This window comes from Etheostoma spectabile, chromosome 8, assembly GCF_008692095.1.
Source record: "Etheostoma spectabile isolate EspeVRDwgs_2016 chromosome 8, UIUC_Espe_1.0, whole genome shotgun sequence".
Lineage (NCBI taxonomy): Eukaryota > Metazoa > Chordata > Actinopteri > Perciformes > Percidae > Etheostoma > Etheostoma spectabile.
In genome coordinates this window covers 6767437-6906587 of record NC_045740.1, presented here as the reverse complement: position 1 = coordinate 6906587, position 139151 = coordinate 6767437, and the positions used below count along the sequence as shown (strand labels likewise).

Below are 139151 nucleotides of genomic sequence, written 5' to 3'. Positions count from 1 at the left end.
AGCTAGCTAGCTATCTAACATAGCGGTACCAGAGTGGTACTAGCCAAATCTGTGGCTACATAGCTAGCTACCACATTGGTATTTACAATGTTGTAAACCATCTCTGGCATAGACGTATAAAGATATATATTTATATGTCTATGGTCTCTGTTCTATATGTGGTACCAGTATTTATATCAAACATACTCTATACTTAACCGTCTCTGTGTATCTATGGTTACCATAGATATAAATGGCTACCATTAGCGAGCTATCTCCTGAGGACAGAAGGGATGAATGTAGCCACATTCTGACAAAATGATCACCGTTAGCAACATATTGATCTTACAGGTGATCAGCAGAGATGTGGATTGTGCTGGAGGGAAGATTTCATACATTTTTAAGGATGTTTTGATGCCCTTTTCCGCCATGAGTCGTCACTAAATAGGATCCATTGCAGCTGACCTCAGGTGCTCCAAAGGAAGCAACAGCCACGTTTGAAGCCGTTATAGCCGGTGAGTTTTTAATTTCCATTGATGTGATCAGTAGAAAACAGCTCCAGATACATTTTAAACTAACTTGGAAGAGCTTAAAAATAACCAGAGGCATGGCAAATCATCAAAGAACAAGGCTCGGTCTGAACCTTTTACATTACAAATTATTGAATTTAAAAATTTGAAATGTGTTGTCCAGATTGATATTTCATACCATACTGGATACCTTGTGTCATTTAATGTATACGAACATTACTCTCATTCCAACATTGTTGCTAAGACAAGTGGCTTACCACTGTCACATCAAGTTTTAAATAGTACAGTCTTTATCACTGACTGTATATACTTTACATGTATTCACAGTCTATGCTATTTTATTAAGTAGCTAAATTGGATCCTCAGAAAGTTTAACACACACACACACACACACACACACACACACACACACACACACACACACTCTATAGTCTATAGAAAATGGGCCCTGGCCAACCCTAACTATTTGATTCTCACTCACTCATCGAACATACTATGACCACCACCAAAAAAGTTATCCATGTACTGGTTATCCATGTACTGGACTAATTTGAATAATTTTAATTGAAGAATCAATAATTATACTGTAGCCTTTGTTTTTTCAGGACACATATCCCGATTACAATTCCACAAGACTTTCTTAGTTTAGATTTCCGTTTTGCATTGTTCTAGCTGCACAGATGACTAGTGTGAGGGAAAGGTCATATTTTTTACCCATTATCTGAACAATGTAACTGTCTCATATGTAGCATCTCATACTCTGTTTGGGAACACTGGGCCTTTCCTCACAGCAAATGCTCTCATTTCAGTGTTGCTGTATTGTACTGTAGTCAACATTGGAAAGGTGCAGAGAGCAGCCTACAAGATTGTCCACCCTTGTCTTTTGGCTTTTTGGAAAGCCCTTACACATAAGTAGTGAAGTGCTGCATGATCTCTGTGCTGGACAGCTCAGCTCTGTCCAAATACTCTGTATACTTGAAGCTCAAGTGTTATTCTTAGCCACAGAGTGATACACCTACTGGGCCTCAGGAACAAAACATTTTGTTAAACAAAGTGTATAAACCATAACTATCATTATAGAAAATCAAGTGATCAGTAATAATTTTTAAGGCTGCAACTAACGATTGTTTTCATTGTCGATTAATATGGCAATTATTTTTCCATATTAATGGATACATTGTTTGAAAACAAAGGGCCCAATATAATTTCCCACAGCCCAAGGAGATCTATTAAAGGTGCTCTAAGCGATGTCACGTGTGTTTTAGGCTAAAACATTTGTTGTCACATAAAGCAAACATCTCCTCACTAACTGCGAGCTGCCTGTCCCCGGAACACACTGTAAAAAAACGTGGTCTCTGTAGACAGCCCAGGGTCTACAAACGGCAACAAAAAAAAACTGCGCCCACCTGCACCACAAGGCATACACAAACAGTGTTCCCGCGTTCCAGCCAATAACCAACAAGAAGGATTTGGGGGTGGGGGGTTAGTGGCCGGAAGCACAGAATGGACAGAAGGGAGGGGAAGGGATGAGGAGGAGGGTGGGGCGAGCTAATCTCGTTTTGTTTGAAAATACTTCAAATGTCAACAAAAAGTAACATCACCCAACATCGCTTAGAGCACCTTTAAAATGTTATTTTTTATTCAACTAACAGTATAGAACCAACAGGTATTCAGTTAAGTATAACAAATAAGCATTTGAGTTGCCACTTAACTTTCTTTCTCTAATAGCTCTAAAATTTTCATGTAAATGTACTTATTTGTGGTGACAGGAGTACAACCATAGGCATGGTTTTATGAACAAGACAGCTCTGCAGGGTATTTACTTTAAAAAATACATTAAAATAAACCCAAGAAAATGTTGACACCAGACTAATGAGATTTATTTGATGAAATTGTTAGTAAAACTGCATTTCTTGCCCCCGCTTCCGGTCTCTGGTGATTTTCCTTTCCTGGTAAACACTTTATTTTCATTCCTGTTTGGTTCATTGAAGCATCTGTCATTCCCAGTGCTCCCACTGCGCCTGACAAAAGCAGAGCCATGTTAGATTGAAAAGAGAGAGGGGCAATCTTTCAAATGGATCTCTTTTAGAAAATATATTATGACATAATCATGTTTTCTCCCTAAAAGCCCAGGGGAGGCCTGTCTGTCAGATTGCAGTCCTCTCTTGGCTGCCTGGCCTGAACAGAAACAGCAGTTGTGTGTTAATAGAACCCAGAGGCACTCTGAAACCTTACCCATTCTGCTTTACGCTCTCAGCCAGGAGATTAAAGTCAGGGAAACATTACAGGAGGCTGGATAATTGCCCCTGTGTCTCCAGCAGACAAAAGGCAACGCTCCGGCAATTCCCTCGGTAAATTGTCAAGAGAGGCTCAAGGATCCTTCAAGGCTGCAGCAAATTGTACAGTGCTGTCTAACAAACTACCAATCTCTGGATATTATGAGGCTTCTATATCCTTGGCCATAATGACAGCTTGCACTGCTATAATGGAGTGCAGGCACAAGATAGCTTTTGTGAACACACTTCCAATAGAAAAATTACTACCTTAGTTCCCGGTCTGCACTTTTCATTTTTTCTTTTGTTCCAATTTATATTTTGATTTGTTCTGCTATGATTTTTATTTGCACTTTTTAGTCAAAGCTGAGTGTTGGCTGCTGCCACCAACAGATGATTGCAACCTTTACTCCTGAGGGCCACTTGATCCCCTGACAGGAAAAAAAAAAAATCTGCAAGCAGTTAATGAGTTGCCATCCATGCCTAGTGTTAAGGGCGTCTACAAATTAACAGAGGCTTTTGTCAGGGCTCTCCCTCGCTCCCTCGCTCTTTCCTGCTCTTGCCTTCACTTTCTCTCTCATTCTCCTGCCCCCCTCCCTCATGTCGCGCTCCTTCCCGCTCTTCAATTTTCTCCCTGTACCTGCCTTCTTCACGCTCCAGTAGCTCTGTGGCAGGAGCAGCGCTGTCTGGCTTTGGCTCTGAGCAGCACTCATTGTCAGTGCGGTTCATGTTTAGAATTAGCCATTTAATGAGAACAAAAGAAATTAATTGGTGGTTTAAGCCTAATGAGACGTCTGTGAAATTAACGGGCCTCATCAATAGAAACAAATAAAATCCTTCAGCTTGTTGTTGTGGAGCATTATTCTGACAAAGCTTTTGACACAATGATGAATAGCAGGTCAGGAGAGACCATCTGTGCTTTTTTAAACCCCTGCAGGAGGGGGATGGAATGTGGGCTGGCTTGAAGAGATGGTGATAAAAGAGGGAGAGGGGGAAAGGGGAGAGGGATTGGAGAAAAGAGAGGAAAAAAAGCTGAGAAAAAAACAAATTCACCGGCTTTATTCATCGCCCTTTAGCATGATACTGCTGTCTAACCATGGTTACAAAGGAAATAAAAAACACAAGTATTAGCATGTGAAAGGCACTGGGTCTCTGACTATGCATCCAGAAAGCCAAAGAGCTCTGATTTCGAGGGATATTTAACCTCCATTCAGACAGCAACAAAGGCCTGGCTGTCGCGCTGAGAGCAGTGGTTCAGCCTGATTGGGGCTCGGCAGGGAGAGAGGGGTGAGAGGAGGGGACAGGCAGGATCACAGACCTCATTTGTTCCCCCTCTTTACTTTAGCCTGTCTCTATTCCCACTGAAGAGCAGCATTTCCTCTCTATAACCCCCCTCCTCCTCCACCTCCTCCTCCTCTGAAAGTTGTAAATATATGACCTAAGGAATAAATTGGATGGGAAGGAGCCAAGGAGGCAGAGGAGTAAAACATCTCTATCATGTTCGGTGACCTTTTATTTACCGTGCATTGAGCAAAATTGTTGTCCATGTTATGTGTCTGCCTCGCTTCCTTTGTTCTTAATGCCCCAGTACGGATGTTGTGTACGTGATGGAGGTCTTCAGCCCCACCAGTGACTCTCTGGCCACCCAGCGGTGCTGGCCCAGCCCAGGCTGTTTGTGTATCATGGAGAAACTGTTTGCTTTCCTGCGCTGATCAAATAAACAGGCCATGTCTTTGGGGGGCGGGAGGTTGGAGGAGTGGTGTCTGTGTGTTGTTTAGCTTTCTGGGTGTAGATAAGGAATTGTTTGATGGGGAAGAGAGAAACGAGAGCGATTTAGGTCAGCTAATCTGATTTACACAGAGATGGTCTGGCCATTGCAGGGAGCAGTAATTACATAGAGGGATTAGACCCCCCCCCCCCCCCGAAAAGCTTCCAACCTACAGAGAGGAGAGAGGAGTGGAGGCTTAAAGGCCACAGAACTGCTCGAGTATGTTGCTGCTGCAAAAACAACAGCTTGAGCAGTTCCTGGTGCAGATTAAAAATGGCTGAGATTGCGCTCAAACAAAAGAAGGCATTTGGCTAAAGTAGTATTACTTAGCTTGTTTACACACATTTACATCTGCTGCTTTGATTCCCAAAATAATCAGAATTAGTTTTCCGTTGCCAAATATCACAGTTGTCATTGTCTGCCTGGGAATCCGGCACTACCAGCTGATGTCATCAGTGTAGTTGATAACCACATTGTTTTATTTCTCTCCAGGAACTTGTTAACTTGTTATGTTTCCCATACTCGCGATAACCCTCTGTCGCTGATGCAGCTGCCCCGAATTTGAGCCAAATTTGTGTGATACACAATTTGCATATTGATCACTTTTAGTCTCGACATTTTCTTCACAAACATTAAACATTTTTTCCATGTTTCATGCTAGGTACAATGAGCAAATATTCAACGCTTCTCTCGTTGCCATTTGTCTGTGTATTTAAAATGCACAGCTGAATAATTGCACTGCCAGAGCCATTACTTCATCCACAGGAATGACTTGCACGCTTGGCTGCTGTTTCTAGAGTGTGCTTGGCTAATCCACTCATTGCTTTGTGCATTCAGTGCTGTGAACCATAGGGCACCCGCTTGGATGCCCGTGCATAAATTACTGCCATGGAACATAAAGTGCTGGGAGGATTTTCCTTAACGATCGCCAACGCTTTAAACGCTTCTGCTTCAACAGTCGATACTGCTCAGCCCATTCAATTATTCAGCGGCCCGTCCCTCATTAACAAAATCCTGACCTTGACATGTCTGCCCTATTTCTTTCCCTTGACAGACTCGGCTCTCCAAAAGACTCTGTTTGCTTTGATATTGGCTTGGAAATCCATGCATATTGATAAGTTGTTTGCAATGTAATTGAAAATGTCAGTTATGAGGCCCGTGCAGACAAAGGTCGGCCCCAAGAACAAAAGCTGTCAGTCTTCAATGTGTGTGTGTGTGTGTGTGTGTGTGTGTGTGTGTGTGTGTGTGTGTGTGTGTGTGTGTGTGTGTGTGTGTGTGTGTGTGATAGATAGATAGATAGATAGATAGATAGATAGAATAGATAGATAGATAGATAGATGGAGGAGTAGGATCACAGTAGAATGAATTCTGACTCTTGTATAAATCTTACTACTTAAATGTTTTTTTTTTTATTAATTGAATGCCAAGATGACTAGTAAAAACAGAGAACATTTTAATATGTTTTAAGTTTGAGGCAATCACATGACCCCACTCTCCATTTACAGTTTTATGGATTGGTTTGTGGTCACTTGAATGAAATTCTAATCTGTCTCCAAAGGTCAAATTGTTCATCATTCATATCTCATGGTCTGGGTAAACATCCACGTCTCAAACAGTCGATAGGACTTATGAATATGCTCATCAAATTGGTAACCCACAGTCTCTTGAGGAGTCACAGGTGTCCTGGGTACTGTCGTATTGCAGGAAAATGTACCTTGTGCATCAGTGATGTGATGTGTCAATCAAAAGTCTCCAAGCTTCACAGAACACTATGTGCTCACAATCTGACTGTTTTAATCTGCTCCACAGGGGTAGGATCCGAGGTCAAAGTGCTCGCCACTATTTCTGCATAAACAAAGATTTGAACCGCAATCCCCAGGAGCCTCAGCTGGCCAACAGGCCCCCACCCCTACCATACCCCTGGTCCACCACTGGTACCACCACTCCTGCCTGCAGGCAGAGTAGTGACTGCCTGCTGGTTCTTTAATCGATTGCTAATGGGTTCAATTCCATCTTTGAGGAGCTGCTTGGAACCTGGCCCTGAGACTGAATGAAGTGGAAATACTATTTGCGGCTTTATGAGCCGTTATACTGCAGTGAAAGACCTCTATTCGGCATGCTTCATAGCGCTGCCGAGAGTTTTGCATCACCGCTTGATGGTTTTTCTTATGCCGGCTCCTACTGCTTTCGTCTCAGTGCTCTCCATTTACACTGTGCCCTAAAGCATTTACATCCATTCAATCTACAACAAAATTGCTTTGCTTTCCTGCATTTTTCACAAGGCTTGATGTGTAGGGTAATTACCATAGTATATATCCTGTGTACACATGGGAGCCCAACAGTTTCATTCCGTCTTTAAGCCGTGATATTATTCATCGGTTTTTATCAGTAGCATGTACCTATGGCCCTGTGTAACTCAGAGGCTTCTTGGATCACTGTGTCTTATTACCCACAACAATGAGCATGCAATTCAGACAGTATGAAATATGTGAGCAGTGGATAAGTTAGGAAACTGCAGCTGTTGTTTTTTATTGCAGTAACATGTTTCCACCTTCTGTAGATGTTGCAGTGAGGGACGTTGTGTCTCACACGCCACATTCTCCCTGGTTTACAGATCTGCCCAGATTTCTGCAGTGTTTTTATGAGCTTGCTCTGGCTGAAATGCAAAGCTAAGCAGCAAACACTGCTCTACATTTCACATCCAGTCCCAGCAGACATGTGCTCTTTGAAGCATTTCTAGGCCAGGGATACAAGTCTTGTTTGTTCAGTACTTCTGGCGAGAGAGAAAGAAAGAGAAAAATGTAAGCTATTTTTTTCTTTCACTATGGCAGAGAGTAACATTCTTTGACATCTCAACAGAAAGTCTTGTATTACAGCACATGCTGCGAAATGCCTTGATAGAATCACCCGTGTCAAACAGGAAGAGAAATAAATGCTTCATTGAACTAGAGCTTAGCTTACTGATGGTGGGAGGGAGGAATGGCAAGAAAGAGAGAAGGAGGGGCGAGCAGGCTGCAATGTGGGTGTCTGTGGGTGTTGGTACACTAGCAGAGGGTTATTCTCAACCCTCAGTATAAGCACTTTCTTAGATGTGGTGTGAATAATTAGTGAGCCTGGCCTAGAAAGTCTCATCAATGAACATCTAATCTTCTAAAAAAAATAGGAAAGAATAAAGCTGTAATCAAGGAAAGCAACGATTTTGGTAGCCGACCTGGTGCCAGCAGTTACAGCAGGGTACAAAGCACGTTTGTGTTTGTTCTTTCAGGCTCATCTTCCAGCGCCAAGTAGAGTATGACAGGATTTACATGCAGGTTTTTAATCTCTGTAAGCGAACCTGTTTCGGGATGTAATTCACATGGTATGTCTTTTGATTCGGATTAGTCTGGGCAATCCTCTTACCCGTGGCTCAGTATAACTTATCACTGACAAGGCCGTCTCGTGGAGCAGTGCAAATCCTCATATCCACCCCTCCCAGACTTCCAACTCTTAATTCTAATCTGTTCAAATCTGATCTGAGACTTTAACTTCCAAATACCTCTTGAAAGCCAGCGCTCAAGCTGAAGTTCATGCAAGGGCTTTGGATTACATAAATTGAGGTTAGGGATTTCCAATATGGCCTTATGTTTGAGAATAGAGCGGGATTTGGATGCAGGTTGTCGTGGCAAATCTCCTGCATTTGTATCATTTTTTTCTCTTTAATGTTAAATCTTAAATAAAGGGATCATCACTCATGTTCTACCCAATATCCTTTGGTAATTGATATTGTACCTTTTGTGTGAATTTACATAAAATAATTTCCATATCCTTCTTTTGTTAATGCAGTTCATTTAAATTTTGAAAATTAAGTTGTGGTTAGAAAAAGTTTTCAAACACTGCATACTTTACTTGATGAGGTGCTTTGACGTGAAAATACCATAAAATATTTCAATGTGTGAGTCGCATTCCTGATCCTTTCAGGTTCTTTATAATTCAATAAACAGGATTTAAAGTAGAGCAGGCATGCTCCACTTTTTCTGCCTCAGCCGGAAGGCCACAAACGGGCTCTTATTAAACGTAAGATTATGCCTTAATCTCACTGAACACATGTTCGGTGGAATAAAAGCAATTTTATTTCTGAAACAGTGCTTCACACAGCTCTCTCTCTCTCTATAATCTTATCCCAGCTTCTGCCACAGAATGAAAAGTCTTGTTGGCCTGCCAACGCTGCTGTGGTTTTGAGGAGGCTAAGAGATCAAGGTCCTAATTGAGAGTTAAAATCCATTAAAGCACCTGTGCCCAACTTGGACTGCACCTACAGCCCAAAAGCATAGTTCCCAGTCGCAGAGAGGATTTGGGTGCCATGTTCTCCGCTTTTGGTGAGACAGTGGTGTGAAGATGACGATAAGCCAAAGCTCTAAATCCCAGACTCAGCTGTCTTATCTGGAGCTGCTGGGCCGTGTGGCATGCTTTAATGGAGGCGGCTCACTGTCTGAGCTTTAGCTACAATCGCATTAAGATTCCCCTTCACCTCAACTAGGCTTGTTTGTTGGCAGTTTTTGATTGAATCTTGTGAATTAAGGTTTCATCTCGGTTAAAGTCACCCCATGGTTTAGTTCTACTAACTACTGTGTCGCCGGAAAGGAACAGTCTAAATGAATCTCTTATCATGTGGGAGAGTGACAATAATACTAAAACTAACACAACTAATATGCTGAAAAAAAATCAAGCCTTGAATATTTTGTAAAACAGATTTGCCTTTTCTGACCTCTTTGTTTGCTGCAAAGGAGAAGACATTACAATACAAAAAAGTGATAACTTATTTTTATGCACATGAAATTAAGTCAACATCTACTTCAAACTAAACACCACTTCTTTAAGCATCTGATGACAGAAAAATGTCTCCTTAACAAAGCACTTCGAAAACAATACAGTGCAGTTGTTTGAGTATTTTTCTTTAAGGCATTTGCTTCTTCACTCAGCTTTTTTCTTTCACCTGCAAGTAAGACATTTTATTCTTAAGAAAACATGAGCCTCACACAAGTAAACAAAATGTACACCCAGCACAGAAATAATTCATGTCACATATACTGCTATTTTCATTCAGAAGATATGAGATGTCGGTGATAATGTGATATGGATGAAAACTTAAAGGTTAAGATACAGAAATCCATATGAGAAAGTTGCATACCTAAAATGTACACAGTAAAGATTATTTTTAACTAGAAGTGTCCTTCATAGTCAAATGCTGACTATAGACTAGGAGACATTAAACAAATATAGATAAGTGTGACTGTCTGTTGTCTGTCACACTCTGGTCAATGTAGTCTGTTTTTAGAATCATTTGACTTTTGTAACCGCTATATATTATTGATGTTACTGCAGAAAAAGTTGTACATGAAAAAAAGTAAATCTAGATCCTGTGCTAATATCCTTTTACCTGTTAAATAGTAAACTAATACTTAGTTAATCAAATTAATATGAGGAATAGGGTGGATACGATTAGTGGATTAAACAGTGAATTGTTATTGGCAGTGATGACAGAAAATGATTAAACACTCACTGGTTTTGTACTGTTTTTGAAATAAAACAAGACCTCTGAAGACGTCAGGTTGGACCGGGAAATTGTGATGGGCATTTTGAGCAAGCTTCAGAATATGGTACCCATGTACGGGGTCAGCTGGCTGGCTCTTGCAGCCACAGAGTCATGTAGAGGCAGTTTGGATTGACCTTGTTTCAAAGTGATAGCCTGGCCTGGCGGTACCTCTGGCATTGTTGTGCTGTTGCTATTATCTTTTCTCTGTTTACCCCCCCCCCCCCTCCATCCACAAACACACACATGCTCATGTGCACGCAGCACACTGATACCCCCAGTGAGTCCCAGTGTGTTTACTCAGGTGCCTGCTCGCTCGGTGCAGTGATGAACTCCTGTGCAGACTTTAACACTCCGCTGCCTCTCAGGCAAATGCCAAAACAAATCTTGTCATAATTAGCAGTAATCCTGCTCATTACCGTCTGCTTAATTATCCTATTAATAGCACTTCCTGGGAGAGCTTGTTTGCTACGCAGGCAAATGTTTGTTCCTAAATTAGCAGACAAGAAGACAGCTCCATTGTTCAAACAGCAGCTTTGACAAAGCAGAACAGGCAGGATTAACAGCAGACAGAACGGGCCACAGGCTCATCTCCGCTTGGCGCTGACAGGCAGGGAGGAGGCAGCCTGGGCCAACAACAGCACCCTTATCCTGCAAGCTGCTGTATAATCTACATAGTCAAGTACACACAATCAGCAACTTGTCATATCAGAGTTGCACTGTACTATGAAATAAGCATGAGTGACAAGAATAGAACAAGCTACAGGTGCACAGGGATTAATGGTAATTGTACAGTTAATATACAGTGTTTATAAATGTGTCTGTTGGTTAGTCTTTCATCTCTGTGGATAGAGTTAAAGCCACTGTGTTGCTGTTAATAGGATCCAGTCAGATTCCTCCGACCAGAGAGCCAAGAGCATTACTGGAGCCCCCTGCAGACAACTGCCCGACTAACCTCATTACATTGCAGGTAACAAGACACTAATGTGGACTTACAAGGCTGTGTGACTTTCTAAGGAAGAGTTGTGCCTACTCTCAATCTTGTAAGGCGATAGGCTCATCATTGTAAAAATGGAGGTATTAGTGAATTGGATCTGTTTTATCCATCCAACCTCCCAAGTTCCCCAACAAGGCTCCAGAGAAAAGCTTTTAAAGTAAATAAGGCAAGTGCTCAGAGGGAGCCACACAGCGCTATGCACACTAACCTAAGCAGACCCAACACCTCACGCTCCAGCAGGCCTATACATTATAAATGACCCTCTCTCTTTACCCCATGCACCAATCCCAAATACATACACAAGAGTGCCATAGCTGGAATAAGCAGAACCCGGTCTGCGGAGCCCCCAGCACTGTCAGCCCATTGATGTACAACACTCTGCCCTTTGTTCCTTGTACACAAACACACTTTCCACATTAATATTTCACAGGAAATGTACTCCGTGCTTGTGATTTAAAGCCTTTTCTTGTTAACAATGCTGTTTTCTCTATTCTGTTGCACTGAATTATGAAGGCAACTTGTCAGAAAGAAGACATGCCCATTAGATTATAATACTACTAGAGATAAATGATTACTGGCAAGGCACATGTGACTTAATCCACTGTGCCTCACTGTGTTCTATTTCAAACATTTTCCCTGAGGTTGCACTTGCAGCTATTAGTTAAGAGCATGGAGATGTGTTTAATGCAGTGTGTGTACAGTATGTGTGAGTGAGCATTTGTAATGTGCGTACACATTGTGCACATATGCATATTGTACATTGCTTCATTGCCCATGCATATTTTTCTCAGATCTGTTTGTCGGAGTGTGAGAAAATGTACAGCCATGTGATGTCGCTTGTTTGTTCCTGTTGTCAGAGAAAAGGCAAGGATCAATGGATTTTCCTTGCAAGAGTGAAACATGACAGACATAACGAAAGCCTTTCATGAGAAATGAATGAATAATTTATTGGCGCTCTCTCGCTGTGCTTTGTTGTGTCTCATACAGATGGGATTACAGAAGGCTAGATCTTGGAAACATATGAAAGATTAATTTGTGATCTGGGACACTGCTTGCTTACAAAAGGACTAAATAATGATTTTACTGAGAGTGGCAGGGATCTGGGGATGGGTGTGATGTGCGCAGGGGGCTGGACACAAAGAGCTTGCAGAGAACACAGCACTCAGAATAATGTGACCTGACAGATATTTAAAAACTTTGTGTGAAAAGTGAACTTCAGCTTTCAAATATTTCTCTCATTACTATGATTAATGTTATGATGCAGTCCCCCCCCCCCCCCCCCCCGTATTGATCCCTTAAGAGCAATGTCAGTTTGCTTTACTCTATTTTACACAGGCCTGTCAGACACATAGCAGCAACAAAAGATCTTTCCGGGCTGCAGAGATTTGCTGTCTTGCTCAAGGACACTTCAGTCCACCAGATGCTTTTTGAATCCAGGCCCTCCAGCTAAAGAACCAACTTCAAATTAGCAGCCTGCCGCCCAAGCTTTAACAACCTCAAGACTCAGTGCTCCTGTCTTCATAGGTGCTGTATGTAGTATTAGGGGTTGCCTGAAAATAACTCCTATCTTTTTAAAAGAGCCCTCCAATGATTCACCAGGGAGCATGATAAGCTGTTGCCTGGTGTCTCCCAGATGGCAGAGACTCTAGGGTGGCACTGCTTGTTTTTGATGAGCTGTGCATATACAAAAGCAAAACATCTGGAGCCGCCATGTGGCCTCTCCATTTGGCCAACACCGTACCTCCCCGAGCCAGATGCACCCAAACAACTGTGAGCTAAACGGCATGAATGATTCATTGAGTGAGAGGCATGGCTCACACCAGACAGACCTGCCAGCCACTTTGATTGGAAATCTGAAAAAGCTATGAATATGCACGAGAAATTAAGCCTTCTAGGGTGAATGTTTTGACAAATCATAAGTATTTGATCAATATGGCAAACACTCTTGTGGTTTTTCTGATTTAAAAAAATATAAATATAATGTCCAATTGCCAGAATCCTTAAATTATTAAGACACGTAAATGGTTAGCAAGGTGTAATGGACTGGCATGGTGTTGGATTGCTTCCCGTGTCAAAGATAAGCAGACAGTGTGGAGGGAGAGGGATTCACACCTGCTCCATGACTCCGTTAGATCAAACCTAATTAGATTCTAAATTGGAGACACTTTGCATCTGATATCAGACCATTTATTTAAAAATCTATCTGCGCAAAAAAAATCAGTCGACTGACGACTGTGATGAAGATACATTCGGTCATTAGATTAGTAAGTGAAGATTTTCTTTTTTGTATCCTGTAAAATCATTGCCAATGAAAAGTAATTGATTTTTTTTTTAAATAGTATTGTAAAATAAGAATTGATTCAATTTCATTTTAGGGATTAAGGTGACATTATTTTACTTGTTAGAGTTATTTCAGTACTAATTAGAATGAAGTTGTTGTTGTGGTTTGCTAACTTGCTAATTAATGAAAAAACGTATTGAGTCCTTACAATATGCAACATGCAATTTCTCATACTGGAAACGGTGAGAAATATAACTTTTCCTCAAGTACAAGTTGTACAAGTTTCCTGTAAGATCAGAATTTAAAGTGATTACTGAGTGTGTCTGAGTGAAAACGCATAATGCACATTTGGGGCGTCACCTGTAAGTGCACGATAAACATGAAAAATCACTAAGACATCTTTACATTTGCTTTAAAATGTTACTCGACTCAGCAGTGGACAAAACAGACGGAAGTGCAGGAATCAGAAAAAAAGACAGACAAGGAATAGTTTGGTCCTGGGGATGCCTCGTTGTGAAAACTCACACGTTGTTAAATAGGTACATGTTAGCTAAGGGAATTATGAAATATAGACACATTCAGTAGTGAGATATTAAACAGGGCCTAGAAGATATCCGGCATGTTTTCCCTTTAAGAAAAATGTATAAAGCTTTGACTGTTTTGTCCTTGTGTATGATGTAGTGCCGTGTATTTTTCATGTCTTACCACTGAGTCATTATTATTTATAAATATTGTGCACTTTTTCAGTAATTCAGTTGTAATTTTTGGGATTTTCAGGGGTACCAAATGGGAATAAAATAAGTTAATCAAACGTTTAGGAATATATACAGTAAATATTCATTGTCACAAATTACACGTCATGTCATTTAGTAAGTTTAGATTTAGAAGAGTGTATTGTGATAAAGAGACAGATGTAATGGTCTTCATCTATAAACAGACCAATAAACATGGAGAGCTGCTGCAGCAGGTCTGTGGAGGAATGTGTCATCAGAGCTCTGACTCAGCACTGATGCCATTCACTGTCTAATGAGATGAGTGCTGCTAATTAACCCATCCATAACTCCCAGTGCTTCATTCATCATACAAAGCTACTGTAAGTGTAAACAGACACAGATAAGGACCACAAAATGTTCAGACCTACTTAATGTCTGCAGAGATTCAGAGCACATCTGAAATTAGTTGCACAGAGATGAGGTCATAGGAACAAAGTTGTTTTGTAAAAGATGAGGAATTGCATTTTCTTAGTTAGTCCATATTTGGCACAAAAAATAGTTAAGGCTTTTCTGATCACTAGTGGAGGAAATGTAACACATCAGGTTCCATTTGGTTTAATCCCATCTGGAAGGAGTCAGGCGTAAGAGATGGATTAAAAGCAACAATATCACCTACCGGTACATACAGTATATGTATATATTGTCCACTTTTGGCTCTGTGGACATTGTTGACATTGAATGAAAAAAATGCTGGAATTGAACTTAATCCAGGGTTTTGCAGAAGTGTCAAATATTGATAGTGACTACACTGTGAACTCTATTATTAGTCTGTTTGCTACAACATAACCTTCCTGACATTGACTTATCAAACAATTCCTATGAACTATGAACACTTGTGAAATCTATTTGTTTACAATAAAAGGGTAATGTATCTGATTGTCTCTGTGGAAAGGATATTGCAACGGGTTGTTTGCATAGTGCGTTCCATCTGTACTCTGAACTCGGATTTAAGAGGTCAAAGCAGGAAACGTTCAACCTGACCTCGGATTTTCGAGCTTGGAACTCGGGCAACCAAGTACCCCGAACTCAAAATCCAACACGGCTGCTCCGTCATTCCCAGCTTTGGCTTCCGAGTTCCGAGGTAATTGGAACGCAATATTAGAAGGAGAGTTGTCATTCAAGTGGTCATTTAAGACATTTTCCTAATGTGTTGTGTGAACTGCAATCTGCCTGAGAGGGTAATACTTTACCTTCAGCAAGTCAGTTTATTATCACAGCTTCTTTTGGACATTTGCATTTATGAGGACAGTATTTGACTTTGTTTTGCTGTAAGCAGGGACTGGTCGGACCTTGTGTTGACTTGAGCTAATCTGTCTGATGGCTTTAACATTAAACCATAGTCTAGTTACTAAAACCTGACACCTTGATTGGCAGAGTTTTAAATGTTTTGGGTTTTGCCACTCTCTGCGACTTCCCTCAGTTTACTGAGCCCATTCGCAGGTTAGCAACAATAGTTAGCTTCATAATAGACAATGATTGTGCAGGCAACATTCGTGTTGATTAGTACATTTACATGCACACACATAGTAAATTAGATTTCATAGGTGTTCATAGGAGTTGTTTGATAGTAAAGTCAATGTCAGGAAGGTTGTGTTGTAGCAAACAGACTAATAATAGAGTTCACAGCGTAGTAGCAAACAGAGCAAAACATCAATATTGGACACTTCTATAAAACCTTGGACTAAGTTCAATTCCGGCATTTTTTTTCATTCAATGTCAACGTTGCTAAAAAAAGAAAAAGTCTCACTTCCTGTGATATTTGCCTCTGGCAACTACAATGTGGTTACCTTTAGAGGGAGATGATGTTTAACGGTAAATCAAATATGGTTGCACTTGGTTTAGGCCTAGAGGAAGGAAAAAAATTGTGGTAACAGTAACTGAAAGGAAGCAAACAGTACATATAGGGCACACTACTTCCTAGGGACACTGGGCTAAAAGAAAAGACTGTTGGTGTTTAATGCTTTATTTTTCACTTTTTAAAGTATTTCAACTCAACAGAACTCCATATCAAGCATTTTTTGCTCACCATGTTGAATTCAGTCAGGCAACCCAGCTATCTTTATCAAATCATCTTACAATTACCTTAAGGCAACACAAGGACTTTTCCCGCTTCTGTCCCCCTACAGGTTGGAAGCGGAATTGTCAAACTTGCACAATGTAATGTAATGGACATTTCTGCTTCCAACCTGTAGGAAGACTGAAGCGGGAACAGTTCTTTAGTGTTGCTTTAATGTGTGTAAGAAAACCTGGATAATGTGTTGACGTTTCTCTCATGCTAATTGGATTAGACTAGTATAGTGCATGTTTTGGGCCAAACTAAATCAAGCACAGTGGTCTGAAATGTCTCCACATTGAACAGTGAACTCAATGAAGCGAAAGGAGTCTGATGAAACCCCAAACCAAGGGAAGGTAAAAACATCCTGAGCTACTGCTGGACAGCTTTTATTGTTTGTGCCTGTTGGTTTCGTATATTATTCATAACTCTCTAGTTTTCTAATGTAAACATGTTGTATTTTTGTTTCTCAGCTTGTGTAACAATACATTGTGTTGCAACGAGGGACACAGATGCACAGTATTAGTGCCCTTGTATGACAATTAGTTTGTGTGCCCTTCTGCTTGTATTTGATTCTGGTTTATTGCATTGATGGCAGCTTTCAATTTCCCTTGGTTCCCTTTGGTTTCAGAACTAAGCTGCGTAAAAAAGGATTAAGATTATGCTTTGAACGAGTCATCACTTTAAACTACAGATGGCGTTTACAGTTCAAAAGGGATTATAAATATTAAAGAGGGCATTTTTTTTTTCTTCAAATGATTGGGTTTTGCTCCATTGCATTGCTGAATCACACAAATTCAAAGGATTAAGCAAACATAAATCTTCAAGGTCTCTCTTTTGACTGGGTCTGCATTTGAATTACCTCTGAATGATATCCAATTTAATAATTCATTGTTTCTAATACAAACAGTCCTGTCACAGCGGCTGAGTGAAAGCACAGGAGGTGAAGTCCACAGATAATCGGTTTGCTTTGATTTGGGCTTCATCTGATCAAACGGCTCGAGAGCTTTTTGCTCTTTTTGAATTTTAGCTGTTGAAGAAAAACCTTGTTTCCTCAAACAGTACACTTTACACTTCTGATCCCCAATCATTGTGGGGAAGATTTGACTGTTATTTCATTGATTGCTCTTGATATGTCACTACTTCAGTCTGTGCTAAAGTGATTTTTAAGTGACCATCATCTTAGTATAAAACAAAACAACAGTAATGTGCACAGTTGGACATTTTTCTTTTTTGTAAACATTGTAAAACATTACACATTGGAATGAAAGTTTAAGTGGAAACTGAATGAGGGACTTTTAATTCGACAATGCCATTGTCTGCAAAACACTTTTTCCATGGCAGAAATTTTGTAACTGGAGAAGCACAGGTGTGAATAATAATATTAGTCAATACCTCAACGGCCTCACATAACCCTTCATAGGTGTAACGCGTAACAAGTGAAATCACAACTTTTCAAATTTCTTTTCTCTTTAAATTTCTGTTTTTGTATGAATTAAATAAACAACATACCAAGTTAATTAGTGAGCCTTAGAGGCGCTGACAGGCTGATCTTTAATCATTGGACAGAGCCAGACTAGCTATTTCCCCTGGTTTCCCGTCTTTATGCTAAGCTAAGCTAATCATCTGCTGGCTCTGGTGAGATTTCCTAGTAAATAATATCATAACATTACATTACATTACATTACAATACAAAGGTGCCCTCCCATGCCTGTATAATTTGACGTGGGGTCATGGCCTCAGACATTTTAAATCAAATTGAATCACTGAAAGCGTTTCAGTGTGGAAGCCTCAGCTCAAGGTGAGCGTAACAGAGACACAAGCCATCATGGAATAGAAACCTCATATCTCAAATCAGTTTGGGAGCAAATTATTGGCGGGGTCGATGACCAGTAAACACATGAATGGATCAATATCTTCACTCTGAGGGAACAATCTTCACTTATAATGACAATGTATTGACTTTTTAATAACTGCTCATGTTTCAGCAGCGCTAATCATTTTGCTTCCTCTGAAATGGATCTGTTTGTCATGCATGGATAACTGGCTGCATCTAGCCTTTGTGTTGTGTGTGTGTGTGTGTGTGTGTGTGTGTGTGTGTGTGTGTGTGTGTGTGTGTGTGTGTGTGTGTGTGTGCGTGTGTGTGTGTGTGTGTGTGTGTGTGTGTGTGTGTGTGTGTGTGTGTGTGTGGTCAACATGTGTCTGGGTCCCATTTATGGAATTAAGACGAACGTGAGACGACTAATTACCCCAGTCTTGTCAAATATCTCACCAGCTGCTTAAATTAAAAGTTTTTTTCTTTTTTGTGACTGTAAAACGAGATGCTTCTGGTAATTGAGAGCCACCTAACGGGTCACTTTGACTCAGGTATTATGATCCTTGTACTGTCTGCCCGGCAGTTTGTTAGTCCCGAATTGCAGGTTTGCAAGTACAGTGTGTCAATCACTGAAATAGCAGCACACAAAGATTGATATAGCATGCTAACATGCTAAACTAAGGTGGTGAATATTAGAATCTTACCTGCCAAACGTCAGAATGTAAACATTTTCATTATGAGCATTTTAGCATGCAAATGATTTTATTTAAAGCCTAAAAATACAACCAGCATAGCAGCTCTAAATCTGTAGAAACATTTTCAGTCTGCACTATACAGATAGATAGACTTTGCACACAGACTTGATTAGATTTTTATTATCAGGGACACTGCAACTATTGACAGCGGGATTGGTAAAGTTATTCTACAAACAAAAATTTGTCGCATCAGAATTATTTCAAAGATGCAAACTTTGGCCTTCTTATTTATTGAAGATTCAGAATCTGCATTTGCGGTATTTTGATCTTGTGTGTGTTTTTGCTTTTAATATCTACAATTCAAAAGTACATTCAATACGTATACGCTATTTTTGAAAGCTGTGACTTTATTTATTATGTGGCCAATAGAAAGTAGGGAGGAAGGGAAAAGGAATTACCAAATTGCATGAATTTATCATACTGTGTTCATTATTTTGTGAGAAGAGCTTGTGTCTTGAGGCAGTGGTGATGTTTTTGCATGAAAATCAATCATTTCATTTTTGAATGAGGTACACTGGTAATGCTGCTCCGTTAGCAGCTATAAGAGCTGCCAACCTGTCACATACACGGTCTGTCTCACCTTTTGATGAAGGTACTATGATAGCAGAGCAGAATTCATTTAAATTGGGGCAGCGATGAGTTTTCAGATTTTAATGTGACAACAACTAAGCAGGCATTTGGCTGAGAAGCTCTGAAATTTCTACAAGTATAAACTAAATGTTGGCATACATTCCTGTTTAGGATTGGAAATAACTGCCTAATCTGACTTGCAAATTTGGAGGCTGTTTTTTTCCTGAACTCGTTCTCTCTGAAAACCTAAAATTTTACCATTTGTGTATTCAAACAGAAAGCATAAAAGCTTTTGTAATATTGAAAGTCTTATGCCACTCGCCATATTATCTTATAAATGTAACCTAAGTGACAGACGGATCTGTACATATAGATGGAAAGCAAATATAACCCAAAGTGCAATTTTCCTTCCCACTTGTGTCTACCTCATTGCAGTATTCAGAGAGAAGAGGGGAGCGAGAGGCCCTGTGTTAAGTGTCTTATTAGTGGGAAATGACTGCAGTGTCAGACGAGCCCAAGCTGTTACAGTGCAGCCGTCATTAGAATAAGCATGAGAAGCTCTTGTCGTGGATGGAATCACATTTTAATCCCCACCACATTATTACTGTGGTGAGGAAGGTCAGCACTCAGGCACATTTAAGCAGGAATAAACCCCCTTGAGAGCTTATGATAATGTCTTCCCTCAATGGGAAATATTGGTCATATTTTAGTTTCAAGCTTTTTGTAGACTACGGCACGGCTAATGAAGAGTCTAATGTAATGCAGCTGTGCGGGCCGCCATGGTAACCATGAATAATTCAGCCTACTTGTTCTTTGGTTTCCTGGTCTCAGGAGGGTTCTGCCTATATTGTCCATTATGACAGGCCATTATCCAGCCTTCAGCCTGCTAGCTCTCAGATGGTGCGCAGAGCCCATTTGTTACCCCTCTTGCCCCTGGTAACCTTCAACCAGCTGGAGAGAATGATTGAGACTATACTGTTATATAAACATGAGAGCAAGAGGTGCAAGAGGCAAGAAAACCAAGAGACCCCTCCACACCAGGGAATTCAAGGAGGCCCTTCCATTTCATTACAAGTGCATATTACATCTGCCTCCTAAGCCATCAGTTACTCTTTGAATACAAATTGCACCAACAGACCGAGACCACTGTGCTATATTGATGTGCATTGTGCATGCCCTGTTTTGAGCAGTGGTGGAAGACACATTCAGATGCTTTACATAAGTAAAAGTAGCAATACCACACTGTGAAAGTACTCAATACAAGTGAAAGTTATGTATTTGAAAAATAAAGTGTTGTTGGCAAAATGTACATAAAGTGTAAAAAGTAACATTATTACGTATTACTGATTTGTTAAAAGCAACACCAGAAACCAACTTTCACATATCAAAGTCTGTTCACAGGTTTGGGGAGTACTAATGCAAGTTGTGCAAACTCTTTTGTGGTTCCAGAGGGAGCTGCGCAAAACCTGACTGGTTGTGACTGAAGACTGCAAGTTTAAAAATGCAAAATAATCTAGATGTAGAATTGAAAAAAAGTGAGTTTACAAGACCTGTAGCCTGCTCCTCATCTCTGCTTGATACTAGTGGCTTGATGCTACAGTAGCCGCTACTAGTATAACACAACCAAACTGTCAGTGGTTGCATTGAATTGTGGGTAATATAGGCACCAAGTTTAGACAAGGAATGAGAATGCATAGGAAAAAAGGAAATTATCTCTGGTTCTGCTGCATGAATTCATTGGAAATACTAAAGTGTAAAAGTAAATACTCCAGTAAGGTAAATACTACAAGGAAATATTGAAGTACAAGTTCTTCAAAAATGTGCTGAAGTATTGTACTTAGTTACTGTTCTTACACCACTGGTTTTGAGCTATTTTTTGTTGCAGTCTCACCGACAATCCATTCATGGCGAATATCAATGATCACATCACTTCCTATGGATTAAAGTAAAGAAGGAGCTAAGAATAAATTCACGAGTATAAAAGGGAATTAGTTGTGTGATTGTATTTGGTCTAGATTGTAGTCAGTATTGGACTGGCCAGTTGAGGAGGTGTGATGCATTTGATCTAGTCATTAAGACGGGCAGGGTGCTCTGCGCTCTCGTACCTCAGCCATTTCAAATCAATGCCTGTGGCGGGTCTTAAATCAATGAGCGTGTTGCATCTCAGAGATTCATCAGTGGGCAGCCCCCAGAGAGCTCGGATAGCAAGGAGGAAGGCGAGGGAGATAGACATTGGGAGGAAGGGAGGGAGGGAGGGAGGGGGTACACTCTTACGCTTACTCTTGCTACTGACCTCCGTAATTAGCCTGTGCTACTGCCTGAATCCAAATGTGATCCGATGGAGATAATTGCCTATTGGAAACACCATTGAACCTTGCTCCAGTCACAGCTTTCGCTGCTCTCTGCCTGGACAATCCTGAACCTATGTCATGCTGTGACCAAGCTGCTGCTGTGCTAAGGCCTGATGTTTAGCACAGGAGTAAATTGAGACTGATGTTTGTGTTTTTGTGATTCCAGCTCAGCCATTGTCCCAAGGGCAGGGCAGTGTAATCAGGGCTGTGATAGCATCTCTTGGGGGTGGGGTGGGGGGGCAAGGAGGAGGAAGTAGGGCCTGTGGGCTGATCCAGAGGGCAGATATATTTATCTAGGTAATGAGAGCCCAAACACTGTGGCTCTGTTGGGAGGGCCGTGGACATGGCCTAGTGCGCTGAGAGACCCGCCAATGCCATGGCGGCACAGTCCCCGTGCTGCTCATTAAACTTCCATCAGCGTGTGGTCACCATGTTCCTGCCAGGCCTCCAAAGTGCCCGTTATTAATTCATGAAAGCACACTGCACATGTGATTGAGTCTAGCGAGCAGTGAAGCATTGAGGCACGAGAGATGGGGGAAATATTGTCTGTGTCTGAACACCCAACCCTCCACCAAACCCCTCCCACGCTTTCCCTCTGGCAGTGTGCCCTTCAAAAAAAACTCGGAGACAGACACAGATACACTATGTTGTGAAACATTAATAGCCCCTGCTGCAGTTTGCCTACAGCTGGAAAGAGAGCAATGCAGGTCATGTGAGTTTGTGTATGTGGGTGTCTGAGAGGACATTTATGAATGTATATACGTCAGGGTGTGCATGCATGTTTTGAGCCCATTATCGTTAGTGTTTTATAAATGTGGAGGAGTTGGTTGTATATTATCGAGACATTCTACGTGAATATATTATCAACAGATGCAGTGTTGTTTTGGGATGGGATGCTTGCATGTATGGTGAGCCAGCTGCTTTTATCTTCGCTCCACAGACGTGCTCTCTAAAGCTTGTGTTGGGAGGGCCGCCTTTTAAAAAGGAGACAGTAAATTGGCCTGGATATGGATTGTTGCAATTGAATTTAAAACATTAGCTCCAGGATAATAAGGGTTGCTATAGAGAAAATCTAGGAAATGCATTTGGTCGTTAGAGCATGGAGGGATGGGACTAATGGCGCACGGGGGTGGGCTGGGGGTGGAGGCAAAAAAACGATGAAAACCATTTTTAGGATGAATGGGTTATTTCAGGGAGAAAGCGAAAAAGAGAGGGAGGGAGAGGAAAGGAAATAGAAAAGGGGAGATGAGGGAGATGGCAAGAGAGGGGTGCTACATGATTTCAAATTAACCATTATTGTAGGCTGTGACATGTATTATGTCTCCTGAGGCTCTGAATCTTGAGCTCATTTTCACTGAGAAGAGGGGAATAAAAGTCCACTGTCACAGTTTGAACGTGTACTGCTGGCTTGAGCTCCTCATCTTTCAGCCAATTATAACTCCTCTTCTTCCAAATCCTTACCCCAGCTCTCCAAGGCAAATCTCACCATGCATAGCTTATTGTTAGCCTTACTCGATGTCCAATTAACACAATGTTCCTTTCACTTCCTCTCCTTCCCCTGCAGTGAAAAATGACACTGATCAGTTAAACTGTGTTAAGCTGCAGCACTCTTTTATCAGTATAATGATAATATAATAGAAGTGGGAAGATTTAGATGTTATGTCTAAGCAACATTAACATTGTATAATAATTTCTTGATAAAGAAATTTTGTAGATATCACAAGTGGGAAGTTATTAGCTCTGTTCTTTTTCTGTTTGCATCATGATTAAAATTACTGTTCAGGGACTCTATAATATATCTATACCTTTGCGTCAACAGAGACAGTATTGGAATGAGAATAGTATCTTAATCACTTTTGTATAGCTTTTCACAAATCAACAGTTCATATCTGCTTTTTCTGACAGCAATTGAGCTGTTCTCTGTGGTATGAGCCTCAAGTTATGTATCTACTTAAGTTCATCTCATAATTGGTGTTTGGGGGGATCAGAGATTAGACAGAAAATGAAATTGACCTTTTCCTATCCTGTGAGGAAGACAAAGATACCCCTGCTCCAGCCTACCTTACATGCCTAGTCATGTAGAAAAGACAAAATGGCAACAGTTGACTGAGAGATGAAGTCTCACTAGATTGTATTAGTTTGTGTTTACTATCTTGAAATGTGAAAGGCGGTGGTAATAATGTGCTGCTTTCCAGCCCAGGAGCATCTCTGTCAGATTTCATCAGAGTGCAATTAATAAGCAAGGCTAAAAAAGCTCTATGCGTATTAATAGCTGCATTAAACTGCAGTGTTTATGATATCATTAGGCCAGTATGTGGTGCCATTATCAGATGGGTGGAAAATGTAGCACTACAGAAATACAGAGAGGTTTAAGTCGAGTGTGAAACAAGCTATAATTATTTCATGATTTTTTTTTACAGACCTAATCAGCTATTCTTAGTTGTTCATCTGTGCCATTAATTAAATTGGGATGTTGTTTCTTGGCTTACGCAAGTACATCAGCACCAATGACCTTGCCCTCTTGGTGTCCACTAAGGTTAACCAGTTATAGATACAAGAAATAGATGCAGCATTGAAGCCAAAACAGTGTGAGTACAGGGAACCATCACCTTATCGTGGCGGAGAGGTTTGTGTGTCCCTATGAACCTGAGGGCTGAGTTGTCTGGAGCTTTGTGCACCTGGTAGGGTCTCCCATGGCAAAGTGGTTGCAGGTAAGGGGCCAGACAAAGAATGGTTCAAAGATCCTATGAATAAGCAAGAAAGGGATCGAGGGACCCTGCCCGTAAGAAACCCGGGACCCCTTTCTGGAGCCAGGTCCAGACGGAGGGCTCGTCAGCAAGCGCCTGGTGGCCGGGTTTGCCATGGAGCCCTGCCAGGCACAGCCCGAAAAAGCTACATGGCTCCTCTCTCTCCAGCCCATGGGCCCACCACCTGTGGGAGGAACCAATGGGTGGCAGCGAATGTGAAGGACTTCGACGGACCAGACCCAGGCGGCTGAGGCTGGCTCTGGGGATCACCTCTCTGTGGGGTAAGGAGCCGGAGTTTACCCCGGTGGACGAGAGGGTTGCCTCCTTACGCCTGCAGGTGATGGGGGGAAAAACTCTGACTGTTTTTTGTGCACATGCACCAAACAAGAGTTCGGAGTATTCAGCCTTTTTGGAGACCTTGAATGGAGTCCTGTATGGGGCTCCAGTAGGGGACTCGATAGTTCTGCTGGGGGACTTCAATGCACACGTGGGCAATGATGGAGATACTTGGAGAGGCGTGATTGGGAGGAATAGCTTCCCTGATCTAAACCAGAGGGGTTGTCTTGTTGTTGGACTTCTGTGCTAGTCATGGAATGTCCATAACAATCACCATGTTCGAACATAGGGATGCTCATAAGTGTACGTGGTACCAGAGCACGATTTTATGATCGTTTCATCTGATCTGAGGCCGTATGTTTTGGACACTCGGGTGAAGTGAGGGGCAGAGCTGTCAACTGATCACCATCTGGTGGTGAGTTGTGTCAGAGGGTGGGGTAAGACTCTGGCCAGACCTGGTAAGATCAAACGGGCAGTGCGGGTAAATTGGGAACGTTTGGAGGAGGCCCCTGTCCGACGGACTTTCAACTCACACCTCCGGCGGAGCTTTTCGTGCATCCCTGGGAAGGCTGGGGGCATTGAACCTTAGTGGGCAATGTTCAAAGTTTCCATTGCTGAAGCTGTAGGTGAGAGCTGGGGTCTTAGGATCTGAGGTGCATCAAGGGGCGGTAACCCATGATCACCTTGGTGGACACCGGTGGTCAGGGAAGCCGTCCGACTGAAGAAGGAGTCTTTCCGGGATATGTTATTCCAGAGGACTCCGGAGGCAGTTGCAAGGTTCCAATGGCCCTGAAGGGCTGTGGCCTCTGCCATGACAGAGGCAAAGCAACGGGTGTGAAGGGAGAAGTTTGGAGAAAGCATGGAGAAGGACTTTCGGTTGGCACCAAGGTGCTTCTGGAAAACCATTCGCCACCTCAGGAGGGGGAAGAGGGGAATCATCCAAGCTGTGTACAGAAAGGATGACCTCAACTGAGGAGGTAATAGGGCGGTGGAAGGAGCACTTTGGGGAACTCCTAAATCTAGCTGACACGTCCTCTGTGGTTGAGGCAGAGCTGGCGGATGATGGGGGATTGTCATCAATTACCCTGGTGGAAGTTGCTGAGGTAGTCAAACAACTCCACAGTGGCAAAGCCCCAGGGACTGATGAGATCCGTCCAGAAATGTTAAAAGCTTTGGGAGTGGAGTGGCTTTCTTGGCTGACACGCTTCTTTAACATTGCGTGGAAGTCTGGGACAGTGCCTAAGGAGTGGCAGACCGGGGTGGTGGTTCCCCTGTTCAAAAAGGGGGACCAGAGGGTGTGTGCCAATAACAGGGGTATCACACTTCTCAGCCCCCCTGGTAAAGTCTACTCCAAGGTGCTGTGAAGGAGGGTTGGGCCTATGGTCGAACCTCGGATTGAAAAGGAACAATGTGGATTCCGTCCTGGTTGTGGAACAACGGGTCAGATCTTCAATCTTGCAAGGATCAGCTGGGAGGAGGCCCCGGGGAAGACCCGGGACTAGGTGGAGAGATTATATTTCCAACCTGGCGTGAGAACGCCTCGGGATCCCCCAGTTGGAGCTGGTTGCTGTGACTTGAGAAAGGGAAGTTTGGGGTCCCCTGCTGGAACTGCTGCCCCGCGACCCGTCACCGGATAAGCGGATGAATAGATGGATGGCATATCTCCTATTTAATGGCTCACATGACCTACAAATGTGGACAAAATGACAGGGCAGATACTTATAGAAGAACAGGGGTCAAGGTTCTGTGAATTGATGACTGGGATTTCCGATTTAAATCATACATTTGACGGCAACAGTCACGTCAATATTATGGGTTTGCCATTGTAAATCAAAAGCATGACACCAGCACGCATAGAGATGTTGTCCATTCACCTACATATATTTTATTTTATTTTTACCTTGCAGTAAAGTTGACAATCATGAGAAACAGAAGACATTGTGATGCAGCACCTAAAGATTGTGTTAGTATTTCTGACCTTAAGTTGGCAAACTGATCTCTAATAAATTTTCCTGAGTTGGTAAATCAATACCAGCATGTCCCAAGGTAAAATTGATAAATGTTTGATTTTTCGGTTAAATGTTCCAGGGTCCCAAGATCCCCAAATCTCAAAGTCCTTGACCAAATACAGTGTACAAAGAAGACTTTTGCTACTTTGTCACTGTCATTAACTGAGAAATGTAAACATTAACAACCTTTCCGCAATGATTGACCATATGCAGTACTGTTTGGAAACCTGGCCAAGTCTGGCATTAGGATGAAAAGCATCAGGTTGTTGTCTTGATTATAATTATGCACGTCACCTATTAACTGTCCAATATGTAGCTGCATCATAAAAAGTGAGTAAAGTATTGTAAATTACAAGCTTTAATCAACTTGCATCATGAAAGCAAACAATGTTAGCAGTTCAAGCATCAGGTTCAGGCAAACCAGTCACTCTTCTACCAGTGTTCATGTAGGCTATGAATTTTTGCCCAAAAGAGACACTGGGTGTATGTATGACGAGGGATTGTGAGTAGACATGGCTTCAAAATAATGTTTTAAAGGCAAAAAGATACCTATGATACAGGTACCACAATGTGGAAGTCAACTTAAGACCAAGAGCCACGACTGCTGGGAAAACCAACACAGGTTAGCTCATTGGCCCAGCTGAGGAAAGCACAACAGGTCCAGCATTTACGCCTATCGTCAGGAGATAGTAAACAGACATGTTTGACAGGATCAGCTTGGGTCACCCTCTATGACTGACTGGGGCTTGCATCTTCCCTGAACTGTGTACATGCATGTGCATACAGTATACGAATATAAATTGACACAGGGACCCACACACACATAGGCTCAGACAGACACACACCGCAGACACGACTCCTCTTTTGAACAAACCCCTCTAAGCTCCTCCAGGGAGTGATTTCTTGTTTCACCTTCAGAGTGAAAGGCGTACAGTATTAGTTTATATTTACTGCAGCTTGGGGAGAAGCGTGCTCTCTTCCAGCAGAGCAGAGATTTACCACAGCCAAATGTGTGCCACCTGTCTACCCTCTCTGTCTGCCACCAGAGCTGCTGCCCAAGATGAACCATTAGTAGACACTGCCTCAGCTCTTACGTCACTGGGCAGGACATCAGGAACTTTTCCTTTTTTAGATTAAAGCTCATCATGAAGTAAGAAATATGTTGTACATGTTGCAATGCTGCACAAACATTTTGATGATGCAAGAAAATGAACTGCCTGAGAAGCATTACGTTGTAATTTTAGCTTTGAAATTGCTCCTCCAAACCGTCTGCTAAATCTCTAGATGCAGGACTTCCTGGAGCAGAAGGACATCTGTGTTTTATGTGTACAAAATGTGTTAGTAATGTAGTTGTCGCATGGGGCGCTGTGGAGGAACATACTCCACTGGGAGACAGATGGCTGGTGCCACAGGAGTACGAGGCGTGTGCTGGCTCTGCACATTCACTGTAGGGCCAGATCTCAACACCTCACCCCTTTCGATTAATCAAGCCTGCCTTAGTTATTTAAGGCCCCCGATTAATCATGCAGGATAACTGAGGTGATAGATTAGGGTTAAAGAAAAAGTTTGGGGATTTGAAGATAAAAGGGTTTATTCAGGGTTAGTCTGGCATTGCAGCTAACAGTCATCTGACCAAGAGGCTGGTATCAGGACCTTTTCGTGCAATGAGAGTGCGTATCCATCACTGAGACAAATTCTCTTCAGTCGTTATTAGTAATGTGATATTTTGACTTGGTGAGCTGTGTCAGTGTGAACTTAAGTTACTTCTCTCTCTTTATTAAGTGGGAATAATACTGCAGGTGGAAATGCAAAGGTGTTAATACAGGGAGTGCCCTTTCGTATTCATTATGAAGAAGTTACGTTAACCTTCCTTAAATTTCTTTTTTAATTCAGAGGTGACATAAGTGTTAATTCATTCTGATGGGAAAGTGAGGCAGTGAGAGCGTGAGAGCATTGCTCTTCAGGCCTCTTCACTGGTAATTTAACTTCAGTATGTGAGAGGATATGCATATATCAACACTCAACACCTTAACACTTGCGATTGGCTGTGTGTGTGCGTGTGCGTGTGTGTTTCTGCAGCTCAGCCGAACATTGGCATTGAATCTGCACAAGGAGGAGCCATCAGAATAACATTTGAGTCCCTCACTATGTTAATGTTGGCTGATGTTCAGAGTTGACAAATCAAGATTGAAATGATTTGTCTTTATAAAAACATGTTTCACGTCTCCTTTAAAGCAGCAGGTCTATCAGTGTAATCACAGCATTAGGTTGTAGAGAATAATGTCTTCATGACCAAGCATTCCCTTTGCATTGCAATAACAAGTCCTTGGTTTGCTAATGAGCTTCTAAAGTGAGACAGTCTGGTGTGCTGTTAAATGGCAGGGAGAGCTGTGAGGATCTTATTCTAACACTTAAAGCTGACTTGATCTTCTGTCTTTACTTCTGCCAGCTGCTCTTTGCTCTGACAGACATGAGCACATTCCCTGGAAAGAAGATTCTGATTGAGTCATTTACCTGCCACTCAAAACCAAAAGGGTCAAACCCCCCTCCCCCAGGGAATAGCATGCTCTCACAGCCTCAGCTCGTCATGCACTGCCGGTCTACAGATAACCCTGCCGCATGTGTGTTGATGTTGGATCATTTGAGCATGTCAGCCTGCAGGCCAGCACACAGCAAGTACACCACGTCTATAAGGGGCCACAGTTAAGTTTACACTAATTAATGCGGCTGAACTTTTCAAGGCAATGCATATAGCTTTCCAAGCAGCAGGACCACAATTCTATATTTACATCTTATATGCAGCAGGTTTATTTACAGCTGGGAACATTATCCAACACCTCATTTTGCTGAATCCAAATGAAAACCGCCACCTGAGTGCACAGATTAGGAGACTTAAGGGACGCTTGGGTCTTCCATTTTTTAAATATATGTTAAAGATTTTATGTCAGGGAAGCACAGTTATGTCAGCGGAATATACATTACTTTTCCATTTTTTCCCTTGTGTTATATGTATAGGACATACTGTATATGTATATTATTATTACTATTATTATTTATTGGTATTAATGTATTAACTTGCAAACAGAATTTTTATCATATGGTCTCTTTTTTAACAGCTTGAAATACTTATAGGTAGTTTAATATATAAATGTAACTCATTGTTATTGCTGTCTATCTTAGCAAGGACATTCTTGAAAAGAAGATTTTTATCTCAGTGAAGCTTTCCTGGGTAATGAAAGCTTGTACTTTCTAAAGAAAAGTACTTGAGTAAATGCACTTATGTATTTATAAAAGGGAGGACACAAATACGGAAGGATACTGTGGCATTTCACAATAGCAGTCTAATCTGAGCTAACCCTCTTTAACAATGTAGCACCTGATTGTTGGCTTATCCAGGGGCCTGTGGTTACTGAGGCCTGTCGTCCAGTCGGTGCCCTGCTCTCTTGGGGCTTTAGTGAAGCACTACTGCTGGGAAGGGAAAGGGGAATTGCCTGCTGAGAGGGGTGGAGTGTGAAGCAATGTAAGGGTGCTGAAATTTGTGCTTTCATAAGACTCTCTCCTTCTTTCATTCTCAGCAGGTACCTGTTGCCACCTCCCCCTAAGCCCCCCCTGCTCCTTCCACATGACAGAGGAGCCGCCGGAGCAGCTGGGGTTAGGGATACTTGTCAGCAAGGCGATCATGTGTCCTCTGAGTCTGTCCCATAGCCATGTCGACTGACAGCCAGCATCAGCTGATTATCGCCACTGTGGCAGTAAAAGAAACCCACTTTGGCAGTGACAGGCTTATGACCTGCAAGACATGCTCATATTGAGTAACCAGCACTTCATCCAGAGGCTCAGGCTGTTACCCTAGCCTTAAGAACACACCACTGGGCAGATAGTCTGACACATTAGCAATCTGTTTAAGGTTAAAGGATCAAATCATAGCCACAGTCATAAATTGCATCTGTTACCCGTACAAGATGTTTATATGTTTGTACGCTGTAATTGAACTTTATTGCTTCTTTGATATCCAGAGAAGAGCATTTGCACTAGGCTAAATGTAATTCTAATTATATCTACAAAAACATGTCTAGTTGATGATTAAACCAAAATGTTTACTCATCATTAAACTGGTGCTTTGCTATGTTTGAATAAGTTATATTACTGACCAAAGGCAAGTGTGGAAAATGACATTATATGAGCATGGAACTTAGAAAAGTTATTTTAAACCCTCCTGGCCAGTCGTGCTTGGTGTTTGTGTATTTTGAGAATCTCTGAGAGGTTAACACCCCATGTGCTCAGAGGCTCAGACAGACTACTGGTGTCTGGTATCAAGCTGAATTAAAGCTATGTCAACACATTCAGTCAGCCAGGCTTACATGACAGAGGCCCCTAGTCGTCTCTTATCTGAGGCACAGACATACAGTCAGCTACATTACAAACACACACACACACAGATCAGATATTCCACTGTTCCCTGTGTTTATTCTTGTTTACAATGCACAAAGATTAGAAAGCACTGAGATATATTATTTATTGATAGAATCCAATTAAAAGTCTCATACTTGTACCCAAAACATCAGCATTGGAATTTAATTATTAAGAATAAGTTTTTGAGGGTTTGTGCTGGCTGGAGTATTGTTCTGGAGTGGCAGACATTGTAACTTCCTTTCCTGACTGAGTGTGTTGTTGTGTCACCAGCCTCCGGCCCTCATGCTGCAGACTAACAGTAACTGACTAGCTCTGGCTTATGCTGTTATGTAAAGAAGCCCGGTCCAATGGGAGAGGTGGACTGCTGCTTGCCCGCCTGTTAAAATCAACGTGAATGAGACAAGGTTGATGTTGTCCTCAGACTCCTGTTGTTCTGTTGATTGCTTGTGTGTGGCTTGTTAGGCTTCTGAAAGCATTGTGTTTAGCCCCAGAGATGGTGGCTTGAAGGTGACATCTGTCTGGAAGGTAGAGGGGAGAGAAGAGTGCTGCGCAATGCTGCTATAAATACGCAGCAGCCGTGACAGCTCACAGAGGAAGCAGCTGAGAAGAGAAGCTTTGCTATGCTGCATACCTCCTAGTGACCCTGTCACTTCCACAGAGGTCTTAATTATTCTGCACTGGCAGCTCCCCTCTGCTTACTGCTGAAGTTGTGACACACAGGGGCCTGTCAGAGGAAAGGGCCACACTGTTTTCTCTAACTTACTGCACCCACAGAACATGTAAACAGCAGTTTGATTCAGTGTATGAACACAGTGGCCCCTATAAAAGTCTGTCATTTAGGTTTTAAATGAGTGTCCCCTCTTTGTTTACGCCAACCCTCCATGTTTTGCAGCCTGATGCCATTTATTCTGCAATTATTTTGTACTTACTCACACACGCTGACACACAGAATTTGTCGTCTTTTGGCTCAAAATGACTTTAGTGGCTCTGTAACTGATATTGCAAATTCATATTATTTCTTCCCTCTCTATTTATTTATATACTTACAACCATTACTTATGGTCACACCTGATCTTCTTTCTTTTACTGTGTTTGTCTCTACATGTCACCACAGAAATGATTGCAGATGATGTGCATGTTTCTAATCTTATACTCAGGGTTGCAGTCCATAAAACAAGTCATATTTTAGCATAGTGTGAATGACCTCTGTTACCCTGCGAATGACGCTAGTGGCTTTAATGGCTGGTACTGGTATGGAGGTACATCTTTATCACCTTTGCAGGCCTAATGGCAACTTATAAATGGAGCTAGTGTTTCCACACTCAGGTTTCAGTGTGGTCAAGGTCACAAAGTTCCTGTTACACATGAGGACCACAATGGAACTAAGTCCTGGACTTTATTGTGTTTTTATCCTCGATTGTATTGGATGTCTTTTCTGTGTAAGGCATTCTTAATGCAACTAAATAAATCAAGTCAAATAAATAAATAAAAACACAGACATACACAACATTGACACACACATACTGTATACAGGTGCACATTTCAAATTTCTATATTTTTTATTTTTTTCTGAAGGGAAAACAATAATGTTTTCCTGGAGTTTAGGTTTATTGGTCTGTAATCTGATTTAAAGCATCTCAAAATTACACAGTTCACATTCTTGTACACCACCAGACAGCATTTTTGCTGCATCTTCGCTGAGAAGTTAAGTTTCCACTACGCACCCTGAAATAATTCTTCATGTTGTTCCTCTTGTGCCATAACAAGCACTTTGCCCTGACAATGAATGATACTGTTAAGTTTACCTTGGCCCAATCGTGTGCGTGTGTGTGTGTGTCTCTGTGTGTTGTCTCTTTCTGTGTGTGTCTGTGATTGTGTGTGTGTGTGTGTCTGTGTGTGTGTGTCTGTGACACTAACTGGCACCAGTGGATAGATTACCTAATACAGCCCAAGCACGTTATTAGACCCCAGGGCGCTGGCTAAGTCACTCTGAGTTCTGTTTCTGGCCTTTTAATTATTCATCAAGGTATTGCCTGGGATGTAACCTCAATTACTGTGGGCTGCGGGGCCAGGTCACGTGTTGTTAACATTGCGCTGTGATCAGAGCCACCACAGGGAAGGCTGCCAATGGGAAGAAGTGCTTTGTGGCTTGGCACTCCACCCACATCCGCTGATTGGCTCACATTTAGCAGGGCTGCACTGGGGACAGGGAGGGGAGGGGCATGCCTCAGATTCCCTGTAGCCACAATGGGGACAGGAGGATGGTGTAAATACTGTAAATCAAAGCTTGATTGGTGTGATCAGCATGGCGTGAGCAGCCGTATGAAGCTGGGGAGGAGGTAGATGAACAGATGAAGGTTTTAATGAGCCAAGAGGAGGGTGAGATGTGTTTTCTCTCTCTCTTGGGCCCACCTGTAGTGGGCAGACAAGCTGTGCACCTGCAGTCCCAGAGCCCTTAGCACACAGACCAGAGGGCGAGAGAGAAACTGGCAACCCAGCAACACTTGAAAGACAGACACAGGGATGAGAGGCTGGTCTGATTTTAGTGGCTGGAAGGTGCCAAAACTAAGGACGTTGTCCATAACATGCTCCCGGTTTTCAGTCTTGTCACACGTTGTATTATCTCACCTTACTTCTTTGTGTTTGAGAGCAACTCAATTGAGCATTTCTGCTTCTCAATTTGCACCTTTATAAGGCGTTTTCTTTTTCATTTGTAACATCCATGAAGTTGAGAAGCCAGAGCTCAGTGTCTGTACTTCAATCAGATTTGGTAAGAGTGATCAGATATCCCATTTCTCGGCTGATTTGTGGCTATCATGTGTGGCCGTCCCCTGTGCCTGCGTCGCTCTGACAACCATGTCATGCATATCCAGGTAGTGATAATGAGAGCTGCTGTCATGGCGATCTATGACTAACAGCAGTTTCACGCTGTGTTAAATCAGGGCTGCTGCCTTGTTAGAGTCTTCTCCCTCAGGCCACACCTACCTTTACCATCTGATAACGAGGCCCCCAAATCCTACGAATTAGGATATAAAAAGATGGTTATTATAAGGTGACAAATGTACAGATATTTTTACTGACAGTGATATCTACACAAACAATCTACCGTCCCCTGATGTTTCACTGCAGTGATTCAACGCAACACCTACCAATTCTGCTGCTGTGAACCCTTTGCCCTGGTTAAATATACAGGATACTAAATATTATTATGAAGATTAGTTCATTCATTGATTAGTCCATCATCAGAAAATTAAACAATTTTAACAATTTCTGATCAACAATTTTAATGATTGATTAAAAAAATCAATGCAAAAACTAATAATTCTCTTTTCCCAGCCTTTAAATGAAAAAATGTCACTCTATGATAGTTAAAGGGGAACCATGCAGTTTTTAGCTTAATTTACCTTAACAGCTTCAGCATCACTGGAATGGTTATGTGACTTTTTTTGGGTCGAATGGTGGTCGTCTCACTTCCCCCTATCGCCTGTGAGCAGATAAAACACTCTTTCAACTTTGGGCCGGTGAGCCGCCGGCCTCAGCGTCAGGAAGTATCGTGTGATATCGGGTCTCACGATGTAACGAATTGCTACGAAAAATCAGCTATGAGGAATCAGCTATAAGAAAATCTATTGTTGCCTCCCTGAATATAATATAAACATGTCTGGAGACAAATTGTTTTGTCTGAGCTGAAGCTCCGCTGCTGTGGGCGACTGTATTGCATTACACAGAGGAGAAGAGCAGATGTCCCAGAGAAGTGCTACTAGAGCTCCAGGCAGCCCGTCCTCGGGGGGCCAGCAGACAGGAAGCAGCTCCAGATGGGACATCCTGTGTCATAAATATTGTGTGAATTGTACTGGCTATAATGGCACATGCCTACTTCTGCTATGCTTCCAAGTAACCTTGACCACGGATTTACAAGTATGGACATGCATTGCGTTGAAAGATTTAGAGGCAGCAAGAGTGTTCAGTGAAACACGCGGACAATGTTTAGTGTAATGCCCTGTGAATGACATATTATGTTTAATTTATTTCGTACAATCAAAGTTTTCCTACATAACTGTAAAGTATATAGAAGTAGATGCAAGAATGTTACAGTATAACTAATAACTAGTGTCTACACAAAACACAAATGCACATATTAATTTACTACCCCACAACTTTTTGTTTTTATCTGGAGGTTTAATCATGTCTTCTCTCTAAAGGATTTGTTTAGATAATGTAGTAGGTGCTAATTAACCAGCTCGCTCTCCCACTTGGAGCTAAGGTCACAATATTGCTTTGTTCATGTTGATCCAGCAGCTAAGCCATAGCTCTCAGCTTTCCATTATGCTTAAAACCAGAGAACGCTGAAGTAAACCTACTAAATGAATTCTGGGGCAAGAAATGCAAACGCTATGCAAGCCTTGTGAGCTGAGTGGATTATCTATAGCTGCAGTCCTGCTGCTTCTCTGGGATAATGCCTTTTATTATGGAGTGTTTTATTGCTGCCAGAAGTAAAGCTGACAAGGAAGAGGCAGCTATAAAATGAAGCCTCCCAATCTTGGTTGTCTGCCACCTCCTGTGAAAGCTCTGCAGTCTGTATGCATGCATGTCCATGTGTACAGTATGTGCATGAAGGGGATTGCTGTGCATTGTGAGCTTGTTTGTTTGTTCAGTTGGTATTAGATGAGTTTCTAGAATAAATAAGGCATCTGCAATTACTTGTGTGTCACTCTAATCTATGTGGCTCTATTACCTAATCTCTCCTCTACTCCAACCCCGGAGTGCATACAGGAGTGTATGTGTAAAACAGCATCAGTAGGGAGTTTGAAAAGTGATTCATTTTAATATGCTGCCACATCTGCTTTTAGGCTGACAGAGTTTTGGCTAAAATTAAATATCCCAAATATTTTTCCAGAACCCACAATGACCTAATAGCCCCATCCATAAAACAAAGTTTCAGCAGTGCTATATATCAGTGAAGTGTGTTTGTGTTCCACCACATATCTCAATTAGTTCAAACCATCAGGATCAGTAGTTATACTGGTGTACAGTGGGACACACCCAGGGATATTTTTCCAAGCAGTGTGTGTGCGTGTGTGACAGCGTGCAGATGACCATGTTCACATGCTTTGCAGTGTGGAGCAGCAGGGATCAGTGGAAGCACAGCGCTGACAGGTTGACCCATACCAAAGCCCTCTGTCATTACAGGGATCAAACTGTCCAAGGCCACAGACTTTCACTTTTCCTCCTCCCACTGAAAAAAGTGCAGCTCCTGCCCTCCTCACTCACACAAGTAAAGTTACATGATCCTGCAGTTCGAGGACCACGTCGGTTTAATTCTGGCCTCTCAACATTACTGTAAATGGTCCCTGTCTTTAGCAAATTGTGCATAAGTGTACATGATGCATGCTTTAGTAGACCGTAGCCTGACTGCCACTCATGTGGAAAACACTCTTTGAGGCTTGAAAGTTGCCTAGCATCCATTATTTTACCCTTGTAAAAATGATGCAAATGCTTATTTTTGATTAAATTACTGTACTACTCTGTGATAACCCGTTGAAGTTTTACACAGAAATATTAAATCTCTTTCACTTTTATGCTTCCGAGAAATTATTTTTTTTTCCTTTGCTGCACTGCCTTTGGCCAAAAAGTATCATGCAGGAAAAATAAAGACAGATGGGAACAATGCAAGTCTTCCAAAACAGCAAAGACTGGATATCAGTTTCCTAACATGTGTAATATAAATAACTTTTATATACGACAGATTTGAAGATTTAGAAGGAAACATAATTGCTGGCCGGTTTACGGACTCTAACAATGTTTTTCCCAGTAAAGGAAATGCTTAGTTTTTGCACCTCACTACAGTCGTAGGGAGGCGGTCACTTGACACAGGAGACAGGGGGTCACATCCTTTTCTGTAGTTAGGTTTAGGCAACATAAACATTTTGGTTAAGGATAGTGAAAGATTGTGGTTTTGGTTGAATACTGTAAAAAACATAAACAAGACTGAGAGTCTGCAGCCAAGCCAGCAGCTCTGTAAGGCTGTACTCTGCATGCTAACCTGCACACAATCCTAATGCTAACATGCTGATCTTTAGCAGTAATGTTCATCACTTTTAAGTTGACTGGACAATCTCCATTAAAGTCAAGAATTCAAAATTACGCAACTCTTATCCTTTAATTGGTTTTCCAGAAATTGATGAATCGGTCGAGGTTCAGCAGTTGTGTGAGCAGTATATCTGGTGCCATAACAGACTATGTGTACATATGAGTTTGTGTGTTTATGTTTTCTAACAGTACATGGAAAGGGAAGGTGTCTGTTGCAAGAAAGCATGTTTTCTCTCCTCTCTTCTTCTCTGATTACTGCTGTTTTGGCAGCTGATGTCCAGTAATGGAGACCTGGCTGTCAGGGAAATTTGTAGCTGTCTGCCGTAACGCAGCTCTTCATTCCAATCAGCAGCTGTCAACCCAGCCTACGCTGTTATTAATGACGGCCACTAACTGCCTCACAAATTCTCTGCACTATTTGAGAGCCAGCGTGAAATAAGGTTACACTTGCCCAGTGTGCTGCTGTGGGTCAATGGAGAGGTCTCAAATATCAAACAACACTACAAACTACTTCTGAGTCTTATTTTGAGGAGCTCATGTGAAATATAAAGAAATTTGTTTTGTGATTGCTGAATGTAAACAATAACACAATTTAACAAGGGTTTTGTCCTTGAAAATATTTCAGCTGTTGGAACAGTTTATTCAATGTGTCATTGGTATCATGCTGATGCCTGCGCTGTCATGTCAGTGTGTACATGGCTGAAGTAGTCGCTCTGCTTGATTGACTGAGATAACTGCACCATAAAAAACTTCTTTATACCCTTGTATGGTAGAGGTTGCACTAATAGAATTGTGTGTGAGGCCATAAATGTGACCGTGACAGAAAAAGCATGTGTTTGTCAGCTGTTAAACATGGGCCATGGGCATTCAAAACGGCACACTGGGGAACAGCTGCCATATAAATCACTCACCTTTGAAATGCTGCGATGAGCTCTCCGCCCTCACCGTCACTCTACGGGTGAACAGAGAAGCGATTCAGGGCAGGGAGCGGCTGACACCGGGAACATGACACCACCTCCTATCTGCCTAGCAGGCAAGGCAGCAGAGAACACTACCGGACACCTTTCGTCAGGTTCCTCTCTGCTTAAGCTTGCTGCACCCCTGACTCCTTTTGCGCTCAAGGCAAAACGGTGCGGTGTGGCACTGCCCAGAAAAACACAAAGAATGTTACCACAAGCTATTTCTCTACGTTGTTGCATTGACTCACATGGTTTCTCTCTTATCCTTCATCTGCCAGATTACTTACCCACCCTTTTAGGTTGATGAGTTTTACCACAAAGAAGATTGATGCCCTTGGCTATTATGGGCCTTGTAAAAGAGGGAAGATTCCTTTCCTGTGACAGGTAGCAATTAAGCCTTAAAGAGGTGTAACAAGGTCCTGGATTTTCCTTGTCAGAGGTCATATAAAAAAACAGCATGTCTTCTATTTGTGAGTTGCTATAGAAGGATGAAGTAGATGGAGTAGATGTTGTAGTGGATTTTTTTTTTCCGTCTGACCTTTGGTTCACAGGTAATCCTTATCTCAGGAATCTTGAGCCTCAAAGGTGCGGCTGTTTCCTACCCTCATTTACAGGACAATCAAGGAATGCTCACACACCTGTAGCACTTCACCCAAATGTGTAGCCTGTTGTGAGAATCCAGCGGAACAACTTGCTTCTGCCAGCACATGCTGATCACTCTTCAGATAACAAGATGTTGTTTTGGCAACAGCCAGGCTATTTGAAGAAATGATAGAGCAAAAGAAGGGATGATAGTTATAATAATAATAATAATAGTCTTGGTTATATGAGGTGCTGGCGCCCCAGAGTCCTGCGGCTGTTTGCGGTTAATTAAGACCTGTTCTCCCTCTGCTTTAGTGTTGAGCCACATTCCACAGTGTGTTAAGTTGTTTGTTAGTGGCTGTGTCTCTGCAGTGGAGGGTGGAGAAAGGGATATGTGTGTGAGTCAACAGCTCCACTCATCTGGGATTGACGAAAGAGCTGTGTGATATATATCTAACTGCTCAACCACCTGTCAATCCACCTACACTGTTACCGCCCCGCCCTGTAGGCACATCACTGGAAAACCGCTGACAATAGGATGCTGTAGATACAATTTCTCTAAGAGGTGGAATGAACAGTTTCTTCTATTTCTTCTCTTCTGTGGTATTTGACCTGCAGTGTCAGGTTTATGATTTAAGTGCAGTTGCGTCGGGCTGATGCTCCTCTGTGGATTCATCTCCCCTTGGCTGGAGAGCGACAGGACAAGAAGAGGCTGGTAGAATAACTTATGAACGCCCATCACGTTTTCTCAAGACAAGCAAGGCAAGATAGTCAAACAAAAGAATACAGGAGCCTGAAGGAACTCTTTTTCAAGCATTATGTCTAGTTTCACATATCAGTTCAGCTGATTTGTCATTTGTTGTCAATCAGTTTGACTAACTGTTCAAGTAACAAATACAAGTCTTTAAAGTTTGCTGGTTGCTTCCTCTTTCTTGTTTGTGGTGAAATCATAGTCTGACCTGTAACACCATCACATGTTTTGAAGAGAAGAAAGAAGAGACTGATGCGACAGAAGGTCACAGAGTCCAAGGCAGCGCTGGGCAGGCGATGTGTGACGCAACACACACAGCAAAACCAGTTCCATAAATTTGTTCTTTGTTTTTCTTCTTGCCTCCAGTTTTCCTCTGACCTGTGTTTTCACCAGATGGATTGATAGGCAAAATCACTCCCAATATGTAACTGTTTCCCATTATTAGTTCAGTATTGGCTTATTGATGAGAAACTTGAAAGCTCAGTCCCCTCCCAAAGTTCATGACAGTCCATCCAATAATTGTTGAGATATTTCACTGAAAATAACACCAGAAAAACGAGGATTGATTGATTTGTCTCTCTCAGCACAGATTCAATGTGTAATAAACGTGTAATAAAGTTTCCACTCTTATTTGATGAGAGTGAATGCAATACATATGTGATCTGGCAGCAAGGCATTATCTCAAATGTGTTTATTTTTATAGAAAAAAAAACTTCAGCCATCATCAAAGCAGCAGGAGAGTAGTGAGCCATAGTATTTCAATCAGGAGAGACTTCGTTACAGATATGCCAAGATGTATTGTACGTAAGCATAATATGAACTGTACAGAGTCTTTGGGGATTAGACTCCATCGTTAAAAATATTTTGAAGGGGTAGAGAAGCCAGACACGTTCCCCTCGATGGAGCCTAGACACTGGTGATGGTGGAGAAGGAACCCAGAGAACGAACACAGTAGCTGTATGCCGGAAAGGAACTCATGTTGCCGTGGTTAATGATGACCAGAGGTGGAAGGGCAGGAGGAGGGTTAAATGTTTGCCTGAAAAGAAAGCTAATAGCAAGAGAGAAGACATTTAAAGCAGGATGTCGTGAAGTGATTGGATCATGAATTGTGTGGCCAATTTGGGTTGGTTTACTGAAAAGTGAACGCCTCTCAACAGCTGAATAGTTTTAGGAAGAGAGAGCGGTGACTGAGGTTATTTAGAAGTCTTCTTAAAGAATTTGCGCTGAGCTTCCTTTCAATGAAAAGAAACAGTGTCGTATCAATCAATCCCAACTCTTCAAATCAATACATATGGTTTTCTAAATGCATTTTTTTAACACTGCAAATCTAATCAAACAGTAGATGTGTGGTATGCCTGTGTTTTGTGTTTTAACTTTATAATTATAACCTTTATATATTTTTATAGTGACTTTAGAGACTCTTTTATATACCTGCTTTGCACGTTTACTGATGTTTTGCACTGAAAGCACTGCATTTAATTTCATTGAACAAGTACAATGAGGACTATTCTATTCTAGATATTACAGTACATGCAGTATAATATTAATGGTAATGTTGTCCTAATAAGTCATCAGATGACTTTCTTTGTCTTGTGTGGTAGTAAACTGAAAATCTTTGTGTTTTAGACAAAACAAGCCATTTTTAGACATTTAATTAAGTGATTAATCAATAATGACAATAATTGTTAGCTGCAGCTAATAATAAGTAGTCTCATAAATTGTTTCACAAATGCTGAATTATGTCAGAGTTGGGTACACTTATGTCCGAGTCATGGCTGAAATTAGCTCTTGTGTTTATTTCCATAAAATATACTATACATACAATATATTTTACATACATAATGTAGTAAGGACATATATTTCTTTAATTGACTCAAAGAATCCTCTCCAGAACAAATCTAAGCAATGCTAGAATCTGCTAAATCCATCAGCTTTTGCAAGTGTAACAGCAGACTGTCAGGGGAAATGGTAAACCTCACTTTTGTACATGTCAAACATAACATGATGAACAGCCATAAAGTCGCACAGCATTAAAAGTTGCCTTTTCCCACGTCCCGCTGCCACAGAGCAGGGCACGTCTGCAGAACCACAAGACCATAACTCATGCACGCTCTGTAAACTAATCACTTCCTGGGTTTCTGCACACTGAGGTGGGACTGTTTCATCTCTGTGATGATGAAAAATCTGAGGTTGGGAAATTTACACCCACTCATGTATCAGCTTATTCTTGAACACTCAGTGGACAAAAAAAGCACAAAAGACTATTTCATAAGGGAGCTGTTACATTTGCAGAGTCACTGTTCTTCCGTGCATTTTTATGGCTCCAGTTTGAGGTCCATGAAACAAGATACCTCTGTCTGAGTAAGACCGAGACATTGGTGTCTGTAGGTGTCGAAATTGAACATCTGTGTGGCTAGGAAGTTGTTTTAGCTCAATTCTCTGGAGGAAAAGCAGTAGTTAAAGGGCGCTTTCTAAAGAAAGACCGGTATGAGTAACAGCCATTTCAATTCTCAGTGGATTTCACACTTTCAAACACTCACATTTAAATGTATGTTTCCTGGTTCACTTTAGATGAGTACTCCACAAATTTAACCAAGGGGTCGTGAGGTTGTTTCCACTGAGCACATTATTTATTGAAGTGTGAAGTGAAGGTTTCTGACTTTAGAGACCAGTTCCTTAAAACACTACAAGGTGTAACTTTAGGATGAGTGTCACAATGATTTTGAAAAGTGTGTCTTGCTCGTCATTCATTCACCACAGCAAAATGTAGGTAGGTCATTCAATGACAGACCGGATTCTGTACACTCTCCACGTGATGTGAATAGTGGAACATCATGCGAGTCAAATCAAGTTGATCAGAAGACCCACACTAAATGATAGTCATGTTAATGTACCATGTAAATAGGTTAATTACTGTTGACAAAATCTCCCCTCAAGGTCATTTATCATGGTTCTAGGATACTATGCATCCTGATAATGTTCCGTTGGCCTTTGGAATTAAAATAGCCCCACATCATCACATACCCTTCACCATAACTTCCCTGGAGGAAAAGTTATGGTGATGATGAAATTAGGTGATGCATGAATTTATATGAATGACATCTTTTATTTAACTACTTCAATCACAGTAGTATAATAAACACTGACCAAGCCTGGTGTAAACATTCATATGAAATTTAGAAACAAATCACACAAACTGAAGTGCAAATTGCTGAAATATAAAAAAAACATGCGGCTTTACCACACCACACTTAGTAGAATTTACATTATTATTTAATGTAATAAACACTTGTAAACATGTGGATTGCACTTTTTAAACACTTTCTTTGAACTTTACAAGAAAGTTAAATAAGTAATTAGCTCAGTCCGTAGGGAGTTGGGTTGGGAACCAAAAGGTTGCTGGTTCAAGTTCGGACAGTTGGTTCAAGTTGGTTGGACAAGTTGGTTCAAGCCCGTATGTACCAAAGTACGGAGTCTGGACTGGTAGCTAGAGATATGCCAGTTCACCTCCTGGGCACTGCCAAGGTCCTCTTGAGCAATGCACCAAACCCCCCTCAACCGCTCAGGGCGCTGGTCCAGCACTGGCAGCCCCCTGACTCTGACATCTCTCCATTAGTGCATGTATAGGATCTGAGCATGTGTGTGTGTATTTCAGGCCTGTGTGTAATGTGTAAAAACAACAGAGTGTAAATTGTAATTTCCCCATAAGGGATCAGATTAATAAAAAGTATACATTATTATAAAAATTCCATTGCACTCCATTATGACTGAATACCAGCTAAGATCAGTTGCATTGTTGTTTTTAGCCAGGAAAGCAGTTTTCAGATTACATTATGGGCTTATATAATTGCAAAAAGGTTCTCCAATGTTTTCTCAGTTAGTTTTTTTAATATGATATCAAATTAGTGAACAGAATGTGCCTTTGGAATATTGGATGAATGGTTGCTGATGACAGGCAATGTAGATATTGCATTAAAGATCAGCCATCCACTCAGATCAGCTGGTATTCTGTATGAAATGTTTTTAGCATGTGACCAGGAACTTCACATTGCACTTTTTAAAGCCATCATGGATGAGTCCTTAAAGTCCTTAAAGGGTTCAGAAACAAAATATTAGTAACATCCATAATTTCATGGCATACTTGGCAAACTCAATTCAATTCAATTCAATTCAATTCAATTTTATTTATAGTATCAATTCATAACAAGAGTTATCTCAAGACACTTTACAGATAGACCACACTCCAGAATTTACAAGGACCCAACAGTTCTAGTAGTTTCCTCCAGAGCAAGCAACAGTGCGACAGTGGCGAGGAAAAACTTCCTTTTAGGCAGAAACCTCGGTCAGACCCAGGCTCTTGGTAGGCGGTGTCTGACGGGCCGGTTGGGGTTAGAATGAAGAGTGGCAATAACAAAAATAGAAAAAATTAGTAGTTTGTAGCAGTTCTTTGTAGTAGTTCATGGCATAGCAGGACGCTGTGCGGCATTACAAGGCACAGCAGGACGTAGCAGGCCGTAGCAGGACGTAGCAGGACGTAGCAGGACGTAGCAAACTGTGCTGATGAACAGTGTGTGACGTGATTCAAAGCTCCAGAACAGTTATTAAATAAATGTTCATGTGAGATTGTCTTGTTAGAGTTACAGTGTGCTTCTCAGATGCAAGTTAGGAAAGGTAATATCATTATGAAAAACCAAAAAACAGATTATGTCTGTACATTTTAGTCACAGCCAAGAACAATTATGAAAAGCCAAATAAAAACAGAGTAAAGTGCTAAGTAAAGCAAAACAACATGGTTTAAAGCAGGGATTTTAAAAAAGTGATAAAAACTGAAATCTGGAAGTTTCAAAATTGTTTTTTTATTTAAACACAAGCAAAAGTGCAAAACATTGGTCTGAATGACAATATACAGAAAAGTACACTACACATACCAACACCTTTTCCACAATCAGATCAGATGTTTCCACACCAAAACAAAGAGAGGAAATATGGGAAGGAGGGAGACACAACAAAAACAAAACAGCAAGAACGATGCCCACAGCTCACAAACAAGACACACAGAAACAGACCCAGACAAACACACAAACAAACAAGAGGCATTGACAGGGAGACCGACATTAGACAAACGGGACCAAACACACGCACAGAAGCAAGAAAGCTGTAGCACAAATCTATAGCATGGATTTCAAGGATTCAGCAATGCTGAGCCAATTGTTGAGTCTTTCCTGGCGCTCCGTTTATGCGAGCCGTGGAGAGCTTCATATATATGACATCCAAAAAGAAAAGTGTCCATGTACGAATAGACAAGTCATGAGGTGGTTTCCAATGGGTTGCAATCATTCTCTTTGTCGCTGTAATTTTAGCAAAACCAGCAAGTTTTTGAGTTTTAGAGAGCTGGAGTGCTGATTCAGAATCAAAATTGTAACAGGTACAGCATCATTAATCCGGGCAGATATTTTGGATGCAATATTGTTCCAGAACTGACTAACAAGAGAGCGATCCCAGATCATGTGAAGATTTGCACCTTGAGCTTTAATTGGGCAGAAAGTGCATAAAGGGCTGTTAATTATTTTCATGTGATACATTTTCGCAGGGGTGAGATATGTCCTATGAATGAAATTGTAGTGAATCTGCTGATGGTCTGGATTGCTTGATTCTTCTGGAATATTAGACCATACATCAAGCCAGTCAAGATTGATACTCAGGCCTGGGTAATCTTGTACCCAGATCCTCTCAATAAGAAGGCCAAAGCGGCCATATATCACCAAGAACTGATAAAGCCTCAATACCATACCACAAAGCGATACGGGCTTGAATAGACATGGGGCGACCCATCCATCTTTCCTTATTTTTCAAAACGTTTAGAGCATCAGAATAGTTTTGCTTAACAATCTGGTTTAAGCGAGTTAAAACCTCGCAATGGGGATGTCGGCAGAGATGGTTGAGTTGCGGGCAGAATCATTTAAATGAAGTAGTGCAGACTTTAACCAGTTCATTTTAAAGCCTGATGAGATTCCATACTCCTGGCATGATGATAGGATGTGAGGGAGAGACTGAGAGGGGTTTTCTAAAAAGAAAATTAAAAAAAATAGTGAGAGGTGATGCTGTGTATTACAAATGAATATAGGTGACACCGTAATCGAATGGCAAATAGCTTAAGCTAGAGGCTTTAGCGAGAGGACAAATAATGCTGGACTCAGGGGAAACCTTGGCGTGAAGATCTAGGAACTGGAAACAAATGGCGTTTTTTCCACTGCATGGTACCACCTCGACTCGCCTCGTCTCTACTCGCCTTTTTTGGTTTTCCATTACGTAAAAAAGTCCCTGGTCCCTGCTAACAGCTACTTTTTTTAGTATCACCTCAGTTGAGGTTCCAAGCGAGCTGAGGCGATACCAAAAGATGACGTGAAACCTGCAGATTACTGATTGGTTGGAGAGAACCGTCACTATTGACTGCGTCATCATTGCTAGCGACAGACGGGGTTGTTCTGAAAAAAACTGCCGTGTTTAAGTAGTTTAGCCAGCGTGTTGTTGTTGTTTTTTTGCTGCCTCCAGCTTCTTTTGAAACTAAATGTGTCTTCTGGCTGTGGCAACAGACACATGTCGAGAATCAAAACACACCTTTGACGTTCTGTCGTTTTAGGTCACGGCAGCTTCCTGCAATGACAACCAGCCACGGCTCGCCTCATGCATGAGGCGGTACTACTCTGCAATGGAAAAAGGAGGACGGGGCACCGCGGTCGAGTCGCGCCAAGTCGAGCAGGTACCGTGTAATGGAAAAACGCCAAAAGAAGAGGGGGTTCGTCCGGTTAAGACTTGGACTGAGGGGTTGGAATACAGAACTTTAATCATACAAGTTTCAGAATTGTTATGTCAACTTTAATTTTAAGGCTAAATCTGGATCTATGCTTATGTTTAAGTTTTGGAGGGGTTAAAATAAAATGTATCCCACTTTTAAAATGAGGAATTAGCCGTTATTTCAATCAATTTATAAATATTAAAAATGTGCATTACAAAAGCCTGTATAAACAAGACAGGGATTTTTTTTTTTTCTGATTTTCCCATTTTTTAATGTATAATCAACTTTTACTTCAAATCCCCCGTGGCCCATGTAGCTTAAATTGGCTAATAGATTTCTGCCAGATCTTTAAATCAGGTGTAAAATTAACAGGAATCCATAATTTGAAAAACATGGCAGCTAATATGTCTCCTAATCCTCGTTAAAAATGTGGTTGTGATTAACTTTATTATAGCCAAGTCGTTTCATGGATTAGATCACATTATTACAGCCTACATTTCAAAATGGCTACCTAAAATGCACTCCTGTATTATTTTAAGAGTCACAGACCTATTTATCATGGAGGGTGCACTGTGTGTATTTCCTGTAGGCTTTCATGACAGTGCCCATGATAGAGTGTCATGCTGAAACCGGCATTGTAAAGAGGCACCTACAAATATAGCCGCCTGTTTTCCTGACTGAGCGTTTTGGGGTGACAGGGCTGTAAATTGTGGGTAAGAAAATGGATCATGTGAGACACACAAGGCTGACAGAGTGACACAGAATATCTGTCCATTTTATACACTGCCAGAGAACAATCAAAAATAAGGAAAGGAAACCATGGAAATTAACAATTTTGTGGCTAAGCTATTAGTGGCTTTTTGGCTGCCAAAGCTAAAGATGGATAGCTTATCTGACTTTAATAGCTGGCGCAGCAGTATTAGTGCTGAGCTTGAGCGAGGAGAGGAACAATACGGCACATTAGAGGAGCAGCCAGCACATGCCAGAAACTGCTCCAGACTTCTAATTAGCATTCATTAACAGTAGGGGAAAGAGCGATTATGGTCTTTAAGTAGTGCATTAGCTAATGTTGCTTTTTCTCATGTCAGCAGATTTAGATAGAGAGAAGTGTGCTGCCACATCAGAGCCACTGCTTTGTGCTGACTGGGAGGTTTTGGTTGATGTTTGTGATGACCTTAAAATACACTGCTGCTGTTTGTTTACACTAGTTATTACTGCTAACAAGGCCACAGGCTCAGTCAGACATGACTGACTGCTTGCTACCATCACAGCTGCTGCAGAGGCTTAGCTGAATGTGTGACCGCCCTCACATTGTTTTTATGTTGATACTTTACAGACTTGCTTGACAGATATAGAGGAAATGCAGTGTTCTGTGTGATCTATTAGCCTGATTATGGAACTCTGAATCATTGCTCACATCTCAGATTCAAACAGTCAATAATGAAGTGAAATGAAATAGCAATTCAGTTAAATTATCTGCCGTGTGATCCACAGTTTACAGTATGTATTGAGGTACTGTACATGTATGTATGTATGTATATGTATGTGTGTTCATCACCTTTTAAAGAGCCCTGGCAACTTCAAAGTAAAAAGATTCCAAAGAAATCACAAATACAGAATCAATGACCAATATTTTAAATTCTTGTTGATGTGGGACCTTGTTAATGTGAGATCACTCAGAGCACTGGTTTATAAACGGCATGGCTTGTGACAGTGATGGCCCCCTTTCACACTTTGTGATCTTCTACCGCAGAGATCTTCAACAGGGGAGCCTCAGAGTTACTGCAGGGGGTTCTCCAAATTATTGTTAATTCATTAAAAGTTTTTCTAGTACAGAAAAATACTGGGGAAAGTACTGTAGGTCAGAAGTTGCAAAGTAACTCCCGCACACTGTCTAACGTGTCTAACTAATAAATTCAATAGTAGGCAACGTTTCGGTAATAGACCTTCATCTGGCATATAGATGAAGGGAGTTTCTTTGCAACTTTTCTTGAAAAGTTTTTCCAAAAACTAAAACGTCTTAACATGAATCAAACATATTATTATCAAATATAAATCAGTCTATTTGTGAAAAAAACACATTGATAATAGGTTTAATGGCCAATACTGTAGGTTAGTTAGTCTCTAAGGTAGGCATCCATAGATACAGTTAGGTAGGATTCACTGTGCCACATGTATGTTTAACATTAAAAGATGATTTATAAAATCATTCCAACAATTTTTTATAGCTTAGTTTTCTATGCACTAAAAAGGTATGTAAAGGCTGTTATAGTAAGCCCAGTTTAATATGCCACTCTATTTTATAAAATATATAGGTGGTTCCCGCCCCGTCTCTCTCTAGATAAGGGGTCCTTGGCTTAAAGAATGTTGAAGACCCCTGCTGTACAGGTTATTATCCCATATACAGTATATCCTATATAAAAGTTTATTTAATTTCAATATTTTTACATGCTTAAAGAGGTTAAACTCTACAGTATTTTTAAAAGAAAAAAGCAAACATTAAGAAAAAAATAATAAATAAATCAATAAAATCTTGTTTATCAGTAATTTATTTTTCCTTTTTCCTATCATGTTCATCATATTGTGATCATTCAGATTTATTTTGCAACCCCTTGTGGGCGCAGGCCCAAAAATTGGTTATCAGAGCCTTAAGGGTACACCAATAATCAACACACCACGATGCTGATCAATGACGTAATTACGTAAATATCGTTTGTATTCTTGTAATTTTACTTGTCAATCTCCTGTAATTTAAACTGTGCTGGTGGATGAATCCTGAACAAACAGAAGGTGCTGCTAGCTGATGGGTTTATACATTTGTCTTACTTTATAATTGCAAATGAGGCAAAAATCAAACATTATTCAGCTGCACATACGCTTTATGCCACTACATTTTTTATGTGGAGTAATCATAATTAATGGCCTTTTGTACTGACTTCGCTTTGACTTCATTCAGCCACAACATATTTATTAAATGCAAAGATTTGATGTAATAGTTGAGCAATCTGATAGTGAGAGTATCATAATCAGGCTGTTTATATTGGCAGCTGTTTGACCTTGAATAAACTGGAGAGAAAAAAACTCTAAAGTGAAACCATCTGAAGTGTTGAGCTGTTCATGTAGAACTGTCAGCAAGTCCAAGCTCGACTGCACAGAGCGCCATCGGCCAGCAGATTGAGGAACTCTGACGTCTAACAACAACATCCACATGAAAGACAGGCGATGAAAGAAATGTCACTCTTGTCAAACACGGAAGCCACTGAGGCAAAAGTAAGCAGGAGTTTGCTTTCTTCCCTTTTCTTATTATCTTTATTATTATTACTGCAGCCGGCGGTCAAGGTTCACTAGCAGAGCACACTTAACCGTGTATCCTGTCACACACCACACACACACACACACACACACACACACACACACACACACACACACACACACACACACACACACACACACACCCACACACACACACACACACTCTGTCTCTCCTAACACCAGTCCTGCTCTGTGTGCTCTGCTAATATTGACTCTTTTGACTAACACTGCTTCCATTGAGTCAAACACAGAACTGTTTGACTAGAATTAGAACATCATTGAGATAAGAGCCGTGGACCTGTCCAGGCTGGAGCTGTGGTGCTAATGTAAAGCAGAGCAGAAGAACAGCCGCTGATGACTGTCAGTGAAGTGAGCTGAAGGTGCAGAGGTGGGGCTCGCAATCTGGTCTCTACACAAGTGTTTTCTCACTCTGTGACTTTTATCAGCGACGCGCAATAACAGCCACTTGTGAAATCACACACAGCATTCTTGTTCCGTGTGGGCAAAGCTGTGTTTATGTGCGCGTGGTTTTTCTGTCATTAAGCTCATTGAGTCCTTGAGGGTAAAACTGGCTTGTCACTGAGGCCATTGTGTTGTTTGTGCTTCTGCCCCAAAGACAAAGTTACGTCAAACTTGTTGGCAGCAGGAATAAAAGCTTGTGTTGTGTGCCAAAGCACATTTTTAATCTGAATGCAGGTATTAAAATCTTATCTTCGGTTACACATTGCAGCTATAATGTTAACATCTCTACTCAACCATAAAACACACACACACACACACACAAAGATAAGCAAACCTACTAAACTACTTACAGGACTGCTCGCTTTTTCGCTCTTTATCTCTGTCACATACACATTTCCAAGATGCAAGCTGTGCCTGAAATCACTTGCTATTTACAATATAGTCCCTCCGCCTTTTTATTTAAGCTTGTAATTTATGTAGTGCCCTGACAAATGTTCGCAATTAATGGAATTCATAGCATTTATTGCATTTATAGATGCAAAAATCACACTTGTTTGTTATGACACAAAATGACAATGATTGATAAACGTCCAAAATCTTGATTCACGGAGAGTGAACTACTGAGCGTATATTAACGAGGGAGTGGTTTTTGGACACAGAATTACTTTCTTATTCTACTGTTAAGCCTCTCACATGAACTCCAGACACATTTTTTTAAATGTTTATTTAAAAGTTCCTAAAGATGTGGACAAATACGAACACAGAGTGACTGAAAGAGGATAGGATAATGGACAACAAGTTTTTATTGTTAAGGCAAGAGTGCAGAGAAAAAATCAGTTTTGTACATACTAGTATACGCATGATCTAATAAGACATACATAAAATAATTAGGCAAAACACATATAGGCTGTTCTACTTTATCACATTACAACTGACCACCTCATGTTTCATGTTCTAAGAAGCCTATTATCCACCTTTAAACATGACTAAGCCTCTGACATGGAGGATTACTGTGAGAGAAGGTGTCTTTCATAAGCATGTTTAAGGCTTAAGCAACAAAATAAAAACCTCAGGAGACAAAAAAAATCCTTAAAACAAATAGGTCAAAATCTAACGAACTCAGATTTGTATGTAAAAAAGTTTTTAAATCACGCATGGAAATGTACATAAAAAAAAATTGTTGCATCAATAATCGGTTTAGAATCAAATTATTGGCATCTGAATCGAAGGTGCTCAGAGATTCCCACCCATAGATTTTGGTGTTGGCCATTACCGACAGAAGTTACTGTCATCGCTCCAGTTAGACATTTCCGTTGCTCGTGTAAATCACACTTGTTCTTTACCCTCGGATGTTTGTTTTCTTCTGATTTTATATGCTTTATATGCTGATTTATATTTAGTGAGTTGGTTAAAAGTTGGCTTAGATTTAAGCAGCTAAACAGTGTTTTTTGTTTTGGTTTGCTCTTATATTTTTGGTTTTGGATCCTTTAAACTCTTTAAATACCAAGTATGTCTCTTTCTACGGCCCTATGCTTCAACATGTGGAGAAATTCAAATCTGGGCACGGCTGGTGGACAATCGCTGTATAGCGGAGTTGTTTAGCAAACAGTCAACTGTGCAATAAATGTTTCTGTAAATGATCACTTGCTGTTTTTTATCTTGTACACCTTGTTTGGCCCACACATCTGGATGAGGGGCATGCCACATGAATGAAAGGGGAAGAGCTGAATAAAAGGCTGCTGCAGATGGCAGTGCAGCAGTCCTTTCTGCTTATGTGGTTTCATTTTATCCCTCCAGGCCCTTGTGGTATTTTGAATTGCCCAGGGTTATGTATTCACTCGGTCATGTAGGCTAAACGAACCATCCATAATGTAAATGAGAAAGAAAGAGAGATTGAGAGAGAGACAGAGATGCTAATGCAGTGGTGCCCCTGGTGTTAGGAGGGTAGAGAAAGAGTTGTCAGCATTTTCCCATATTTCACTTTCAAATGAGCCACAGCTGACTGGAGAGTCAAACCTTTTGCACAGCACACACCAAATAGTGCAATTACTTACCAAAGATTCAACAATATGTGAATTAAAAAAGTCAAAAGCACCACAACTGTGGTTTATTGTGTAATTTATAGAAAGGGCTTTACATCCTTGCTTAGCATTTGCATGTAGAGAGATGATTCAGTCTCAGCATCATCATTGACAGAGCTGCTGACTCTCTCTGATGCCTGGCAGTAGTCATGTGCTTTTGTGTTTATTGTGGTTGAACCTCCACCCCCACTTCTGCTATACCCACTTAGCACACAACGTCCCAAATGCACTGTTTTCCCATTTAGGAAACGGAAAGCACTTTTTCAAAATAGTGAATAGCTTTCCAGGGACACAGGTTGTGTTATGAGTGCAGAATATTCACTGTTGGGATTTTTTTTCCTTCTTTTTCTGCCTGTTCAAGTCACAACACAAAGTAACCACATAACAACACTACTGCTGTCTGTACTCTCTCATTTCAAACAGTAATCACCCGGCATATTTGCACTTGGCACTGCAAAACATGATGCAAGTTATTTTTCTGTCCTCAATGAGAAATAATTCCTGGCATTTATCTGCCTCCAAAGTGTTACAGCCAATTTGATATCAGATAAATATTTGAGCTGGCATGCCATGAAGCGTATGTCATTTGAGCAAAAAGCACTGGCACTATGGATGCATTTAGTTGCTCAAAGGGAGGAGAAAGACAAGGGAGAGGCCTTGTCTGTTCTCCATTAGATTCCACTCAGCCCCTCTACAAACAGAGAGGATGCTAGCCAAACAAGCTTATTCAAGGGGGTTCTGTGTGGACCGTGTTAGCTCAGCAAATCCAGCTCCACAAACATGCTTCAAAGAATCCTGCTATCTCCGCAGAGCCTTTGATGTGGGTATTGATCATGCAGCAGTCTGTGAGAAAGAGGGTTGCAGTGGAGGTTTAATATTGTGTTTTTGGCTCGGATAGAATAGATAATAAAAACATGAACTCCCATCACGGCGCGCTGTGCTTTAGTTATGACAGCTGCATAACCGTTTTCTGGCTCTGAGGTAGATGTGATTAAGAGTAAAAGACAAGGGAAGAGCAAATCAGATCATTTGCCCTGAGGACAGGTTACACTGACACACTATGTTTACCACAGTAGAGGAGCCCGAGCAGAATACAAATAAAGTCAAAACATAGAGATGACAGACACACCTCCTGGTGACAGTATAAATAGTTTGAGATTTGTCCACCCACTTCCAAAAAAATAAAAAAACATTATTTTATAAGGTCACCTAATTCTCAGGCGGGAAACAACAGCAAAACACTTTTTGATAGTTCTTGGTGTTGCACTACGTTGACAAAAAAAACAAACATAAACAAAGCAAACACTTCCAGAATCACACAGTCACGGTGTATGCTATAGAAAGACAAACAAAGTCTGTTCTTCTTAGCATGGCAAAACAACCACCCACAGCCCTGCTCCTGTCTCACACTGAGACCATTAGTCACGATGATTTCTCTGCCAGCTGTCCTGGTGTTTGCTTAGGCTAGCCTCGCAGGCAGGTTGAGCCTCATTTGAATTCTCACTTCAGTTTATTAGGCATGCGCTGGATCATTAGTATCCAGTAAGGCCCATGCAGATGTGTTCCTCAGGTAATGTTCAAATGCAAATCTGAAGGGCCATTAATCATGCGGATAAACACACCATGAAAATAGCATGCTCTGTGAATTACTATATGAACCCACAGTAATCCAGGGTTTTTGCTTTTTGGAACAACTGTCCTGTTCATCTTGTCAGCAGCAGTCACAGCAATGTGCTCTAATCTCATTTGTGCACATGGATGCTGTAATCTCAGCCTTAATACTCATACCTGGCCCTGTGTGATAAGTTCATTAGAATGAATGAATTTAACCATATCTAATATCAATATCTAATTAATTAAGTAACTCCTTAAATCGCCATGTGTAATAATTGCCTACCATTTAAAAAGGGCAACATGCAAGGTACTGGGTAAGAGCAGCAGTGTGGCAGGCTATTTTAAGATAAACAGCTGATGTGTGCGTTCAAAGAGGCCTTTGTATTTGCTTTTGCGTGGGATTTTGTGTGCAGGGACCTGACTGAGCTTTATGTAGATATAAAAAATCATGTGGTGCTATTTCACCCTTTTCGAAATGCCACCTATGATTGTTCACAGATAAGCTGGTTTCAGTGTGAGTAATTTGCATGAAAGCATTGGCAGGACAAAGGTTTGAAATACCATTCTCCTTCTCACTGTATCAAGCAAGGAATCACAGATTTCAGTTTAGCGGGTTAATAAGAGATATTTATAACGCTCATTTATTCTTTGTACTTGCAGAACTGAAGCTAGAAAATTCATATGTGACAAAGTTGAGTCAATCTCCACCACAGCCTAAATACCATTTAGTCATCATACATCATCCTGCATTGTGCCATTGTCAGTACAATCATTTCTGGCATCTCCTCTTCTTTCATTTCATCAGCAAACTGCTTGGAGCACTGCTTAAATAATCAGCCAACTGCACGCAAAGCCCGGTTACGCAGCAGCATTAACTAGATGAGATCAACTACTTGTAAAAAAAACAGTCCGATTTTCTGTGAGGGACACAATGTGGTTAAAATGAAAGTGAGTCCACGGAAATCAGTCATGGCATACTGTCACCACAGTAAGGACACAGCCAGCTAAAAGTGCAGCCAAGCCACATATACTTGGCAAAGATAATACACTCAACTGACAGCTGCAAGCACTTAGTTGGCTGCCAAGAACAAAGACAGGGAGGAAAAAACACTATTCAGCCCAATTTGGCTATAATGAGCCTGCACAACAATGGCTTCCAATATTTTCAATAAGAAATCAGTCATGTCTTGAATTATGTTTGCCATAGGTCCTTTCTCTGTGTTGATGTGTAACCACAACAACAAGCATGAGGACAAATGGATTCTTCATTACAACTTGAACTCAAAATGATAACGTCAGGAAACAAATGGACAGTGACAGTCTCGGCATCTGTTTAAGTTGTCTTTGGAAGAAAAAAACGTCAACAGCATGAAGTAAGAAATCAGATCGGCGAGATGAAGACTGTCTCACAAAGCAGAGCCGGAGGAGGCAGCAGATGGGATGAGGTGTTCTGAACCTCTAACCACCAAGGGTCAGAGCAATTCTCATGCTCCTAAACAGCTGAAAAACCAAATTTTACCTCCAGGAGTCTGTTTGAGTTTGTAACCAGCAGAAAAGGGTGCATGGGAGCTTTTACCTCTTATTAACACTGAACGTGCTGCCTCATGCCTCATGCCTCCACTATGCATTTTAGTATGCATTAAGGCAGAGGAGCGTGAGCTGAACAAGCAGTGAAGAGGAGCCCGGCAGAGAGAGAAAAGCCAGATGAGTCCCAAGAGGCTGGGAGATGGGCTGAATGACAATTGACTGGCTGTCAACACTCATCTGCATTTGCATCTTTCTGGCCCGACACATTTAGCTGGCAGGCAGCCACGGCCTTGACATATTAAGACGTAGTGTACAGACCACACTCAGAGCTTTGGTTTTCTCTGCTCTCATGCAGTATTTACTTGTTCACCACTAATTGGCTTTCATTGTCGGAGAATTGTTATCCTCGCCAATAAAAGAAGGGAGAAAACCTTGTAACGGGTTCTGGTTTAAAGGAGAGTTGTGGCTGTGATCTAGAATACTTGCTTCGACGTCATGATGCAGCGTTGGAAGCAAATGAAACCGCCATCATACCTCGGATGCTCCGTACAGCCATGTTTAAAGTGCTACTGGATAGGGTTACACTTTCATCACACCTATTTAAACTCATGCCCACTTTTCACAGCCAGATTCAGTGCAGCGTGTTAATCATGTGAGCAGAGAGAGGTCATGAACCTGCTCCTCGAGTCAAATTTACCAAAACAAAATAGCTATTTTAAAACTGCTATAATCAATATTTTATGTCAATAATAGATCAAATGACACTCGTAGTATGAAGCTACAGCCCTAAGGAGTTTCAAAACATCTTTCTCTCAGTGTTTAGATTTTTTGGCCCTCAGCTTTGTTATTGTTATAATTCACTATCAACGCTCTAATAGCGATGATTTTAGCTGCGAAGGGTAGCTGTTTTCAGAGAAAATCTTTAATAACTCACACTACCTGTTCAACAACCAAGACAGACACAGTTAGCAACCAACTGATAAACAAAGTGGGCAGAGCATTTAACAGCTAAAAAGCTAGATATTTCCTGTGTGGAATATTGGACTAAAGGACACAAACATGACTCCAAATGAATGCTAATTTGTTCAGTGTCTGCAGAATATTTGCTAAAAGTTTGCCAAATCAACTCAAACGGTGACACTATGTCACATGAGTTATTGCAGGTTTGAATTGTAATAAAAGGCTAGTATTTGAGCTATCAGTGAGGGAAAATAACATGGAATGAAAGTAAAACCAATATGGTTTAAATCAGATGTTTGAAGAAATAATTAAATGACAGGTTAAATAGTGGACAGTGTTATTTTGAACCACAAAATTATGAATGGCCCTCATCAGCATTATAGATTGGTGTGAAAATGATTTAATCATGCAGTGCCAAAAGGCAGCTTAAGACCTCTTTATCAGAGTCATTTAAGCAAAGAGTCAATAAAACATTGCAATTAGGCTTGCTCTTTTAAAATCTGAGATGGTCTAATTGACTTTGTATTCAAGTAGAACATCAGAATTCCCTCCAGCGAGCTTAATAACATTGATAAGCATAATGTGTAATCATAAGCCTGAAGCTCTGAAATGCAGAATGATGTATTCTTACCATACAGTTGGATGAACAGTGTTGTCTTTAGGACTTATGTTTATTTGAGGCCTTTGTGTTTCATTTATTTTCCTCAAGTGTCTCTTTGAAACCGGTGATGTTGATCAGGGGCTCAACAGGAGTTTCATAATAACATCTTTATAATGCTCACACCACTTGGTTGTGGAGGGCTTGCAGTGAGGAGCTGGGGATAATAGTGTGGTGCAGCACACCAAACAGAGCCTGGTCAAAAAGCAAAGCACTCGATATCTCATAGGAGTGAATTTAATGGCCCCTGGTTGCTCTGGGCTCTTGACCCTCTCCAAGAGGCTCCATGGTAGTCACTCTCCAGTGCTTTCCAATTGAAACCGAGCCAGACTGGTAGTAGATGAGATTTCAACTGTCTACTCAAAGCCTGGATGACTGTACCACTAGCTTTAGCTGGTCATTACACTGGTGATGCTCAGTTGATAAGAGATGAAACTGGACACTGACATTTTAGTATGTTAGAGTTTTGCTGCAGTTTAAGTGTAAGTGTGGGTTGAAATGCATCATAGATTGTAAATCAATAAATAATTTAGTTTCCTTTTCTTTTTAAGCATAACCAAAAGCAACCAAAATACATATACAGTGGTGGAAAGTACATTTACTCCAGTACTGTAACTAAGAACAACTTGAAGTACTTATACTTGAGTACTTCCATTAAAGGCTACTTCATATTTCTACTCTACTACATCTCAGATGGAAATATAGTGTTTTACTTCACTACTATCTATTTGACAGACGTAGTTACTAGTGAAAGATCTCTAAATTACATACAAAACGTATGATCAGCATATAAAATGTGATGCATTGATATAGATCAAATTAACCTTAAAAGAATAAAAGGTACTAAAAATCTAAAATAGTATTTTATGGTGGTATAAATGATCTTATTACTTTTCCATAAATACCAACATTGGCCCCTATCCCTGTGTTTGCAGACAAAAGTCTAACACTAAAAAAGAAAAAAAAAGCTTGTAGGGGGTGAAGGCCTGGACATACCAAGGCTTTTGACTTCACCTGGAAACAGCCAACCAGACTAACATACAAGGTGTCTTATTTAACGTAATGGATATCCAATCAAGCATGAGCACAAGAAAGCCATTTATGCAAAGTAATTGAAAGCAGACTTCATTTATATGACAGAGAATATTGCTACATTCTCTGCAGATTCGTCAAGTAACAGTATAATTACTTTGTTACCTTACTTAAGTAGACATTTTCCTTACATTTTAACGCATTTATCTGTCTTTCCTCTCCTTACATTTTAAAAAAACCTATCCAGATAAATCACGCCATCCCGATAGAGTGAATTTGATTGTGGTTTGATGGGAAGTAAAAACACATTCCGACACCCTATTGGGTTGTACGCAATTCATCGCACCTGCACATGACACACATCACGTCACACTCCAGTAAGGTAGTCTAGTACGAAGATGTCCGTGGCAGAGACTCAAGAGAATTTGAGCAAAACGTCCCAACCAAGCACCAGTGAGGTTGAGGCCAGGAAGACATCCAACCTTTCTACATCCCTGGCAGAATTTTTTTTGAAATGGTTGGATGCAAAAACAACTCTTTTCAAATGCGCTGCAAGCTCTGCGCACCCCAGTACCATGAGCTAATGGTTTCCAAAACTCGCTGTTTAATTTGAAAAAGCATATTGATCTGACCTCTCACTGAACTCCAAGACTTTTCCACATCACGCCTTTATTTTGCAACAGGTTTCCTGAAAGGAAGCCTTTCTAAGGACCGTCTTTGTCTGCTGGCTTGTAAGGAGGAGAAAAAAAAAAATGTAATACATTTTTTTCCCAAACAATTACCAGCACCCTTACATTGCTTTTATACTTTAAGTGGTTTTGAAACCAGTAGCCTATATTTACTTGTGTAAAAACCTTAAGTTAATAGTTCAACTTCTAAATGTGAATACTTTTGACACCTCTGATTACAGAGCCATAACAGGACTTTAAAATCTCTTTTGAAATAAACAGGTGGTATCTTCTATTAGCCTATCAACCGATCTGCTGACTACCAATCTGCTAGTATTTTCTCATAGACTGTGTGCTTCCCGTCAGCGCCATTCATAAAATAGTATTAACATCATGCGACTCAAACCTGTGTTCAACATGTACAGTACTACTGTCCTGTGCTGCCATCTAGTGTTCAGAAATGATCTTGGCACATTATAAATAGTGCGGTTACATTTGCATAGTAGTCCATTTATTGTGTACACCCACACACACACACACACACCCCAAACTGGTCCATCAAAGGAATTTTAATCCTTAGTGTACAGTGAAGACAGAAGCATTTAGTTCCATCAGTGGCAGAATTTTATAAAAACAGAAATTCAAAAATTCAAACTATAATTCGCCATTTAAGAGACAGGAACAGTATGTAGCAGACAAATCAACATTGTGGAAGCTTCATAATGACTTCTCTTGTGCCAAGCAACAGATGTGACTAGGTTACACACAAATGTGCAAACAGACTCTTTTCAGCAGCAGCGCCACAGTAATATGTGCCACCATCCATTACTGACTTACATAACACTTGCCTTCTATTGGTTCAAATACAACATAAAATATTTTTACAAAACAGCTTTGGTGACAAGTATATACACTGCATATATAAAAGCTTGGAAAATGTTTAAATATGGTCACTAGAGCTAAATATAAAAAAAGTTCAGACTATTGCACAACAGCCAGGTGAGGGGAGTGATCACTGGAGCAGCTGTCAGCTGCTTTTTAGGGTTTTCTGCGCCTGTAAAAGAGAAGGTTAATCAAATACTGTACTGTGTATTTAAATGCAACACTATTCACAGATGTGATCTATAGACTGCTTACTTGGTAATCGCGTGATGCTCATAGCCAGGACCCAGGTTTGATCCAGCCCTCATCTCCACCGCCGCAGAACACTGCAAACACAACACAGCAAACATAACACAAATTAGGACACACATCTACTCTGAAGTGTTGTTTCATCTGGAAAATAAACACTGTGTTGCTTCTTTGTTTGGTTATGTAATGTTAAGAGTGCTACATGAAGAGACCTGGGGTGGATTATGTACAAATTATGATCAACACCATGCGCAGAAGCTAAGATATATATACACTGTATATACACTGTATATTCACAAAGTGAGTTATTCGTTAATCATGTACATACTCTACTGCAGTGACTATTTTAAACACTAGCCGTCAGTATTACATATTGCACCTTTTAATGTAATTTTACTGCTAATGATGTGCATTTTCTTGGTATTGTAACTCAAGCAATTCATAGACTACATATACATACATACATTGATTAATGGAGAAAATAATTGTTGTTTGTAGCCTCTAAGTTTCTAAGTTTAATTTTTATTACATCATAACATCTAACTAAAAGAACACAAGACATGTTCAGATGTGGCCACCTAGCTTCTATACACATACAAAAGGTAAGTTAATTACATTAACAGTCTGCTTTCTAAACCAAGACATAAGCAATGGTAGTTTATTGGAGACTAATGAATCCTACCCTTGTCTCCACATCAGTCCAAGCTCCATCTGTGTTGTCTCCATTGGCAGGTGTGCCTTCCGAAGATTTTCTTTTGCGCCTTCAGACATAAATGTAAAGTAACAAAAACAAAATGTTGAAACATCATAATACCCAGCTAATCTGCAGCTAATAACAGTCTGTCGGCTGCTACCTTGGGACTTTGGTGAGCTCTTGTTTCAATGTTTCGATGTCAGTGAACTGGACAGCCTGTCCTCCTCCTCTGGTTTTAATCACCTCCCCCTGAAAGATGAAGAATAGGCATAATGTAATCGCCAATTTTTATTAGTACTTCATCCAAGTTAATTTATAAATAAAACATAGTAAGTTAGCCAGTGTAGCACGTTAGGATTGTCTAAAACAGAAGTTACATTGTGGGTCACACTATTGCCTTTATCCTGTCCGCGCCAGATGCAACATACCGGGACTGGCACAGAAAAGGCATAACATGCTTCAAAAACTGTTCCTTGATGAATGCTTTGCCTTATTTGATCAACTGAGGTTTAACCTGCCAAAGGCCCATTTCTTTAGACATTGACAGACCAGACCCTTTGTGCTATTTTAAATATATTGCTTTCCTAAAGCCACTAATTTAAAAAATTGACCTGTTCTACCTCAATCCATTAACCAAAAGATCAGTTCTCTAAGACTTAATAACCGGCCTGAAATGTGCCCGTGTCATTCGTTAGAATGACATTCTCAAGCAGTTTCTGGCATACTTTGTGTGTAGGACAGCGAATTTAATCCGCCAGTCTTCATCGATATAAACAAGAGCTAAACATCTCTACAATGAATAGTACCCACTGGAAAAAAAATACCTTCTCTTGAGATGATACAGAAAAGACCAGAGGTTTCTTTATTATTATTACTATTATTATTATTATTAAAATAAACTAAATACATAAATCACCTTAAAAGAAAAACAGCCAACATGAACATGCTAGCAGACCATTAATCCGAATAAACTGCTATTTTGTTTCACTTCGTTTCTCAGGCAAAGCATTTGGCATCAGATGCAGACTTTTCAAAACGTGTCATACATCCTGTTGTTGCCTACTTACCTTAATAAGTTGGGTCTGGATCTCGCCATCAGAGGCAACCTCCTGGTGCGTTAACACGTATCTATCACACTTTGACAGGGCCTTCTCACTCGGTGTAGACACCTGGATGGAATTGGGAATGACAGGCTGCAAAACTGTACCCAAGTCCAAGCTGGAGGAGGGCTTGTGGTCCACCCATTTCTCCCCGCCAGCGGAGCGGGAGCGACGGTGCAGCGGTCGCACTGGCGTCGTGGTCTACAAGTGGAGATGCAACAGAAAATGGTATAAAACATACATACAACTAGGGCAAAGGATAATATCAAATCCTGACAAAACTATTCATCATGGTCAATTGCTGGGACATCTTCAGTTGTAGAAACCCAATTTTGGGAAAAGCTAAAATATTCTGCCTGATTTATGGAGGATAACAAAATCCTGATCAGACACCTCAAACTGCTTCATGTAGCTAACTCACTGACCCTGTAGCTTCTCTCAATTATGTCTAGATCAACTGTAGGAGAGTTGTCCTCTTCTTCCCCTCCAGCCCAACACACAGCTCTCCTCCTGGCCCGGCTGGCTGAGGAGCTAGCTGGGGACTGGGTTCTTGTGGATGTACTAGGGGAATGGTAACCCTGCCTGCTGTCCTGGGCCACCTGATGGTCCCAAGGTGAGACGCAGTTAGCCACAGACAAAGAGTTACTGGTGCTGGGGACGGGGCAGGATGGCCTTGGGTTCATCTCAACCTCCTCAACTCTAGTGGCACTGACTGGCCCTGGCCTGACATGGGGAGAATCAACAGGCCACTGGGGAACAAAGTGGAACAACTACACAATTACATACATACATCACATTACACAACACATCACAGAAAAAAGCAACGGAAATTGTGATTTTTAACTTTGGTAAACCAACATGATGCGAAAAAATTGCAGATTAAATCAATAAGACACTAATCCTAGTGCCAGCCACTGTACAAAATAACACCAATATATTCCATAAGCTGAAACACACAGCACACACACACACACACACGACATTCTTCAGCATTTTCTGAGACTAAACATTTGAGTAATTGAGAAAAAATATCCATAGATTTAAATCAATAATGAAAATAAGTTAGTTGCAGCCAATATACACAGACAACTTTAAAAGTTATCAGAAAGTTTTAACACATTAACACAGTAGTCAACTGCTGCAGGATTAATGTACTGTACTACATTATAACATACGGGTGATTGTTAATGAATCTACATCACAGTGAGATTAATAATTAGTCCGGTCAATAAAGTATTAGTTTTAGGGAGAAGAGCACAGTAACTTAACGGTGGTTGTTACACAGAATTCAGTCCCTGATGAAATTGAGTCATCTAACAATAATAAGTAACAAATACATTAATCAGGAGCTATTCAGGTGATCTAGATGTGCATCATCAAGACAACGTACAGGGACAGGTGAGGGCGAGGCCGATCTCTTTGCAGGGAGGCGTTCCTCTCTGGAAGGCCACTGAGGCTGCGTCTGAGGCTGCGTCTGAGGCTGCGTCTGAGGCTGCGTCTGAGGCTGACGCGGAGTCTGACTCCGAGGTTGACGTTGCGTCTGACGTGGTGGAGGATCAGGACGACCAGGAGTCTTGCTCTCCGTCACAATGGCCTTAAGCTGCTTCAGCTTCTCGTCTTTCACCCAGAGCTTGTTTTGCATTTCCAGCTGCATTGCATTCACACGTCGGTCCTGCACAGCAAGCAATGTTAAAGTTCAACACCACTAACGATCATTGGGAAAATTGAGGCATGACAAACCAAATACTCCATGGTGGTTTAACAAAATGTGCTACATTAGCAGGCTATAGTACGCAGAAGGCTACCTATGATATCAGCCTCTGTGTTCAAAGAGGAGTAACTCACACATTCTTTCTCCCACTTGTACTGGGTGTCTGTGACCATGCCTTGCATGCGCTGTTCCAAGCGCCTCTTGTCAGACTGCTCCCTCTGCAGCCTCTGCTCTCTGGTTTCCAGTTCGTACTTCAGTGTACGCTGGTCGTCCTCATAGATTTTAGTAGTTTTCTGCAGGATGTCAATCTGGAACAGAAACATGTTGGGACATTTAAGAAACAAGGCAACATATTTACCAAACCAACAATCTAAAGGCAGTTTGAATGTTTTTGTCTCTCACCTTGTGTTCTTGCGTCTTGGTTCTATTTTCCAATCGCTCAATAACTGCCTTGTTATTCTGGATGATTTTGTCCTTCTCAACCAGTTTGCTATTTTGTTCATGAATTAAATTTTCTTTAGAAATGAGGTTGTTGTCCAGTTCCTGAAGCATGGACTTCATCCTGTTGGCTAAAAAAAATAACATGAAGGAGAGAATATGAGAGCCAAAATAAAAGAAATCCAACTCAAGTGAGGCGAGGGTTGCGCTAGAATGTGAGCAGGTACCTGCATTGTTGTAGTCATCAATCATCATCTGCCTGATCCTGTGTCTGTTGCGCAGAGCTTCGATCAGCCTGGGCAGGGTGATGTCATCGTTTGGGTCGGTCAGCTCGGAGGAGGGTAGAGCCGGGAGGCAGTGTGCAATTGAGTTTATAACAGAGTGCCCATCTTAAAAGGAAACAGAATTAACACAACTGCTCATTTGTGTTTAAGTGTAGAAATATAAAAAGAGTATTTGTCTACATTTTTCTGCAAATTAGGGATTTCTAAAATTTGAGGACTAGTGCCATTATGCATTAATATAAGCAGAAGGTATGAGCTTGATAGGAGCGCAAGTATATGACTGCATAATAAACATTACTACAGCAGTTATTCAGCTTAAAAAGAAACCTGGCAAAGACTTGAATTAGGACTGCACGATTATGGCCAAAATGATAATCACAATTATTTTGATCAATATTGAGATCACAATTAATTATCACAATTTGATTTTAACCAAAACAAAATTTTATTGTCACATAGGCTATTTATAAGTGCTTTCACATCCATTTTGTGCAACATTCCTCTCACGTTGAAGTTGTATGTTATACATACAGCTGCAAACATATGTAAATGAAAATTACCTGAAATAAATAGCATAGTAATTATTTATAAATAATATCTCTGAAAAAGCTCCTTTTTCATTTGTTTTCAACAATAACTGATTAAAAGAGCTAGGGAGAGAGAGGGAGTGCAATGGACTGAAGCATATGCTACTCACAGAATGACGGCTGACTCATTATGAATGGTTCCAGCACGGGTGGAATGGCGGGTCAGCAGAGTTACACATGTCGTGTGTATGAAATGTCTGTATCGTCACTGCGCTGCATTTTTTATAAACTATGACATTCTGGTCATGGGTCACATCTCTGGCCCAGGTCCAGCAGGCTCCGTCTCACACGCTGTTACTCTACGAACTGAAGTTAGTTGCATTCAATAGCTTCTGTGTTCTTTGCCATGGCCGCCGCGATGGTAGAGTTACCAGCGGAAACACTGGTACAAATACAGGTTTCCCTCTCATGTTTAACAATACACAGCTGTGTTAATAACAACTAAAACTGTGGACAAATGTCAAAAGTGTGGACCGGCGCTGTCGCCGTTGTGTCTCTCTATGTCACTGGAGAGCCTTGTGTGAGTGAATGGGGGCGGTGCTGCGCAAAGAGTAAGAGGAGAGATCCAAACACAGGCACGGCTTCACAGAAGAAATGGGTCATGTAATGCAACATTAAACCATATCGATATAAACAACATTGCTTTGTTTGTGAAGAGGCAATGGATGCGAGGACGTTAGGTGCACCGGTGCGACCTAGGAAAAAAAAACTGTTAGTCGCACCCTAGAGCCCTGTGAGCCAACAGACACAAACTAGCACTGGTCACTACTGTTGTCTGACAAAATACACAGACGGGACAAAATGTTGCATTTACTGGTAAACCTTGTGACAGACTGCTATCTGTTGTGAAATTGTCCTCATGTTACTCTGTCCTCTGTCTACATCTAGAAACTAAGCTACACGGTGCAAGGAACAACTGACTGGCTCATGATCAGACAGTGGTTTACAGAGCGGTAGATTGGCTTTGCAAAAAAAAGAAAACGGAGCTTCTATGAACGGAATTACGCATTTAAAATATTGCTTGATTATTAATTTGATTGTGGGAAGCTAAAATCGTGATTAAAATTTGATTAATTGTGCAGCCCCAACTTGAATTCCCTGCTACATGCTCATTCTGAGATTAAAATTAGTTTGCTAGTGAATAACTTACCTCCGTCTATCGGACCACCACGCTCGTCCAGCTTGCGAGACAGTTCCTCTTTAAATGCCTGGTTTCTATGGCGACGGCCCGGGGTGAATCCACATATTGGCCTGTCTACTGGCCGAGCCACTTCCACCTCCTGGGTCATCTCCGCAAAACGCATCACCAGCTGGATAAACAGTGTGTCGTTTGTGTGTCAGACAGAAAACAACTTACATGTTCACAAAAATAACGTAAGGGACACACAGGATGAACTTACCAATGTTTCCTCATAGTCATCAGCCTTGGGATTGACGCAGACAACCATTCTCACTTTCCCCTCTCCGTCAAAGTAGTTCTTGAACAAATGGGTTACTTTAGAGTCTCTGTAGGGGACCATCTGTAAGAGAAAACTTACATTTATCTACATGGTTCATCAATACATATGACAGTCTTCAGCATGGTGATTTATACCCTGTTTGTGCCACAGATCTGGTTCTCTCGAAGTATCTCGATGCACGTCCGCAGATTCAGCAGAGACTGATTGATGTTACCTGTGAGGTTAGAATTTCGTTTAATCTCACACGAACTTCAGCTACAAATAAGACAAATTTTGATGTTGATGGGTAACAAACCTGCTTCACGTATACGGGTGCCTTCTGCCCCTGTCCTACCGGTGCGCTCACTTCCTGCCAAGTCCACCAGGCACAGCTGACTAACAGTCACCTGGTTTTTATCCTGACAAACACAATCAGAAAATACTTCAGTATTAAAGCCCAACTCTTGCCAAAATGCAACCTAGGGTCTTTTTGTGAACGTACCCGAGTCAAACTTTAGTTAAAAAGCATAATTAGGACAGAAACGCCACTTTTAAGATTGACCCATCCCATATTCTCGTTATGGGTCAAATGGCCTTTTGAATGGGAGTGCTAGGGGCACTTCAATGATAGAATCAAAAACACCATTTTTAGAGAGATCTGAGGAGCAGTTAACCAAAGTCCTCATAAATTGACCAGAAATCCAACACAAATAAAGAGGGAAGAAACGGTCATTGGCTGAAAATGCATCCAGCGGAATTTCCGGCAGCCCTGGAACAATTCCGGAAGTGCCCCGTCGTGGATATGGACTAAGTTTCAACTGACCTGGAGAATGTTGTCGCCATCTGCATCCAAAGGAGCCTGAGCCAATTTAACAATGAGCACACTGTGGGAGCGACTGGACTCTCTGTTCAGGCGGGTGTTTGCAACTTTCCTCTTCTTCTGACCTGGAACAACACAGAATAGACAACTTTGCAACCATGTTTACACACAGAAAGTATCTTCGCATGCAATTTCAACTGCTCTAAACTGTTTTAGGCACAAAACCTTGACATGACCTGCTCAGAGAGAAGATTAACAGAGGTCATTACCTGGCCAGAGATGACCCAGAGGTCGGCAATGTCAGTTCAGTTACATCTACATCATTGCAATGTTCTTCCTTACTCCACATTTTCCCCCTTTAGTCCCTTAAACAATTTGATTTCCAAAAGCAGATCCTACAACAACTTACCTCTCCAGAACACTTGAAATGCCTCCTCAGCAGACTTGACTTCGACTTCCATACAACCAGCCACATACATGTTGTGGTTCTGATCCTCTCTGAGGGTTTTAGATTGAGGCGGTCTACATTGAGAGCGTAAAAGTGTTAGTAACTGACAACGTGGAATTTCATTTTTCATGCAACGGATATGCAGTATCAAACATTTAGAGGGGGATATTAATGATGCGTCCAGCCATAAAAATAAAATCAGTGGCAATCCCGAAGCAACAGAGAGCAGGTTTGGAGACATTCAGGAGCGTTGCCATAACAAAGACTACAAGCATTAGCAGGAGGTGACGTAATGATTTTAGGACTAAATGAACACTCATCAACACTGGAGACATAAGGTAGTGTGGCCTGCAGTGCTGTCAGTCAAGTTTTGGGTTGGTGGTAACGAGCCTCAATATTTTATGGGCACTGACAGAATGCGGCTGAAGCACACAGTACCAAAATTTGGCAGTAAATGCTTGCTTAGATTCTTTAAATTAGCCAAACTGTTTGATTTAAATTGTAATTTTGCCAATTTGCTTTTGTAAAGTTATTGTACCATTGCTTGTGTTTAACACTTGATCTATAAAATGTCAGAAAAGTCACACAAAAACAATATACCGAAGTGATATCTTCAAATTGCTTGTTTTCTCTGACCAACAGTCCAAACCCTTGTTATGTTCAGGACTAGGAAGAAAACAGCAAATGCTCACAAGAGGAGAATAGTTAGTCTGGTAATCAAATGTTTAATCATTTCAGCTGTATTTGGTGTTTTGTCATCAAGGTTTATTTCTAAAAGTAAGGCATCAACTGGGGCCATGTTAGAAATAAGTTGTTATTTTACCATGTCTTTTCTTTGATTTGTGTATTTTGTGACTACAATAGATGAAAAAAAATAGTTTAGGCATTGTTTCTGAAACTCAGCCCTACTTCTGTTCTTTTAAGTAAAAGAAGTTTCCATTACAAGTCTGTAAATTAAAATAAAATTCCCCAGTGTTGACAAGGCTTGATTTATAATCTTGAGTGCATATTTTTGAGAGTTCATCTTAAAGGCTACTAGTCTGGTGATTCTACGAGTATTCACCGGTCACATACATGAACTCAGTGTTCTGGCGCACAGGTGTGCCTCCACCATTCCACCTAGTAAAAAAAAAAAGATAATTGTCTTCCAAAATAAAGAACCTCTACAAACCACTCGATTTAGATATAACATTTTGATGTCTCTGAACAGAACGCTGATTTACTATTCATCAGTCTTTAAAGGCATGTTTATATTTCTTAATTGCTTTCACTTTAAATTTTCCAGACTCACTTTGGTTTGATTGCATCCTCTTGATTTTCCTCCAGAAGGTCATAGATGTAGTTGTTGTAGATTTCTATGTAGGAGACGAAGACACTGTAGCTGCTGTCCTCATCTACACCTTCGGTTTTATACGCCTCCTCAGACTTAATCATGTCAGCAATTTCAGGATCAAGCTTTTGTCTGAAATCAAAGTTGTGAAAGTAGTTAAATATCAGTTACAGTGTAGCAGAAGACTGGGGTTTAACAGGACTCAAGACTTACCTGGAGGAGGGTGCTGATGATGATTTAGAAACAGATGAGTTGTTTTCCCGCCTTTGGCGCTCCAGCAAAGCATCAACTTCATTCTGGACCTCCATACCGTTTTTGTCATCAGCCTTGAAAACCTGAAAGGAAAGACAACAGAAGGAATTAAAATTAGATTAATACATGTATATACTTTTTAAAGTATTATTAAAGTGTGGCGGTGCAATGGGTGATCAACACAGTTTTTGAATGTTTACTCTCTTACATATCTTTTGGCCTGGTAGGGTCCTATACTGTTGAAGATCATGTCAAGAGAGCGAGGTAGAAGTCCACCCTGGCCGGGAGAGCCAGTCATAGTGAATGTCTTTCCACTTCCTGTCACCCCGTACGTGAAGAGCAGACCTGCAACAATACAGCAGAATTACTGATGTTTAGTATGTAAATTAGCCAACTGGCTACTGTTGGGTTTTTTTTGGGAGGGGGGGGGCTTCTTTTTTTAGATGGCCAGTGGTCCTACCATTTTTTCCATGAATGAGGTCATCAACAAGAGGTTTGGCCACATGCTCAAATAGCTCCATCTGAGATATTGACACTCCAAATACTTTTTTGAAGGAATATTGTGTCTGAGAAGCAAAAGAGAAATTAATAATTTAGCAAAAAATATATATATTACAGCAAAAGCTGACTTAAATCACACTAAAGCCCAACAATGCACTATTTTTCTCCATACTTTAGGCCTACTAAACAACAATTCCCATGTTTATGATAATTATAACTGTTCACATATATTATCAATGTAATATTGTTGTGGCTAAGACAGTACTTAGTAGGTGTTAGTCTTTTCATGGAATTTGCTCACAGGAAGCTATAAAACGGACTGTAAGCAGCTGTCTCCATAACATTAACATTGTGTAAAGTATGACAAACACCTCTGCTAGTAAGAGTAAAACATCCATTACCTCTTTATACTCTCCATTGCGGTTTGTTTTGAAACCTTCAGGCGCGTGCAGCTGGATGGTGGTGCTGCTGATTACCTCAATGCAGCACTCCTCGTCCTCCACACCCAGAGGTCGTACACGGCAGTACACCTGAGCAAACGTTACAGGAGGAAGATGTGGTTATTAGTCTCTACACCAAGTGTACGGTGTCTTTAGTCAAACTTGTTAACTAGTAATAAGTTTGACTTTATAACTAACGTTACACCTTGCCAAACATCCACACAACACATCCTAAAAGTACGTTAATAATTGTTAACTAACATTAACGTACAGTTTGTGTTCTTGAACAAACTTAAGCGACACTCACCCCAACCGGGTCTTTTTGGTTGCTGGAAGGCTTTTTAGGAGGCCTGCGGGGGGTTTTACCCTTCCTGAAAAATAATCACATTTCATTAGCACTGTAACTTACATTGTTAGCGTTAGCTTTTCATTACAGTATTAGCGTTGTGATGCGTTAACAAAGCCGATGGCTAAACGGTTTAGCCCCCGGCTAACATTTAACAATAAGCTAACTAGTCTTACATTGTTTGCGTTGGATTTCGTCGACAAGCCCGTAAACTACAACACGATATTACGCATGAGCATTATACGTAATGTACGCAATTATTTAATGAAAAGTTGTAATTCTACTTACCCTTGTCTGTTCATTGTACGTGGTTGGTGTTTTACCGTCCCTGTTCCTACAATTTTGAACTTTCCCTCCGCCTCTAATCGGAGGACTTTTTCAAAACGAGCCGGCAGCAGCCAATAACATTTCACAACATAAATACGTGTTTCCGCCTTTACTTCCGACCCTTTTATGGAAACGTCAGAAATGTGAAATGTGTAAAGTGTTCAGATACTAAAAGAAGGCGTGACAGGCAAAAAGCCTAAGAAACCATATGCAAACAAAAATAAACAGCAACAAGGAGAACTGGAATTTTCACGACAGTATTCTTTTTGTTTTAAATGATGAATTTCAAATTGTTGTATCTATTCTAAGCAATTTACATTGGAGAGAAAGGCTACACACATTAAAATGCAGCCTGTTTTACTTTTATGTTGTATTTCATTTGTCAACTTGCACTATTCTGTCTCAGATTCTTATTTAGTTTTCATTTTTATTAACTTTTCATTTGCATTGATTAATTATTAATTATAAAAACTTGATATCATTAAGGTTTAAACTGAACATAGTATTTACAAAGCTTAAATGCATAGTGTTAAGCTTTTTATTTCTTTTAACATTTCATTTTAATTATGTCTTTTATTATTTATCAGTCACTCTGAACTCCAAAATATATATTTATTTTTTTATTTTTTTTATTTATTTTTTTTACATAGACTATTCTTCATAAATAAGGGCACTTAACAATCTGATCCTCAGTTTGTAGCATAGACAGTTAAATAAAGGTTTGTAGTCCTACCGATACACCAAACACGGCGCCATCTCAGAGTTGTTGGGAGATGAAACCTGACACCTACTGGCTACCAGTTGTAACACATAAAAGTTACAAAACAGACGTGCAGCCACACGTGTGCTGCTGTGTTATGCAAACGTTGGAGTTCCTGAAGCATTAAACACTGAACAGAGCAGGTGAGCCGTTTGTTTAAAGATTACCGTGGCAGCTAGATGAGTTAGTGTCGAGTCAAATCTTCTGTGTCGTGTTGTGCAGTAAAATCGCTATTTTTTTTAAGGGGAGACATGAAAACAAGACAGACGAAGTCAGCAGAGGCATCTGAATCAAAGAGCACAGTGAAGAAAAGAGCTGGGGAGAATTCCGGTCCAACGCTCTCAAAAAAACTACGAGAAAGAAAAGATGGCGAAACATCTAAACAAGGTATGCAGCCCTGACAGAAAAGCTTCAGTAACGTTACACTGCACACGAAATGGTCTTATGACAGTAAAGTTGGTCTTGCAGGGCCTCCTCTCAAGTCTACAGCAGCCCAGAAGAGAGGAGGGTGTGGGAGCATCCTGCACTACATTTACAAGAGCACTCTGGGACAAAGTCTTCACTCAAAGATGAGACAGGTGAGACTGCTGCTGCAGGCTGCCCAGAGGGACCAAATACACAATTTAACAGTGTACATTCAAATATGTCATGACTGTATGTGAATGTAGGGGAGTTCTACATCTGCATTACAATTTAATCATTCCATGTGTGCGTCATCATTATCATTTTGTAGAAACAAATATTCATGGCTAGAATATCTCGCAGATGTACATTTAACGCCGTTGTCTCTTCCAGTGTCTCCAGGAACCTTTTGTTCGCTCGCTGTCGTCCTATCATCTCCACAGTGCTACCAGCCCCTTCAACCGCAGAGTCACCTGTCTGGAGTGGCATCCCACTCATCCCACCACCATGGCTGTGGGTTCTAAGGGTGGTGACATATATCTGCAAGACTTTAAGGTGCCCACAAAGACAACTTTTCTTCAAGGGGTGAGTTCCTGCACCAGATACTTGAATGACCAATCGTACTATTCGTTCAACAAATTACCCTTTTTTTTTTAACACTTCTTATAAATGAGGCAACACTTTGAGGACAGTTACATTTTGAGGCTGTGATTAATTCTTGAAATTAGTTTTACTTGACGGCACACTTTTATTGGTTCTCCGCTTAGCTGGGGGATGGAGACTCAGTCACAGACATGAAGTTTAACAAGTTAAATCTCAGCCAGCTGTTCACCTCTCAATTGGGGGTTTAACAGCACTGCGAGGTTTCAATGGAACAACTTTTAAAAGGGTTTGTCAACACAGACATACTGAAGTAAGACTGAATGCCCTTGTTTTCTGTAAACTACAATCCGAAAGGGTTGTAGATTGTAGGCTTGAGCATCAGTCTTTTTATTGGGTGGCCCTTATGGAAACATTTGTATGTTAGTGTAGTGCTGATAACTGCCCTGTGATAGGCCTGCATTTGTGTTTCTGTGCACAGAGCGGAGCAGGAGACTTCATCGGTGGGATGAAGTTTTGCCCAACGGACCTTTCCAAAATCTATGTGGCTTCTGGTGAGGGCACATTGACCATGCAGAGCTTTGAGGGCCTCACACCCACCGTTCTGTCCAGAACACAAGACTGTGGCCACAGTAACCACAATGTTTGGTGAGAAAACTGCAGAAAAGACTGCTGCTTAGCTCAAAGAGATGCTGGGATCTTGTTAATGTAATGCTAAAGTATAATGTGTGCATCTCCAACATTTCAGCTTTTCATGAAATAAAAAAGATGTGTTTGTGTGTTTATCTTGAAACATAATATATAGGATCAATGTGAAAACTGTAAAATCCCCAAATAAAGGCATAATTCTCAATGGACAGTAGTGATGGGGAATGTTGCTTTAATTCATGTAATTTTTTTTTTTTTCTTTTTCTTCAGATAACTCTCATTCCATAGATTACTTTCAAAAATGTCCATATGGGATCTTTCTCTTCATCCTTGTTTAATTTGCCATCTGTTATATCCAGTAAACTCACTTTGTTCTCTGTTTCTTACAGTTACTGGTACTGCTGTGTTGATGTGTCTGTTAGTCGACAGATGCTTGTGATAGGAGACAATAAGGGACAGCTTGTACTCCTGGGTTTGGATGGCCAAAAGGTAGGTGTCCATTATTCTACTGTATATTAATGAGACAACAAAGAGCCTGTGTTGTCTTATGGCCACTAAAGAGATTTGTTTGGTTTTAATTTTGTAGATTTTCAGTGACAAGTTGCACAAAGCCAAAGTGACCCACGCAGAGTTCAACCCTCGTTGTGATTGGTTGTTGGCGACGGCCTCAGTCGATCATACTGTGAAACTTTGGGACCTGAGAAACATCAAGGACAAGAAGAGCTTTCTCATTGAGATGCCTCATGAGAGCGCCGTCAATTCAGGTAACACTCTCCTTTAGATAACTCTATTAAGTTACTGCTTTCCATCTTTGCTACATACAATTCATACATTTTTTTTTTTTTTAGAAAATTCTGCAACATTTGTCCAATATAAATGATATAAAAGTAAAGGATAACACTAAGTGTAAGGTGTCCTGACTTTTGAAGAGACCTTGAGTCTACCATCCATGTCTCTCATTAATAAATATAGTTGTGTAGTAGTAGTTGAAGGTGTTCTTGTTTGTGCAAGATGTAAGTCATCCTGTTCAGGTTTCTTTTTTTTCTTTAAAAAAAAAAAGGTAGGTACAAGAACCTAGAATAAGTTAATTGCTGTGATTCTTATGTATTACAGTTGCTATGACAGTTTGACAAATCTATGGATTATTTTGTAAAGCTGTTACTGTCGGTTCCTCACAGCCTACTTCAACCCTTTGGACTGTTCCAAGTTGCTCACCACAGATCAGTGCGATCAGATCCGGGTGTACTCGTCCTCTGATTGGTCAAAGCCTCAACACATCATCCAACATCCACACAGACATTTTCAGCATCTCACATCCATCAAGGTTTGTTTCTTCTCTAGATGTGTACGTATCCTTCTGTAACTTATCCTGAGGGATCATGACTAACAAAAATAGTTTCGTTGCACAAGTGATTGACGCACCTACACAAACCTCAAGAAAGAAATTCACGGACATAATTACCTTTTGTAGAAAATAAAGAACAAGGTGGTATTTGAAGAGACATGTCAGGGGGAAACAATATCTTGTGGGAGAATACCGTTGGTGACAACAGAATTCTGTTGTTTCTCTCTAGGCCACATGGCACCCTTTCTATGACTTAATCGTTGCGGGCCGCTACCCTGATGACCGAGTTTGCCCCGGAGATCAGAGGACCATCGACATCTTTGACTCCAACACAGCAGCTCTCGTGTGTCAGCTGCAAGATCCCAATGCTTCAGGGATCAAATCTGTGAGTATGTTTTTAAAGCACCGGGGAAAACCATAAAGACATGAAACGTGTTATTAACACAGAAGTATGTATTTACAGATCAACAAGTTCAATCCAATGGGTGACATGATTGGATCTGGAATGGGTGAGTTTTTCAAAAGCACTCCATTGATAGATGTTAGGGTTTCCTGCAGCACTTTGCACCCAACACGCCTGCCGCCTTAACTACATTGTCAAAAGAAAATACAAAAAAATGTACTGTACATGAGCGATATCCGCCGTGTTACTCTGTCCTGTTTTCTCCTTTTCATTCCAAACCGTGACCAATGCCAGTCAGATGGTAACCCCCACTAACACCTTAACTAACACATTTTCTGCGGGAAAGCCTGGATGTGTGTCTGATCAAACTAGTTCTGTGAGAGGAGGTTAACGTGTGTCACTAAAGCTGCTTAATGTTCACTCACAGGTGTAACGGTGCTGGTCTGGGATCAAAAAGAGTCATTGATCAGCGATCGGCATCCAGCACAGGAGGAAACCTCAACCTCGGTGGACAGTTTAAGAGGCCAGCGAAGGGGTCAGCAGCAGCGCTCCACCAGGGAGAAGAGAGGTCCTGTTTTGGATGCGAAGCTTAAGAAGAAACTGGCTTCTCTGGAAGAACTGGAGACCGAGACCGAGACCAAGACCCAGACTGGGTGTACTAAACAAAAACAAGCACTGATGAGGAAGAAGTAAACTATGTAATGGTGTGGATCCATGTATATATTCCTATTTTTACTGTTCGTTGTGTCTCTAACTTCAGGGATTGTTTTGATGGGTTTTTTTTATAAAGTCTTTTTCTACTGTACTATAATAAAAATGATTGATACACAATTTAATATTTTAAAAATCATTGATACTTTGAAAACACATTACAGGAAGATTTAAGGCAAGTGATTTATTGCATACATCTTTATCTCATATAGATAGGCAGTTTGTGTATCATGCGTAACTGAAGAGATAATTTCCACGTAGTTCATGGACGGTGACATTTGCCAGCTGGAGCAGCACTTCACTCCAGGCCTCCTGTTCCTTTCTTCCGTCCTGATGCCAGGCCTGCTGGGCAGAGTACACCAGGCTCAGGACAAGAACATCGAACTGATCATGAGTCAGTGGCCTGCTTCTCTGATCCTTCAGTGTGGTCACCATCTGCATCATGGAGCTCAGACTTCTAGGAATGTTGTCATTGATCTGAGACAGAAAAGCCCGCCCTAGCCTCATCGATGCCATCTCCTTGTCGAGCATTACAATGTTGTTGTCCTGGTCGATCTCCACCCCGCCCAGCAAGAACTGTGCAAAGGATTGTCAAGGAAATATGCATGACTTAAACTTCAAGTAAAGCATGGCACAGTTTGTGATTTAGCAGAGTGTAGACATCTGTTAACACTAAAATGAAGAACTTACCTCAAACATCAGGTTTGCATCAGAGATTGATGAGCCAGTTTTTTGAGAAGTTGGACTTCTGCCTGCAGCCACATCTAAAGTAGAAAATACTGAAGTATAACTAACATCATTAAAATGCAAAGAAGCTGTCGGTGCCTGCATACACCTTTTGTACTTTTTTTTTCACTGAACATTGATCAGTGCATGCAGTATCAATATATAATTATATATTGATACTGCATCCTAAAAATGCTCAAATGCAAGAATATATTCTGTTTCTACTTACCTTGCAGCACTTGCCCAAACAAAAGCAATATGATCACCTGGAAGCAGATTTTTAGTTGTTTTTTCGTATGCATTTTTCTTCTGATTATTGCTGACTGATAAACCCCCTCGACAACTTTTGTGAATCCTTTCTGAAGCAGCTCAGCCTGAGTAGCACTCGTTTTTCCACCTTGGAAAAAAAGGGACCAAAAGCCAGATGGCTGCGATTCAGAGCAGAGAGCTCTATCGTGGTTCCTCATCCACAGCATCCAGAACTCTACTTAACACACCATTTGTTCTGCCCTAATTCAAGTACAAACATTTAAGTTATTACCTGAATGATGGATTTTCCCAGTATATTCATGTTGAATGTTGAGATGAAGCCATCTTTGAAAAGATCACCAGAATTCATGCACTATTTCACACTCGGAAATAATAAAATATGACCTACAGAATCCACAAGAATTTATTGGAATAGATGTCTGTTGAAAGCTCAAGTCTTTGGTTTTAGGTGGAATAAGATAAGACAAATATATTACATAAGCTAAAAATGGGCCGTTGTTGCTGAAGATTAGCCCAATATACAGTGCATGCCGTAACAAACACGTGCCCTGGAGTCATTTACCATGGTCCAACCTACATAACCGACTCCTCTAACTTAAAATTACGTTTTTAGTGTACTTGAGCAATTAATTATATTTTGTGAGCGGAGACTACAACATTATATGCATTGTAAGCATCCTATTTCCAAAATGACAGTTGTAGTAACACAGCTCTACCACATGAGAGCAGCAGCACCAGTCGATACCAGAAACTCGTTTCGCATATGACCGATGAAAAAGTTTATTCATTTCCGGTGAAGAGTTCAACTGCCCCTGGATATAAAGGTAACGACGATTGTTTACTACTCTTTAAAAAAAATTAAGCGTTACGACTCTTTTGCCTCATTTTCAGTCCTAGTTATAACTCTACCTCCATGATATCGGTTGAATTGTTATCCAATTAAACGTTTGCCAGCTATCAAGCTTCCCGCTGTGGGCTGCTCTGTATAACCGTAGTAAGCGAGTGGTTTTTCCTAGGATGGCGGAGGCAGGTCCCGCCCAGCTGTGCTTTACTTTGCCTCTGATTGGCTTACCCTGACATTCTTACCAGAAATCCATTTCTTTGGGCTAAACCTAGCCAACCCAATCAACGGAGACAGTGAAAAGTAGCCATTTAGAGTGAGAGTAGGGCGGGTCATGCCTTCCCCAAGTCATTGCTATTCTAGGATTTTATTTTGTTGCTAACCGTCAACACAATACAACTAGCTAGCGTTAGCTTGTTAGACATAGCCTCTGATGTTAACTTAACAAACGTAGAGACGTGTTTCATAAAACGTTAGCTCATTTAATAGCAATATAACCATGTTTTGGAGTAGTTGCTTTGTGTTTTTTATTATAGTGTTATACACTCACCATGTTCATTTTTTGTTAAAACAGTTTCAGAGGGGTGTTAATTTAACTGTATGGTGATTGGCGTTGTTTTGTATTGCATGTGTGTAGTCTTAGTTGAGATAAATGGGGTGGAGAAATGATTAGAAGCACCTTTAAGTAAAATGCTATACAGGTTAATACTACAGTGTCTAAAATTACCAAAAAAGCAAATCAACACCAACGCTAGGGTGATAAATCAGGCGCGTCGATATTAGCGTAGTATTGATAAATCGGCCGATAGGTAACAAGACAAGAAATTGCAGTACAGAAATACCCAAATGTGTTTGACCATGTCACCACTAATATTAACGGCCTACCAAACTGAACGTCGTTTATAGTTTCTAACATATGTAGAAGATCAAATATCACCATTTCTTTTTTTTCTTTTCTCTTTTTTACCAAAAACCTCTATCGATATTGCAACATTATTGTAGTTGACTAGTGGTGCTTTCACAAAATATTTGCACAATGAGATTTTTTACAATAATCAATAATGTGGCTATAATGACTGAGTGGGCAAATAATAGAACAGATAAACAGTCTGGTAAGTTCAGAAAACTACATCACTTTACTGTAGGCCTTACGTAGCCTTTAAAACCAGGAAAAGACAACAATTATGCCATATTATGATGTTACGATATCCAAAATCGAACACAATATCTAGTCTCGTCATAACAGTATTGCAATAACACTGGCCTTACATGTGTGCAATTCTCCACTACTACAATTATTATTATTATTATTATTATTATTTTACTTTTCACTATTGCAATTCCTTAATTATGTTAATTATGTAAATAATGTATAATAACATTCCTTTAACAATGTAAATACCGTACATATCCACACTCCTTATATTTCTTTATTTATATTTCTACTCTGATATTTATACTATTTGTGCAACTGCAGGCACAGAGTTTCCCTTCTGGGATCAATAAAGTATTTCTGATTCTGATTAATACACTGGGGATTCAATTTCAATTCAATTTTATTTATAGTATCAATTCATAACAAGAGTTATCTCGAGACACTTTACAGATAGAGTAGGACCCAACAGTTCTAGTAGTTTCCTCCAGAGCAAGCAACAGTGCGACAGTGGCGAGGAAAAACTTCCTTTTAGGCAGAAACCTCGGTCAGACCCAGGCTCTTGGTAGGTGGTGTCTGACGGGCCGGTTGGGGTTAGAATAAGAGTGGAAATAACAAAAATAGAAAAAAATAGCAGTTTATAGAAGTTCTTTGTAATAGTTCATGGCATAGCGGGTCACTGTGGGCACTACAAGGCACAGCAGGACGTAGCAGGGCACCGCAGAGTGTAGCAAGATGAACATGGCATCGCAGAACGTGGAGCGGGACCATGGCGACACCTGCTACCACAATCCTGGAGCCTCTCCGGTCCGAGGGAACATGCTGGGGAAAAAAGAACAAAAGGACTCCGGGGAGTGACTCCCCGGAGCTAGGTTAGCAACAACATTTCTAGGACATGGATGCACATAAATGGGAAGATAGAAAGATAGAGGAGCTCAGTGTGTCAAAGGAAGACAGGAAGGTCAGGAGGGATCTATTGCCCAACCCTATTTTATAGTTTGCAAAATTACTCTGATGTGAATAATATTTCTTGTTCAACGTGAATTTTCTTTTCCGCGCTTTTGCATAGACAGCGATTGGTTTTCAACTTTATGCCGTACCAAATCTAGCTTGCCTGGGACACGTTTGAATCTTTGATGTGTGTGCACAGACATCTCACCCTTCAGGAATGTTAAAACACCTATTTAGTGACAAATGTTTCACAGATACAAGTCAGTATAGTCAACGTCAGACATCTTAAAGGACATAAACATAAGAAAAATATTTTCTTTACTGTGTTTCATATTAGACTGCATTAGTTTTAGCTATATCTTATAAACCGGTAAGTGAGTGTAAATGGATACAATGCTGTTTGGTGACTTTTTCAGGCAAGCAGCAGAGATGGAGTCCAGCGAGGAGGGGGGCCTCAGTGTCGGGGGCTCTGTGGGAGAGGAAAACTATTTCCTGGGTTACACCTTCACTGACCGCTCCCACTCCAGCCGGGTAGTGAAGAGCATCATGGACCTGTGTCTGGAGGACGGCCTGTTTGCTGATGTCACCATCACCGTGGACAGCAAAGAGTTTCACCTACACCGACTGGTGCTCTCGGCACAGAGCAGTTTCTTCCGCACCATGTTCACCTCCAACCTCAAAGAGTCCCGCAACCGCTCCATTGAGCTGAAGGATGTCAGTGCCACTGTCTTTCAGTTGCTGATTGACTACATCTACCACGGCACTATTAAACTGAGGGTGGAGGAGCTTCAGGACACCTATGAGATGGCAGATATGTATCAGCTGACTGCACTGTTTGAGGAATGCTCCCGCTTCCTCTCACGCACAGTAGAGGTCAAGAACTGCCTGCAGGTGATTCACTGTTTTCATAAGCCTCTGCTGCTTGATAATATATAATTGTGTAGTATCAGTGTAATGATTACCTGTGTTTGCCCAGGTGATGTGGCTTGCTGACCGACACAGTGACCAGGAGTTGTATACTGCAGCCAAGCATTGTGCTAAGATCCACCTGGCCCAGGTGCATCAGACTGAAGAATTTCTTAATCTGCCTCTCTGTCTGCTCTTGGACATCATCAAAGGTAATACCCACCGCTGTCCTATCTCTAGGTGCCAAAACGTCTGAAACAGTGTTGTTCCATTTACTACAAGACATTTGCTCTAGTGTTTAAATTACTCCTTGCCAAATCAAGGAGGACCGAAAGAACGAGATCAAGGGTACAAGCGGCCGAAATGGGTTTCCTCAGGAGGGTGGCTGGCGTCTCCCTTAGAGATAGGGAGAGAAGCTCAGTCATCCGAGAGGAGCTCGGAGTAGAGCCGCTGCTCCTTCGCGTCAAAAGGAGCCAGTTGAGGTGGTTCGGGCATCTGGTAAGGATGCCTCCTGGGCGCCTCCCTAGGGAGGTGTTCCAGGCACGTCCAGCTGGTAGGAGGCCTCGGGGAAGACCCAGGACTAGGTGGAGAGATTATATCTCCAACCTGGCCTGGGAACGCCTCGGGATCCCCCAGTCGGAGCTGGTTGATGTGGCTCGGGAAAGGGAAGTTTGGGGTCCCCTACTGGAGCTGCTGCCCCCGCGACCCGATACCGGATAAGCGGATGAGGATGGATGGATGGAATCATAATGTCTAGCAGTGATGACATCATACATGACTTGTAATTAGCTTAAACATGCAACAGTTACAGTCCTGTGACCTTGAATACACATTTTATGGGGCGTCCTGGTAGCTGAAGGGTTAAGCAAATTATGAAACTAGCCAACCGCCTCCCTTGTTTCTTGTCTGCCTCATCACTTCACTTCACTGCCACTATCCAACAAAGGCGAAATGCCAAAGAAATATTATAAATTGGATTAATCTCACTCGCTAGGTCTGTCTATTTGTCTTGTCTTGTGTTTGTTTGTGTTCAGATGGAGTTCCGAGCTCCCAGAATCCAACGATGGCCATAGAGTCGTGGATAAACCACAACAAGGTGGAGAGAGAGGAGTTTTCTTGTATCCTCCAAGAAAATCTCAAGGTAAACATTCTTTCATCCAAAGCTGAAAAATATTTTTAAAAAGGGATGCTCTCATTTGACGTCTGCTTTAATTATTTGTATCGCTGTCATTATCTTGTATGTCTACAGGAAATCGGGGAAAATGTCCACATTTACCTGATTGGTAAAGAGGAGGCGCGGACTCACTCCCTGGCTGTGTCGCTTCACTGTGACGAGGATGATGCGATCAGTATAAGCGGCCAGAACAGTTTATGCCATCAGATCACTGCAGCGTGTAAACACGGAGGTGACCTGTATGTGGTGGGGGGGTCCATCCCTCGCCGCATGTGGAAGTGCAACATGCACACCATGGACTGGGAGCGCTGCGCGCCACTGCCCAGAGACCGCCTCCACCATACAATGGTCTCTGTCTCTACCGAGGACGCTATCTACTCTCTAGGAGGTAAGACGTTGCAGGACACACTTTCTAACGCCGTCATCTATTACACAGTGAAGGACAACATGTGGACAGAGACCAGCCAGCTGGACACTGCAGTGTCCGGGGCTGCTGGTGTAAACCTGGGAGGTACCATCTACCTGCTTGGAGGAGAGGAGAATGACATGGACTTTTTTACTAAGCCATCTCGACTGATTCAGTGCTTTGACACCGCCTCCCAGAAGTGTCAGATCAAACCTTACATGCTACCGTTTGCTGGCTGCATGCACGCTGCGGTCCACATGGATGTGATTTTCATCGTAGCAGAAGGAGATTCCCTGGTGTGCTACAACCCTCTGCTGGAGAGCTTCACCCGCCTACGCTTCCCTGAGGTGTGGAGCTGTGTTCCTTCATTGTGGAAGGTGGCCAGCTGTAACGGCTGCATATACGTCTTCAGGGACAAATGTAAGAAAGGTGACGCAAACACGTTAAAGTTTAACCCAGCCACATCTGTCGTCTCCGTTATCAGAGGTATAAAAATCCTCCTCACAAACTGGCAGTTTGTTTTGGCCTAAAACAGCCTCTAATTGTTCATAATGTGGTCCACACAGCTGCCACGGAGGAATCAGGGAAGACTGTTGGATAACTTACCATGACTTCACTGTTCAGACATCCTGTGAGGAGACCTGCTTTAAATGTATTTACTCAGCTGGTTTCTGTGTCACTCATTCCATTCGGACACCAGACCAGTAGAAACAGTTCAACGGTGTGTGTGTGTCTCCTTCCTCTATTATTCCAGTGTTTCTCATTGTGGACACTTTGAAATAGCTGTGAAGTCAAAAAGTTGAAGTCATTGACAATTGATGCTGTAACCAGTGATGAACTAATTAACATTGTTTCCTGTGCACTACTTGTTTATTGACACGCATGACCAACTTCAATGTAAAAACATAAAACATCCATCGGTATATCGTAAGTAAATACATTTGTCATGATGTTGTAGGTTAAATCTTCTCAGATGTCAAATTTGAAGTCAAATGTGGATAAACATGAAACAGATGATGTTTTCTAACTTTTTAATTTTTCACAGTTTCTTGTCTTGAGATTGTATTTTTGATGTACAACGTACATGTTGAAATCAAAAATGGGAAATATATCGCTGTGACTACTGTACATGCTGTCATTGTTGTTTGGATATTTATGGCCCTTTAGCCTTCATCCATTAACGATTTATTACCAGAGATTTAGAATCTTTCATTCTTGCAATTATACAGCGATGCATTTAGAAATGGTGTGCTTTTTTAAAGCTTTGCCACAACAACAATATTTCTCTCTGGCTTGGTAATGCATCTTGTGAATGGCGAGGTGGTAAAGGTGGCTGTTTTGTCCTTGGAGGAGGAAAAGGGGAGTTGAAGGAGAGAAAGCTACTACAGAGAGGCCAAAACTTGGATCCCATTGATGTGTTGCAGGAGGCTGTGCAGCTGAAACCCAAGCCCAGTAACATGTCAGACTTTGTGAACTATTCTAAGCATCAGTTGCTGACGCCAAGATGAGGGGTGGGGGTTTCTGGGGGCACATATACGCCTCCATAAGAACTCGCAATAGGAACTAACGGCCACTACGAGCACCATCTGACGTGCAGTCAATTAATGTTGGGTAAAATCGCACTATAGCCCCTAAATCCCAGTTCACAGTCCCACATGTGAGAATCTGGTGAGATCAATTTGTCGATGTGTGTTTAATGCTCCAGAGGTTTTTAATTTGTAAATGTGTAGTCCAGTGTTTTGTCAGTGAGGTTTAGTGCAAAGGTAGATCGCTAGGAGCTGTAGTGACCTTGGGACTGCTTGCTGAGGGAAGGACAGAATTCCTGAAGGGACACATGGTCTAGAGTGACAAGGCCATCTGCTGTAGCGCCAGCATTAGGAGGAAGGTGGAGGGGGTTGGACACGGGGGGGGGCTGAGAATTCCTTTTGCTGGGGTGTGGAGGGAGCAGATATTCTGGGATATCACTGCTAGCACTCCGACGAGAAACGTGTTTCTTTGGCATTTTTTAAGCGGAAATCTGAAGGAGAATTTTTGAACACTTGCTGGTGAGAGGGGATCATTGCAGGGTTAAATGGGGAAGATATTTTTCTGGCCCTCCAGCTCTCCACAAAGCGACTGGTGATAATGGTCTTGGTGTGTTGCCGTTTTACTTTGGTGGATCCAGTTTCCTCTCCATCTCAGCACAGCCGGAGCTGAGAGAGCGGGATCTGGTAGGACTTCTGGCAGCGGCCTCTCGGAGGATCGTCTTCAAGGGATCTTCTTCGGAGTTGTTCTGTGCATGGCAAGGATCTACTTTCTTGCTGCCTCACTGAAATTGCATGGCCTAAACGAATAAATATTTTTATGAGGCGCCTTGCACCAGAGATGGGCCAGGACCAAACCAAGCAGCAGATAGAGAAGGGCCTGAGGTTGTACCAGTCCAATCAGACAGACAAAGCCCTGCATGTCTGGACTAAAGTGCTGGAGAAGACCTCAGATCCTGGAGGGAAGTTTCGGGTATTGGGATGCCTGATCACAGCTCACTCAGAAATGGGAAAATATAAAGATATGCTCAAGGTAAGCCTCCTAAATAACAGTTTGCAACATTGAAACTGTTTTCCCCTTGTGGGATTAATAAAATACGTTAAAATAAAAATCTAGTTATGTAACCAATTATAGACATAATCAGTGTCCTACTCTAATTATCTTGGTTGTCATTTGGTTTAGATAATTCATAAAGACATTTCTTACATTTTCACTACTGTGTGATCATATTTTGATCATATGCAACCAGCAATGTGTGTGCCACTAAATATCCCATTGATTTGATGTCATCATTATCTCCACTCAGGAGTGGTACAGTTTGTGCTGTAGTAGCATTTTAACACTTCTACAATGTCCAAGTGACTTTTGTACAAGAGTAGGTCAAAGGTCACCCACTTGGTTCCATTTACAGTAATCTTGAGAAGCATGGGTTAATTTGTGGCTTCCACACAACGCTGAGTAAATAAGTGCCCTGCAACCTGAGTATCAGTGTGGGATGTCTTGTTGACATAATCATCTTTACTCAAGCAGCACCCACTCTCTTTCACCTCGCTTTAATGAGGACTTTATAAAGTAAAGGCCTCATGTCTTTCGAATTACATATGTTTTATATAAATATTTGTTATTTAGTATCTATTTAAATTGATTCACAATTTGCCATCACCTCAAACTCACTCTCTTCGCAGTACGCTCTAGATCAAATCGACACAGCCAGAGAAATGGAGGACCCAGACTACCTGACTGAGGGCTACCTGAACTTGGCGCGCAGCAACGAGAAGCTGTGCGACTTCCAGAAAACTGTGTCCTATTGTAAGACCTGCTTAAACATGCAGGGAACTACTGTCAGCCTGCAGCTCAACGGCCAGGTGTGTCTTAGCATGGGCAACGCCTTCCTGGGCCTCAGTGTCTTCCAGAAAGCTTTGGAGAGCTACGAGAAGGCCCTTCGCTACGCACACAACAATGACGACAAGATGCTGGAGTGCAGAGTCTGCTGCAGTCTGGGAAACATCTATGTCCACCTTAAGGTATAAAGTCAATTAGATTTGATTTTTCTGAAAGCTTTTGATCATTTTAATGTGTGCTGCACTGCAAATTGTACCTCCTAGAATTTGTTTAGCATTACCTTTTGACAAAATGTCTTCAACATGTATTGTATTATCACATAATATAATACAAGGAGTCTGATTAAGAACCTTTCCTGTCCTGTAAAAAAAACATACTTTGATCGTTGCAGACTTCTCAGGTATTTTGTTTGGGTGAAACATTCATCGGACTGCTCATGTGTCTTGATTGCGCAATCAATACTGATGTTGCCAACGTGTTTGTGGTCAGAGTATGATAACACTGCCAAGCATCCAAGCAAACCTCATCAATGGTTAGCTCATGTGGGACTGGGCATTGTGAAACAAGGGCGGAGTGAGTGGGCTGGCTGGTGGGGCTGCTCATGTAGTACCCTTGACATCAGAGATTTGTAAGAGTAATCCCTCTGCTCCCTAGGGAGGATTGGTTTCAATGGGATTGTGATGAAGTGGCATTTGAAGAATGCTCTCATATGTCTCGTGATTTTATGAAACAATTCATAATATCGGAGACACGTATATCAAAAATACAAATTTTCTAAAAGGTACTTTGCTTGAATGCTGTCAAAGGTTGAATTGTCTTAGGAAGGAATGACAAACCAAAAAGTCCATGAATAGAATGTCTAATACACTGCCATTTGTGGGCAAGGACTTAATCATCAATAACCTCTTTCAACAGGACTATGAGAAAGCCCTGTTCTTTCCCTGCAAAGCAGCTGAGCTCGTCAATGACTACGGCAAGGGTTGGAGCCTCAAGTATCGAGCCATGAGCCAGTACCACATGTCTGTCGCCTACAGGAAACTGGAGCGCCTGCCAGACGCCATGGAGTGCTGTGAGGTATTGTTTTATAACCGTCCAACACACCATAACAGTCCTCAGAGACGGTACTCACCCCCACAAAGACAAACTTTCATAACTTGTGAAGAACGTGACAGCGTTCGTTTTCTCACAAAGTCGCTGTCCCCTGATGTGTTTGTCTGTTTTGATGTCAGAGCTGGAGAAACAGTAGATGTTGTGCTGCTGACAGGTGCAAGCGCCAGTTGTTCTGTTGTACCAGGCCTTGACAAAAATATGCTCACAGAGGCGCTGGTTTAAAGTGTTAATGAAGAGGGTGGCTTTGGTCTTTACTCTGTTCTAATTATGTACTGTGGGTGAAAAATAACTTGATGTCATTGCCTTGGAGTGCAAAAAGTAAAGTAACAAGACAGCAGGATGCGTTTCAGATTTATTACGTTTGCCAAACACATTTAGACAAACAATTGACAAATGTAGTCATATTTCCAGTACCAGAGTACAAAAAGAGTCCTAAAGGTGAAACAACAACATCTTATGTTTTGCATCACTAATTAGTCTGGTTTATTTGAAAATATCTTGACACTGCTGAATGGAATAATATGGCATTTGTAAAAGTAGTTAAAATATGACCGTCGGTTTCAGGATCTGCAAGTCTTTTCATTATAAACGACTCTCTGCTTAATGCTCTCAGCCACATAATGTTTGTTTTTGAGTTAAATGTACCCAATGAAATATTTGCATCCATATTAGGCTTATTATTAGAAGGCATATTATACTATATGTTACCGTATAGTTTAATACTGCCATTTAATTTAAATGTATCTGCTGATTAAAAAAACCTGACTAACTTGAAAGTCCAATTTCCAAATGATCCAAAATGATTTTCCAACATTAGATTTAAGCAGAGCTTTGGTCTCACAGGTGAGGGGGTTAGACTTTAAAACCCATGTCTTCCACTTGAACAGGAATCTATGAAGATTGCTCTGCAGCACGGTGACCGTCCTCTGCAGGCTCTGTGCTTACTAAACTTTGCGGACATACATCGCTGCAGGCGTGACGCTGATGTAAGGTGCCACCATTTGTGAAGACTTGTTGGATTAACAATACGATTTTATCTTTTGATTCAAATATTTAGTATTTTCCTTACACTGTTTGTTGCTCTGGCAGCTATATGGGGAACTTTATTTTGGCATTTTACTTCATCCATCTAGAAAGCATTCCCTCGCTATGAGTCTGCACTGGGTATCATGACTGAGATCGGAAACCGTGTCGGACAATCACAGGTCTACCTGGGAGTTGCAAAGTGTTGGCTTCTGCAGAAAGAATTTGACAAGGTACCATCATAATATGTCTATCTCACTTTCAATAGCACAGGCTTATGACTGACATACTTGTTTTATTGTTTCTCATAATAATGTAGTAATTATGTAATGTAATTGTGACACACCCTGCCTCAATGTTTATTTCCCAGGCTCTTGATTCTTTGCAGCGAGCACAGGAATTAGCAGATGGGATGGGAAACAAGGTAACTGATGTTACAAAGGATGCATGTAGAGCTGCAACTATTAGTCAATGAATCATTAAGGAATTTGACAGAATTACTCTGCAACTTGTTTAATAATCAAATAATCACTTCAGTCTTTTTTAAGCAAAAATGCTTTGTGACACATGATTGTAATCTGAATAATTTTGGGGGTTTTGACTATTGGTCGGGCAAAATAAGACATTTGAAGACATCAACTTCGAACAAAATGTTTCACTGTGGTTGTTTCACCTTAAAATGTTTACCTTCAGTAATGTTTAGTTTCAGCCCACACTAGGAACCAGAAGAATCTGCCTAGCTCATTTTTAATTTGCTCTGGCAGATATAAGGCAGACCCTACATGTCACATTGTCTTTTCTTCTGATTTGTATCTTAAGCTGTGTACGCTAAAGGTGCACTGCCTGAGTGAAGGGATTTATCGGAGCCGGGGGCAGCAGGAGGAGCTCAGAGAGCAGGTGGTGAAGTTCCTGCAGTGTGTCGAGGAGCTGGAGCTCTACTGCGGCATGTGTGGAGAGTCCATCGGGGACAGGGACCAAAAACTGCAGGCCTTACCCTGTTCCCACATTTTCCATCTCAAGTTGGTGTTTTAACATACTATTTCAATTTTTTTAAGAAACATTTCAGAGATGTGTATTCTTTTTTATTTTAACATGCTTTGAAGGCCACAGATTAAGCTGTTGACACTCGGCTGCTTTGCCCTTTCAGGTGTCTGCAGACAAACGGGACAAAGGGTTGTCCTAAATGTTTCAAGTCCTCCATGAAACCTGGATTTGTGTGATTGTGAGACTGTGTTTGTGCGTTGGATCTGCTGACACAGTGTGAAGCCTCCCAGGCTCCTGACTGATCTGAGAGAAGCAGGCGGCCTCGAGATGTGCTGAAGATGTTTGAGGAGTAATAATTCACTGCTCTGTGAAGAGGATGCTGAACCGAACCCAGAGTGTCGCAGAGTGCGGCTTTGAGGACACATTCAAGGCATCCATCTTATTAACAGACATCAGTCTGTGAGTTACAGCTGGCTGAGGAGGTATAACTGACAGTGTTACATTTCAATTTAAGCTGCAGAGGAGCCTACATTGTCTCTGATGACTGGCCTTTTTGTTGCAGAATTTGAATCTAGAGGAAAATGGACCGTCCAAAGAACCTTTATAACTTGTTATTTCATGCATTAGTTGTTTTTTCGTAAATCAAGATGAAATCATCTTCAGTGATCTGAGTCGCGGGTTTGTTGTTCATTGTCTGATTACCTTTTACACAACATCCACTTTTCTTTTATCAACAATCTTTTTTATCAGAACACAGAGCCATTTCTGAATTTAACTAATTTCATACATGGTATATTTATTATTGTATTCATGTACATTCTATTCTCATGTGAATTTGTTTAAAAGGTTTGATTTATTTGAGGTGTTTTGTACAACCTAAAATGAGCTAAAATCTCTTAACCATTCAAAAACTAGTATGTCTTTACAGAACAGGTTCATGCAGCTGTTTCTTTCCTTATTCATTGAGATTAAGGAGCCGGATCAACACACATTGTGTTCATAGAAATTCCTTTTCTGTCCATGTTTTACTCTTAAGTCTGACATCAACAGATTGTTGCAATTTAAAGACAAATATTGTTGAGAAGGAAACCTATTGGGAAAGGATTTTCTTTGACCAATTACACACTTGTCAGATAACTATTTAGAGGAGATACAGTATGTTTTAATGATTATTTGTAGTCATGTAAATACGAATTGGTAAAATGTCAGTAGTCAGATTAAGATCATTTACTTGCAGAGGCATTGTAAGGTGGTGTTGTACGTATTTACAATGCCAAGCAGCAGAGGATTACATCAAATCATGTACCCATGCAACTATATTTACTTATTTCGGAATTGTTTTATTATAGTATTTCTTAATATTCAGAGGCTTTTATTATTTGTATTCCTTATGTATTTGTTCAATTTATTTGATGTACACCATATTGTGATTTGGGACAAAAAAAGCCATGTCAAATAAAAATTGTGGCTAAAACAAGGTTTTTTACATACAGTCAGTTTCCTCAAACTGTGAACTCTTAATACCTTTTAGTAAGACTAGTTGCAGTGTACAAAACTACTCTTTTAAAAAACCTTGATGTGAAACAGATAAGTTCAATCATATGGTGAAAACAGGATAATTTCTTGGTGCTGCAGGGACAAAATCCTTTCTTTTGCAACAAACATTCATACTGAAAGCAAACTTATATAACCGAACTTGAGAAATAAACACAATACTGAAGCTTTAAAACATCAAGTATTTTGTACTCTCTCTATACAACATGTAAGTAGGTTGACAGCATGAGAAGAGAGAGACCAACACATTTACTTTTACTGCACAAGCACTTATGTTTCTCGCACATCACTGCCGGACCTCACCTTCTGAACAAAGCCTGCTTCTTGTTTGAGGTCCCTGCATCCAAAGTAATGTTGATTCACTGTCTGTTTACTTGTAGCACAGTCAATGTAAAACTCTTGTAAAGCATGGATATTGTCTATACTATTTATTCTTGGTTCTGGGGTATAAATAAGATTTCAGTGACAGCACAGCCACTCATCTTTAACTACCTCTGTTTTTGCCTCTAAGCTTTGCCCTCAGAGGATTAATGCAGCAATAACACAACATTTAACTACATGTAGAATTGTGTTTTTCTAGACATCATGTTGAGAAAATTATGGTTTAATGTCTGACTAAGATGCATTGTTAATATATTTATGCATTGAGTCAAACCATGTTACTGTGTTGGATATGGAAAATAAAGTGTATCGAAAGTGAATGTCTCTTATTTCTCTCTCTCTCTCACACACACGCACACACACAGTTTTGACATTGTATGTGGAATACGGTATACTGTGGAATGCATATTTAACCAGTCATGCTAGTTTCCCAGCATTTTTAAAAGCTGCAACCAAGCATTTAGGGTTGTACGCCTAGTCACAACACATCAGAGGCAGGAAAAACATTTTCCTGTCACCTCACATCACAGGAACCCTTAAGCCTGATGGCAGCGATTTCATTCCCTGAAGAGGACTTACTTTGTCCTCAATGCTCTGAGATTTATTACCTTCCTGTTCTCCTAAAATGTGGCCATAATATTTGCAGAGTTTGTTTACAGAAGTTCTGGGAATGGAAAGGATGTCGAGAATGTCCTGTGTGTCGCACTGTGTCTGACCTCGGGAGGCCTCCTATCAATTTGCTACTAAAGATAGCTGCGGACGAATATCAAGTGCAAAAGACAAGCAGGAATCCACAGGTTTGCCGTCTTCACAATGAGAAGCTGAAGCTTTTTTGTCAGAATGACGAAGTTCTCATCTGTCTCGTCTGCCAATCGTCAAAACAGCATAAAGTTCACGAGTGCTGTCCAGTGCAGGAGGGGGCCCAGCAGAAAAAGGTAAAAAATAAAAACGGAAGAAACACAATTAGTTATCTGTGAGAGCAAAGATGTGTTGCTACTATGGTTATAGTTTTTTTTTTTTTTTAGGTGTAGGCTGCAATTAACTACTTTTTGTTTTCTCAATTATTTGATTTATCATTTAGTAAAAAATGTCCATCACAATTACCCAGACCAACCAGAGAAAAGCAGCTAATTGATTCAGGGAAATTACAAATAAATATTTTATCTATCGACTAAGAGATTCATTTACAGCTCCCAGACTTTTAATGAAACTTTTTTTTTAACATTTCAGACAGAAATTTCAGCCATGCTGGAGTCCTTGAAGGAAAAGCACAGAATACTAATCAAAACCAAGGCGCAGTGGGAGGAAACCAAAGACTATATACAGGTAAGAGTTATTTATTGTGTGTAAGTTTTGTTGTACATCTACTCACTTATATTTCACTATTTACGAAGCTTAACTGTTGGACTTTTAAATTCTGAACCTTTGTGTTAAATTCAGTTTCGGCCCAAAAATCCCTCAGCACGGCACTCAAACATATTTGATTTACTGTCAAACTAACCAGCTCTCTCAACATTACAGAGCCAAGCTTATCAAGTTGAGGAAGCGATTAAGGAGGAGTTTGAGAAGCTACGCCGGTTTCTTCAGGATCAGGAAAACAGTAGACTGAAGGTGCTTAAACAGGAAGAGGAAATTAAAACCAAAGTGATGAGCGAAAAGCTGGAAAACATCAAGGACCAGATCAAAACCCTCTCTTCCACCATCAGTGGTATTGAGGAAGCCCTCAGAGCGAAGGACTTACCATTTCTACAGGTACATTTACAGCCAATATTTACACAATGTGGCAATTTAAGACGTAAAACCAACAGAGTTACATTTGCACACTGAGTCCAAACCACACAAGACAACATTTTAATCCCAGTCGGCTCTTCTTTAGGTCAAAATGTTTAAAAATGGTCCACATACCAGAATATTTATGCACCCATGGGCTCATGACAGGTGTGTTTACCCAACACAACACGCCCAGGCGGATAAACATTTTAAAGCGATGAAGTACACACTGAAAGCTCTGTGTACTCCTTGGGATTGATGCTTTCTTGACAAGGATTAAGTGAGAGAGGACAATACATCAAATATATCAAGCATATTAAAAATATCTCAAATACATTTAAGAAAATATCCAAAATAGTTTTAGGTTACACAAAAAAAATCTTATAACAAAAAGCATTCAAATGTTTCACCACTATACACATATAGGCCTACATCATAGCCTACTTTTCTAATAACGTACACATAAAATACACAAAACTAAATTAACAGCTTCATCTCATAACCTCTTATTGTCTAAGTCTGAAGTCAAACCAAGAACATGAAACATTTTAAGTAATCTTCCGTTTATTTGTAGTTAGAAATACTGTATTTAAGGTATAGTTTGTTGATAGTTGTCCACATTCTTGACAATAACATACTGTACATGTATGTTAGTGTATGTTAATAAAAAAAACTAAAACATTATCTGTACTTACTTGTACAGTGGTGTTTTGGGCTAAATGTTAACAACAATGCTAACGTGTTAATTTTTTAGGTACAAAGTTTCCCATGTTCACCATTTTTAGTGTGTTAGAATGCACATAGTGTTTTCCACGTATTTGGCCATAAACCAAAATGTTTCCTTTCATGTTTTAGATATATATACTGTATATTGTCTCAGTACACTCAGTCCTTGGGACAGAGTTTTTATTGTGTACTTCTTGAATTATGAATATGAGGAGGCCTCGGGGAAGACCCAGGACTAGGTGGAGAGATTATATCTCCAACCTGGCCTGGGAACGCCTCGGGATCCCCCAGTCGGAGCTGGTTGATGTGGCTCGGGAAAGGGAAGTTTGGGGTCCCCTACTGGAGCTGCTGCCCCCGCGACCCAATACCGGATAAGCGGATGAAGATGGATGGACTTCTTGAATTGTTCAAAGTTATCAGAGGTTTATCACCCTTGGTGTGTTGGATGGTAAACCACTCCTGTCATCATGCGGATAATGGTAATTTAACAAAGATCCGACTGGGATGAAAACTTTGTCCATTTAAATCCTTTTTGTGTTTTGGTGTCAGTGTGCAGGTGTTACTTTTTATCACTGCTGATTTTCCCAAAGCCTTCAACCTACATGTGATGTGCATATATATCTACACACCTAACATTTCGTTAATTTTTTTCACTTTCTTTCTGTAACTTAAGGACTACAAGCAGACAAAGAAGAGGTATGCATAACTCACTATCTCCCAAAATGAGTATCAACTGTCCCCTCTCCATAACAAAATGTGGTGATTATTTCAACATGTTTCAGGGCCAAATGCAACATTCAAGAGCCAGAGTGTATCAGAGATATCCTGATCAACTCTGCAAAGCATCTGGGATTACTCAAGTTTGGAATTTGGAAGAAAATGGCCAACATCGTTACATGTGGTAACTGAACAGACAATAGCTAAAAAAAGGTAAAGTTTACGATTAAGTATTTTCAATGTACTGAATTTTGTTTATACTTTCAGTTCCCTTCACCCTGGATCCAAACACTGCCCAGTCCAACTTAAAGTTCTCTGGAGAGTTGACCTGCGTACAATACAGCAGTAAGCAGCTCATACCTGACAACCCCGAACGCTGCACCAGCCGTGTGTGCGTGCTGGGAGCAACTGGCTTCACATCTGGGAAGCACAGCTGGACCGTGGAGGTCGGCCAGGGCAAAGACTGGTACATCGGAGTGGCACAAGAGTCCATCAAGAGGAAGAGTAGCGTCTTCCTCAACCCGAGTGAGGGTTTCTGGGTGATCGGCCTGTGCAATAGAGACTCATTCTGGGCTCAGACCTCGCCTCGCACCAAGCTTGTGTTGAAGCAGAAGCCTGAGAAAATTACTGTACAGCTGGACTATGACAAAGGAAAGGTTGTTTTCATCAACGCTGCTGATTTGACAACAATACACGCATTCAAAGACAAATTTACAGAGAGGATTTTCCCCTATTTCTCCCCTGGATTGTATGCAGTGGAAGAAATGTCCATCCCACTGAAAATCTGTCCTCTGACAGTAACAGTGTCTGTAGGGTAGAGTCACATACAGGAAAACACATGGCACTACAGTTGGAGAAAACTTTGTTTGTTGAGTGTGTGTTACAGGTACTACAACTGACAAAAATAATCAACACGTTGCATAGTTTCAATTTAAAAATTCAGCAACAAATTGTATAGTACAAAACTGTGTCCAATGAAGGTTAGAAAGGCAACATACTGTATGATTGATCAAACAAGACTTAGTACTTTTAAACAGTTTTATAGTTTAATCTTGTTCAAAAACAAAGTCTCCAGTCATGTTAATTATAGAGTTGATTTGGTATTATTAACTTTCATTCTCCTTGTCTTTTTTTGGTTTCCTCTGTGATGACATATCTTTCAGTTTAGAGTCCAGTTTCCTTTGCAGATAGGCTTTCTTACTGGGGTCCATGGATGTGTCTCTCTTCCCACTCCCGGCGTAAAGAATGCCTTCTTTGCTTATTCTCATCCGAGCATGAGACTTGGCTTTATCCCCACAGCCATGAACCTTAAAACGGTTAACAGTATGACAATCAGAAAACCACAATTTTATTACATTTAAGACATTGATTTTTCAGACTTATGGTGAAATAACAGTACATAGACTTATAAAATACTTGGCATCATCCATGTATTTTCAATACAGCAACATACTAAAAACCCACAAACCAAAACAACTACTATTTGGTTAGGGTCTGGTTCCTGTCTTACCTCTGGTATATGATGACCGAGACAATACTGCCGGTTGCAGAACAGGCAAAGCTGTCCAAGTGTCAGCACAGAAGCTTTACACTTGACAAAACTGCATACACTGTCGGCCTTAATGACAGCATTGATGAGTGTGTCAAAGTCCTCATCTGGAGCGGCGGCAGCAGCGATGCCACAGGCGCCTGCCTTCATTCGGCTCTTTCCTGGGAGAGAAATGGTAAGAGCTGAAACCTATATCGGAACAAAAGGTTAAAATAACACATGGAAAATAGAGGATTCTATTACAAACCTTTAGCTGACTTGGGCTTCTTTAATGACTGGGCCTGAGCTGGTGGGATGTTGTTCTGCTGCTTTTTTTGTTGAGCATTTTCTTCCCTCTTCTGCTGCTCCCTCTTCATTCGCTCCAAATGTAATCTTTTGAGGTCTAATGGAGGTTGACACACTGGCTCCATTTGGGGTTTAAGGACCGTTTCTTCTTCCTGAGCTTCTTCATCTTCTTCTTGTCTCGTCTCCTCAGCTAGTGTTGACACCAGGGGCCTGGCAACAGTAATACACCTGTCTTTCCCCTCACCTTTGCTCTCATGCACGAGGCCCAGCTCCTCAGCAATTTGGTGGACCAGCAGGCGGTCATGAGAGTTAAACGATGATGGGAACTGTAGTTCACTCTGATTTGAGGCCTTTACAAAGCTCTCCACCTGCGCTCTGACCTCAGCATACCTGTTCTTCTCCTGCTCTTCCTCGGTCAGTGCGGTTGTGCAGGACTTTGTGTTCTTCTCTGTACCAGTGGAATTCCCATCACTGTTGCTACCAGTGGACTTCTTTTGTTGTTGCTTGGCCCTGCTTAGAGGCCGATCTTTGACCTTCTGTTTGTTGGACGTGGAGCTGCTGGCAGACGTAGAAGTCTTTGTGTCTTTGTGGTCGCGGGTGTAGTTTTGTGGCACAATGTCTCCAATGTACTCAAATGCCGTTCTAACCTCACCAAACTCAGTCATGTGATTGATCAGGGACTTCAAGAAAGCATGATTCTGGACAGTCTGGGTGTCGCACACAACAGCGATGTGACGTCTCGCACGTGTAACAGCCACATTAATCCTTCTGTCCTCTGCCAGAAATCCAACTTCCCCTAAAATTAAAAAAATGGACAAATGAATGCTGCCAACGTTCATGGCAAAGCAGAAACAAAAAAGACTTCAGAGCAAAAGTGAAATAAATTACCCTTTCTGTTGGACCGAACTAATGACAACACCACAGCCTCTTTCTCTCTGCCCTGAAATCCATCCACTGACTTTATCTCCAGCTCCGGATGCCTCGCAGAAAGTTTCTGACGCAGAAGATCGACCTTAACAGCGATAAAAACATTAAAAACCTCATCAATTAAATTATTTTGAGATACTTTAAATTTCTATTTTAACATTACATTTTGGGGGATTTTATTTTCATGACTGTGTGTAAGTGTAAATCTTGCATTCCAAATATATGGACACTTAACCTATGCATTATTGCTTTGTATTGCTCTGTACAGTAGTAGCACTTGAGTTAAGATCTATTTTAGAGTTCCTCAAATCAATCGATGACTTACTTGTAGATTGTACGGAGCAATAACAGCAATGTCTTTAGCCTTAACCCCAGCTTCAGTCAAGGCCTTTATGTGCAGTTCAACAATGTCTACCTCACCTGAGGATAAAGTAAACTTACAGTTAGATCCCACAACACCCTAACTATAATTTGTTTTTTTTATTATATATATATATATATATATATATATAATTAAAATCACTAACCTTGATTGCCTTTAGATTGCTCATCTGTGACCTCCATCTCACTCAGACCGCAGCCCGCAGTGTCGATAAGAAGAAGTGGCGTGCTGGTCTCGTCAACGCAGGCGACTTCAGGTAGATCTCTTTTGTATCAAAGACATAATTTTAACACTTTCATGAGTTATCATTCACTGAAATACAAAAGTGAGATACTTGACATCATCAAGCTTGAACTCACTTTAACAAGTGTCTTTCTACAGAGCTGTGAGCTGTTAGTCTTCCCTGGTACATCTCTTTGGAGGCCCACTCCATGATGGCACTGTGCATGCGATACTGAACTGTTAGCATACGGACCACTGAGTCCCCATACATCTGGATGAGTCGCTCCATGAGACTGAGAGACAAGCCTTTTGATGCAGCCCTTTAGAGCACAAAAAGAGAAAAATGTGCAGCAAACTTTCTGAAAACGACTTCTCAATCAGCTTCTCATTTTGGCCGATGGAGTCCTAAAGAGAACACAGATTTTCTGCCAGTTGGAGCGTTTTTTTTTTTTGTTTCTTTCTTCATATGAGAGACACCACAACAACACCGTCCTGATGAAACAGATTAGCTGAGTTTTGCAGTGTTAAAGCAAGGAAAAACATCCCAACTTGTTATTTAAGAGCAAAACTCTGATTGTTTCTCATTTTGTCATAATTATTACATGTTATGACAAAAGACTTCAGATACGTTTTCAGGTGCTTTACAGAAAATGTTTTGTCACAAATTATTTATCAAGAAATGCATAAAACCTTACCTTTGTGATTTGATAGTAGGTGGTAACTGCTTGTAGTCTCCAGCCAGAATGCACTTGCGCGCTCTGAGCAGGGCGATCCAGCAGCTGCATTCCAGGGCCTGAGCGCACTCGTCTATCACCACCCAATCAAAATGCCCTGCTGGCAGGAACTTCAGAGGGCCGTCACCAGAAGCACCTGCAGACACAGACACGTGCTCTCCGATTAACTTTTATCATCACTGCAACGACTGAAATACATTTTCTCAACTCGAGGCTAATACTGACCTGTGTTAGTTGATAACACAACATCCGCACTTTTTAGGATCTGAGCAATGGCTGTTGATTCCCTGGTTTTTAGCTCTTTTCTTAGCTCCCCTATTTCCCTTTTAAAGTTCACCCGATCTCCTTTTTCACTCATCTTCTTTATTCCCTTCTGAGAAAAAAAAAAAACATTCAAGATTTCACACATGCTATAAGGAAAAATATTTTTAGTAAACTAAAACTGAATAAAAACTAAAATCTTTAAGAAAAAATAAAACTAAACCAAAACTACATATTGCCAGGTTAAAAAATAAATAAAATAAAACTGAATATGAATCACTTCAGTTATAGTTTCATAGCAATAACATGCGATACAACTTTGTTAGTTTACACTCAAATATGTTTTGCGTTCCCGAGCAGCTCCGCTCAAATCACAACTACATGTATAAAAACTAAACCTTTCAGAAAAACTGAAACTGAACTACAACTAGCAAACACACTCTGAAAACGAAGTTAAACTAAAATAAAAACTAATTAAAAATTTAACCTTGGAGCACACACACTAAAATTCTTACAATTGCTTTATCCATGTCTTTACGGATGTCTGCGATGATGTTTGCATTTTCACTCTGAGCAAGGATGGCGTCTAGTGAATGTTTCTGTATGGACTCCAAAAGTCTGGCAGGGTGACCGAGCCTGAGGACCTTTGCCTTGCACCGGGCCAACCTCTCCACTAAATTATCCACAGCCACGTTAGAGGGGGCACAGCACAGGACCTGCACAAACACAGAATCAAAATATGAAAAGAATCCTGTCTAGACTCAAATGCTGAAATTACAACTGCAGCAATAAAAGAAAATGACAGAACAGGGTAAATGTAACTGAATTTTTGCACCTTTTGGCCTTGTTTGACAGCTTGCAGGATGATCTCCACCACTGTGGTGGTTTTTCCAGTGCCTGGTGGTCCATGAATCACAGCCAGTTCTCTTTGAGACAGCGTAAAAGACACCGCTTCTCTTTGGGAATTGTCCAGGTTTGAGTTAAAGAATTTAACTTCATCTGATGAAACATGATACAATACCCAGAATTAGTCTGTGTATTGTATGAGCCATGCTGATTTGCAAGTTTTTAAAATCAGTGTTTACGGCATACTAAACGCTACCAACAAGAACAATTACTTAGAGCAACTAGTTTTTGATAATAATTGCTTTGCGAAGCGCAACTTACTTGGCTGTGATTGAGAAGAAGGTTTTGTGTCGCCAAAGAGGACATTTATTAGATTGGCAGCTGGTCCATTGCTGTATCCGTTTAATGCATTCAAGGCACTGTAAGCACAAAACACACAGAAAATAAGTTGTTACACGGCTTCCTAATTCACTTCTAACGGTCGTAAATTACACAATGTCACTCACTTTTTCATTCGTTTGTAGGTGACGTCATTTGCTAACTTTAAGAGGTTGTGAAGAGCATCTGTATCAAAGCTAAGGCCATCCTTTGAATCATCAAAGGCCACACTTATAGAAGCTTGGCTGACCCTCGTCACTATTCCTGTGCCAATCTGTGAAGCTGCGGTGCATCCGCCAGTGTCATACAAGCCAACAATGTCCCCTGTAATAAAAGACATGAATGTCACATTAAGCAAAATATGAAACAAAAGTATTAAATAAACCCACATATCAGATGGTCAGATCTCACCAGGTCCAAAGCTGTTGCTCGGCAAAGATGAGAAACCAAGATACTTTCTTGGCTCGAAGACGACGACTGTGCGACCATACAGGCCTGTGGACTGACTTCCTATCTGCAATTTCAGCAGGCATACTCCTTTATTTTGAAGATCCTTGAGAGAAATGTTCTCCTGCCATACCCTGAGACCACAGAACATGTAATTTATAGTGACTGCTATCTACAACAAGATCGGCATGGAGATGCTACCAAGTGCAATAATGATGAGTGTAAGATCCCGTATTTTTGGAGCTTAACCCATACCAGGTACAAAAAAAATTATTTTTGACCACTCTTTTTAAATTTGTCCCTTCCAAGTAGGGCTGGGTACTGAATTCAATACTTTTTAGGCAACGACCAAATTACTTCTGAAGTATCTCGTCATTCCATACCCAATTTCAATACCTGCTCTGCTTCTCCCGAGATCTAATAATGTTGGTGATTTGCTGTTTAGCGTTACACAACGTAGAGACATGCAGAAAAAGACTCTACAATATGCACAGAGACAGGCTCACATTGTAGGAGCTGGAAAATAAATAAAAAGATTTGTGCCGTAATGTTGTAACTTCTTGGTTACGGTAATTGGTATCGGTACCCAACATTTCTTAACGATACCCAGCCCTACTTCCAACAATTTCATGGACGAGCAGAGCAAAATTACTAAATAATCCCTTTATTTCGTGAAGTAAAACAGTCTGAATGTAATTTTAAATACCTGGTCTCTTCTATTTCAGCTTCCCTCTCCTCCTGTAGAAGCTCAAGCGTCTTTGACACAAATTGTTCAATCGCCATCATTCACTAAAAAGACCCAAAAGATGATCAGTGTTACAGCACACAGATCCAAACCAACATGTAAGTACTACTCCACTAAAGCTAAAGATGAACAGGAAGAGGTCTAACTACTGGTAACATTTAATGCAACATAAAGTCCAGGTCACATTTGATTGATAAAACCTTATGTTTTAATTTATGGATTGATTAGTTCTACCATTAACAAGGATGAATCTCACCAGTGGTGGCATGTAACTAACTGAATTTATTCAAGCACTATACTTAAGTATAGCTTTGAGGTTCTACTTTTGTTGAGTACTGTATATCCATTTTATGCTACATACTTCCACACCCACTAGCTAACTACATTTCAGAGGCAAATATTGCACTGTTTACTTCATTTTATTTATTCATGTGTGACTTTAAGTTGTAAACGTGCTATACTACTACGACATAAAATCTTGCATACACTGAGTTCTATTACATTTGGGTATATTTATGCTGATAGGCTATATATTATAACGAAAGCTAAGCAACATTTTGAAATCAGGATTTTAAAGTTAAGTATTTTATTACAAATAATAATTAAAAAGCATGAATACTTTATTAACCACTGAGTCTCATAGCCTCACATACATATTAACCTATCCAACGTTATCCTACGTCTTGTTATTGGTAAATAACGTTACAGCCCCATATTTTGCCTCTCATGCATTAGCATTACATTCGATGGTAGTTAACATTACGGGTAATATATGAGGAACCACTTAGCTAGTATTATGTTAAAGCTTCATAAAGAGTTTTCATTTTTATAACTGACATGTTAGCCTGCCAACCACACTGCACTCAAATTATAGCTAGCTAGCTACTTACTTTAGCTGCAGTTAGCAAGCGAGAATGACACTCACCCTTTAATGCTAGTTATCTGGAGGAGCAGAGGACAAAAAACTTAATGTTAATCATGCGGGACAACTTGAAACGTTCTTGATAATATCTTAAAGCATTAAACCTGGGTTTGTTTGACTCATGTTGTCTTCTTTTATTGTGCTAGCTTTTTACCATTCTAGCTACACTGCCCTCTATCTGCTCAGAGGACTAACGGTAACGTTACTCTTCGCTCACTCACAAACATTTTATTTTGAAAAACACAGAACGCGGAAGTTACCCAGCTCCGTTGACGCTCAAGAAACACGTTGAGCTTAGTTGTCAATCAAACTGGCACAGACCCCCCGACATTACACACTAGGTAGTTTGTTATAAATTGTATATTTTAGCATTGTGAACGGGGCCGTTTTGGCTCGTTGTTCAGTGTGACTTCAAACCGCAGGAGGATATGGTGTTTTTTTATCTGCAGATCTCAGTCAGGAAGGAAGCACTTAAACCTGCAGACTCTGAGCTAAGCCATTTTATATGTAACTGCTTCATCACTCCTGTTCACTGCGTTTTTTGAAAATGAGAACGACATTATTTCTGCTGCATGCCATCTCATGCTGCTGGTTGGTCAGTGCCACTCTTTCAAAAACTGATGCAAAGAAACCGCATAAAGCTGAGGCCGAGGTGAGTAGCTACAACCCCAAGTCTCTACCTTAAAATGTGTATGTGTGGTGTCAGGTCATACAGGTCCCCTGTTTGCTTGGCATGTCTTTGGACTTATCTCCAGAATCAGGAAGAGGCCCTTATCATCGCCTGCCATATGTCCAGTCATGATGATGGGTATATGTCACTGAAATTGGCTGTTCTTTATTCAATCTCACTGTTTAGACATCTCTATCTGAGTTGTCTGTGTTGGAGAGAGGCCTCGTTGTGTCAGACCCGCCTTGGAAAGACATAGTGAAGGAGGAAAAGAGACACTGGGCTCACATCAAGAAAACATTTCAAGGACCAGTACTTGGATATGTCACACCTGTAAGTCACCAACATATCAACATTCTCCCTGGCTGCTGTTTAACATTTGACAACAGAGCATTAAAGGATAGGTTCAGATTATTTCAAGTGTGTCCTAATACAAGACTCACATGCCTATATGCAGTGGCAGAAGAAGGCGAGTTTGTTTATATAGTGCCATTCAGACACAATAATGCAATTCAAAATGCTTTACAGGGGCATCGACATACATTAAACGTTAGATGTTTAACATTAACATTGGATTTAATAGACAATTTAAAAAAAGCAAAAGCAAGCAAACAAATGGTTACAGATTAAAAATAAGTTATGCATCTAAAAAGCTGCAGTAAACAAATGGAAAGCCAAAGTAAACAATAATGTTTTGAGTCCCCCTGATTAAAATGAGATGACTTAAGGCATTCAGGAAGCAAAGGTGGTGAGCATAGAAACTAAAAGCTGTTTTCTTTATTTCGTTTTGATCCTGATGCTTTGTTGTGTACACGTAAATTTAGAGATGTGTTAAGGTCAGAGACCATTTAATGCTTCATAGATAAGTAATAGGATTTTGAAAGCTGTCCTTTGACACACAGGAAGTAGACGTATATCTTTTAATAAAAGTAGTTATACAACACTGTAGCTATATTGTTACATGCACGGAAAATGTAGAAAAGTCCTATTGACATAATAATACCATTATTTATTTATTGCTTATATTTTGTATTGTTAATTTGAATCTGCAAAAAAAAGAAGAGATCTTTTACTTTCCCAACAACAATGTAAGAGATGGGGGACAAAATCCACAGTCGTCCTCATTTTTTAGAGAGTTCAGCTGAAGCAAACATGGCTTCATGAGTCTCAGTTTGAGTTATTCAAAATAAGTGGTTTCTCAAAAAAAAAAAAAAAAAAAGGACTAACCTCTGGTAGCTGAAATAGCTAATCATCGATTCTGAGAGAATTATTTGGCGACTTTTTTGATAATCATTCTTAACACATTTTTCAAGCAGAAATGCCAAAAATTAGCTTATGCCCGGTTCCCTACAGTAAAGATTTTATGCTTTTATTTGTCTTATATGATGGTGCTTTTTATATCTGTGAATTAGGATGGCAATGTTTTACTATTTTCTGAGGTATTAGATCAAACAAGCTATTAAATAAGAAGATGGCAGGCAAATGAATCAACAATGAATGCGATTGCTACTTCTGGCCCTTAACTTTAGAAGTTACACGATGTAACTGTCTCTCACACTGGAGTTGTACAAGGAGGTTGTCACTTTAGGGCCAGTATGTGGAGGAGGAAGGATTGCATTGGCAGATTATTCTTTCAACATAGATCTAGAAATGTAGGTGTTGTATTAAGACAGATATAAAATGTTCATTCATTGTGAACCAATTCTTTGCATGTAGATTGTTTTGAGTCTTCAGCTCTAAATTACAGTCTTGTTTTTCCCCATCCTCCAGTGGAATTCTCACGGCTATGACGTTGCCAAGATGTTTGGCACTAAACTAACTTCGGTGTGTCCAGTTTGGCTTCAGCTCCGCCGACGGGGCCCTGAAACCTTTGATGTTAGTGGACTCCACGATCATGACACAGGTAGAGGTTCAACGTCACTGACCAATGTCCAATGGGAAGTGTTTTCTAGTGACTAATGTACAAGGGTCTTTTTGTCTGTCCAGCCTGGGCCAAAGCTGTACGCAAGTCAAACAAAAAAGTCCGGATGGGTGAGTATATGTCCTCTCCACTGCCCACTCACAACTGTTAATGTGTGCAAGTGCTTCCAGATGAAACTGTTATTGTTTGGTCATTTGATTTTGTCGCTTCATTATCTTTGCCCTTAGTGCCTCGGCTGTTATTTGATGGCTGGTCTTACCAGGATTACATGAGTGTGCTGGGGAGTGAAGATGAAATTGAAGAGCTCGGAAGTGAGCTGGTGGATGTTGCAAAGGTAATTAAGTGTTGTGTGATCTTGAACTCACTCGCAACAGTGCAGTGTTTGTCCAGCGACTGTTTAATGAAGCTGTGGCCTTGCAGACGGAAGGTTTCGATGGTTTCACGTTGGAGCTGTGGAGCCAGCTCGGAGGAAACAAAAGAAAGTGAGTTATTCTGTTAACAAATCTGTATTACTGCCCGACCATCATTCTTTTTTGTCTGAGGTTATTCAAGAAGATAATAGAAATAATCAAACATGCAAAATATTCTTCATACAGGGAGCTGGTCCATTTTGTGAAACACATATGTGAGACTTTGAAGGCTAAAAGATTAGACTGCATTCTTGTCATCCCACCTGCTGTGACAAGGTGAATAAAATTAATTTAATTTCAAGGACTAAAAGTACTATATAAAAATTGGTGCTGACTTTCCTTTGTCTTTCCCACCATTATCAGTGTGGGACAGCCGGGTATGTTTGGCAGGGAAGAGTTTGAGGAATTGGCCCCAGTAGTCGATGGATTCAGCCTCATGACATACGACTACTCCAGTGGTGCTAGGTGAGTGTCACATACACTTCATTGTGGTAGAAATGTTTTAGGTAGTGACATGATGAGTAGAGTAACAATGTTCTAACTTATCTGGGTTTATTGTTTTTGTTTTTTAATAGACCGGGACCGAGTTCCCCCCTGCCCTGGATGAGAGACTGTGTCCTTCAGCTTGCACCCACCAATCAGTGGAGGAAGAAGATCTTGCTTGGACTCAATTTGTATGGCCTTGATTTTGCAAGCCAGGGAACAGAGCCAATCCTGGGAGGAAGGTAAGATAATATTGTGACTACTGCTGGACTAATTTATTTACATTTTAGCTTTAAAACTTTAAAAGAAGACCCCACCGATTTAGCATTGCCCTAAACATTGTTGGACTCACTATGGATGTATTTTTTATTATTTTTATTTTTATTTTTTTAAATATGATCACAATCAATGCAGGCAGCATAACCAGAGAGCTCTTCTAGGCATTCTTTCTTGTCAAAACAGAAGCCTACATTACCCACAATGCAACTTGACCAAAAACAGTTTGGTAGTAGATATGCTAGTAGTGCTAAGCTAATCTAGCCTCAAGCAGAGATGAGGAGCAGGCTAGACAGGTCTGGTAAACTCACTTCTTTCTATCTCGAGATATCAAACTTGTAGTCTTCCGCCTCACTTGAGTCAGTGAAATTGAAATTGTATCAGCTTTTGCAAAGTGCCCTCTGGACCCACAAAAAGGCTTTATATTACCTTTTTCCCATATGCAAGTATTCCCCAAACTTGACTTTGTGTGTACACTCATTGTACAATGTTTACAAGTGGAGTTCCCCTTTAAAAACCCTGAAAACTTTCAAATAATAACTATTTCTTAAGATAAAATATTCATGACCAAATAAGCAACAATCTAAGTAAAAGTTTAAACAGATTGGTGCTCCAAAGTATTTGACATCCTATTTTCCAACCAAGGCCATGTCTAGCCAGTGAGAAGAGCAGCGACTAAAAACACAAATAATCTCATAATAATAATAATAATTAAAAACAACAAAATTGTTTTCCCTCTGGTTAAAAATTGCAGGTTTTGCGGTATACAGTAGCAAGAATCTATGACATTGTATTTAAAGGCTGGAAAAAAATGAAAATAGGTGTTCAGGGTCTTACAGTGGTGTGAAAAAGTGTTTGCCCCCTTCCTCATTTCCTGTTCCTTTGCATGTTTGTCACACTTAAGTGTTTCGGAACATCAAACCAATTTAAACAATAGTCAAGGACAACACAAGTAAACACAAAATGCAATTTGTAAATGAAGGTGTTTATTATTAAAGGTGAAAAAAAATCCAAACCATCATGGCCCTGTGTGAAAAAGTGATTGCCCCCCTTGTTAAAACATACTATAACTGTGGTTGTCCACACCTGAGTTCAATTTCTCTAGCCACACCCAGGCCTGATTATTGCCACACCTGTTCACAATCAAGGCATCACTTAAATAGGAGCTGCTTGATACAGTAAGGTCCACCAGAAGATCCTTAAAAGCTACACATCATGCCGAGACCCAAAGAAATTCAGGAAACATTGAGAAAGAAAGTAATTGAGATCTATCAGTCTGGAAAGGGTTATAAAGCCATTTCCAAAGCTTTGGGAATCCAGTGAACCACAGTGAGAACCATTATCCACAAATGGCGAAGACATGGAACAGTGGTGAACCTTCCCAGGAGTGGCCGGCCGCCCAAAATTACCCCAAGAGTGCAGCGACGACTCATCCAAGAGGTCACAAAAGACCCCACAACAATGTCCAAAGAACTGAAGGCCTCACTTGCCTCAGTTAAGGTCAGCGTTCATGCCTCCACCATCAGGTAAAGACTGGGCAAAAATGGCCTGCATGGCAGAGTTCCAAGGAAAAAAACACTGCTGAGCAAAAAGAACATCAAAGCTCGTCTCAATTTCTCCACAACACATCTTGATGATCCCCAAGACTTTTGGGACAACATTCTGTGGACCGATGAGACAAAAGTGGAACTCTTTGGAAGGTGTGTGTCCAAGTATATCTGGCGTAGAAGGAACACTGCATTTCATAAAAAGAACATTATACCAACAGTAAAATATGGTGGTGGTAGTGTGATGGTCTGGGGCTGTTTTGCTGCTTCAGGACCTGGAAGACTTGCCGTGATAAAAGGAACTATGAATTCTGCTGTCTACCAAGAGATCCTGAAGGAGAATGTCCGACCATCTGTTCGTGTACTCAAGCTGAAACGAACTTGGGTTCTGCAGCAGGACAATGATCCTAAACACACCAGCAAGTCCACCACCGAATGGCTGAAGAAAAACAAAATGAAGACTTTGGAGTGGCCTAGCCTAAGTCCTGACCTGAATCCTATTGAGATGTTGTGGTATGACCTTAAAAAGGCCGTTTCATGCTCGAAAACCTTCTAATGTAACTGAATTAGGACAATTCTGCAAAGATGAGTGGGACAAAATTCCTCCAGGACGCTGTAAAAGCCTCATTGCACGTTATCGCAAACGCTTGGTTGCAGTTGTTGCTGCTAAGGGTGGCCCAACCAGTTATTAGGTTTAGGGGGCAATCACTTTTTCACACAGGGCCATGATGGTTTGGATTTTTTTTCACCTTTAATAATAAACACCTTCATTTACAAATTGCATTTTGTGTTTACTTGTGTTGTCCTTGACTATTGTTTAAATTGGTTTGATGTTCCGAAACGCTTAAGTGTGACAAACATGCAAAGGAACAGGAAATGAGGAAGGGGGCAAACACTTTTTCACACCACTGTATATCTTTATCCTCCTCAACCTGAGTGCAGCCTTTGATACCGTGAGCCATAACATCCTGCTCACCAGACTCAAAGATCTCGGTATTGAAGGTACTACATTCAGCTGGCTCCGCTCCTACCTTTCCAACAGATCCCACTTCATCTCTCTCCATAACCACACCTCCGCCACAGCCACAGTCAGTCAAGGTGTTCCCCAAGGCTGCATACTCGGCTCCCTCCTCTTCATCATCTACATCCTCCCCCACGGTCAGATACTACACCACTTTAACCTGGACTTCCACTGCTACACCAATGACACCCAGATCTACCTCAGCACCAAATCTCCCCACAATCCTCCCCTCTCCCACATCAACTCATGTTTGTCAGCTATTAAAACCTGGATGTTTCCTCAAACTCAACAGCGATAAAACAGAATTCCTTCTCATAGGCTCCAAATCCATACTTGGCAAAATCAATAACCCCACTCTCACCATCGATGGCACCATTGTCTCCCCATCTCCCAAGGCTCGCAACCTTGACGTGATCTTTGACTCCACCCTGTCCCTTGAGCCCCACATCCGTCATGTCATTAAAACATCCTTTTTTCACCTCCGCAACATTGCCAAAGTCAGACCCTCTCACACCCCCCGCTGCTGAAAGACTCATTCAAGCCTTCATCTCCTCCCGACTGGACTACTACAACTCGCTTCTCTTTGGCATCAGCTCTGCCAACATCAACCGACTTCAACTGGTCCAGAACGCAGCCGCCCGCCTCATCACCCGCTCAAAATCCTGGCATCACATCACTCCAGTCCAAAACAACTCCACTAGTTCTCCATCTCCCACTGGATATCCCTCCACCATCTGGCACCCTCATACCTCACTGACCTCCTCTCCCTCTACCAACCCTCACCGTCCCCCAGATCCACCTCAGCCGGTCTCCTCTATATCCACAAGTCCAAATTCCACAGTTTTGGGGACAGAGCCTTCTCCAGGGCAGCTCCCAGGCTCCAAAAGATCCGCACCTCTGAGTCCCTCCCCATCTTCCAGTCCCGCCTCAAGACCCATCTCTTCACCTCTGCCTATCCATAAGCCCCACGACCCCTCCCTTCTCATCTGTGCCTGAATCATTTGTTTAGTTGTGCATTGTTTTTATCTTCCTTCCCTGTAAAGCACTTTGAGTTTGTGAAAAGCGCTATAATTCAATTTTTTATAATTATTATTATTAAACTTGTCTCTGATTTCCTGCAGGTACATTGAGATTATGCGAGAACACAGGCCAAAACTTCTCTGGGACGAATATTCTGCAGAGCATTATTTCAGTTACAAGAGGTACTGATTTAATTACCGTTAAGTCAACAAATTATGGCTTGAATCTTAAACTGCCTAAAGCATCTTTTAACAAGATCGGTGACATTCATTTCAGGAACAATGCAGTTAAGCATGTGGTGTACTATCCGTCATTAAAGGCAAGTCTTTTGCACATTTTAGATCATTTTATGAACATCTGCCTTTCACTTTATTAAGTGAAATGTTTTAAGGTTATTGTTACATGGGAAGATTAACATTATTTACATTCTTTTACAGTCAATCTACCTGAGGATCTCTTTAGCTACTGAACTGGGAACAGGAATTTCCTTATGGGAATTAGGACAAGGACTGGACTATTTCTATGATCTCCTTTGATTGTTGGACTTGATATTGAAGCCTGTGGACCATCAGCACTGGATTTTTCTTTTCCTTTTAACACTGAGCAGAACAAATTCAAAAGCTGTATGGAGGTATTATTTTTTGTTTTTTTCTAAGTTAGATGATCTCTAAAATAAGCTGTTGACAGGATTTAGTTAAGACACACGTTTGAGGGTCATGAGTGTTGAGAAATCTTCTCTACATGAACAAATCTAGGATTTGTTGATTCAAACAACACTTGCAGCCGACATGAGGTACTTCAATATTTTATTCATTTTCATTGATGGTATTGTGAAAAATGTTCAACTTGTACAATTTAGTCAGAATGCAGTGACACATCTCCATCCAACAACAGAGGGTGCATGATCATCAATATGAAAAATGTTTAAATGAAGGGTTATATTCTTCTCTTGTTCACGTCCCACACATCAGCAGCCTCTCTTCAGACATCTTCTGCTGTTTTGCTCTTCATTGCCCACAAATATTTTCTGCTCTTGGATGCTGCCTTGCTTGCTGTGAAGATTCATCCTTCTCTGGCTTTGAACATCCTCAAAAGTGCATCTGCCCTTTCTCAATTTTTTTTGTCATATCAAGACATTTGATTGTTTGGTTTTTATAATAACAGCATTGAAAAGTAAAGAAGTATTTACAGTGTTGCCAAACATCTGTTCTAAACCCAGCATTTTCCAATATCTGTCTGAGTTGATTGTTTTAATTACGTGAATATAAATGTGGGACAATTAAGCAGTTGAATTTAAGTGCTTTTGATGTTAATGTTTTTTTATTTTTTTTACTTGGCACTAGAGAGCAGAATTAGATTATTTACAGCAAGTGAGGTTGACTGCATATTCTGACCAGTTATTAGGTGTTTGTCTATGACTACATGAACAGAATCTTCTTGACTTGCTGGAAAACAAAGAGATAAAAGTTTTTTTTTTAATGCTAATTAAGTATTTACCAAATTAGTATCTGTGCAGGTCAACTCACCTGTGTATGATCCACCACTGTCTTTCACAAAGTCTTCCACGACTAAAGGTAGGTTGGCAAAGTCAGGCCTCCGCACCAGTTCAAACACTGATGGCTTTGAGCAGAAACAGTTACTGTTATTAACACATTGAACAAAATTACATTTGGGTATGCTGCCTTCAGATTTAATTGAGGAAGACTAACCCCTGTTAGGCTGTAGTCACTGAAGATCCACCTCTGTCCCTCAGTGGCACAACAAAGCGCTGAAACTCCCTGTCCCACTGCACAAACAGGCTCTGCACTCAGAGAAAACAAACTAGTCTCTACACCAGACATATAGATTACACATTGACTGCTTTTTAAAAGTTGCCCCACACTCACTTTGGTGAGAGATGAAGTGTGTGAGAATGCGGTGCAGAGAGCCGCTGTGTGCCAGGTCATTTAGCGCTCCGGGACAGTCTGGGATAAGAAGTGCCTGGTATCGAGCACCTGGAGAGGGTCATCAGGATGCAACTGAGTCCAACGGACAGCACACACAAAAACAGCCAAATGACCATAAAATGAATATTCTCACCATCGATAGATTCAAGTTTAGCAGGTGTTGCGTAGGGTTTTACGTTGAAGTCCTGCACCCATCTAGCATTGCTTTCATCAACTCCAACAAAGTCTATTGGCTTCCCCTGCAATTCAAGAAAACATGTAGGCCTATCTATCTCATCTCCTCTCTGTTACTCTGTGCTGCGGTCTCAGAACGTTGTCATAACATTCTTCGTTCTAATTTTTAGCACCTTTTAAGGCACTGTTCTGCATAATTAGTTATTTTACTTTTAGTACATCTTGAATTCAGTACATTTACTTGTAATGGAGTATTTCTAGAACATAATTTTTTTTTTAACTTAAAAACGGAATGTTTAGCAATTTCCTGAAAACCAATGTATAGACTTACTAAACGCAGCAAATAGATGCCCTTAAAATGGAGGGGGGGGGGGAAAGAATGCAGTGCCACCTAGGCTGCTCTACGTGCTAGAGCACTTTCTGCGCCTCAGGCAGACTGGGTCGGCCACTGACGGCAGTAATATTTACTTTGTTGGGTTAGAAATAGTCTTACCCCAGGCGTGGCTGTCTGGAGATTAAACACTGATGTACAAAGGCTGAATGACTGATGAAAAGACGTTGCCGACACCCCTGGAGGAACAAAACACACCAGTTTTAAGACGGTAACAGAGAGCTCAGTGTGTGTATTATGTGCAACAAGAAACGTAGCTTTGTCTAAACCACGGTGAAGACTGTCACTGGGTCCCGAGTCAAGGTCTGTCGAATATCCAACTGAAAACTAACTAGCTAACAGGTTAATGACTAAAGAACTAACGCTAGCTAAGCTCTAATTGATACATCACTGTCAGTAAATGCAGTAGGCTACTGCGCTTTCTAATTATCACTGTGTTATTCACTACATTATTAACTGGTACAATGGACCCACCTTGAGGAGACGCACTCGCCACAATCAGACAAGTCGGTTTTGCAGACATTTCATTTATGTCCGTGGTCTGTCTACATTAAATATTTGTATCTTTTAAGGAATCAATAAGATAAGTGTGGGTGAAATCACCCAAGAGAAATACGCGAAGAGGAAGTACTGTCAGCTGACAACAACATCCGGTGAAGATTTCAGAATAAAGGTTCCCCGTCACAAAACAATATGTGAAAGCATAGATATGTGTGTGAAAGCCATTTGGAATCATGAGTGGCAATCAATTTTATTTGCATTTGACCAAACTATAAAAAAGAAAGTTTATATAGTCATTATTTAATTATAATTTTGTATTGTACATTAAAAACTAGATAAACAATAAGACCAACACTGATTGAAAATGTAACAACTTCATGCTCATATTTCCCTGCTCTTTAAAATGTGTTTTATGGTAAGTTCATCCACAAATCATAATCTTAACATAAAAGGGAAGTTATTTAAAGCATGCTATGGTATTTTGTATAAAAAGCACATTGCTGCCCAGCAGCATCATAGCAGCTCTAGTGTGCCTCCTGTGTATTTTGATAATCATCATGTCATAATTTGAGTTGGCAACTTTACAGTGTGAATGATTGGGGCTTTAAAAAAAACCTATCCAAACTTTCTGAAACTCATGATGTGACACATTTTCCAATATCACACAAAAAAATCAAAAAATCAGTACGGATCGTCATTCAAATTTTGATAAAGGCAGCATGTAAACATCATCCCCACAAGCTGAAAGGAAAAAAGACAAAAGGAACATGTTATTTTCACACTGCACGTTGAAACAACCATTGTTCACAGTTAATCTGCTGGCATTTTGCACAACGTTAAAAGAGATGTACATATTAACTTGTAGTTTGCTAAGTGGGAGTGCTTTACCTGTAGAAATGCAATCCCAATGCCCACTGCACCAAGAATATACAACTGCCCCAGGATGAACTCCTCCAGCTTCATAATGCAGCCTCCCTAGGAGCACAAGAGAGGAAATACATTAAGATGGTGTTAGAATTTAACATGTATCCACAGCCAAACAGACAGCTCTACCTACCTCTACCTTGTAGATGTTGGAGGGATGGTCCCTGCGGCCGCAGAGGTCGCTGGGACTTTTACAGCAGCTATCAGGAACAAGCCGCTCGTTCTCTGCTGCCTGGATCCACACAGAGGCTCTCCAGTCTGAGGAGTTGTGACTGCCACAGCACTTAAACTGAGAGGGAGCCGGTGCAGAGAGGAAGAAATAAAATGAAAATATAAAAAACAATATAATAGTGACTAACATTGGATTGTATTCACATGCAGGCTAAACTGTTATTTCAAATGTAACATTATCTGATCAAACTGACACATTTTGTCAGTCTGACAGTTAACTCAGCTGTGATTGAAACAAAGTATCACTTCCACACCTCCTGCTGAAGTTTGTCCACAGCCTGTGTGATGCTCTCCTCCCCCGGCTGCTGATATTTTTGCTGCATGGTCACCTTCAGGTTTTGTCTGAGCTCCTCATCTAGCTGTGAGAAAACAGCAAATCAAGACAATACTCAGGAGAAAATTATCTAATCTCCCATCAATAAAAATAGCTGCTGGTCAAGTTTCTTTCCTCCCCTGTAACATTCCTCTGTACCTGTGCAATGCCCTTACATAACCCCAAATATATGAGCTACTCTGACCCCACTCCCTGCTCTACATGAACATTCTTCAAATATATTTGTAAATAAAGATAGTTTTGTTGCTTGACTGACAAAGTGCAAATAAACCATTTTATATCCTGCTGTTGGGAAAAACAGGTGGATATTAAATGGAAACAGGTGGCAGCAGATTACCTGGTAGCAGAAAGGGAAACACTGGAGCAAGAAAAGGGGGAAGAAAGAGAGGTGTAAGAAGGATAGAAAAATAGGACAAATGAAGAACATGCACAGAGAGGCATGCAGAGATTTCACAACAGAGAGTGCAGCAACTGAGGCACATCTTGGGTGGTAGAAAAGATTTAAATAGATCTGATGGAGAATGGTGTTTGCAATCACATTGAGGGATTGTGGAATGAGAAATATACATATTAAATACATACAGAAAGAAAAGGAAATGTCAGATTTCTAATTGGTGCAGTGAGATTTAAAATTAATGGTAAAGTACAAGAACGAACAAAGGAATGTACATAAAGATATTATATTGGACTAATATCTGTCACTATCATTTTGTCAAATATAAACAAACACATACAAACAGAAGGTAAAGCACTTCACCTCTTGGTAGGTAATGTAAGCCAGCACACCAGCAATGATTTCCAGCAGGAAAATACAGAGCAACAGGACCAAATACTGTTGAGAAGGGACATGTGAATGTGAATACACCGAGGATGAAAATGATCAATTCCGGCATTCAGTACATTTCTGTGCTAAAAAATGACAAAGTGTGTTTTTAGATGTGACGTAAACAGTTAAAGTATGAGTAAAAGTAATACAGGTTTTACTCCAGACATCAAACTGTGGTGAAGGAAGTTACTCATTACAAAGGCAGTGGTAAATTTAGAAAAAGACATAACGTCACAGAGCTTGTGCAGTTTTGCTTCTGTATTATATCCTCTCACTTGTGTCTGTCTGTCTGTCCGTCTCACACACTCCTGCGTCTGTGATGCCCTTCATTCCTCTGGCATGAGCTGCACTCTAAATCTAAACTCTTAAAGACACACTCTGCGTGACTTTGTCTGTTATATCTGACACCCATGCATGCTTGACCTAATGAGCTGCACTGAATGCAGGCAGACAAGACAGAAGGTCACCAAGGATTAACTTTCAATACATGTAGACTCAGACCAGGTTGTGTGTATAAACAGGAACTTGAAAGTGTCTTTTCTTGTTTCGGATTTCACATAATTAAATGGGTTTTTTTTTAGCTTTGGTGGAGTGAAATAAACATTTCTCTGTCAGAGGGCAGTGTTTTGTGTGTCTGATCCATCTTACCACAATCAAAATACTCTTCATCTCCTTCAGAGTAGCACAGCATCCGATGATCCCGGTCACTATCACAATGAGCCCCGCAGCTATCAGAATATAAGCTGAGGCTGAGTAGAAACTGGAGTTCAGTAAGCTGACGTAGTCGCTCTTTTCCATCAGAGTCCACACTCCCACTGCCATCACAGCCCCTCCTGCCAGCTGGAAGAAATACCGTTGTCAGCCCAACTCAAACCAGATGTGCATATCAAGAATGCATCGCATTGTTTTTTTTGAAGGCTCCAAAAATGTGACAAGGATGCAAACAAGATAACGCCTCATTCTTTCTCTTTCAGCCTCAAGACTGTCAGCTAAATTTGTTTTTATTATCTGATGCACATAAAACCAGGGTTTCACATCTGAGTGCATGTTTAGTTTTACAAGAACTGATTCAATCTACTCTTAAAACCTAAAGTTAGCAACATGAAAGTTAAGAAAGTAAAAACTGAAATTAAACATGATCATATATACATATATCGCAAGTATTTTAGCTTTTAGTGCACTACAGACACAAAATCATTGGGTAAATGCAGTACATAAAAACTAATGGTAAATAGTGCATTTAGAATTTTACACATTTTGTACAGGATATACGTCAGGAACACTAAAAATGATTCAGTGTCGTAAAAGTAAAATCTGAATTAATATCTGTAGCATCTGAAGCAAAGCATGTTTATGCTGTAAGTGAAAGTTAATTATTACTACTATTAGTAGTAATGATTATTATAGTAGCCCTTGATAGAGCAGATGCAATCTTAACACTTCCTTGTTAGCTTACCCAAAAAAGAATGTTAAAGAGAAAAAGTAGATATTTCAGACAAATTGTCCCACAGCTGAGTGATTTTTCACCTTGAACTTCCATTCTGAAATGAAAATTGTACATGTCAGTACACTGCAGGTTGATCTACACAAAGGTAAACCATTGCCAAATGAAACACTTTCTAGAGATTATGTAGCAGCTGAAACCTGAATATAAGATGCTCTGAGAACAGGCCATACCCTTCAACACTGATCATTATCATATCCAATGCATTATCTTTATACTCTGATGGTGGCGAGCTGAATCCTTTTAGTGCTATATCCGATTGAGACTTGTCAGTTATGGTAATCATGCAAGAATTTTTCTCTTTCAGTCTGCTTTGGTTCCAAGTTTGGTGTGAAAAGCTGATTTACTGTAATTTAGTTAGCTTTGAGTGACATAAAACACTAGACCAAAACTTAGATGTGGCGCCTTTCAAACTTGTGAAAAGTTGGTATTACAGAGCAATGGAAAGAGCTCAAAAGATGAAATCAAATCTGTTGTGGGGAAAACACATTTGTGAACTTGTGTCACATACCATGCAGCAGCCAGATATACATGTCCCCTATCCCTGTAACTGAACTTGATACAGTAATATACTGTTGACTTTTAACTCTTTATGAATCAGTCTGTTTTTATCTTAACCTCAACTGAACTTTCCTCTGCTTCTATTTTAAAAAGGTTGTGACTCTGAGCATCATGAGGGATAAGTGAGGACTCTCTCGCTCTATATAAAAAAAATCATGAAAGAGTAAAGGGACAATAACTATGAAACATTAAAATATTTAAAACAGTAAACATTGAATACTGTTTTCCAACCTTTAGAAAAAACCTCAATGAGTAAATGTAATTGTCCAGCAGCAAAACAACATCTCCTATTGAGTTATTTTTAACTCATTGTGTCATGGAAAAACCGCTCTCCCTTTCAGCTGAGGCTAAAATACTCCTACCTGATTTTAGATGTTGGGCCCTTAAGGATGTAGATTATTGGGGTAACGTCTTCCCAGATCCCACCAACCCCAGTGTCAATGAGCTGCTGTCTTTGAAGGTTAACTGCAACCGCGTTAGTTCTCACTCAGTTGACACTCAGACCGGAGCCTCCTACTCAAGGTTCTGTCCTCTTTTGGCACAACAGGCAGCTCAACCCTTCATAAGCTATATAGAGTACATGGCTGCCCCCAGCTGGTTTCTCACACATATGAGCTCCAAAACAATTGTGCAGCCTGTAAGATGTTATTCAAAGGATTTCAAAAAGACAAAGGAGTCATCAAAACTATATTTTATTAGATGGATTATAAACCAACATTACAGATACTGTTCACCAGTAAACTTGTTTTGCAGAAAAATGTCGCTGTCTGTGTCTTGAAATGATTTAGGTGACCTCAGGAATTGGGCCTGGGAGTTTAGTAAAAAGCCTTTCATCCACTGTTTACGTACAGCAACCTCTTTTTACCTCAGTCAGTAAAAGTGCATCTTCACATTGTCGATCATGCTTGGAGACTAACATCCTAAAATGAAGGAAATTATTGAATCATTGTGCAGCAGAAACCACAACATTTGAAATTAAAACGGAGTTTGTAGTTTACACCGCTGATCCTGCTGCCTGGCTTCATCTCAGGTTTATGACAAAAATTATATGAGATGAACTACACTCAGATGCCAGTTTATGAGGCGCATCCCTTTTACATCCATGACAGAACACTAAATAGTGATGAAACAATTAGTTGATTAATTGATAACTGACATGAATTAAACACCAATAAATATTTCAAATTCCAGCTTCTCAATTATAATGATTTGCTACTTTTCTGTTTTATTTTGTTTTTATGCCAACAATTACAACTAACAGTTATAACAATTTTATAACTAAACAATAAATTGATTAATACAAAAATGGTAGATTATTCAATAAGTTGCAGCCCTTATTAGACACACATCTTGGTATAACGCAATACAATTCAAGTGCACCACAAACGACAGCCCCAAAATTGACTAAAAAGTGGAATCAACACCTCTCCAATATGAAGGTAGGATCCTTTTGCATGGCTGCTGTATTAGACTGCATACCTAATACACTGGTAACTAAGTGTATTTTGACAATATACTGTATATTACAATGTATTTTGGTATAGTGACAATTAAGTGTACAAACAAAGCAGATACAAACATAGAAATAAGATGCCATACCCAGCCAAAGAAGTCATCAGCTCGTCCATGTTCCATCCAGTTTTGGCACTGCACTCATAAAACAAAGCTTGGTGCTGCTATATAAACCAGAGAGTAAAAAAACAACAACATTTTAATACATTTATTTCAGAGACACTGATCCGTCCTTAGCAGTGTGAGTAAATCACTGCGGAAAGCAGTTTGAGTATTTGAGTGTGCCTGACCTCTGCTAGTCTCTGCCCCTCGTTGGTTGTCACGTCTCTGCTGTGACTGTCTGCCAAGTCCAGCTTGTTTGCCAGCAGCATCAGTACCGCACCTTCACACATCTTCTCCTGGTGCAAACAATAAAAGACACTGTTATTAGTGTTGACAACTAAATCAAAAAACACATCAATGGTAAGGTAAGCTACTACATTATCCACACAGACATCAAAGAAAATGCATGTGTATTCAAATTGGGGCAAGCTGTTTTGCATGTTTTTCAATCCATGACATCTCCACCTGCTCACCTTCACAGAGTCAATCCACCCTCTCACAGCGGCAAAAGAGGAGGATTGAGTTATGTCATACATGGCAAGGATACCGTCGGCTTTTCGATAGTACTGCTCAGTGATGCTGCGAAACCTAAACAATGAAAGGAAGAAAAAAACAAAAAACAATGACACCCACAAAACGCTAAACTGAGTTATTATTAGGTGGCAAGAAAAAAAAAGATCCTATAGCTCAAATTGTATAATGTCAAATATCTAAGGTTGCAGAAAAAGCTCATGGCTGGTAAACGTGTTTTACATCTGACCTCTCCTGTCCTGCAGTGTCCCAAAGCTGCAGGGTGATGGTGGTGGAGCCCAGAGTTAAAGTCTTCATCTGGAAATCTATACCTATTAGCAACAGAGACCCAGGGTGTCATACTTTACTTACAGTGGCAAGAATAAGGTTACATACCCATACTATAGTTGATTAAAAAGAAGAATAAAAAAATTGATCTTAATGCCTTAATTCAAAACATTTTTACATAATTAAACATAATTAAGGACTCCAATTTTCTTTGTGAATGAATAATGTATTGTAAATAAACAAATGTTCTTTCTTAAAATACAGGCGACATAAGTATACACACCTATGTCAAATTCCCATAGAGGCAAGCACATTTTAATTTTTAAAAGCTAGTTATTTCTATTGGCCTTTGTAATTAAAATAACCCCATATCATCACATAACCTTCACCATACCTAGAGATTGACATGGTTTTATTTCAGTTAGCTTGATAGCAGGTTTGACTTGCATTGAGAGATGATCTTATGGAAAGTTCCCCATGCCTATCTGTATGTGTGGTGAAGGGTATGTGATGATGTGGGGCTATTTTAATTACAAAGGCCAAGGAAACTTTATCAGGATGCATAGTATCCTGGATCTATGAAATAACTGGCTTTTAAAAATAAAAATGGGCCTGACTCTATGGGAATTTAACATAGGGGTGTGTGTACAGTGGTGTGAAAAAGTGTTTGCCCCCTTCCTCATTTCCTGTTCCTTTGCATGTTTGTCACACTTAATTGTTTCGGAACATCAAACCAATTTAAACAATAATCAAGGACAACACAAGTAAACACAAAATCCAATTTGTAAATGAAGGTGTTTATTATTAAAAAGGTGAAAAAAAATCCAAACCATCATGGCCCTGTGTGAAAAAGTGATTGCCCCCTAAACCTAATAACTGGTTGGGCCACCCTTAGCAGCAGCAACTGCAACCAAGCGTTTGCGATAACGTGCAATGAGGCTTTTACAGCATCCTGGAGGAATTTTGGCCCACTCATCTTTGCAGAATTGTCCTAATTCAGTTACATTAGAGGGTTTTCGAGCATGAACGACCTTTTTAAGGTCATACCACAACATCTCAATAGGATTCAGGTCAGGACTTTGGCTAGGCCACTCCAAAGTCTTCATTTTGTTTTTCTTCAGCCATTCGGTGGTGGACTTGCTGGTGTGTTTAGGATCATTGTCCTGCTGCAGAACCCAAGTTCGTTCCAGCTTGAGTACACGAACAGATGGTCGGACATTCTCCTTCAGGATCTCTTGGTAGACAGCAGAATTCATAGTTCCTTTTATCACGGCAAGTCTTCCAGGTCCTGAAGCAGCAAAACAGCCCCAGACCATCACACTACCACCACCATATTTTACTGTTGGTATAATGTTCTTTTTATGAAATGCAGTGTTCCTTCTACGCCAGATATACTTGGACACACACCTTCCAAAGAGTTCCACTTTTGTCTCATCGGTCCACAGAATGTTGTCCCAAAAGTCTTGGGGATCATCAAGATGTGTTGTGGAGAAATTGAGACGAGCTTTGATGTTCTTTTTGCTCAGCAGTGGTTTTCTTCTTGGAACTCTGCCATGCAGGCCATTTTTGCCCAGTCTTTTCCGGATGGTGGAGGCATGAACGCTGACCTTAACTGAGGCAAGTGAGGCCTGCAGTTCTTTGGACGTTGTTGTGGGGTCTTTTGTGACCTCTTGGATGAGTCGTCGCTGCGCTCTTGGGGTAATTTTGGGCGGCCGGCCACTCCTGGGAAGGTTCACCACTGTTCCATGTCTTCGCCATTTGTGGATAATGGCTCTCACTGTGGTTCGCTGGATTCCCAAAGCTTTGGAAATGGCTTTATAACCCTTTCCAGACTGATAGATCTCAATTACTTTCTTTCTCAATTGTTCCTGAATTTCTTTGGGTCTCGGCATGATGTGTAGCTTTTAAGGATCTTCTGGTGGACCTTACTGTGTCAAGCAGCTCCTATTTAAGTGATGCCTTGATTGTGAACAGGTGTGGCAATAATCAGGCCTGGGTGTGGCTAGAGAAATTGAACTCAGGTGTGGACAACCACAGTTATAGTATGTTTTAACAAGGGGGGCAATCACTTTTTCACACAGGGCCATGATGGTTTGGATTTTTTTTCACCTTTAATAATAAACACCTTCATTTACAAATTGCATTTTGTGTTTACTTGTGTTGTCCTTGACTATTGTTTAAATTGGTTTGATGTTCCGAAACACGTAAGTGTGACAAACATGCAAAGGAACAGGAAATGAGGAAGGGGGCAAACACTTTTTCACACCACTGTACATATGTCCCCTGTATTTTAAGGAAAAACATTTATTAATTTACAATACATTATTCATTCACAAAGAAAATTGGTGTCCTTAAAAGGTTAGATTTTCCTATTTTTTTTTAATTAAGGCATTAAGATCAATTTCCAAAAGATGTTTTTTTATTCCTCTTTTCAATCAACTTTAGCACAAGTGTGTAAACTTATTCAAACCACTGTATATATACACTTTTATTCATTTAAGCATTTCAAGCATCCTTGTAAAAGAGTGATAATTAAAGAAAAGCTTACCCACTGTTGCGCTCATTTTACTGTAGAAATGTCCTGTGCAGTAGTGCTGGATGAAGGAGCTCTTACCCACCCCTGTGTTACCCAGGAATACCACCTTGAACACTCGCTGAGGACTGACAATTGTACTCTAAAATTTAAGTAAAGGGACCACACTTAACATTGTCACATCAATGTCATTTCTTCTTTGCTTTTAAGAGGATGCACATTTAATCTGTGCTTCATCATTTCTGTGCAGAGTACAAAAACCTCAGCGTATCATCTCATTAAAAGGTCTCCAGTTGTTATATAACTGTTATATAATTAATGTATTTGTAGGTTTAATATGTTCCCTACCTGCGTTTGCACTTGCTCAACGTTTTCACACCTGACTTTACATGACAGTGGGTGTCTCTTGGAGGAATTTGTCACCTCTGTGTCTTTATCCTGCTCCAACTCATCGGATGAGCTCAGCTGTCTTCAGAATCAATGAATACACACAATTAGTTGCTGCCCCGGGCAATCTGCCTCGCATTACTGCACATAGGATAAATGTGATGTTAGTCATACAAACCTTTTCAATGGCTTGTCCTGCAGTAAGTAGTTACCTATGATTGACCCTTTCTTCTGCAAAGGCTTTGTGACATTTGGATTCTAAAAGGTTTTTGTGGAAAGTGAGGCAGAAGAAATGAATATTATTAAGATTTTTATGTTTTTTAAAGTATAAATAGACATGCTATTGTAGGCTTCCAAGGAACATTTAGTAACAATGAGTTCTCTGTAGGAATAATAATTCTGCTTCACACACCGGCAGATTAAATATGTTTAAAAGCAAGTATTCAGCTCAATGGTGACATTTATTCTGCTGCAAACAAGTTTAACATCATGATATATCAGTAAATACACTTGATTATTAAGTATATGGCAATACAAAAGTACAAGCAATGTCATTCTTGTTCATTGTGTTATTGTAAATATGTTGTATTCTTTGTGAATTATTTGTTCAGAAACTTGGATCATGATTGTTGTTAAAAAAAAAAAACAGTTAACAGCTTCGGCAAAATGTCATAAATTTAAGAATGTAGATGGGATAAAGGACCCCTGCTAGTTCATCTTCATAAAGAGTGCATTATACAGCCCTATTAATGAACATATTAAACACTCTTTCCTTTAAATTGGCACAGGTAGAATAAATGTCTTTTCAACAAAATCCTTCACTTCACTGACCACATCAACAAGAGGGGGAAATATTGGCTGACATTGCAAAAATTCCAAATGGGGTCAATGAACACACGGTTAATCAATAAGCAAACAATAACAGCTGCCCATATAAATAATTATCGTCCAGAGGATGGAATGAAGCATTAAGCCATTCAAGACTTAGTTTAGGTCGGATAAATCTGCTGAGTCCACGGGGTACAAAGGTCTTCACTGAGGTAATAAGTTAAAGGCAGAGTTGGAAGGACAGAGCGTCTGGGACTAACCCTCTTCTGAGACTGTTGGGCATCTTTCTCGTCTCGCAGCCTTTTGTTCATATCCCTGACACAAAGAGAGAAAATCACTTAGAAGCAACATCACACTGGCGGAGGTTTAGAGTGGTGAAACGTGATGGACACAGCAGACAGCAGCTGTGTGGACTTACCTCAATAGCTCCAGCTGTCTCAAGAGACTGTCCTTCTCTTTCTGCATGTTCCTTGACACCTTCATCACGTTTCTACAGCGAAGCAAACACATTGGCAAAGAATGTTCTATATTCTTCGTATTGTTAACAAATCCCAAGAGAAGCCCCAAACCAACAATTAATTGATCCTTTTAAATACCGCATATTTAGCCAAAGCCTGATTTAAATTATTAATTTGTGACAACAAAAAAAAAATCAATGAGTCTCACTGTTGCTCTGGGCAACATGTTCCTTCATTATGATAAATAATTAGATAGGACAGCTGAAGACAGAAGAGGCGGAAAGGACCCGATGGCGTCCTACCAGGTGACCTACCCAGGCGCCCCTGCAGATAGTTTGACTGGCATTGGAACGAGATCAGATGACTCGTGTGTTTGTTAAGTTTTTGTTTTTCTTTATAGCAAAGCAGTCAAGCATTGTCTGTTTCGTGAAGTGCTATTGAAATAAAATGACCAAAACTATTATTATTATGGTAACAAAAGTATTTTCAGCCATAACACAAGGAGAGACAGTGTATTGATGAGATGCATGAGGGACATTCGTGCACTTTCTTGTCTTCTTGTGCTGTTAGCCTCTCACCTCTGTCTGGCCACTTGTTCCTGGGCAGTGCTGAGCTGCAGCAGGCTGAGCTGACCCAGAGCGGCCTGCAGCTGCTCTCTGCTGCTCTCCACCTGCTCCTGTAATTGGGCGTTGAGGCTCCGCAGCTGCTGGTTCTGCTCCTTAATGTTTGCCTGTTCACAGCTCAGCTGCCGGATTCTGATCTCCAGCTTTGGACAAAGACAGGTCCTGTTGATTCACTCATTAGACTAAAACTCTTCAAATAATATAATAAAATAATAAATAACATTAGCACTATTTGGACACCTACCTCTTTCTGTTGGGTCAGTGTATTCTCCAACTCTTGCTCCTGCATCTTCAGCTCCTCCTCAAGTTGTTGCCCTCTCTGCTTCTGTTCAATACTGTCCTTGATTTTACAATAAATTAATTCAAAGCTATTATAAGGATCACTTTTGTTAATTAAATGGCGCAAAGGCTGGACTAAACAGCACGTCTGTACCTGAGACAGGCGTTTCTCTCTCTCCTCTCTGATTTGGTTCTCCATTTCTTCATATATGGACCGAACTACCTGATCATGTTCACTCTCTCGTCTAAAACAGAAAGAAATTAAAGTTGAATGATTTTAGGAAACTCAACACAATCTGAATACTCACACTTAAATAGGGCACAATGAGTTGTTTAATGTGCAGAGGACAGTGGAAGGAGGCTGGGACCTGCGTAGAGCTTGTTCCAGACTATCTCTTTCTCTGATGGAGTCCTGTAAATGGGACACTGCATGGATCAGGATGCCTTCAAGGACACTCAGCAGCTCTGGTCTGTCTCTCTGGAGTTCACACCACAGAGAAGAGAGCTCCTGCTGACTGACACACAACACACAACTGTTAAAGCACCTGATGATATCTAACCTTAACAACACAACATCACTCAATTACATTACAAAAGATGCTGGGTTTTAATGAATGTGATTGTATATGTCCAGTATCTGTGCATCAAGCATCTCAATCCTTTGATTCCTGCAAAAGTTATCCAGCTCAAAGATTTGCATTGTTTGCAACACTTACTAGTAAATTATTTGCCATGTAGAGATATCACTTCTACCAAAAATATAATTTATGAGGTTAGTGATGTTGGACTGCTATTATTTTGAACACAGCTGTATGGGATGGACAAAAAAGTAGAAACACCTGTCAGAAGAATGCAATACAATTCAAACTGCAGCCTCCAAAGTTACCATAAAGCTGAATGAAAACTTTGTATATACAATATTTTATTATTATTATTATTATTATTATTCAAGAAAGTAATTTTTTACATTTGTTGTTTAAGAGAGAAGACAAAGACACACTGTGTATAATACAATAATATTTTGTATATACAAAGTTTTCATTCAGCTTTATGGTAACTTTGGAAGCTGCAGTTTGAATTGTATTGCATTCATCTGACTGGTGTTTCTACTTTTTTGTCCATCCCATACAGCTGTGTTCAAAAGAATAGCAGTCCAACATTACTAACCTCAAAAATCATATTTTTGGTAGAAGTGATATTTCTACATGGCAAATAATTTACTAGTAAGTGTTGTAGAGTCATAGAAAACCAACAGACCCAACAGTCATGACATGCATGCTGCTCATTCGGTGTAACTGAATCTGCAATTGAAAGGGGCATGTTTAAAATAATAGCAGTGTTGTGTTCAATTGGTGAGGTGATTGATTCTGTGAAGAAACAGGTGTCAATTATGGCCCATATTTAAGGAAGGAAGGAAGCAAATGTTGTGCATGCTGGTTAAAGTGCATTTCACACTAAAATACTCAGCAAAATGGGTTGTTCCAGACATTGCTCTGAGAAACAGCGGACTTTGATTAAAAAGTTGATTGGAGAGGGGTAAACATTCAAAGAAATGCAGAAAATTAGGCTTAGCCAATGTGCTTATTGCTTAGCTAAAATTATTTATAATGCCTTGAAATGGCATCCAAAGCCTAAACGATGTGGGAAAAAACGGTCAACTACCATTTGAATGGTTTGAAAAACAGCCAAAATGACAAAAGGCTCAACCAATGATCAGCTCCAGGAAAATCAAAGAAGACTTAAAGTTACCTGTGGGTACTGTTACGATCAGAAGAAGGCTATGTGAAGCAAAGCTATCAGCTAGATCCCCCGGAAAGTCCCATTGCTGAAAAAAAGACATGTACTGAATAGGTTGAAAATTGCCAAAGGACAAACTGACTGGCCAAAGGAGAAATGGCGCAACATTCTGTTGACTGATGAGAGCAAAATTGTTTTTTTTGGGTCTAGGGGCCGCAGACAGTTTGTCCGACAACCCCCATGCACGAAATTCAAGCCACAGTACACTGTGAAGACAGTAAAGGATGGTGGTGCAAAAATCATGTTATGGGGATGTTCCTCATACTGTGGTGTTGGGCCTATTTATCCCATACCAGGGATCAATACATCAAAATACTTGAAGAGGTCATGTTGCCTTATGCTGAAGAGGAAATACCTTTGAAATGGGTCTTTCAACAAGACAATGACTCAAAACACACCAGTAAGCGAGCAAAGTCTTGGTTCCAGATGAACAAGATTGATGTTGTGAAGTGGCCAGCCCATCCCTGGACCTCAGTCCCATAGAACACTTGTGGGGTGACATCATAAATGCTGTTTCTGAGGCAAAACCCAGTAATGCAGAGGAATTGTGGAATGTAGTTCAATGGTTCTGGGCTGGAATACCTGTTCACAGGTGCCAGAATTTGGGTTGATCTATGAACCCAAAAAGATGTAAAGCAGTTTCAAAAAATGGAAAATACAGAAAATTGGGCCCAGTGGGTTGAAATTGGGGGTTTTTAATCAGTAAGGGTTTCAGTTTGAAAAAAGGGAAAAGTGCAAATACCTATATTTTGAACAGCCCCTTATTCCTTTTTTTCCACTTTCTGTAAAGGTTATAGCACAAACTTGATCAAATTTTGGGGGGTCCAGGGGTTTGTTTTTGGAAGGGGAAAGGGTGCTTTGATTTTAGGGAAATAAAAAGGCTATTCCCCTTAAGACTTTTTTTAAAACCCCAAACTATTTATGGGGGAAAAAAGTTATATTAAAAAAAAAGGTATGCTAAAAAAAAGAAAACACCTCATATTAGACACATTCTTTTGGCCAAGTGTATAAAAAATTTTTTCCGGGGTTTTTAATTTATTTAGGGTTTTTCTAGAAGGATTTTTTGGGGTTTCAATGGCAAGGAATAAATGCGGTTTAAAACCTCTTTGAAGAGTTGTGCCTCCCGTCCATCGTATTTTACAAATCAATTTACAGGGGGTTCCCGGGGACCTGTCCACAGGCCCGGGATTTCCCCCCGCTTGGGTCTTGGTCAGCTCAGTCATTTCCTCCACCCCCAAAAACCCCCCTTTGCCCCCCGGGCAGAGGAGGGATTTTGGTTTTTCCCCCTCAGGGTTGTTCTGGGGTTAAATTTTTTCCATATTTAAAAAAAAAAAAAACCGGGTTTATCAGAAAATAGGGCCGTAAAAAAAGCGCCACAACTGGAAAAAAAAAAATGTTAAAATAAGCAACAAAAAAAAAAATTTAAAAAAAAACCCCCCCCGGAAATGAAGAAAATGTGTTAAAAAAGTTAAAACAAAACTAAAAAGAAAAAAAAAAAAAAACTTTTTAAAAAAGGTATAAAAAATTGGAAATGGACAACAAAAGTTTTTTTTTTCATTGTTGAGGGGAAAGGGCAAAAAAAGGGGTTAAAGTGATTGACATTTATGAAAAAAAACAGAAGTTTCCCCATAGACAACATAATGAATAGTGGCATCAGAACACTTTAAACATCCTTAAAAAAAAGCCCAAAAAAAAAAATAAAACACCTTTTAAAGAAATTTTTCCCCCAAAAAAGAAAAAGGGGGATATTTTACAGGTGGGAAATGCAATCCCAGGTAATTTTGGAAAAAAAATTTTCATGAAACGCCTTGATTTTTCGGTTTTGGCCTACTAAATGTTTTGATCTGAATACCTTGTCAGCCTTTCAGCCCCTAGAAAAAAAAAAGTGTTTTAGGGGAATTTACAGGGGAAAAAAAATGATGCCCGGGGGAAAACCCCCAAATGAATGTTAATAAAGTACAAGTTTTGGGGGCAAACCTTTTTCATTAATGGGGGGCCCCTTTTTTTCATGATATTTTTTATGGGTTAATGAAGGCATCAAAAGAAAAGGGGAAAGAATAAATGTGGAAAAAGGGTTTTTAAAAAAAAATGGGAAAATAAAGGGAAAAAAAGGGGTTATTTAGGTTTTTTCAAGGAGCCCCCCTTTGCCTTTTTAGCTTTGAATGTTGGGGAAAAATTTTAGGTTTAAACCTCTTTAAAAAATCAAGAGGGTTTCCAAAAGGGGGCAAAAAATTATCAGAGCAAAAGGGGGGTAATTTGAAAAAACAAATATAAAAACGGTTTTTATTATTTAAAACTTTTTGTTAAATAAAGGGGGCAAAAGGAAATTCTTAATAGTTTTTTGTTAATGAGCATTTTCAAAGTAAAATCATGAAAAAAAAAGAAAAAAAAGTGGGTTTAGAAGGGTTTCCAAACTTTTGGCCCTTTTCTGGAAATAAAAAAATTTAAAAAAAAAAAATACCCCTTACCCAATCCGGGCTGAACCAAAACAGGGGTAGGAATTAAAAGGGGTTTTCCGGGACGAATCCCACCTGTCTAAAATTCAGGGGAACAGCGGGAAAAAACCCCTTGAGCCTTTTTAACAGATAAAAATAGAAAATTCGGGACTCCCCAATCAGCCTAAACTTTGGTTTTTCTACCAAGGCGGGTCACCGGCCCTATTCCCCCCTTTGTGATGAACCCTTTCCCTTCTTTTTTCACACAAAACAAATCCTTTGCCTTTCCCCCGGTCTTGCCAGCGGGGGGTTCCCGAAAACCCCCCCCCTTGGTTGGGGGAAGTCAGTGGACTACGTTTTTACAACAGCCTGGTTGGGGGTCCCCGCTGACGGCCCCCCGATCTGGGGTTTCCCGGGGACTTTCCTCCCCACTGCCTTTTACCCCCCAGCACTTCGCCATAAATTTAGCCAATTGACCTTTCTGCAAAGGCGGCAAGTTGGGTTTGGGGGGTTTCTTTTGTTTCATTAATTTTATACTTGTCGACGTCTCCAGGAAATTTTTAAAGGGTTCACCTTTCCCTTTTTTGGGGGTAATTTAAAAGGGAGAGTGAAAGTAAACATACAAAAAAATCTGCAATTATTTTTATAATTGGGGGCAGTGATGTTTTTAAAAACCCTAAAAAGTGAAAATTCCCAAACCCTTCTCTGGGTTCCCGCTTCTTAAGAAAAAATGCCCAATTTTTTTTGTCATATAGTTACTGAATCATTGTAAAAATAATTTTTTGAAATTTTTGGGCTTTTCCAAAAAAAAAAAAGATATTTGGGAAAAAATGTGGACTGTACCCCCATAAGATTTATCCCTGTTCCCAAATATTTCCCCAAAATGCATATTTCGTTTTTTCAAAAAGGGAAGTCATTATTACACCCTAATGAATGTTCCGGGGTTTTTATCTCCTTTACCAGTCGGAGTCCCTAGTCCGAGACCCTTTGCTTTAACTTTTATGATTAACCAGAAAGAATTAAAATTAAAAATTTGGTTTTGCTCTTAGGGGTGCAAAATATGGAAACTGGCCCATGGTTTCCCCCCCTAAACCCGAGGGCGAAAAAATAAGGGTGTGCGTAACCCCTTATCTACACTGCTGTGGCCCCTGTTTTAGGGGGAAAATTAAATTTTTTTTTGATGCTGCCTTTTGAGTAACCGCCCCTACTTTGGGACCAGGAAAGTTTCCCGGGGAAAAAAAAGGGGGTGTCATGGGAAAAAAGTTTCTGTGTAACGAAGGGAGGGGGGAAAAACCCCGGGGAGAGGAGATGCCCAAACAAAAATTTTTCGGTTTTTTGCAATTTTTTAGAAATACCCGATTGCAAACCCCATTTTAATTGGGAAAAAAATGCCTCAATTCATGCCCCCCCTAAGCAGTTTATTTATGACATATACAACAACATCACAATAAAAGTCTTAAGGGTTTAAAGGGGATTTCAAAACAGGGGAACCCGGAATAAGGTTTGGGCAAATCCCAAAAAGTTAAATTCAAATAGAATTAGAAAAAAAGATATTTCTGGATGACGAATTCTGTGTCAGTGTTAAATAAAATATTACTCTCCTTCTTCCTATCACTCCTGTCATGCAATCTATGATCATAAAACCAATACCTAAAAAACACAACATCGCTGATAATAGCTAGAAAGCTTCTTGCTGATGATCAATAAAGATCAAAACTTCCTTATAACATACGAGATATGCTGGGATAGCAGATAAGAAACTATGTAAAAATTATATGTTCTGTATGTCAGTTGGCCAACAGCCACGCCAAAGGTCAAATAAACTCTTACACACCTAGCTAACACAACACACACTATAGCAAGGTCGGTGTGTGAAACAATGTGAAGTCAGGGAAAGTAAATGTACCAAGTGTACATCATGTTATAGGCTACGAAACTGTCACTTCAACTTAAAAAATACTTACACTTTCTGCGTCAACATAAGTTTATCTAAATATGAACATACGGTATGCTGCTTGAAAAACCTGTGACAGCTCTGATGATAAAACAGTAAATTAAGTTAAATAGGCAAATGTGAAATGCAGGTTGGCTAGACTGAAACTCAGCTCGGAAACCGCCAGTTACATGCGACCACTGTTGGAGCCTTGTAGCTAGCTTAGGTAAACCAAGCCAAGAGCATTAAGCTAAGTAATGTAATGTTACATTTATTATTAAAAAAGAAAAGGACCCCACACAACAGTTAGCTGGTCCGTTGTTAATGCACCACAGCGGGGAGCATGAACATAAACGCTGTCTTAATATCTGTGCACAACTTACATTACTATATTTTTATATCAGCGAAGTTGTAGAAACTTTGACTACTCACCTCCAGTGTACTGGACGCAGGTGTCCACAACCACATGAGTCAGCTCATAAAGTAACTTACCGCGGGGGGGCAGTGAGCACCGTGTATGGTGGAAGTTAACCGTAATGTTTGATGTTGCCCGCGAAATGAAGGCGCACACACACTTTTCCTACAATTGTTTTCACTTCCAGGCAGCAGCTACTTTCAGTAACCTTCTTTAACTGTCTAACGCTAAGTCAATAACATTTAGGAAATACAAGGGCCACTACAATCACTACAACGACGAACTATACCGTAATCTCCATAGTTTTGAGGAATATTCCTAGAACCTATACATTTGCTATTACGGTAAGAAGGAGCGTTACCATGGAATTTACGGAAATACATGCTGAAAAGCAGCAGCGGAGGCTCCAAGTGGGTAGCATTGTTTGCCGATAAAAGTAGAATATGAGCAATTTAGGAGTTTGTTTTGGCTCTGGGTGACGTATTTTTTTCGTTACATGTTTTTTGGTAAGTGGGTGTTATATGGTATTTGTGAAGCCGATTTAAAACGTTACAACACTGTTGTGATGGTTGTAGCAATCGTGACTGGCTGGAGTTCCTCGAAGTGAAAATCCGAGTTGTGCCACTGCCATCAGAGTATGTTGTGGAAATTAGATTGTGAAACAGTTAGTAGTAGGCTTACTCTACTATCTGTCTCCAGAATTAGCTATCTAAAGCCAGCGCCAAACAGGCTAAGGATGCTTTGACTTGGGTAGATTAGATGCCTATGAAGGAAGGGAGTGTGTTATCAGAACAAGAGACAGTGGTGTCCGTATTAATCTCTAATCCCAGTTTTGACGTTTCCATTAGGTGTAGTGCTAAATCTGCGACAGACGACAAGATACGCAACTCTTCTCCGCACTGGAGATGGATGCAGGGCAAAGATATGAGTTGTGAATATGCTTCGGAGGAGAAAAAAATCACAATGCTTTTTCTTCCAACTATACGATAACGTCTCTGTTGTTTCACAGCTTTTCTGTTCTTCCTAGCAGGAAATGCAGCAGACGAGCAGACTTTCCACATCAAGGATGTCAACATGCAGAATATGAAAATATCCTGATATTTTGAACTACCTGCAATCTTCACCAATATACTTTTCTCCTAAAGGACAACATGAACAGAAGGACACACTGTAGTGAAGACAACCTAAAGCAATAGAACATTTAAAGGGAAAAAAAAGGAAATGGACAATTTATGAAGATGGTACTGTCTGCCTGCTTCTAGACCTGTGCAGTGTTGTACTCCGGTTTGTACAGTAAATCTAGACCAAATAGACTTGTATTGCCACCATTAAGTACCAGCATATTGCAAGTGTAAAGAAAAACAGCCAGAAGCAAGGAGTGAATAGACTGTGAAGCTTTGTGGTTTGCAGAATCCGCCCCTGAAGATGCTCCAGACTAGTAACTACTCCCTGGTGCTGCTGATCCAGCTGACACTGTTGGCCTATGACCTCTTCGTCAACTCCTTCAGTGAACTCCTGAGGGCAGCGCCTGTCATCCAACTAGTGCTTTTCATGTGAGTCACTGAACTGTATGCATGCTGATATGATTATTGATTTAACATCAGTCAATTATTGTCCGACCAGAAACAACAGGACAATTGATCTCCTGTATGCTAATGTGAGGGATGCATACAGAGCGACTCCCCTCCCCCCACTGGGGAAGTCTGATCACAACCTGGTTCATCTACAGCCACTGTACACCCCCCTGGTCCAAAAACAGCCGGTGACAACTCGCAACAGCAGGAGGTGGTCCCCTGAGATGGAAAGTGCCCTGAGAGACTGCTACAACACCACAGACTGGGATGTGCTGATCGACCCGCATGGTGAGGACATAGAGGGGATGACACACTGTCTGACGGACTACCTGAACTTTTGTGCAGACGTGGTCTCCCCTATCAAGACCGTCCGATGTTACCCTAACAACAAGCCATGGGTAACACAGGAGGTCAAGGCTGTCCTCAACAAGAAGAAGGCTGCCTTCAGGAGCAGGGACAGGGAAGCCATGAAGGCAGCACAGCGGGAGGTGAAACATTGTGTGAGGGAAGCTAAGGACAGCTACAGGAGAAGGTGGAGCAGAAGCTGAGGGAAAAACAACATGAGGGAGGTCTGGGAAGGTGTGAGGACCATCACAGGTCACAACACAAGACCAGAACAACAGGGGGGACAATGGAGAGGGCCAAGGAGCTGAATAACTTTTTCAACAGTTAACCAGCCCTTGCCCCCCCTGCCCCCACCCTCACCCCAGCAATGTTCCCTTCCCTCCACACACCTCCCCCCTGACACCACCACATCCCAGTCTACACACCTCCCCCCCAGCACCACAATAATACCCCCCTCCTCCTCCTCAATACAATCCCGCCCCACATCACCACGGACCAGGTCAGAGAGCAGCTGAGGAAGCTCCGGCCCAGGAAAGCAGCAGGCCCGGTAAAGTGTGTCCGAGACTGCTGAAGACCTGCGCAGCAGAACTGGGGGAGCCGCTCCAACGGATCTTCAACTTAGCCTGCAGCTAGGGAGAGTGCCCACCCTTTGGAAGACATCCTGCATCGTTCCGGTTCCCAAGAAGAACAGGCCCAGCGAGCTGAATGACTTCCGACCGGTGGCGCTCACTTCACACCTGATGAAGACGTTGGAGCGGCTCTTCCTCAGCCTCCTCAGACCCCAGGTACAGCACGCCCAGGACCTCCTGCAGTTTGCGTACCAGCCAGATGTTGTGTGGAGGACGCCATCCTCTACCTGTTACACCGGGTCCACTCCCATCTGGATAAGGGGAATGGCACAGTGAGGGTCCTCTCTTGGACTTCTCCAGTGCCTTTAATACCATCCGGGCCCCCTATACTCCAGGACAAACTGATCAGGATGGGAGTGGACCCCTATCTGGTGGACTGGATCAGAGACTACCTCACCGACAGGCCCAGTACGTCAGGCTGAAGGACATCATGTCTGACACTGTGGTCAGCAGCACTGGAGCCCCCCAGGGCACAGTGCTGGCCCCTCTTCTCTTCACCCTGTACACCTCGGACTTCTGTTACAACTCAGAGCTGTGTCACATACAGAAGTACGCAGATGACACAGCCATCGTTGGGTGTATCAGGGGGGACAGGGAGGAGGAGTATCGGAGTCTGGTGGGGGACTTTGCTCTCTGGTGTCGCACTAACTGCCTACAGCTCAACACCTCTAAAACAAAGGAGCTGGTCGTTGATTTTGGGAGGTCCAGACCAAAACCGCAACCAGTCCTGTTGGAGGGAGTTGAGGTGGAGGCAGTCCAATCATACAAATACCTCGGGCTGTGGCTGGACAACAAACTGGACTGGACAACAAACAGCAGCCACCTGTACAGGAAGACACAGAGCCGGCTGTACTTCCTGAGGAGGCTGCGCTCCTTTAACATCTGCAGCAAACTGCTGTGGATGTTTCTACCAGTCTGTGGTCACCAGTGTCCTCTTCTACACTGTGGTGTGCTGGGGGGGCAGCATATCAAAGAGGACACCCACAGGCTGGACAAACTGATCAGCGGGCCGGCTCTGTGGTCGGCATGAAGCTGGACTCACTGGTGACGGTGGCAGAGAAGAGGACATTGGACAAACTGCTGGCTATTACTGAAAATTCCAGCCACCCCCTGCACACCGTCATCAGCACCCAGAGGAGCCGGTTCAGTGGAAGGCTGCTCCTTCCCAAGTGCCGGACCAACAGACTCAAGGACTCCTTTGTCCCTCATGCCATCAGACTCTACAACTCCTCACTAGGGGGGAGGAGGAAATAGGGCAGAGAGGACAATACATACATACATACATACACACATACACACATACATACATACATATATACATACATACACACCACATACATCATATACATACAATATACATACTATATACATACTACATACATATATACATACATATATACATACATATATACATACATGCATACACAGTAAACATACATACATACATACACGCACACCTAGTCACTTTATCACTTCAATACTGGACTCAACACTGACACTTTAATAATAATTTATGTCTTTGTTTGTTTTATTTGACAAATGTTCTTATTGTTGTTATTATCATTATTGTTATTTTGTTGTCTTTATACTCTTTTCTTTTCTTTTTTTAATCTATTTTTTAATTTGTTCTTTCTTGCTAAAACTGGTGCTGGAATTTTCAATTTCCTTGCGGGAGTCATCCCAAAAGGATAAATAAAGAGAAGTCTAAGTCTAAGTCTAAGTCTAAGTCTAATTATTTAAAAAAATGTTATTCCAGCTGATTGATTTCATTCAAAAACAATTATTAACTTTACAATATTATCAAGTAAAAATATCAAACACTGTCTGGTTACATGTTCAAACATGCAGACTTTCTTTTTTTTTTTCACTTGATATTTATTATATTTTATGTCATACCATTACAAACTGGAATCTTTTGACATAAGTTGTGGCTCTCATTTGGCAGAGCTGGACTAAAAGTCTAATTAAAGCTTAAAATGGCAGTCATTTCTGATTAAAAACTCATCCCGCAGTTGAATAAAACAGCATTTAGAGGAGTTGCCAGAGATTCATATTATTCAGATGCTTACAGCCAATTTGACCTAACTCATACATTATTGTGGTTTATCATCCTTGGGGTTTTTGTTTTCTCGTCTGCTATTTTAGTAACTGGTCAGCATCAAAAAAACGTTCTGCAGTGCTTTAGCTGCTCTTATGTCTTTGCTATATTTTAGACCAACCATTTTTATCCCATTACTGCATCATTACAAAAGGTCCTGGTCAGTGAATGAAGCCTTGTCTTAACTAGAGCAATTTTTTTTGAGATGTCATCAGCATCCATATTCATTTTTATTTTTACAATACGACCTTTGTTTAGAAAACTTATAATGTAAAAGTCTTGCAAAATATCCTTTTCTCTGACTCAGTTTACACTTTACTGCTGCATGAATAAGTCATTTCAGGGACAGACTGCTCACTCAGAAACCAATATTCCCAAAAATATCAACCAGTAACATCTGTGTCTACAGCATCCAGGACATTGCCATCTTGTTCAACGTGATCATCATTCTGCTGATGATGTTCAACACCTACGTGTTCCAGGTTGGCCTGCTGTCCCTTCTGCTGGAGAGGTTCAGGGCTCTGCTGATATTGTCTGGTCTTTACCTGACGCTCAGCATCTGCTTCCACTGCTGGGTGTTGGTAAGCTTCGTCACACCAACACAGACACCTGCACGTCAACTCTGTGCAAACACTAAATCAAACTTACATTTTATCATCTAAATTTAATATTTATGTAACCAATGTCATCTTATATAAGAGTAGCTGTGGAGAATTTTGATCCATACAAACTACTCCTGATAATTATCTCTCTTTTTTTCTAGAACCTTAGATGGCTTGAGTCCAACAATTTTGTTTGGACTGATGGTCTTCAAGCTCTTTTTGTTTTCCAGAGAACAGGTCATTAGTTACTCAATTCAGAGATACATTTAACTTTTCACTTTCTGTAGTCATTGAGTAACTGTGCTTTTTTCTGTTAACAGTGGCAGTGTTGTATTACTACTTATACAAACGAACAGCAGAGTATATGGGAGACCCAAGGCTGTATGAGGACTCTCTGTGGCTGCGGGATGCCTTTGCCAGATGTCGTCAGTGAAGAAGAGACAGTTTCTGTTCTTTTTTAAAGATAATTTTTGGGGCATTTTATACCTTTTATTTGACAGGACAGACAAAGACATGACGCAAAAGGCCCCAGGTTGGAGTTGAACCCAGGCCCACTGCATCGCGGAGTAAACCTCTATATATGGATGCCCGTTCTACCAACTGAGCTATCTGAGCACCCAGAATAGACAATTTTAAGAATGACCTTAAAATGCTTTGCCAAAAAAGGCCCTTCTAACTCATCAACTCGGAATTTTTGACTATTTTTCCATTTAAAAAAAATAAAAATAAAAAAATAGCTCTGGATCTAGCCAAGTGTCAAACCAGTTTGTGTTTACTGGTTCTTTGTAGCCAAGAGGACAGACGTTTGTATTTGATTACAGTGGCAGGTAAACAAACCATTTCAGTATTGTATTAATTTAGGAAGATTGTGTCTGTTAATCTATGTGGCCTTTGTAAATCAATTTGAGTTGCAGATAGAATGCAACATATTAGAAATGTTCTGTTATTCCCCTGCAAAGGAGGAAACCTGTGCTTTTACATGGTCAATGTAATTTTAAATACGCCAATTTTCATGTGTATCCTGTTTTCTTTGAGTGGGGGAACTTTTTGAATTGTGTTCCGGCTGTTTTAATTAAATAATCCTTCTCTAATCCCAGTGTCATCCTTCATCACAAGGGTAGTCAGTATTATCCTGTAGACATGGTGAAACAGACTGCTCTATTTTTAACACAAAGATTAATCAGCGATTGGGGTTTTAGGCGCCACAAGTGAAACACACCATAAATAGTCTTCAGTGTGTCAAAATAACCTAATCTCAAGAATCCAACAGGTCCAGTTCCAGTCTCATCTAAATAAAACGGTTAATCAACCATTTCTACAATTGTTCAAATCTATTAGATCTGTATGCAGATATCAGGCTAAACAAAGAAAGACACCAAAAGTCGTACAAATCCCCTTTACTTGTGACAAGAAAACCAGAGTCCATATGATCCCAAAATGTTGTCAGTGCAGTCCAATTAAATCCAGTCCGTGTTGTGTTTCATGTCCTCCTGGAATGTGTAATATTCTTTTAAGTCAGTCACCCAAAACTGCAGGAAAACAAGGAGAGTGAAAAAAGTTAACCACTAAAAAAACTGTTTCAGTGACTAAAAATAAAACTAATAAAACTATCTTAATAATATTTCAAATGTACCTTCATACATAGATGCCAACCCAGAGTAATAAGAACAGCACACCGAAGCCCATGAAAAGTGAAGCCACGAGGGAGATCAGCAGCTCTTTGTAGACGTCCCGGGTGTATTTAGTTGATGTCACCTCATAGCTGATGAGAAATTAAGGGCTAGCCCATTTAAAATACAATCAACAGCAAAGTTCAGAGCTCTTTGATATGTCTAATGCCTCCTGCTGTGAGGCCAACTGGTCCACTACTATACACACTATAGTAAAACGTATTACTTATTTTCAGAAATAATGTAAACAAACATTTTACAGACTTAGATTTTGTCTTTGTCTTATTGTGGATTTCTAACTTTCTTATGGTTTACATTTTGATCAATGATTGTGCCTTTAAATGCTTTAATTCCTGTCCATCAACATGTACTGTATTATTATGAAGTCTCTATCTCATATCTACAAATAATTTAGAAAGAAAAATAACATAAATGCTTTGTTGTGTTAATTAACAATTCTTGCATGAACTTAATGTGGTTAATATTTCTTTCGACAGTATAGCCAAATTAGCTACCACTTGAATTGAGGATACAGCAAAGAGGGAAAACACCAAAAATACCTGCAATACTCCACTATTGTACACAATAACTGTGAGAACGCCCCAAGGCCCATAGGTTAAAGCTAAACCAGGAAGTATGTCTGTAAAGTGCCATGTTTGGATGTTTACAATGGACAATTTTATCATTCATTGAAATCTGTGTGAGCAACTGACTGCTCGAGTTTCTTGTCTCATCTTACTTAATTAACTCTGTAAGTGTTTGTGTTAATGTTATCCATTAAAGTCATTGGCTGAGCTATGGATCGTAAGTTGTAATTAACCGGATTCCTCATTTAAGCTTCACACTGTACTCAAATGAGAGGAAACAAATGGGTGCCTGGAGGGTTGCAAGAACAAATATTTAAAAACCTATGGTATGATTTTACTTATTGTGCTCCACGAGAAATGGCAAACCTTTGCTACTAACTTAGCTTGAAGTCAGATGGGCTACAGCATGTAAAGGCACCGATATGATCCTTAAAGTAATCTTGTACGGGGTCACTGCAGGTCGCTATTCTGCAGTGTCCTATTGACCCCTTCTGCATGTTACCCACATGCGTAGTATTATGTGGAACAAGCAGGGAAAGGATACACGAAGAACCAGGCAGTGAAGAACATGCCGATGGCCAGCAGGACGACAGTGAGGTGTGGGAACACAGCCGGGTTCACCGGGCTGGTGTATCTGGTCATAGCCTCGAGCTCCTGCAGCCACAGCAAAGAGTTCAGACACAATTAGGTTAGACAAAGTTAGCTACATCACCTCCATTACCGCCAAATTGTAGTTTAACTTCCTTCCAAATGTACCCGCGTCTAAAACGTTTAATTCGTGTTGAAAAAGTATTCATCTTGTTTAAATAGAGCGGCTGAATCAGTGAATTTGACATGAGAAGCTAACGTTGCTTTGCTAGTCTGCATTTACGTTGCTGCCCAAACGCACAATTTCACACCGAAAACGCATTGTTTTGCTGATGAAATAAACTGCATATCATTGTACATCACAGTTAGAACTTCTATAAACAAGATAAAGATGAGTAATTCTACCATTTTGCAATGAACCGGAGCTGCTGTTTAATTTGTGCGATCCAAGATGATAAGGCCACGTACCACTGACTATCACTTCCTGGTTTCTTTCGTGACGTACAGTTGACGTTTGCTTTGGGGTTTTGTAATCCTCAGTTTAGCCTCTCAGGCTTTTCCTCCCCATAGGCGCATATGGCACACAGGCTCAGGTTTGTTTTTTTATACACCCGTGAGGCTCAGGCGGGGATGTTAACGGGCTCAGTTAACAGGCAGAGACAGAGAAGCAAACAAGAACAACAAGATATGTTACAAGGGTGAGTGTAGTGTACCCCAACGCAAAACTGCATTTGGGAAGTTATCATTTTCTTGCAGTGCCATGACTCAATGGAATACTCTGCCAACAGCCATTGTTTCATGTAGTCCCCACGCCTTCTCACATCTTGCTAAGCGTTGGCTACAGCGTAAAAGATAAATGTTTTATTGGTTCGCTTGGTCCCTGTCTTGAATAATAGCAATTACAGATTTCAAATTATGACATGTTTTTGACTTCTTTTCATTTTTAAACATTGTATCTTTTTAACCACTGCTAGAATAGAATATTCATATGTCGACAAAGGGATAGATGCAGACATCGGAACGATCTCATGTGATC

At 40.6% G+C, this 139151-nt stretch overlaps 13 protein-coding genes and 1 non-coding gene across 29 annotated transcripts; 6 read left to right on the top strand and 8 right to left on the bottom strand.

The window, feature by feature from the left end:
- Positions 1–59263: 59263 nt before the first annotated feature.
- Positions 59264–70773, bottom strand: kif23 (kinesin family member 23). Of its 4 annotated transcripts, XM_032524109.1 has the most exons (24): positions 70522–70773; positions 70195–70258; positions 69849–69977; positions 69407–69512; positions 69155–69291; positions 68908–69029; positions 68656–68826; positions 68439–68483; positions 67326–67438; positions 66920–67041; positions 66413–66515; positions 66252–66331; positions 66058–66177; positions 65808–65967; positions 64014–64175; positions 63751–63917; positions 63483–63656; positions 63028–63309; positions 62063–62386; positions 61605–61838; positions 60698–60786; positions 60526–60604; positions 59850–59920; positions 59264–59766 (listed from the first exon to the last, which is right to left on the bottom strand). In XM_032524109.1, the coding sequence occupies exons 1-24, from the start codon at positions 70533–70535 to the stop codon at positions 59751–59753; spliced, it is 3084 nt and encodes a 1027-aa protein (XP_032380000.1). In that variant the 5' UTR covers positions 70536–70773; the 3' UTR covers positions 59264–59750. The 4 variants fall into 4 exon arrangements, with proteins under 4 accessions (XP_032380000.1, XP_032380001.1, XP_032380002.1 ...); XM_032524110.1 differs by lacking the exon at positions 68439–68483; XM_032524111.1 differs by lacking the exon at positions 62063–62386 and having other exon boundaries at positions 70522–70772.
- On the bottom strand, positions 67153–67245 carry LOC116694841 (Z30 small nucleolar RNA). Its single transcript, XR_004333288.1, has one exon. It is a non-coding gene; the product is annotated as a Z30 small nucleolar RNA (small nucleolar RNA).
- Positions 70774–71329: 556 nt separating the features above from the next.
- Positions 71330–75518, top strand: ddb2 (damage-specific DNA binding protein 2). Of its 3 annotated transcripts, XM_032524688.1 has the most exons (11): positions 71330–71463; positions 71565–71707; positions 71789–71898; positions 72116–72307; positions 72804–72970; positions 73360–73459; positions 73557–73734; positions 74149–74294; positions 74545–74700; positions 74779–74824; positions 75146–75411. In XM_032524688.1, the coding sequence occupies exons 2-11, from the start codon at positions 71572–71574 to the stop codon at positions 75409–75411; spliced, it is 1497 nt and encodes a 498-aa protein (XP_032380579.1). In that variant the 5' UTR covers positions 71330–71463; positions 71565–71571. The 3 variants fall into 3 exon arrangements, with proteins under 3 accessions (XP_032380579.1, XP_032380577.1, XP_032380578.1); XM_032524686.1 differs by having other exon boundaries at positions 71349–71707; positions 71777–71898; positions 75146–75518; XM_032524687.1 differs by having other exon boundaries at positions 71349–71707.
- A 98-nt stretch (positions 75519–75616) lies between these two features.
- Positions 75617–77082, bottom strand: LOC116694804 (protein FAM180A). Of its 2 annotated transcripts, XM_032524698.1 has the most exons (4): positions 76697–77082; positions 76385–76552; positions 76120–76193; positions 75617–76005 (listed from the first exon to the last, which is right to left on the bottom strand). In XM_032524698.1, exons 2-4 carry the CDS (start codon positions 76455–76457, stop codon positions 75658–75660), a joined length of 495 nt encoding a protein of 164 aa, XP_032380589.1. In that variant the 5' UTR covers positions 76458–76552; positions 76697–77082; the 3' UTR covers positions 75617–75657. The 2 variants fall into 2 exon arrangements, with proteins under 2 accessions (XP_032380589.1, XP_032380588.1); XM_032524697.1 differs by lacking the exon at positions 76697–77082 and having other exon boundaries at positions 76385–76589.
- Positions 77083–77130: 48 nt separating this feature from the next.
- Positions 77131–82984, top strand: kbtbd4 (kelch repeat and BTB (POZ) domain containing 4). Its single transcript, XM_032524685.1, has 5 exons — positions 77131–77249; positions 79787–80261; positions 80347–80488; positions 81311–81417; positions 81526–82984. The coding sequence occupies exons 2-5, from the start codon at positions 79800–79802 to the stop codon at positions 82384–82386; spliced, it is 1572 nt and encodes a 523-aa protein (XP_032380576.1). The 5' UTR covers positions 77131–77249; positions 79787–79799; the 3' UTR covers positions 82387–82984.
- Positions 82985–83764: 780 nt separating this feature from the next.
- rapsn (receptor-associated protein of the synapse, 43kD) lies at positions 83765–90594 on the top strand. The gene is made up of 8 exons (XM_032524690.1): positions 83765–84412; positions 85066–85404; positions 86138–86296; positions 87220–87318; positions 87466–87588; positions 87726–87779; positions 88175–88374; positions 88503–90594. The coding sequence occupies exons 1-8, from the start codon at positions 84200–84202 to the stop codon at positions 88573–88575; spliced, it is 1260 nt and encodes a 419-aa protein (XP_032380581.1). The 5' UTR covers positions 83765–84199; the 3' UTR covers positions 88576–90594.
- An 88-nt stretch (positions 90595–90682) lies between these two features.
- On the top strand, positions 90683–94356 carry LOC116694799 (zinc-binding protein A33). Its single transcript, XM_032524689.1, has 6 exons — positions 90683–91209; positions 91505–91600; positions 91796–92026; positions 93444–93466; positions 93553–93671; positions 93755–94356. Exons 1-6 carry the CDS (start codon positions 90820–90822, stop codon positions 94303–94305), a joined length of 1410 nt encoding a protein of 469 aa, XP_032380580.1. The 5' UTR covers positions 90683–90819; the 3' UTR covers positions 94306–94356.
- Positions 94357–94511: 155 nt separating this feature from the next.
- On the bottom strand, positions 94512–101425 carry ighmbp2 (immunoglobulin mu DNA binding protein 2). The gene is made up of 17 exons (XM_032524684.1): positions 101290–101425; positions 101189–101205; positions 100225–100307; positions 99483–99652; positions 99200–99395; positions 99015–99112; positions 98683–98846; positions 98363–98563; positions 97812–97959; positions 97548–97722; positions 96990–97172; positions 96776–96894; positions 96574–96668; positions 96210–96333; positions 95284–96117; positions 94998–95197; positions 94512–94794 (listed from the first exon to the last, which is right to left on the bottom strand). Exons 3-17 carry the CDS (start codon positions 100302–100304, stop codon positions 94594–94596), a joined length of 2988 nt encoding a protein of 995 aa, XP_032380575.1. The 5' UTR covers positions 100305–100307; positions 101189–101205; positions 101290–101425; the 3' UTR covers positions 94512–94593.
- A 52-nt stretch (positions 101426–101477) lies between these two features.
- On the top strand, positions 101478–109136 carry chid1 (chitinase domain containing 1). Its single transcript, XM_032524693.1, has 12 exons — positions 101478–101837; positions 102042–102185; positions 103623–103755; positions 103839–103883; positions 104001–104107; positions 104194–104255; positions 104370–104459; positions 104547–104648; positions 104759–104908; positions 108632–108712; positions 108807–108849; positions 108968–109136. The coding sequence occupies exons 1-12, from the start codon at positions 101733–101735 to the stop codon at positions 109064–109066; spliced, it is 1161 nt and encodes a 386-aa protein (XP_032380584.1). The 5' UTR covers positions 101478–101732; the 3' UTR covers positions 109067–109136.
- Positions 109137–109178: 42 nt separating this feature from the next.
- Positions 109179–111713, bottom strand: gatd1 (glutamine amidotransferase class 1 domain containing 1). The gene is made up of 7 exons (XM_032524699.1): positions 111516–111713; positions 111144–111220; positions 110610–110715; positions 110417–110524; positions 110240–110331; positions 110057–110150; positions 109179–109975 (listed from the first exon to the last, which is right to left on the bottom strand). The coding sequence occupies exons 1-7, from the start codon at positions 111562–111564 to the stop codon at positions 109860–109862; spliced, it is 642 nt and encodes a 213-aa protein (XP_032380590.1). The 5' UTR covers positions 111565–111713; the 3' UTR covers positions 109179–109859.
- Positions 111714–111829: 116 nt separating this feature from the next.
- On the bottom strand, positions 111830–116467 carry cd151 (CD151 molecule). 3 transcript variants are annotated; one of them, XM_032524695.1, is made up of 10 exons: positions 116285–116455; positions 115767–115831; positions 115314–115398; positions 114506–114697; positions 113789–113863; positions 113369–113389; positions 112952–113056; positions 112600–112755; positions 112431–112517; positions 111830–112283 (listed from the first exon to the last, which is right to left on the bottom strand). In XM_032524695.1, the coding sequence occupies exons 3-10, from the start codon at positions 115395–115397 to the stop codon at positions 112224–112226; spliced, it is 780 nt and encodes a 259-aa protein (XP_032380586.1). In that variant the 5' UTR covers position 115398; positions 115767–115831; positions 116285–116455; the 3' UTR covers positions 111830–112223. The 3 variants fall into 3 exon arrangements, with proteins under 3 accessions (XP_032380586.1, XP_032380585.1, XP_032380587.1); XM_032524694.1 differs by lacking the exon at positions 115767–115831 and having other exon boundaries at positions 116285–116467; XM_032524696.1 differs by lacking the exons at positions 113369–113389; positions 115767–115831 and having other exon boundaries at positions 116285–116467.
- Positions 116468–116595: 128 nt separating this feature from the next.
- On the bottom strand, positions 116596–125210 carry LOC116694801 (calcium release activated channel regulator 2B). Its single transcript, XM_032524692.1, has 15 exons — positions 125192–125210; positions 123811–123957; positions 123597–123687; positions 123408–123503; positions 123119–123306; positions 122501–122572; positions 122343–122397; positions 121433–121512; positions 121216–121336; positions 120883–121009; positions 118297–118378; positions 118010–118124; positions 117725–117832; positions 117522–117598; positions 116596–116842 (listed from the first exon to the last, which is right to left on the bottom strand). The coding sequence occupies exons 3-15, from the start codon at positions 123639–123641 to the stop codon at positions 116764–116766; spliced, it is 1245 nt and encodes a 414-aa protein (XP_032380583.1). The 5' UTR covers positions 123642–123687; positions 123811–123957; positions 125192–125210; the 3' UTR covers positions 116596–116763.
- Positions 125211–130281: 5071 nt separating this feature from the next.
- Positions 130282–135915, top strand: tmem138 (transmembrane protein 138). 8 transcript variants are annotated; one of them, XM_032524102.1, is made up of 6 exons: positions 130283–130528; positions 131168–131306; positions 131433–131575; positions 135078–135249; positions 135432–135507; positions 135591–135914. In XM_032524102.1, exons 3-6 carry the CDS (start codon positions 131448–131450, stop codon positions 135701–135703), a joined length of 489 nt encoding a protein of 162 aa, XP_032379993.1. In that variant the 5' UTR covers positions 130283–130528; positions 131168–131306; positions 131433–131447; the 3' UTR covers positions 135704–135914. The 8 variants fall into 8 exon arrangements, with proteins under 8 accessions (XP_032379994.1, XP_032379993.1, XP_032379990.1 ...); XM_032524103.1 differs by lacking the exon at positions 131168–131306 and having other exon boundaries at positions 130282–130528; positions 135591–135915; XM_032524099.1 differs by having other exon boundaries at positions 130284–130513; positions 131053–131575.
- A 740-nt stretch (positions 135916–136655) lies between these two features.
- On the bottom strand, positions 136656–138650 carry tmem258 (transmembrane protein 258). Its single transcript, XM_032524104.1, has 4 exons — positions 138521–138650; positions 138072–138181; positions 136904–137032; positions 136656–136799 (listed from the first exon to the last, which is right to left on the bottom strand). Exons 1-3 carry the CDS (start codon positions 138521–138523, stop codon positions 136906–136908), a joined length of 240 nt encoding a protein of 79 aa, XP_032379995.1. The 5' UTR covers positions 138524–138650; the 3' UTR covers positions 136656–136799; positions 136904–136905.
- Positions 138651–139151: the final 501 nt, after the last annotated feature.

Excerpts from the sequence above, each read along its gene's own strand:
- kif23 (XM_032524109.1), bottom strand. Across the intron at positions 64,176-65,807 it reads TGGTGGTCCGATAGACGGAG|ATGGGCACTCTGTTATAAAC; the intron begins GTAAGTTATTCA and ends TTTCCTTTTAAG. Across the intron at positions 63,310-63,482 it reads ACAAGTGGGAGAAAGAATGT|GACCGACGTGTGAATGCAAT; the intron begins GTGAGTTACTCC and ends CTTGCTGTGCAG.
- ddb2 (XM_032524686.1), top strand. The coding sequence starts at position 71,572 with ATGAAAACAAGACAGACGAAGTCAGCAGAGGCATCTGAATCAAAGAGC. Across the intron at positions 74,295-74,544 it reads AGCATCTCACATCCATCAAG|GCCACATGGCACCCTTTCTA; the intron begins GTTTGTTTCTTC and ends GTTTCTCTCTAG. Across the intron at positions 74,825-75,145 it reads CATGATTGGATCTGGAATGG|GTGTAACGGTGCTGGTCTGG; the intron begins GTGAGTTTTTCA and ends GTTCACTCACAG.
- LOC116694804 (XM_032524698.1), bottom strand. The coding sequence starts at position 76,457 with ATGCATACGAAAAAACAACTAAAAATCTGCTTCCAGGTGATCATATTG. Across the intron at positions 76,194-76,384 it reads GTTTGGGCAAGTGCTGCAAG|ATGTGGCTGCAGGCAGAAGT; the intron begins GTAAGTAGAAAC and ends TTTCTACTTTAG. Across the intron at positions 76,006-76,119 it reads ATGCAAACCTGATGTTTGAG|TTCTTGCTGGGCGGGGTGGA; the intron begins GTAAGTTCTTCA and ends TCCTTTGCACAG.
- kbtbd4 (XM_032524685.1), top strand. The coding sequence starts at position 79,800 with ATGGAGTCCAGCGAGGAGGGGGGCCTCAGTGTCGGGGGCTCTGTGGGA. Across the intron at positions 80,489-81,310 it reads GCTCTTGGACATCATCAAAG|ATGGAGTTCCGAGCTCCCAG; the intron begins GTAATACCCACC and ends GTTTGTGTTCAG. Across the intron at positions 81,418-81,525 it reads TCCTCCAAGAAAATCTCAAG|GAAATCGGGGAAAATGTCCA; the intron begins GTAAACATTCTT and ends GTATGTCTACAG.
- rapsn (XM_032524690.1), top strand. The coding sequence starts at position 84,200 with ATGAGGCGCCTTGCACCAGAGATGGGCCAGGACCAAACCAAGCAGCAG. Across the intron at positions 87,780-88,174 it reads CAGATGGGATGGGAAACAAG|CTGTGTACGCTAAAGGTGCA; the intron begins GTAACTGATGTT and ends TTGTATCTTAAG. Across the intron at positions 88,375-88,502 it reads TCCCACATTTTCCATCTCAA|GTGTCTGCAGACAAACGGGA; the intron begins GTTGGTGTTTTA and ends TTGCCCTTTCAG.
- LOC116694799 (XM_032524689.1), top strand. The coding sequence starts at position 90,820 with ATGGCAGCGATTTCATTCCCTGAAGAGGACTTACTTTGTCCTCAATGC. Across the intron at positions 93,467-93,552 it reads TACAAGCAGACAAAGAAGAG|GGCCAAATGCAACATTCAAG; the intron begins GTATGCATAACT and ends AACATGTTTCAG. Across the intron at positions 93,672-93,754 it reads GGCCAACATCGTTACATGTG|TTCCCTTCACCCTGGATCCA; the intron begins GTAACTGAACAG and ends TTATACTTTCAG.
- ighmbp2 (XM_032524684.1), bottom strand. The coding sequence starts at position 100,304 with ATGATGGCGATTGAACAATTTGTGTCAAAGACGCTTGAGCTTCTACAG. Across the intron at positions 98,847-99,014 it reads TTCTTCTCAATCACAGCCAA|ATGAAGTTAAATTCTTTAAC; the intron begins GTAAGTTGCGCT and ends ATGTTTCATCAG. Across the intron at positions 96,895-96,989 it reads GTAGAAAGACACTTGTTAAA|AGATCTACCTGAAGTCGCCT; the intron begins GTGAGTTCAAGC and ends TTGATACAAAAG.
- chid1 (XM_032524693.1), top strand. The coding sequence starts at position 101,733 with ATGAGAACGACATTATTTCTGCTGCATGCCATCTCATGCTGCTGGTTG. Across the intron at positions 101,838-102,041 it reads CGCATAAAGCTGAGGCCGAG|ACATCTCTATCTGAGTTGTC; the intron begins GTGAGTAGCTAC and ends CTCACTGTTTAG. Across the intron at positions 104,108-104,193 it reads AGCTGGTGGATGTTGCAAAG|ACGGAAGGTTTCGATGGTTT; the intron begins GTAATTAAGTGT and ends GTGGCCTTGCAG.
- gatd1 (XM_032524699.1), bottom strand. The coding sequence starts at position 111,564 with ATGTCTGCAAAACCGACTTGTCTGATTGTGGCGAGTGCGTCTCCTCAA. Across the intron at positions 110,525-110,609 it reads TAAACTTGAATCTATCGATG|GTGCTCGATACCAGGCACTT; the intron begins GTGAGAATATTC and ends GACCCTCTCCAG. Across the intron at positions 109,976-110,056 it reads CAGTGGTGGATCATACACAG|CAAGTCAAGAAGATTCTGTT; the intron begins GTGAGTTGACCT and ends TTTGTTTTCCAG.
- cd151 (XM_032524694.1), bottom strand. The coding sequence starts at position 115,397 with ATGGAAGTTCAAGGTGAAAAATCACTCAGCTGTGGGACAATTTGTCTG. Across the intron at positions 113,864-114,505 it reads TGAAGAGTATTTTGATTGTG|TATTTGGTCCTGTTGCTCTG; the intron begins GTAAGATGGATC and ends CCTTCTCAACAG. Across the intron at positions 113,390-113,788 it reads CTTACATTACCTACCAAGAG|TGTTTCCCTTTCTGCTACCA; the intron begins GTGAAGTGCTTT and ends TTCTTGCTCCAG.
- LOC116694801 (XM_032524692.1), bottom strand. The coding sequence starts at position 123,641 with ATGGAGAACCAAATCAGAGAGGAGAGAGAGAAACGCCTGTCTCAG. Across the intron at positions 122,398-122,500 it reads AGACAGCTGGAGCTATTGAG|GGATATGAACAAAAGGCTGC; the intron begins GTAAGTCCACAC and ends TCTTTGTGTCAG. Across the intron at positions 121,513-122,342 it reads CCCAACAGTCTCAGAAGAGG|AATCCAAATGTCACAAAGCC; the intron begins GTTAGTCCCAGA and ends AAAACCTTTTAG.
- tmem138 (XM_032524103.1), top strand. The coding sequence starts at position 131,448 with ATGCTCCAGACTAGTAACTACTCCCTGGTGCTGCTGATCCAGCTGACA. Across the intron at positions 135,250-135,431 it reads GCTTCCACTGCTGGGTGTTG|AACCTTAGATGGCTTGAGTC; the intron begins GTAAGCTTCGTC and ends CTTTTTTTCTAG. Across the intron at positions 135,508-135,590 it reads TTTTGTTTTCCAGAGAACAG|TGGCAGTGTTGTATTACTAC; the intron begins GTCATTAGTTAC and ends TTCTGTTAACAG.
- tmem258 (XM_032524104.1), bottom strand. Across the intron at positions 137,033-138,071 it reads TTCACTGCCTGGTTCTTCGT|CTATGAGGTGACATCAACTA; the intron begins GTATCCTTTCCC and ends ATTTCTCATCAG.